The sequence below is a fragment of the Macaca mulatta genome, chromosome 6, assembly GCF_049350105.2.
Source record: "Macaca mulatta isolate MMU2019108-1 chromosome 6, T2T-MMU8v2.0, whole genome shotgun sequence".
NCBI classification, from domain to species: domain Eukaryota; kingdom Metazoa; phylum Chordata; class Mammalia; order Primates; family Cercopithecidae; genus Macaca; species Macaca mulatta.
In genome coordinates, this window is record NC_133411.1 from 172,215,741 (window position 1) to 172,359,919 (window position 144,179).

Consider the following 144,179-nt stretch of genomic DNA (forward strand, 5'->3'; position numbering starts at 1 on the left):
CTGAAGTACAATGGCACAATCTCGGCTCACTGCATCCTCTGCCTCCCAGGTTCAAGCGATTCTCCTGCCTCAGCCTGCCGACTAGCTGGGATTACAGGCATGTGGCCACCGCGACCGGCTAATTTTGTATTTTTAGTAGAGACGGGGTTTCACCATGTTGCCCAGGCTGATCTCGAACTCCTGACTTCAGGTGATCCGCCCGCCTCAGCCTCCCAAAGTGCTGGGATTACAGATGTGAGCCACTGCGTCTGGCCATGCATGTGTCTTTATAGTAGAATGATTTATAACCCTTTGGGTATATACCCAGTAATGTGATTGCTGGCTCAAATTGTATTTCTAGTTCTAGATCCTTGAGGAATCACCACATTGTCTTCCACAGTGGTTGAACTAATTTACACTCCAACCCACAGTGTAAAAGCATTCCTATTTCTCCACATCCTCTCCAGCATCTGTTGTTTCCTGACTTTTTAATGATATCCATTCCAAGTGGCATGAGATAGTATCTCATTCCTTTGACAAAGCTGACAAAAACAAGCAATGGGGAAAAGATTCCCTATTTAATAAATGGTGTTGAGAAAACTGGCTAGCCATATGCAGAAAACTGAAACTGGATCCCTTACACCTTATACAAAAATTAACTCAAGATGGATTAAAGACTTAATGTAAGACCTAAAACCATAAAAACCCTAGAAGAAAACCTAGGCAATACCATTCAGGACAAAGGCATGGGTAAAGACTTCATGACTAAAACACCAAAAGCAATGGCAACAAAAGCCAAAATTGACAAATGGGATCTAATTAAACTAAAGAACTTCTGCATAGCAAAGGAAACTATCATCAGAGTGAACAGGCAAGCTACAGAATGGGAGAAAATATTTGCAATCTATTTATCTGACAAAGGGCTAATATCCAGAATCTACAAAGAACAAGAAAAAAAAAACCTATCAAAAAGTGAGCAAAGGATATGAACAGATACTTCTCAAAAGAAGACATTTATGTGGCCAACAAACATATGAAAAAGTCCTCATCATCACTGGTCATCAGAGAAATGCAAATCACTCAGTATTGTTTTGGCTATTCGTTTTTTTTCTGTGATTTCATATAAATTGAAGGACTTTTTTCTATTTTTGTATTTTAAAAAGGGCATTGGTATTCTGACAGGAATTGCATTGAATCTATAGATGGTGTTGGGTAGTGTGGTCATTTTTAACTATATTAATTCTGATCCAAAAGCATGGGCGGTTTTTCCATTTGTGTCCTCCTCAATTTCTTTCATCAGTGTTTTCTAAGTTTTCCTTGTAGAGGTCTTTCACCTCCTTAGTTAAATTTATTCCTAGGTTTATTTTGTTTTCTTTTGTTTTGTTTGTTTGTTTGCTTTGGTATCAATTGTCAATGGGATTGCTTTCCTGGTTTCTTTTTCAGCTAATTCATTATCGATGCATAGACATGGTACTGATCATTTCTATATACCAATAACATTGCAGGTGAAAGCCAAATCAAGAACACTATCCCATTTACAATAGCCACAGACACACATGAAAAAAGTTCCTAGGAAAGACATCTAACCAAAGAGATGAAAGATCTCTACAAGGAGAGTTACAAAACACTGCTAAAAGAAATCAGACATGACACAATCAAATGGAAACATATTCCATGCTCATGGATTAGAAGAATTAATATTGTAAAAATGACCATCCTGCCCAAACCAATCTATAGATTCAGTGCTATTCCTATCAAACTGCCAACATCATCTTTTACAGAATTAGAAAAAAGTCTTCTAAAATTCATATGGAACCAAAAATGGGCCTGAGTAGCCAAAGCAATCATAAACAAAACACACACACACAAAGATGGAGGCATCACATTACCCAATTTAAAAACTATACTATACGGCTACAATAACCAAAACAGCATTATACTTGTACAAAAACAGACACATAGATCAATAGAACAGAAGAGAGAACCCAGAAATGAAGCTGCACACCTGCAACCATCTAATCTTTGACAAAGTTGAGAAGAATAAGGAATGGAAAAAGGACTTCCTATTAAATAAAAGGAAAAACTGAATATCTATATGCAGAAGAATAAAACTAAACCTCTACCTTTCACTGCATACCAAAATTAACTCAAGATGGATTAAAGATTTAAATGTAAGACCTCAAACTATAAAAATCCTAGAATAAAATCTAGAAAATGCCATTCTAGACATTGGCCTCAGCAAATAATTTATTACTAAGTCCTGAAAAGCAATTGCAGCAAAAACAAAAATTGCCAAGTGGGACCTAATTAAATAATAGAGCTTTTGAAAATAAAATACTTAGGAATATACTTAAGCAAGGAGGTGAAAGACCACCACAAGAAAAACTGCAAAACACTACTGAAATAACTCATAGGCAACACAAACTAATGGAAACACATCCCATGCTCATGGGTAGGTAGAATCAATATTGTCAAAATGGCCATACCACCAAGAGTGATCTACAAATTTAATGCAATTCCCATTAAAATACCATCATCATTTTTCATAGAACTAGAAAAAACAATCCTAAAATTCATATGAAACCAAAAAAGACCCTGCATAGCCAAAGCAAGACTAAGCAAAAAGAACAAATCTGGAGGCATCACATTACCTGACTTCAAACTATAGTACAAGGCTATAGTTACTAAAACAGCATGGTATTGGTATAAAAAATAGGCACATAAACAAATGGAACAGAATAGAGAACCCAGAAATAAAGCCAAATACTTACAGCCAACCGATCTTCAACAAAGCAAACAAAAAGATACAATGGGAAAAGGACACCCTATTCAACAAATGCTGATGGGATAATTGGCAAGCCACGTGTAGAAGAATGAAACTGGATGCTCATCTCTCACCTTATACAAAAATCAACTCAAGATGGATCAAAGACTGAAATCTCAGACCTGAAGCCGTAAAAAATCTAGAAGATAACATCAGGAAAACCCTCTAGACATTGGCTTAGGCAAAGACTTCATGACCAAGAACCCAAAAACAAATGTAACCAAGACAAAGATAAATAGATGGGACTTAATTATACTAAAAGGCTTCTGCACTGCAAAAGAAATAATCAGCAGGCTTAAGAGACAACCCACATAGTGGGAAAAAATTTTTGCAAACTATGCATCCAACAAAGAACTAATATCCAGAATCTATGAGGAACTCAAACAAATCAGCAAGAAAAAAACAAATAATCCTATTAAAAAGTGGGCTAAGGACATGAATAGACAAATCTCAAAAGATACATAAATGGCCAAGAAACATATGAAAAATGCTCAACATCACTAATTATCAGGGAAATGCAAATCAAAACCACAATGTGAAACCACCTTACTCCTGCAAGAATAGCCATAATTTAACAATAAAAAAAAAAAAAATAGACGTTGGTGTGGATGTGGTGAAAAGGGAACACTTTTACACTGTTGGTGGGAATGTAAACTAGTGCAACCACTATGGAAAACAGTATGGAGATTCCCTAAAAAACTAAAAGTAGATCTACCATATGATGCAGCAATCCCATTACTGTGGATCTACCCAAAGGAAAAGAAGTCACAGTATGAAAAAGACACTTGCACCTACATGTTCATAGCAGCACAATTCACAATAGCAAAATATGGAAACAGCCCAAATGCCCATCCAGCAATGAGTGGATAAAGAAAATGTGATATATACACACACACACACACACACACACACGCACACACACACACACCATGGAATACTACTTAGCCATAAAAAGAAACAAAATAATGGCATTTGCAGCAACCTGGATGGAGTTGCAGACCATTACTCTAAGTTAAGTAATCCAGGAATGGGAAAACCAAACATCATATTTCTCACTTTTAAGTGGGAGCTAAGCTATGAAGACACAAAGGCATAAGAATGATACAATGGACTTTGGGAACTAGAGGGAAGGGGTGGGAGGAGGGTAAAGGATAAACGATTATACAGTGGGTACAGTGTACACTGCTCAGGTGATGAGTGCACCAACATCTCAGAAATCACCACTAAGGAACTTATCCATGTAACCAGACACCACCTGTTCCCCAAAAACCTATTGAAATAAAAAATAAACAAATAAAGGGCTTTTATACAGCAAAAGAAACTAGCAACAGAGTAAACAGACAACCTACAGAATGAAAGAAAATACTTGCAAACTATGCATCTGACAAAGGTCTAATATCCAGAATCTTTAAGGAACTTAAACTGAAGGAACGAAAAACAAATAACCCCATCAAAAATGGACAAAATACATGAACAGATGCCTGTCAAAAGAAAACATACAAGCAGTCAACAAACATATGAAAAAATACTCAACGTTACTAATAAAGAAATACAAATCATAACCACAATGCCATACCATCTCACACCAGTCAGAATGACTATTATGAAAAAGACAAAACATAACAGATCCTGACAAGACTACAGAGAAAAGGGAACACTAAAATGTTGTTGGTGAGAATATAAATTAGTTCAGCATTGTGGAAAGCAGTTTGGAAACCTCTCAAAGAACTAAATACAGAGCTACCACTCAACCCAGCAATCCCATTACTAGGTATATATGCAAAGGAAAAATAAATCATTCTACCAAAAAGAACATGCACACGTATGTACAGCGCAGCAGCATTTGCAATAGAAAACACATGAAATCAGCCCAGGTGCCCATAAATAGTGGATTCAATAAAGAAAATGTGGTACACATATACTATGGAATAGCATGCAGCCATAACAAAGAAAAAAATTAAGACTTTTGCAGAAACATTGATGGAGCCAAAGGACATCATTCTAAGCAAATTAATGCAGGAACAGAAAATCAAATGCTGCATGTTCTCACTTATAAGTGGGAGTTAAGCACTGGGCCCTTATAGATGTAAAGGTGGGAACTATGGAAAATGGGGACTACTAGAGGGTAGACAAGGGGCAAACGGCAAGGGTTAAAAAAGTACCTTTTGGGTACTGTGCTCTCCACCTGGGTAACAAGATCATTCATACCCCAAACCACAGCATCATACAATGTGCCCATATAACAAGTCTGCACATGTACCCCCCAAATCTAAAATAAAAATTGAAACTATTTCTTTAAAAAGAAGAAAAAAATGCTACTAATTACTCCCAGTCCAACTAATTTCTCCTGAGGAAGCTACTGATGCTTTTGTATGTTGATTTTATATGCTACGACTTTACTGAATTTGTTTATCAGTTCTAAGAGTTTTTTGGTGAAGTCTTTGGTAGAAATCTTTTCTTTTCTTTCTTTCCTTTTTTTTTTTTTTTGTTTTGTTTGTTTGTTTGTTGTTTTTGAGATGGAGTCTCAATCTGTTGCCCAGGCTGGAGTGCAGTGGCGCGATCTTGGCTCACCACAACCTCTGCCTCCCTCTAATTTTTGTATTTTTAGTAGAGACGGGGTTTCACTATGTTGGCCAGGCTGGTCTCGAATGCCTGACCCCTGATCCGCCTGCCTCGGACTCCCAAAGCGCTGGGATTATAGCCGTGAGCCACCGTGCCCAGCCGATAGAAATCTTTAGGTTTTTCTATATATTAAGATCATGTCATCTGAAAAGAGGAACAATTGGACTTCTTTTTTTCCAGTTTGTATGCCTTTTATTTCTTCCTTTTGCCTGATTGATCTTGCTATGGCTAGGACTTCCAATACTATGTTGAACAAGAGTGGCAAAAGTAAGCATCCTTGTTTTATTCCAGTGTTGTTGTTGTTTTAAGCTTGCTCTATATTAAGAAGAATATGTGACTTTGTCCCCATTGCCATTCATTATTAACTGATAGATGCTGCTCAGGTCCTATGTTAATAAGTATTCTGAGATGTTAGTGGAAAAGGGTATACAGCAATCTCAGCCATAGTCACTGAAAAGGCAAATGGAAAAACTGATATATATTTGCCAACCCTCCTCTGTATTACTAAACCCTATGCTTTGTTTTAATTATTTCCTCAAATACACACATACACCTCCTTTTAAAAGAGTTATTACAGTCATGTGTTCCTACATCTGATAGTTGCCATGTGATCCAGGCAATTCTATCCAGGTGGTAGCCACCTGGTGTTGCAAGCTCAGACATTCGAAAATGGGGTTTGCAAATATAACTTGTAAAAAGAAAATGGTAACCTGAAAAATTATAAATATTAACACACACACACATACACACACTTGTTTATTAATCATATTGCTTCAAAAGATTCTGAATAAAGACAGCGCCAACTAAATCATCTTGATAAACCAAAAGTGGGGAGAGATAAGGTCTAAAACATGAGGGTAGGGTCTGGAACTTTAAGAATGGAAGGTCTTTGACAGACGAGGCTTAAGAACATGGAAGAGACACTGAAAACAATAGAAAAGGAAAAATCACCAAAATCAAGGCCTCTTTATTTCAGGATTTCTGAAGGTAGAAGCTGACTCTAAGGAACATCTTGTGAATGAGATGGTGTTAGACTCTGTCCCAAAATGGATAACCCTGAAACTGAAATCCACAAAGAGAAAAATCACATGAATTAGAGCTTCCGTAGTCTATCTTTAAACAGAATTTTTGGGGGAAAATCTATTTAAAACAAGCATTTAGAAAAACATCCTTTTCCTGGCATGATTATTATGTGCTTCATGTTGGCAGGAAGACTTCATTTCCAGTGATATTTTCCAATTGTTAACATAAAAAAGTCCCTGCTGCTTTCTTTGCAATCCATAATTTTGTATTTTTAATTTAGATAACTCAAGTGTCTCAAAGCAGAAATAAGCTGCATATTCATGAGCCCTGATTTGCTGTAATCATTATGTCTGAAGCTCTGCATCAGTGAAGACTCCAAGTATCTGAGTCCTTGTTCTTAAGCAATGATAACAGATTGGCCTGGAACTGAGGGAGTTGGGAGACCCCACTTCTTCGTTTTTCTCTTCGATGGGCTCTCTTGGTCTATCTGAGTTCAACTTTCTCTGCTCCCAAACAGGGCTGATTAATTAGTTGCTTCAACATTGGCAGGAGGGATAAAGGTCTATTAAATATGTAAATTAGAGAATTGTTAACCTTTCATCAATCAGCCTTTGGTCATAAACAGCAAAGGGAAAATCAGAGGAAAAGACGGGTGTATTAAAATGATCTTAGCAAAAAGTAAGGGAAATTTGGAAATATACGCCAATACGCAGATAGGCAAACAATGTATGATCTCAGTTAAAAACTGAGAGTAGAATGTTGGTTATCAGAGTCTGCTGGAAAAAGGGAGAAATGGGGAAAGGGAAGATGTTGATCAAAGAGGACAAAGTTTCAGCTAGACAGGAGGAATATGTTTTAGTGATCTATTGCACTGCGCAGCTTAAAATGATGTATTGTGTGTTTCAAAATTGCTAAAAAATAGATTTTTAACATTCTCCTCACCAACAAGTGATAAGTTGGTGAGTTGATGGATATGTTAACTAACTTGATTGAACCTTTGTATAATGTATACATAGATCAAAATATCACATTATATCCCATAAACATACACAGTTATTATTTGTCAATTAAAAATAAAAGAGGCCAGGTGTGGTGGCTCATGCCTATAATCCCAGTACTTTTGGAGGCCAAGGCAGGTGGATCACCTGAGGTCAGGAGTTCAAGACCAGACTGGCCAACATGGCGAAACTCCATCTCTACTAAAAAATACAAAAATGAGCCAGGCATGGTGACGCACACCTGTAATCCCAGCTACTTGGGAGGCTTCGGCAGGAAGAATTGCTTGAACCAGAAGGCGGAGGTTGCAGTGAGCCGAGATCGTGCCACTGCACTACAGCCTGGGCGACAGAGTGAGACTCCATCTCAAAAAATAAGAAGAAGAAGAACAAATAAAAATAAATGAAAAAATAAAAAGGATTTTTAACTTCAAAAGAAGGAAACACACCAATAACACTTTGTATATGTGAAAAATGTGGATGTAGGAATCAAAAAATTATAACATAGCCAAAGAGTAAAGCCAAAAATAGTAGGAATTACAAAAACATCTAGAAATCATCTATCTTCCCATCTAAAGCTTGGTTTCTCTTCATGGAAATAGCCCACATTTGTGATTCTAAGAAATGGAAGTTTCAATGTCACCTGTGCTATTTACCAGCTATCTGCCTAAGGACAAGTTCCTTAACCTCCTTATGTTTTGCTTTCTTTATCAGAACTGATACCTTCATCTGCAAAAGGGAATGATCACACTTTCCTCTTAAAGCTTGTTGGGAAAATTGAATGAGATGTAAGTAAAGAATACAGTATTGGGTCAGGCACAGTGGCTCACACCTGTAATTCCAGCAATTTGGGAGGCTAAGGCAGGCAGATCACATGAGTCCAGGAGTTCGAGACCAGTCTGGGCAACATGGCAAAACTCCATTTCTGCAAAAAATACAAAAATTAGCTGGGCATGGTGGTATGCGCCTGTAGTTCCAGCTACGCGGGAGGCTGAGGCACAAGAATCACTTGAATCCGGGAGGCGGAGGTTGCAGTGAGCCGAGATCATGCCACTGCACTCCAGCCTGAGGGACAGAGCAAGACGTTACCTCAAAAACAAAAACAAAAACAAAGAATATAGTGTTGAATCAGCACAAAGTACACACTCAATAAATGTTAGTATCTTGCCTTGCTTTTGTGTTTTAAAGGTCTCAGAGCTCCCCTTAGCAACAATTCCAGACTACAAGTATCCCACTTAGATTTTTCTTCGAAAAGATAGTACCAGAAGAAATCTCTAGTAAATCGTATAAAGCACTTACCCCAGTAGCTGGACAAAGTAGTAGATCAACAAATTTTTATTACTGTATGTCTATTCTAACCTTTCCATTTTCTCCAAGAAAATGTCAGCAAGAAGAAACAAAGTACATTTGGAAACTATCTTTTTTTTTTTTTTTTGTAATTATTTGGCAACAGTTCTGTGGACACATCATTCAGTCCCCAAATCAGTCTGAATCAACAGCTAGGTTCCACATAAAACCTTCATTTTTCAGATGATGTATTTGAAGCACAGAAAGGTAAATCTGAGATTTTTAAGACCATGAGATCAAAAATAATTATGGATTTTAGGGCAATGGCTCAGCTTCTTCATATGGCTATATCTTTATATTTTAAAATCTATATCTTTAAAAATCTAATCATTTCTGTCTTAAAAAAAGATGTTTTTTCTGTTTATTAGGCAAATTTAATTTGAGATATATGGCCAGGCACGGTGGCTCACACCTGTAATCCTAGCACTTTGAGAAGCCGAGAAGGGTGGATCACCTGAGGTCAAAAGTTCCAGACTAGCCTGGCCAACATGGCAAAACCCCGTCTCTACTACAAATACAATAATTAGCCAGGCCTTGTTGCTCATGCCTGTAATCCCAGCTACTTGGGAAGCTGAGGCAGGAGAATCGCATGAACCCAGGAGGCAGAGGTTGCATGAGCTGAGATCCCACCACTGCACTCCAGCCTAGGTGACAGGGTAAGACTCCATCTCAAAAAAAAAAAAAAAAAAAAAAAATTGAGATATATATTATGCGCATACATAAAGTTACAGTATATCCATTATAGAATTAATCTATACTAATGAAATAATAATCTTTTTCTATTGTTGAGGGCAAGAATTACATCTTAATCTTCTTTCTATCCCTAAAAGTGCTTAGTAAAATGCCTCCTAACAAGTATTTACAAAATAAATAAATAGAGAATTGTCTTTTTTGTTTGTTTCCCTACTCTTACTGACTCTTTCCTTACTGTGCCATTCACCAAAGACAGAGCTGCTCTTTCCTACTTCTGAATCTTTGCACCTGCTGTTCCCCTCCCTGGAATGTTCTTCCTCATCTCTTCAATTGACTGGCTTACTCTCATCCTTCAGTTATTAGCTTATGAGTCACTTCCTCAGCAGGGGCATCCTGGATTATGCATCATGAACCCAAGCAACTTATTATCTTACACCCTGGTGGCTCGTTTACTTGTGCCCATCACAGTGTGAATGACCAGTGCTGTGTTCTACATAAGCTAAATAAGAAAAGGAAGCTTAACTGATTCACTGCTATATGCCAAGCATTGTGCCAGCAATTTTAAAAGGCTCACCAGATATTTATTGAAAAAATGAGCAAAAGAAGCTAAAGCTGAGACCCAGGATGAATGTTTTTACCTAGTATTAGGAATAAAGGAGCTGACTCCTACTTGTCTTATGTTAGAATTAGAAAATATGGACTCAGTGCACTTGATTTGCTTTCTTCGTTAATACAAAACTATTATCAATTAATTAAATTCATTGCAGTGTGCACGTTTAGTACATTGGTGGTTCTAAAATCTTCACTCCCCAATCTGAAGCACTGGCTTGATTCTAGGCAACTATTACACCCTCTAAAATTAAAACTGGTTATTACATTGGAGATTTTGTGTTTCTTTTGATAATTGAGCTCCACTGGCTATTCAAGAAATCAGCACTTACGCTTCAGTTTTTTCTGGTTTGGTTACAGAGAAACAGCATGTTGATTCTCAGGACAATGATTAAAACGGCATTTCCCTCTCACCTCTACTTTCTTTCTATATAAGTGGATCAGAGCTGACAGGCCAATATAGCAGTACAGTACCCAGCTGACATTAATGACTGAAAAGCAACTACCTTACTTATTTTCTGTTGACTTAATGATGGGACAGGCACAAATAGAGCTTGCTGTCTTTGCTTTTAGCCCTTAATCCCGTCATGGTGCTCAACTACCACCATATCGATCATGTAGAGAGAAATATCCAGCTAAACTAAAAACCAGGCCATGGATCTTTTGAGACGATCACAATCACTCTTACATCTACAATTTTTCCCCTTTCATCATATCAATCGTAGGAAAATGCATCTCAAATCCCTCATTAAAAATAATTCTTGCTGGAATAACTTCCTTAAACCCTTTATAAATTGTATTTGTTCAATTGTCAGACTCTAAGTAATATATTATACTTCGTTCATACAAGCAGTCATCCCAAATACTTAGAAATGCTTACGAGGACAGAAACTGAATCCCAAAAAAACATTTTAAATTGAACAGAATTCTGATGACTAATATATTAAAGAATCATTAAAATTGACAAAATATGTTTTATGAGTATTTGATTTAATATTCATTCTTTTTGCTTGTATTTTTGAGCCACTTAAAACAATTTTTTTTCAGGTCTCACACACAATTCTTACAAAGCTTCTAAAACCCGAATCCTGTCTGCCAATAGTGCCTAAGCACAAAAATCAGCCTTACGCTTGACTAATTCCTGCAAAAGTCAGAGTTAGACCTGATCACTGTCAATAGATAATCATTCTCTATATGAAAACTGCTGGTGGATTATCTTGAAACTGTGCAGCAAAGTAAAATAAATAAATAACTTTCATCAAATAGAGAAATGAATAGGCTCTTGATCTCTTTCAGAAATATTTTTGACAGTTGTAAATACAAGGTTTATCAAATAGTAAGCCCTCAAATATTTTCACTCATATGAGTTTCTTTAGAATGGGCTCAGAAATATCATCAGTTTTTCCCCCAAAATCTAATACCCATTCGTCTTTACCTGGTGGTAGAAGTGATTATATTGAAATATTTTACCCTGAACTTGTATTTCTTTGTGTTTAACTGTTTGGAAACTTCTGATATGCTTTAATCTCTTTGCAAAAGTTGTCGTAATCCGTTTCAAAGAGACAGTTTACATACAAAACATTCTTTCCCATATCACGGCAAGAACTTCTAGTCACCAATATTTTTTAAGAAAGTGTATGTGGGGTGCAAATGAGAAGATAAAATAATCCAGAGCATGACATATTCATATTCTTATTCCCTAACCATTCAGTTTTAGCATTTGGTATAATTTGAAGCAACCTTTACAAATTGCATTGTTGATTAGGTAATTTTCCTCTGCAGCTATCCAGTTTTTCTGAAGCTCATCTTGAATTGAGTGCATTAATATTAAAGTTTGCAAAATAGCAACCTTGGAAAAAATGTGCACTCTGACTTTTCCCCTTACAGAAGTGACTTCGTCAGTGGCTCCAGCTCTCTGATGCCCAATCAGCTGCCTAATGATGATGATAATTATTATTTATTGAGCATTTGCAGTATGCCAACGCTGCCAAGCACTCTACATGCATTACTTTGTTTAATTTCTACAACAACAATATAAGACAGATATTATTATCTCCATTCTATAGAGGAGGGAGCTGAGGCTCAGAAAATTTAAATAAACTACAAAATCTCACCAATGAGAGACAGTATCATCGGAATTCAAAGCCATGCATTGTGACCCAGAAGTTCATACTCCTAACTAGTTTTTTCTTAAGTGGATGGTTTAATCCAACTAGCTGTTTAATAAGGACAAGCAAAATGCTAAAAGATGATCTTTTTTTTTTTAAAGTCCGACAATTTTGACATTGTGGTGACAAAAACCCTAAGGCTTGGTCTCCCAAAAACTGAGCTGATTATTTCTTATTGTCAATTATTCAAAACGATTTAACTGGCAGTAAATAGAGATAAAAGATTTCTGAATGTGGGGTGGAGGGCTCAGGTATTCTCATTTCAGTGACATCAGCTTAAAATATGTGCTCTAAGAAAGTCAGAGCTTTTCGTTTTCAAAGTAAATATTGATTGCCCTGTTGTTGTTTTTTTTCTTGAACTTTTGAGAAAGATGTGGAAAGAGAATTAAAGGGTAAGCTCAGCTAAGAACATGATCAAGGAGAGGATCAAAAAATAGAACGCCAATGTTCTGTCTCTTTGGCTTTACATTTTTCCAATGAACTAATAATCTATTCTGATATCTATTTGAATAACTCCACTGGACTTGGGTGATTTGTCGGAGAAATTGATAGCCATAGAACTGAGAATATTCTTTTCCACTTGTGAAAATCTGCATTGTCTCTTTGACGCTTCCTTCTGTGTGATCTTTATTTTATTTTTTTTTTTTTTTTTTTTGAGACGGAGTCTCGCTCTGTCGCCCAGGCTGGAGTGCAGTGGCCGGGTCTCAGCTCACTGCAAGCTCCGCCTCCCGGGTTCACGCCATTCTCCTGCCTCAGCCTCCGGAGTAGCTGGGACTACAGGCGCCCGCCACCTCGCCCGGCTAGTTTTTTGTATTTTTAGTAGAGACGGGGTTTCACCATGTTAGCCAGGATGGTCTCGATCTCCTGACCTTGTGATCCGCCCGTCTCGGCCTCCCAAAGTGCTGGGATTACAGGCTTGAGCCACCGTGCCCGGCCGATCTTTATTAAACATAAGCAAGGGAAGCACAAAATTCACCAGAATTCAATGGAGCTTCTCATTTACTTTCTTATATGTTATCCCTCTTTCTCTCCCTCCCAACTCTCTCCCTCCTCCTTCCCTCCCCCACTTATCCACAGACACACACGCGCGCACACACACACACAATGAAAATGACCTTTATTTACTTCACCGCTGCAAGCACACCTCAGCTACTTATGGGCTTTTATGACTCTAATGTTATTTATTTCTATATGCTTTCATCAAAGATTTCTTGAGTACTGTTATATCCCAGGCGCTATGAACAACATCAAGTACAGAAGATGAATGATCTATAACTGCCATTGAATTTTGAAGGATCTTTAGTTAAAAAGAGTCATTTTTTAAGAAAAGAGCTAACATTTTTTCAAGCATTTATATGCCAAGCCAAGTGATCTTCATTTATTCTCTGCCTTAGTCATCACAAGAGCCTCAGGATGTAGGTACAATTATTTCCTTTCATTTGTCAATTGAGATAACTGAAGCTTACATAAGCCAAGTAATTTACAGGGGATCACAGACTTAGTGACAAAACTACTGCTGCCGTTACTACAATAGTAGAAGCTCACTTACATTAGGCATCTACTATGTACCATCAATTGTTCTAAGCACCTGATATAGTTTAGCTTACTACTCTTATTACCCACCATTTACTGATGAAACAGTAGCAGAGATATTAAATAAGTTCTCCAAAGTTACCAGTAGAACTGGGATACCAGTTGTTCCTTTTTTTTTTTTTTTTTTGACAGAGTCTCCCTCTGTCACCCAGGTTGGAGTGCAGTGCAGTGGCACGATCTCGGCGCACTGCAACCTCCGCCCCCAGGTTCAAGGGATTCTCCTGCCTCAGCCTCCCAAGTAGCTGGGATTACAGGTACGTGCCACCATGTTCGGCTAATTATTTTTGGATTTTTAGTAGAGACAGGGTTTCACTGTTAGCCAGGATAGTCTTGATCTCCTGACCTCGTGATCCACCTGCCTCGGCCTCCCAAAGTGCTGGGATTACAGGCATGAGCCACCATGCCTGGCCCCAGTTGTTGTTAATAACTCACAGAATCAAGTCTGGCTGTGCCAAAACTCATGCTTGTAATCACTATGAAGTTGAAAAATAATGTATGGTCTCCATGATTAGGACAATATTCCAATCTGCCTGGTCAGAGAATACTAATGAAAGAGGAGATATTGAAGAACATGGTTTATTCAACAGATCAAACATAATACTTTGTGATCTCAATCTACAAATTGTTTTCTGAAGCTACAAAATTCGGCAGAGACATAGGGGCCATGAAAGTCCAATTCCGTGGTTCAAGTTTGCCAAATTTTCCTTACCTACAACAAAGGAGTAAGTGACTAAGTCATCTATCACCTAATAATACTTCCCAGCTACGAGTCATCTATTATATACTAATACTTTCCAGCTTTGAGCAGGGTGTTCCACAAGTATAAGGAAAGCAGAAATCAGGTGCATTTTAACTTAATGTTTTGTTTCAAAACCCAGTCATAGTGACTGGTGCACAGTAGCCACTCAATAAATTGTTATTAGATAAATGTTGGAAAAAAGCTTTCTGAAGAAGCGCTTTGTAGTATTTGCAGTGCTGGGCCTGAAGCAAATGAGGCTCCTGTCTTGGCACAGAATTTAAGGGACATCAAAAAACTCCTTTGGCTTCGGGCTCCACTGTTCTTAATGAAAAATATAGATGTTTCACTCATCATAAATTATTTTGCACCAGTTTTGCCCCAGCCCTGATTATACACACTCTTCCTGATAACTTCCTGCCACTTACTAGCTGTTTTATCACATGGAAGTTACTGAAAGTTTTCTGAGACTCAGTTTCCTCATCAGTAAAATGGGAATAAGCATTTTTAATTTATCATACTGTTGTAAGGAGCGAATCAGGTGACATGTGTGCAATCTCTGACTCAGTGCAGAGCATAAAATTGGTGCTAAATAAACATTACTTCCCTTGCCTGACAAGAGATGTCTGTTAAGTCTTTTCTTTACATGGTTAATTATTTTACTTAATTTTTCTTCCCAAGAAGATCAACCAATCCTTTATAGGATCTATCATTCAAACTGGTTATTTCTCCCAACAAGTTAGCTCTCGGGCAGACTGTCTGAGCTCAAGGCTTCGAGACCAGCCTGGGCAATGTGGCAAAACCCTGTCTCTACTAAAAACACAAAAAATTAGCCGGGCGTGGTGACACACTCCTATAATCCCAGCTACTCTGGAGGCTGAGGCGGGAGAATCACTTAAGCCTGGGAGGCAGAGGTTGCAGTGAGTTGAGTTCATGCTACTGCACTCCAGCCTGGGCAACAGAGCAAAACTCTGTCTCAAAAACAAACAAACAAAAACGAAGCTGCCTCTCTATGATGCTGAGATAGCAGTTGATACAGAAAAGTCAGACAGATAAAATGGCAGCCAAATGTTGCTTTATTATTGAGATGGACTAATACCACTCATGGTTTCCACCTTGTGGTTTTGTCAGCCTATGTGATAGACACAATTCAGATACAGTAGAAACTCTCTTACCAAACTCAGTAGATTAATGGAAATTCTTGATCTCCTCTGCAAAACCTACTGACTAGTGGCCAGGGCAGACCGAATGTTTGAGGCTTGTACATGACCTCCTGGAATGCCCACACACTTCTGCTGCCTCCACCTGTGCTGCATGCTTACTAAGAGTGTGTTTGTAATTAGACAGTAAAATTTAATACATAAGGCAAAGAAAAATTAGTGCAAAAAGGGAGAAAGGTTGCTATTTCTATGAGAACTAAGTTGAATGCTTTCGAAATAATCGATAAAGACAACGTAAGCCAAGAATATTAAAAAATGACTCAGGCAAGGAGCCTGTCTTCCTCGATTCACAAGGAAGTAGAGGATTTTAGGTATGGATGCAATTTTAATACAAAGTAGAAAGTGGTGCTTGCTACAGGAAAATCACACCTACATTTCTATGCAAATAAATTACATTTTGGAGCTCAGGGGTTACAATTCTAACATTCAGTTAGAATCAGAGATTTAATTTCTAAATCCTAATTAAAACTGATTTATTTCCAGCCAGGCACTGTGGCTCACACCTGTAATCCCAGCACTCTGGGAGACCAAGGCAGGAGGATCACTTGAGGTCAGGAGTTCAAGACCTGCCTAGCTAACATGACAAAACCCTGTCTTTACTAAACATACAAAAATTAGCTGGGCGTGATGGTGGGCGCCTGTAATCCCAGCCACTCAGGAGGCTGAGGCAGGAGAAAAGCTTGAATCGGGAGGCGGAAGTTGCTGTGAGCCAAGATCGCACCTCTGCACCACTCCAGCCTGGGCAACATAGCAAGACTCTGTCTCAAAAAACATAAAAATAAACTGATTTATATTCTATAACAAATCTAGAAAAGGTCAACATGCCATCCTGCAAATAAAACCTGTGGAACTTATAATGTTGCAATGCTGATAATACATATTTTTTTTAAAAACTTGTGTATGATTCTTATTTCATCATAAAACCTGGGGTTGAATCTAGCTGTACTTTCCTAAGATGCAATAAATCTACTAATCGCAATGACTATCCTTCAAGAATTTAATGAGCATGGTTTACTGGCAAATTCATTTCTACCTTTCAGCTGGGTGGTCTGGGGCTCTTGCTGAGCCTCTCTGACCGTCAGTTTTCTCCTATGTAAAACTGTGGATAACAACACGTATTTCATGAGGATGCTGTGAGAATAAAATGAAACAATTTATGTAAGCGCTGCCACATGGTAGTTACCCTTCTCTGCCGCAAGGCAGTGCCCCCACGGGTTTAATTAAAGCTTTGGCTCTTTGCCTCTCAGTGAACAAAAAACTTTGAGTGTCATAATTAATGGATGAAGTCCAAAAAAATAGAATGTCAAAACCACGCGCAGGATAAAAACGAATGAGCTGGCATTCTTTTCAAACTCAGGCTCATTTCCCCCCCTAAATTTAGACAGGGCTGGCTGCTTGAAAAATGGCGTGAGACTGCCATCTAGTGGCTACCTGGAGGAAAACCAAACCCCTTGTGTTCAGGAGCCAGGGCTAGAGAATCGTTCCAAAAGGCACCTCTAATTTTAAAAACACCCCCTCAACACAAGACTTGATTGGCAGATTGGCAACAACGTGCCAACTTCCTTAATCACAGCGATGAAACTACTAACACATTCTTCGAGTTCTCCTCCACTGTGTGCCCCACATTCCCAGCCAAGGCCTTGCTGTTCTGTGGTTTCACAGGCTTCCACCCTGTCAAAACCAGCTGTCAGCCAGCTGTTACCCTAAAAAGAACCTGATTCATTTACATTGTAATCTTATTAAAAATAATTCCTACTGCAAAGTAACCCCATGGGGATTTGCATTTTAATTTGATTACATTTAGATACTGTTTGACTTTGCATTGGGTTTTACTATGTAATTTTTACTATGTAATTCTTACTATGTAATTCTTGGCTATGCGATTATTTAAGGCAGTGTCTCTCCAACTGCATCAAAGCACATCCGAATATTCTGGAGGGCTTTTTAAAGCTCAGAATACGGGACCCCATCACTATGCTTTCTGAAAATGTGACTTTCTAATGAGTTCCCAGATACTATTGAAGGAAATCAAAATATTTTACCCCAAAGTATATTTACTTGACATATTTTGAGACGGTTGTCAAAGAGCCAGCAAACAGAAGTAGCCCTGCAAAGCTGTCTTTTGTGGGGAAGATTTGCATCTGTAGAGAATCTGCATTAATGCAGCTAGGTCCTCCCTTGTCCAGATCTAGGAAAGATTACCTGAGAATCTGACACTTTTAAATATCTGAAACATTTACCACCTATCCTCTCTGAAGCTTCTACTTTGTTACCTAGCAAGACCACCTTTGCTAATCAAGCCGCTGCTTCTCCCCCTCCCATAACCTGTTTTGCCACTATAACCTGATTGACCACCATAACCTGGTTTCGGCCATGCAGTGGGCCTTCATTATTTCTGTAAGCTTGAGCACACTCCATTACGGGGCTGGGCAGTCAGGCTGTAGTCCTTCCCATGTACACGTTAATAGATTTTTGTATACCTTTTCTCTAATTAATCTGCCTTTTGTGAGTTCATTTTTCAGCAAACCTTCAGAGGGCAAAGGGGAAGTTTTCTCCTTGAATATGATATTGTTTATCTGGGGACCACGATTTGGGAATGATGGACCAACTTCTAATGACAGAATTTCATAATGAGACAAAGCTGATGAGCAAGACCATTTTAAAAAGGCATTTCTGCAGACTGAGACAAGAAAATAACATGTGAACAATACAAATTATTTTAAATTACCAGGCCCAGAGAGACATTAAAATGAGACCAGAATCATGCCCTTTGAACTATGTATTCATTTCTTGAAACTGATTACTGTTGCTATAAGTAACTATAAATTAACTAACAATGCAACAATGGACAACATAATCCACCCTATATAACTTAACAATGTGTAGCCAATCATTAATCAATGTTATTTCCATAAACCAATGAGAATTTCTGACAATTTTATAACAGCCACCCCCTGTCCCCATTTTTTTGCTTTTAAAAACCTCCCTGCAACCGGTGTGGTGGGTTACGCCTGTAATCCCAGCACTTCGAGAGGCTGAGGCAGTGGATCACCTGAGGTCAGGAGTTCAAGATCAGCCTGATCAACATGATGAAACCTCGTCTCTACTAAAAATGCAAAAATTAGCCAGGCGTGATGGCACGCGCCTGTAGTCCCAGCTACTCGGGAGGCTGAGGCAGGAGAATGCTTGAACCCAGGAGGCAGATGTTGCAGTGAGCCAAGATCACGCCACTGCACTCCAGCCTGGGTGAAGAGCAAGACTCTGTCCCCAAAAAAAAAAAAAAAAAGGCCGGCGTGGTGGCTCATGCCTGTAATCCCAGCACTTTGGGAGGCTGAGGTGGGCAGATCACGAGGTCAGGAGATCGAGACCATCCTAGCTAACAGGGTGAAACCCTGTCTCTACTAAAAATACAAAAAAATTAGCCAGGCGTGGTGGTGGGCACCTGTAGTCCCAGCTACGAGGGAGGCTGAGGCAGGAGAATGGCATAAACCCGGGAAGCGGAGTTTGCAGTGAGCCAAGATCATGCCACTGTACTCCAGCCTGGGCAATAGAGCGAGACTCTGTCTAAAAACAAACAAAAAAAAAAACCTTTCCTATGTTACCACCTATATTTCTTACATTCTCCACTGCCACCACTGCACTTGAGGTGACCACCACCTCTCTCCAAGTCCCAGCATTTATGTCACTTCCTCCAGGATAATCTCCCTGACCACCAGTCTAGGTTCGGGGCCTGTCTGAGGACTTTCACAGCACCTACACTTCCTTCCACACTCAGGCCATGACCACAATAAATGTAAATTGAGGGTTCACTTGTTCCAATCCCAGGCCAGATGCTGAGGGTTATACCACATACACATTGTATCTCAAATGCCTGGGGCAGGGCCTGGCTCAGAATAGGTGTTCAGTGTTTCTTAAATGGATGAACAAACGAATGAATAAAAATGAGTACATGAGTAGCTGCCCTCTCCACTTGGCCCCTCCTATAAGACATAAAAAAGATGCGTAACTCTGAGTAAAGTGTTTTCCAGTTCCGAGTAGTCTGGACTTGGTAGGAGCATGCTGTCTTCCCAAAGCATCGTGAGTGGCCGTGATCTGAGTAACATATCACTGCTGTGAGTCAGGCTTACACTCAGGACGTGATGCAAGCGATGCTTTGCTTACGTTCAACAGACACATTGAAGCCTTATGGTACATCAGGCGTTGTGCTAGAGACACCAAGCATCAAGATCTCCTAATCGCTCCTGTGATCACACAAACAGAACAGTACTGCAGGACCCCAGAGGAGGGAGAAGCAGTGTGGGCCAATCATGAAAAATGAATTAGGCCTTTGTAATGAGTTGCATAGTGGCCCCTGAAAGATGTATCCAGGCCCCAGCGCCAGTAACTGCAAACATGATGCTATTTGGAGAAAAGGGCTTTGCAGATGTAATTAAGTAAAGAATCCTGTGATGAGATGATCTGGATTTAGGAAGGTCCCGTGTTCAATGACTAGCATCCTTCTAAGAGAAAAGAGAGGGAGATTTGAGAAAAGGAGAAATATGGAGATGGCTATGGAAAGCTGGAGGTAGAGACTGCAGTGACAGGCCAAGGAATGCCAAGGATTGCCTCATAGGTATTTATTATTTCCCACTCACTACAGGATTTTTTCCCTTTATTTTTTCCTTTTACCTAAAATCAGCCACTTTATAACTAGAACATACTGTGTATCCATATGGTTGAATTCCAGGCGCTGGAACGCCTTTTGTTGTTGGTAAGAGACTCCCTGTCTTCTTCCACAGATCCTGTAAACTACCTAAGTGTGCAATGCTGTTTGCTGAGAGCGTTTTCTTTTTTTTTTTTTTAATGGAGTTTCACTCGTCACCCAGGCTGGAGTGCAATGGCGCCATCTCGGCTCACTGCAACCTCCGCCTCCCAAATTCAAGCAATTCTCCTGCCTTAGCCTCCCAAGTAGCTGGGATTACAGGCATGCACCACCACACCCAGTTAATTTTTGTATTTTTAGTAGATGGGGATTCACCATGTTGGTCAGGCTGCTCTCAAACTCCTGACCTCAGGCAATCCACCCGCCTCAGCCTCCCAAAGTGCTGGGATTACAGGCAGGAGCCACCACACCTGGCAATTCATAACATCTCTTAATAGAAAACCCTGTAAAATAAGATTTTGAAAATAAAAATAAGATAAATATGTATTTTTAACCCAAACAAGATCTTGTCAGGCTACTTACTTTGAAACACATGATCTTCTTCAATACTTGCCCCTGATGGCAGTAGTCTTAATAAAGATTTAATTTTGTAGGAAAAATGTTCCTTCTCAGCCCCCAAGTCAAATGTCCTCATCATCTTACCCTCAGAAACTCTACTCACACTTTGCCCAAGCCCCCAGAACTCACCAGTCTGGATCTGATCCATCTCCAAGACCAAGCGGGGTGGTGCTCACACACCCCTGATCCTCCATCTGTGAGAGCAGCCAGCGGACCAGAGAAGCACTTGATCTGCCTAAGACGTCAGAGGCGAGTTCAGTGCGCGCTCTCTGAGCCTGTTCCTAAAAGTAGAGCCTGGGCTTCCGGTCCAATCTAGGGAGACAGCACATGGTCCTCCAGACTCTGCTGACCTTATACTGGTCTATATAATCTAGGTTCATCGAAGTGTTGCTTTTGCGCGCTCTTCAAATTGTGCTGTTTAAACTTGTATTTCTCCATCTTCATCACTATCATGTCTCCTTGGGGTTGGAATCTCAAGGAGCCAACATAATGAAATGTTCATAGCAATAAATGGTCTCCATAATCTTTGCAGTGAATAAATCAACTCTATGTTGCTGTCCCAGTAAGCTTTTAAATATCCTAGTTTCATATGAATTTACATCGGGCCATAATGAGGCAATGGGACAACATTTAAACCACATATAGACTACATGGCGTTTAACTCACCAACTCAAGTGTGTAAGAAATTTCACATTTATTTCCTTTAAACCTACTTTTCTCATTATGTCCTTCTGTAGAGTTCCATGGGAATCTGGGGAGCTTATAAATACTTGAAAAAAATCAACAAAAGTGATTTAATCTTCAGCCCATTGTGATTGCTGCCACTGTCCTCACTGTCTGATTCTGCAGGGCCCCTTGAAGTGGGTGGCTCCCCCGCAGCCTTGACACTGGGGTGCAAGGCACTTTGCCAAACCACCCTAGGTTTCAGGCTCCTGGAGCTGAGCACTCCCTTGGCAGTTTCTTCTGCAGCTTTGTCATCTTCTAGGTAAGGGCTAGGGCTGCTGCCAAGATTCCATCACGTCATATTGCTATTGTATCATGGCCTCTTACCACTCTGGGAGAGGGGCTGGAGCATCCCTAATTATGCAGCTGAAAGTCCCTCTCAGGCAGTCTGAAGTCTGGCTTTGCTAGAACTCTGCGCTGGCCTAGAATAAACAGGCCAAAGATGCCCACGTGCCTGCTACCCCTACAGTCTGAATTTTCTCCAGTCAAGACTGCTGTTTCAGGCCTGATAATGTGTGGCCCCCTGGTCACTTGCCCTTATTTGTACATCAGATGCCCTATCCCAGAAAAGGAGATGATGAATCTCTGTAATATGAATCACTGCATTATTTTATATCATTTTTTAAAATTATCTGATACTCTAAAGCCATGCAAAAAGATTAAGGGCATATTTGAACTGCCTTTTAACAAGGCACGCTGAATATATGGTTGATTGTCACTCCAGTTCAATAAAAACTCACTAAAGTAATAGTGAAATAAATGTAAAAAGTCTAAATTCAAAATGTAAACAGAATGGGAGAGGAGACAATGAAGAAGAAATTAACATTTTTTTTGAGATTGAAAGTTGATAAAGGAATGGTAACTGATTTACCAGAGCTGAGAAACCTTAAAACATGACTTCAGGAAAGAAGTTTCCAAAAAAGAAATCCTATTCAGGAAAGAAAGAAAAAAAGGAAGGGAGGAAGGAAGGAAGAGAGGAAGGGAAGAAGGAAGCAAGGGAGGAAGGGAGGAAGGGAGGGAGGGAGGGCTTTGGGTTTCCCTAACCTTTAACCTACAACACATGGGAGTAAACAGGGAGTGACAACAACAGACCACCGCAACAGCCGTCAAAACCTCGCCTCTACTAAATATACAAAAATTAGCTGGGCGTGGTGGTGCCTGCCTGTAATCCCAGCTACTTGGGAGGCTGAGGCAGGAGAATCACTTGAACCAGGGAGTCGGAGGTTGCAGTGAGCCGAGATCCTGCCACTGCACTCCAGCCTGGCAACAGAGGGAGACTCTGTCTTTAAAAAAAAAAAAAAAAAAAAAAAAAAGTATGAAGCAACAATCTCTTCTCAAATCAGAATCATAACTAACTCTCACAACCCAATATTCACTTAATGCTCTATTCCAGTAATTTTCAGCATTTGGTGCCAGTAATCAGACTGGTATTTGCATAAAAGTGTAAAATGTGTCCATTTCTAGAACTTTCTGATTGGCAAAGGGACAAACAAAAAAATTTTGGAGTAGTTCTTTTCCCCGCCATCTGTGGAACTTTCTCAATGGGCACATATTGACCATGGAAATTATCAGGCCTGGTTATAGAAATGTCAATCGCTTTTAGCCTTTAAGTTCAAAAACAACACGAAGAAGGCACTGCTGATATTCTTGGTACTCAGCTGCAACAGAATCATTCTTTCTTTATAGAATTTTATACGACTTTCAAGTCCATTTCCTTTTCTGACTTTCCTTGACATGTTCCCTTTTTTGACATTCATCTTACAAACTGTCTAATCTTTACTAATTTTATAATTAGGTGGTTTCAGAGTTTTAAAAGAGAACCCACACTGATAATATTTTGATCATTTTGGATGGCAATATTTCTGTACAAGTTGAAGCAGCAGTGACAACAGGCTTCTTAGAACACTCTCTTCATATTTTGAGATTAGTACATTTACAAAAATAAATTCTACTTTGCATGGAAAGCGGGGCTCACTTGGTCCTTAGAAAAGTTGATTGTTTCGGCCGGGTGTGGTGGTTCACGCCTGTAATCCCAGCACTTTGTGAGGCCAAGGTGGGCGGATCACGAGGTCAGGAGCTCAAGACCATCCTGGCCAACACAGTGAAACCCTGTCTCTACTAAAACTACAAAAAATTAGCCAGGCATGGTGGCAGGCACCTGTAGTCCCAGTTACTTGGGCGGCTGAGGCAGGAGAACGGCGTGAACCCAGAAGGCGGAGCTTGCAGTGAGCCGAGATCATGCTACTGCACTCCAGCCTGGGTGACAGAGCAAGATTCTGTCTCAAAAAAGAAAAAGAAAACAAAAGAAAAGTTGATTGTTTCTTTACAGAACTGGCCCATGTATTGTAGAATATGTGGTTGCCTCCATAGTATTTGAAAGTTATTGAACATGCTGCCTAAATATCTCCCTGAGAGGTGTGTGTTATAATCTAAAATTTCCACTTTGACATTCATTCCTTTAGATCCCAATGTTACCTAATTAAAATTTGTATACTACCATTGGGAAATGTGGCAGATTGTATTTTCCAAAAATAGCCACAGCAATATTTCCGCTTTCACCAACTCCATCAGATCGTTACCACTCCCCATCAAGATTCGGAGCCTCTTTTCATTTTCCTTGAATTGAGGTAGACTGTTTGGACTGCCTTGACCAGTGAGAAAACAGAAGAGATGCTGAATGACTTTTGTGACTAGTTCATAAAAGACAATAAAGCTTCTGCATGGCATGCGCTCTCTCTCTCTGTCTCTCTTTCTCTGTCTTTATCTCTCTATCTCTGTGCTCATCCTTGGAACCTGGACACCATGCAAGGAAGCCAAGTACCCACATTGAAAGACCACATGTAAGTATTCTGGCCATACCAAAGTTGAGGTTCCAGCTCACAGCCAGCACTAAAGCCACATATGTAAGCAAGTGAAGCCTTCAGAAGATTCCAGTTACCAGCCTCCAAGCCACTTGAGCTGCCCCTAGCCAAGTGTAGTAGAAATGAGCTGTCCGCATGTCTTCCCAAATTACGGAATTGTTGGTAATGCAAATGACATCAAGTCACTGCATTTTGGGGCTTTTTTTTTTTTCCTATTTTTGGTGGTTTGTTTTGTTTTTATGTAGCCATAGATAATCAAAACAGGACTAACACATTAATATTGGTACAAGTTAGTTTTTTAGATAAGCAATTTTGCAGCAGATATAAGAACCACGGGGATGATAGCATGGTAAAGATAAGATTTAATGAAGAGAAAAGGGAAAAAGGGAACTACTGTATCTAAAGCAAGACTTTTTCTACTTACGGTGAGTGGACCTGGCAGGGATGGGAAGGGGAGAAGAGAAGAGAGATGGCATGATGGCAGTAGGAGAATATAAGTAAGAATTTCCAAAAACAAATTCTTTGGATGGGGAATATAGATTAGCATTCCATATTTTAGAGCAATAAGACTTTTTAAAAATAAACATGCAATGCCTAGTTTTATTTACCATTATCAGTAATTTTCAAGACCAATTTTTCATTCCATGTTTTATGAGGTAGCCAAGACTCCAAACTATCTACAGCAGAGTTTTCTATGCCACTTCCACATATAATAAGCATTTCAGAGGAAAACAACCTTCTATAACCCCTTTTCTCTAGACCAGGAAAGCTCAAGTTATCCACAGACTTTGATACATATGACTTACTGTTCTCAGGAAACTGTTGTGACTTCTTTCTATGTAATACATATACACACACACACACACACACCCCTAGGTGTATAACTATATATATAAAAAGAATCCCATACACACATATTTTTAACCTCAATGATGACAGAATACAATAAAGTGTCGCAAAATAATAAACAAATGGATATAGCAAATGATTTACCTTACTAATTGCTATTTAGTTTAATATTGTCATTATGACATAATTTCCCTGGAGAGAAATCAATTATAAAATGCAGGAGTTTCTAAATCCATCCAAAAAAATCATAACAAGAAAAAAACTGCATGAAAAGTTACTATGGAGAAACTTAAAATGATCTAAAAAGTACATGAAGCAAAAACTCACAGAATTGAAAGGTAAAATAGACAATTCCAAAATAAAAGCTGGATACTTTATACTCTGCTTTCAATGATGAATAAAACAATTATGCAAAAGATTTCATAGGAAACCAAAGACTTGAACAACACTATAAGTTAACTAGACCTAACGTACATCTAAAGAATACTCCACCCAACAACAGCAAAATACACATTCTTCTTCTTATTATTATTATATTTTTTTAATAGAGATGTGGTCTTGCTATGCTGCCCAGGCTGGTCTCGAACTCTTGTGCTCAAGTGATTCTCTGCCATGGCCTCCCAAAATGCTGGGATTATAAGTGTGACCTGCTGTAACCAGCCAGTACACATTCTTCTAAGGCACAAATAGAACATTTTTCAGAATAAACCACAGACTAGATCATAAGCCCGGTCTCAATAAATGTAAAGGAATTAAAATCATACAAAATATATTCTCCAACTACAAAGAAAAAAATTAGAAAATAACATTGAGAGAAAGTTTGAGACATCTACAGAATAATTAAAAATTAACAAGAGTCTCAAACAACCAATGGGACAGAGAGAAAATTTAAATTTGAAAATACCATGTGATGAATGAAAATAAAAACAACATACCAAAGCTTATAGATGCAACTAAAGAAGTGCTCAGAGGGAAATTTATAGCTTTAAATGCTTTTAAAAAAAAAAAAAATCTCCACTCAACAATGTCACCTTCCACCTTAAAAAACTAGAAAAAGGGCTGGGCGCGGTGGCTCAAGCCTGAAATCCCAGCACTTTGGGAGGCCGAGACGGGTGGATCACGAGGTCAGGAGATCACGACCATCCTGCTTAATACGGGGAAACCCCGTCTCTACTGAAAAATACAAAAAAACTAGCCGGGCGAGGTGGCGGGCGTCTATAGTCCCAGCTACTCGGGAGGCTGAGGCAGGAGAATGGCGTAAAGCCGGGAGGCGGAGCTTGCAGTGAGCTGAGATCCGGCCACTGCACTCCAGCCTGGGCCACAGAGCCAGACTCCGTCTCATAAAAAAATAAATAAATAAATAAAAAATAAAAAATAAAAAAAAAACTAGAAAAAGAAGGGCAAACTAAAATCAAAGCAAGACCAAGGATGGAAATAATAAGGTTAAAATGAAAATAAATAAAATAGAGAAGAGAAAAACACAGAGAAAATTTTTTAAAATCACAAAAATTTGTTTGCAAAGATGAACTAAAATGACAAACCTTAGCTGGGAACAGTGGCTCACACCTGTAATCCCAGCACTTTGGGAAGCCAAGGCGGTTGGATCACCTGAGGTCAGGAGTTTGAGACCAGTCTGCCCAACACGGTGAAACCCCATCTCTACTAAAAAATACAAAAATTAGCCTGTCATGGTGGTGCGCACCTACAATCCCAGCTACTTGGGAGGCTGAGGCACAAGAATCGCTTGAATCCGGGAGGTGGGGGTTGGAATGAGCCGAGCTCATGCCACTGCACTCCAGCACGGGCAACAGAGTGAGACTCCACTAAAAAAAAAGAAAAAGAAAATAACGCCCGGCGCAGTGGCTCAGGCCTGTAATCCCAACACTTTGGGAGGCCGAGGCGGGCAGATCACCTGAGGTCAGGAGTTTGAGACCAGCCTCAACATGGAGAAACTCTGTCTCTACTAAAAATACAAAATTAGCCGGGCATGGTGGTTCATGCCTGTAATCCCAGCTACTGGGGAGGCTGAGGCAGGACAATTGCTTGAACCTGGGAGGCGGAGGTGGTGGTGAGCTGAGATCGTGCCACTGCACTCCAGCCTGGGCAACAAGAGCAAAACTCCGTCTCAAAAAAAAACCCCACAAACTTTTAACTAAATTGACCAGAAAAAAATAAAATTCAAATTACAAAAATCAGGAATGAAAGAGGGATATCACAACCAACCTCAATAAAATAAAAAGAATTACAAAGAAATAATATTCATAACTATATGCTAACAAGTTAGATAACTTGGATGAAATAGAAAAATTTCTAGAAACATACAAACTTTCAAAACTCACTCAAAAAGAAATATAAAATCTGAATAACCTTACAATAATTAAATATAATCAGTTTAGTAATTTTAAAACTTTTCACAAGAAAAGTCCATGTCAAGATGGCGTCACTGATGAATTCTATCAAGCATTTAAAAAAGAATCAATACCAAGATGGTTCATTATATAAAAATCAATGTAATATACCATATTAACAGAATGAAGGGGAAAAAGTTGTATGATCATCTCAACTGAGGCAGAAAGAGCATTTGACAAAACTCAACACTAATAATAAAATCACTCAACAAACTAGGAATTAAAAAAATTACTTTCCCAGAACAAACCATAAATGAAAAGCCTACAGCTGATATCGTATTCAGTGGTTGAAAGACTAAAAGTTTATCCTCTAATATCAAGAAAAATTGCCTGCTTTCAATATTCCACATAGTCCTAGCAAGAACGATTAGACAAGAAAAATAAATAAAAAGCATTTGTGATGGTCAATTTAATGTGTCAACTTGACTGAGCTAAGGAATACAAAGATAGCTGATAAAATATTATTTCTGGTGTGTCTGTGAGGGTGTTTCTGGAAAAGATTAGCATTTGAATCAGCAGACTGAGTAAAGAAGATCTGCCCTTACCAGTGTAGGTAGGCATCATCTAATCTGTTGAGGGACTGAAGAGAATAACAAGGCAGAAGGACAATTATCTCTTTCTTCCTGAGGTGGGACATCCATTTTTCTCTTGCCCTCAAATATCAAAGCTCCTGGTTCTCAGGTCTTTGGATTGTAGCCTTACACCAGTTTTCCTCCCATCTTTGTTTCTCAGGCCTTCAGATTCAGATTGGGAGATACACCATCAGCTTTCCTGTTTCTCAGACCTTCAGATATGAACTGAATAACAACACTGGCTTTCTTGGCTTTCCAGCTTGCAGACAGCAGATCATGGAACTTTTCATCCTCCATAGTCATATGAACCAATTCTCATTTTACATATATATATATATATATAAAATTAGTACTGTTTCTCTAAAGAACCCTGATTAATACAGCATTCAAATTAGAAATAAAGGCCAGGTGCAGTGGCTCATGCCTATAATCCCAGCACTCTGGGAGGCCAAGGTGGGCGGGTCACCTGAGGTCGGGAGTTTGAGACCAGCCTGGCCAACATGGCAAAACCCCATCTCTACTAAAAATACAAAAATTAGTCAGGCGTGGTGGTGCACATCTGTAATCCCAGCTACTCAGGAGGCTGAGGCGGAGGTTGCAGTGAGTCAAAATCGCACCACTGCACTCCAGCCTGGGTAACACTGTGTCTCAAAAACAAACAAACAACAACAAAAAACCAAACTGGAAATTAAAAAGTAAAATTATCTTAGTTTTATGATTTTATATGTGGAAAACTCTAAAGATGCCATGAAAATATTATAATTAAGGGGCTTGGCACGGTGGCTCACGCCTGTAATCTCAGCAGTGTGGGAGGGTGAGGCAGGCGGATCACTTGAGGACAGGAATTAAGATCAGCCTGGCCAACATGGTGAAACCCCATCTCTACTAAAAATACAAAAAATTAGCTGGGCATGGTGGCACATACCTGTAGTCCCAGCTACTCGGGAGGCTGAGGCAGGAGAATCACTTGAGCCCAGGAGGCAGAGGTTGCAGTGAGCCAATATCACATTACTCCAGCCTGGGCGACAGAGTGAGACACTATCTCAAATAAATAAATAAATAAAATAACATAAGATAAAAAGAACATATGCAAGTCAATAAATGTGATACACCACATAAACAGTATTAAAAACAAAAATTACATGATCATCTCAATAGATGCAGAAAAAGCATTTGACAAAAATCCAGCATCCCTTTATGATTAAAACTCTCAGCAAAATCAGCATACAAGGGACATACTTTAACGTAATAAAAGCCATTTATGACAAACCCACTGCTAACATAATACTGAATGGGGAGAATTTGAAAGCATTCCCTCTGAGACTGCACACTCTCACCACTCCTCTTCAACATAGTACTGGAAATCCTAGCTAGGACATTCAGACAATAGAAAGAAATAAAGGGCATCCGAATCGGTAAAGAGGAAGTCAAACTGTCACTGTTTGCTGACGATATGACTGTTTAATTTGAAAACTCTAAAGACTACTCCAGAAAGCTCCTAGAACTAATAAAAGAATTCAGCAAAGTTTCCAGATACAAGATTAATGTACACAAATTAGCAGCTCTTCTATACACCAACAGCGACCAAGCAGAGAAACACATCAAGAACTCAACCCCTTTTATAATAGCTGCAAAAACAAAAAAAAAGGAATATACCTAACCAAGGAGTCAAAAAACCTCTATAAGGAAAACTACACAACACTGCTGAAAGAAATCATAGATGACACAAACAAATGGAAACACATCCCATGCTCATGGATTGGTAGAATCAATATTGTGAAAATGACCATACTGCCAAAAGCAATCTACAATGAAATCCCCATCAAAATACCATCATCATTCTTCACAGAATTAGAAAAAAAATTCTAAAATTCATATGGAACCAAAAAAGAATATGCATAGCCAAAGCAAGACTGAGCAAAAAGAACAAATCTGGAGGCATCACACTACCTGATTTCAAACTACATCATAAGGCTGTACTCACCAAAACAGCATGGTACTGTTATAAAATAGGCACATACACCAATGGAACAGAATAGAGAACCCAGAAACTCAAATACAGCCAACTGATCTTTGACAAAGCAAACAAAAACATAAAGTGGGGAAAGGACACCCTTTTCAACAAATGGTGCTGGAATAATTGGCAAGTCACATGTAAGAGAATGAAACTGGATCCTCATCTCTCACCTTATACAAACATAAACTCAAGATGGATCAAAGACTTAAACCTAAGACCTGAAGCTATAAAAATTCTAGAGGATAACATTGGAAAAATTCTTCTAGACTTTGGCTTAGGCACGGATTTCATGACCAAGAACCCAAAAGCAAATGCAATAAAAACAAAGATAAATAGCTGGGACCTAATTAAACTAAAGAGCTTTTGCGGCCAGACACAGTGGCTCATGCCTGTAATCCCAGCACTTTGGGAGGCCAAGGTGGGTGGATCATGAGGTCAGGAGATCGAGACCATCCTGGCTAACACAGTGAAATCCCGTCTCCGTAAAAATACAAAAAACTAGCCAGGCGTGGTGGCGGGTTCCTGTTGTCCCAGCTACTCGGGAGGCTGAGGCAGAAGAATGGCGTGAACCCGGGAGGTGGAGCTTGCAGTGAGCTGAGATGGTGCCACTGCACACCAGCCTGGACAAAGAGTGAAACTCTGTCTCAAAAAAAAAAAAAAAAAAAAGAGCTTTTGCATGGCAAAAGGAATAGTGAGCAGAATAAACAGACAACCCACAGAGTAGGAGAAAATCTTCACAATCCATACATCTGACAAAGGACTAATATCCAAAATCTACAACTAACTCAAACAAATCAGTAAGAAAAAAAATTCTCATCAAAAAGTGGGCTAAGGACATGAATAGACAATTCTCAAGAAGATATACAAATGGCCAACAAACATATGAAAAAATGCTTAACATCGCTAATGATAAGGGAAATGCAAATCAGAAACACAATGTGATACCACCTTACTCCTGCAAGAATGACCATAATCAAAAAATCAAAATACAGTAGATGTTGGCATGGATGCGGTGATCAGGGAACACTTCTACACTGCTGGTGGGAATGTTAACTAGTACAGCCACTATGGAAAACAGTGTGGAGATTCCTTAAAGAACTAAAGGTAGAACTACCTTTTGATCCAGCAATCCCACTACTGGGTATCTGCCCAGAGGAAAAGAAGTCATTATATGGAAAATATACTTGCACACACATGTTTATAGCAGCACAAGTCACAACTGCAAAACCGTGGAACGAACCCAAATGCCCAATAATCATTGAGTGGATAAAGAAACTGTGATTTTATACATATATATGGATATATATATACACACACACATATATACACACACTATATATACACACATATATACACACACACTATATATACACACATATATGTATGTATATGTATTTACACAATGGAATACTACTCAGCCATAAAAAGGAATAAATTAACAGCATTTGCAGTGACCTGGATGAGACTGGAGATTATATTCTAAGTGAAGTAACTCAGAAATGGAAAACCAAATATTGTATGTTCTCACTGATATGTGGAAGCTAAGCTATGAGGACACAAAGGCATAAGAATGATACAACGGCTTTTGGGGACCTGGGGGGAAGAGTTTGAGGTGGGTGAGGGATAAAAGACTACAAATATGGTGCAGTGTATACTGCTCAGGTGATGGGCGCACCAAAATCTCGCAAATTACCACGAAAGAACGAAAGAACTTACTCATGTAACCAAATACCACCTGTACCCCAATAACTTATGGAAAAATGAAAAAAATAAAATAAAATTTTGGTTTTGTTTTTGGACAGAGAAAAAAAATTTGTATGAGTTTTACTGATAGAGACTTCATATTATCTGCTCATTTTAACTGTCACTACCATGCTGTATATTAGATCCCCTGAACAGTAGAAAGGTGATTGTTAGGGCTGGGAGTGGGGAAAATGGAGAGATATTAATCAAAGCATACAAACTTTCAGTGATAAAATGAATAATGCAACATTTTTGAACCTTGTGGGAAAGAGATGAATTAGAGGGCTGCTCCTTACAAACTGGGGGTTGGTGGAGGGCAGAGGAACTGAGACTGTCTATTCCACAGTGGACATTTTATTTGTTTTGATATTCACAAGATGTCCTTAGGAGTTCCCCTGCTTTTTTTTGTTTTGTTTTGTTTTTTAAAGAAAGAACATTTGAAACTGCAGCAATAATGACTTATTGGCCCAAGAGGGCTTTTTAATATCTTATCCTTCACCAGCAACTTCATAATAGGCCCTTTTCCTTTCTAAAATGCTTACTGTTAAGGGACTTATGCACTAGTGAGTATTTGAACAAGTTAGCCCTTAATTACTCAAGATAGTTCAAAATTTATTGTGAAATGTTTGTCTAAAAAGTAATAGTTGTCAGGCACAATGGCTCATACCTGTAATCCCAGTACTTTGAGAGGCCGAAGTAGGAGGATCGCTTGAGCCCAGGAGTTCAAGACCAGCCTGGGTAACATAGTGAGACCCCGCATCTACAAAATAAAATAAAACAAAAATTAGCCAGGCATGATGGTGCATGCCTGTAGTACTAGCTACTGGGGAGGCTGAGGCAGAAGGATCACAAGGATTTTGAGGTTACAATGAGTTATGATTGTTTCGCTGCACTCCAGCCTGGATGACAGAGCAAGACCCTGTCTGAAAAAGAATATATATATGTGTATATATAAAATACATACATTATATATATAAATATATGTATATATTATATATACATATATATCAATAGTGAAGTCTAAGACAGTGAATTCAGTTGAACAAAGTATAACTAAGCAATAAAATTCTGAGCTTAGTTTTCACAGGTACATAAGATAGCATTTCTTTGTTCATGAACTTCACATCATTTCATAAACACATACCATTAAGAAAACATTTCTGGAGATGTAATTCCAGAAGAGAAAGTGAGACGTGCAATGGGAAACAACAGGAGAATGAAAAGTCTTGAGCTGAGTCCTAACTCATGAACCACAAGCCAAGTGACACTGAGTAAATTATTGAACCTCTCTGGCTTTATTGTTCTAAAAAAAATATGGATCACAATCTGTTATAGACTGAATTGTATCTCCCTAAAATTCATATGTTGAAGCCCTGACCTCCAGTGCGACTCTATTCGAAACAGGGCCTTTAAACACATAACTGAGATAAATCCCATGTGATTGGCATCCTTACAAGAAGAGACACCCACAGACCATGTGAAGACAAAGTAAGAAGGTGGTCACCTGCAAGCCAAGAAGAGACCTCGGAAGAAATCACACTTAATGACACCTTGGTCTCGGTCTTCCCAGCTCCAGATCTGCAACAAAATAAATTTCTGTTGTTTAAGCCACTCAGTCTATGGAATTTTGTTTGGCATCCCTAGCAAACTAATACATAATCGCTGTCCTGAAAATCTGGCAAGGATTCTGGAAAGAGTGGATGATAAAATAAATGTGAAAGTCCTTCATAAACTATGAAATTTACCAAAAAGAGAAGGTACCATTATATCTCATGGGATCATCATTTGTCTTCATGTATAAGGGACAATCCACTTAAGGAAAACAGAAGACCAAAGAAAAAACAAAAATATTGGTTTATGTTTATTAGCTGATTTGTATTAGGTCAACTTCTCCCAGTTTATGTGATCTTAGGAGATGAAGTCCACTTTATGGTCAGAACAACGAGAAGACTAATGTTACTGTAAGGACAAAGACCCTGATAAAATTGCCCAGTTATTGATGTCAGCAGTGCCATGGGTTGTAATTTATTCCTCTCTCAGAAGATGACTTGTTTCTAAAGATAATAATAATAGCTAACATTTATTGAACACTTACATGTACTGTTTTCCATCTATTAGCTCAATTAATCCTCACAACAACTTTTTGGGTAGTACTGTTATTCAAAATATGAACATCTTGAAGCTGAAAGCTTGTAAGTAGAGAAACTGGGACCCAAACTGTAGTCGGTCCCTTAGTGCCTCAGCCAAATCACTGCTATGAGTTATTAAAAGTTCTTCTATAAGGCCAGGAATTACAGAAAGTTTCATACAAAAATCTGCACAATGTGATTTGGTACTATTATTTATCACCTCCAAGTATTTTCACATCCATACATACTGTGTTTATCATTACATGATGTAAATATGTATTTTCACTGAAAATAGAAACATCCATAATATACCTAAAGATTTTATTCTATTTGACCTAAATCTATGCATGGGTAACTTCCAACAAAAGCTAGGTATTTTAAGAGGGCTTGAACAAACTGATGTGCTGTTCTATCATATTTTCACAACATAAGGGTACATAAAATCCATGTTTTTATGTATTACTCTTACTTCAACACTGATGTAAAGCTCCTAAATTTGACAAGTGAGACTATTTTAAATCAGGAAGAGACCTTTGAATAATTTGAAATGAAAAATCAGGCATATAAAATAGCTACAGAAAACACAAACATTTATAAAACATTTTGTGATCATAACATCTACCCAGAGAATTTAAAGCATGCTAAATACATAGAATTTCTACTCTTTTGTGTTGTTTGCTTCCATTGTAGTCTGTATTTGAATAGGAGCTTCTATAACAATACAGCTGACTGAGTGTAAATTGACTAGTGTCAATTAAATTGACCAGTGTCATATGAGGCTTCAGATTGTTCCAGCAGTCACATACATCTTTACCCTGTTGGTTCCTTCCTGACATCATTTAAACAGGCACATATCTAGCTAATGTTTGAAAAGCAAACTCTCTTTCTCATCATCATGTCCACCCTCTGGCCATGCCTCTACCCCTTACAGTCAAGTTCCTTGTAAGAATGGTTTATATACTCATTGGTTTCATATTCTCTCTTTCTTGTTCATACTATGTTTTATCCTCTCTGTAGCATCAGATACCAGTGCTCACTCTCTTCTTGAAACACTTTCTCCTGATTCCTGTAACATCCTCTCTTCTTATTTTACTCTTCCCTCTCTCTCTTCTCCTAGATTCCCTTTGGAGACTCCTTTTCCCTAGATTCTTCAACTCTCCTGAACTGATCTATTTCCATGACTCAAATCATCCCCTATTTCTGATGAGTCCCAAAGCTATCTGCAGCAACAAATGTTTCTCTAGCTGCCTTTTCAACACCTCCACCTGGAAGTCCCTCAGACATCGTGAACTTAAAGTTTTCCTCCAGCAAACCTGGTCTTTTTTCTGTATTCCCTGATAAACACATAAATAGAATCCCAATTCAAACTTTTGCTAAAGCTCAGTGCAACCTTCTGTTTTTTCCTAGGTTAAGGCAATGACGTTTAAACTGTTCTTCCTGCCTCCAGTCTTGGCCCATCTCTCCAGTCTTCACCCTGATGCCAAGTGCTCATCCCAAATCACATACCCAATTGTGGTGTTGTATTTAAAGTCCATGGTGGGTTCCCCAAAGTCTGCAAAGTCCTACATTCGAGAATGGTATACATGGTGTACATGGCCCCTCAACATGAACAACGGCTTCTCTCCCCAGTGCCACTGCTAAACCACCTCCCTCAACAGCCTCTGTACTTTAGCCAGGGTAATCTCTATTTCATTTGCAGAAATCAGTTTATTCTCTCTTTCTATTGTGCCTTTGCACATACTGTTGATTTTGTTTGCAGTGTCCTTTGCACCAGCCTCTTCACTTGGCTCAATCCCTAAAAAACTCACATCAGCAGTCACAGTATCTTGGAAAACTTCTACAAAGACCTCTTCCCTTCACTCCTTCCCTGACCCCCTAATTTTGTTTAAGTCTTCTTGTGTGTTCCCCTGGTACCCTACACATGGCTCTGTCATAGCACTTATTTTATGGTTATTCATCCATTTCCCTGGAAAGTTTTTCATTTGTTTTGTTTTGTTTTGTTTTGAAGACAAACTATAATGTAGAATACATTACCCTAACTTGGGTGTTTTTCCTCCACACTCACCCACCAACCCTTGGAATGCCAAGGGAGGGCTCCTCACTGCCCTCTACCAGCCACAGAACCTGCCAGCCACAGAGAGGCTTTGACCCTACCGACAGTAGAGGCAGTGAAAAACAACCTTGGGATGTACTAATTATTAGAAAACTGAGGTTTGGGGAGAGAAAAGAGAAAAGGGTTGGCGAAATCATAGAGGGGGATAAAAGAGTTAAAAGGCTAGAAAGATAGGCCGGGCGCGGTGGCTCAAGCCTGTAATCCCAGCACTTTGGGAGGCCGAGACGGGCGGATCACGAGGTCAGGAGATCGAGACCATCCTGGCTGACACGGTGAAACCCCGTCTCTACTAAAAAATACAAAAAACTAGCCGGGCGAGGTGGCGGCGCCTGTAGTCCCAGCTACTCGGGAGGCTGAGGCAGGAGAATGGCGGGAACCCGGGAGGCAGAGCTTGCAGTGAGCTGAGATCCGGCCACTGCACTCCAGCCTGGGCGACAGAGTGAGACTCCATCTCAAAAAAAAAAAAAAAAAAAAAAAAAAAAGGCTAGAAAGATAAAGAAAGTAGTAACCTGAAACAAGGAAGGCCTTAACTGCAGTATTTCATTTTCCAATTCTCAACTCTGCCAAAATGTTTTGTGTACATGGCGGGGGGGCGGTGGTGTGTGTGTTTGCTTTTGGGGGAGGAAGGTTAGCAACCTAGGCAGAAACCTGTATGAGAAAGGAAATTGTTCTCCCATTCCTATCCCTTCTCCTTCCGAAGCAGGAGACAACAGAGACACCTGCAGTACTGGCTTCTGACTGGAGGACAATGACCCAGCTGATCCTTCTGACCTCTTACCTTCACAGAGAACAGTAGCCAACACATCCTGTGGCTCAAAAGCTGTAGCAGCAATTTTTTTTTATCTAGGATTACAAAATACAATGGTCTGGCACTTACAAAGTTCTCAAGAAATACTTGTTGATGGACAAACAAAGTAAACAGTCAACATGGGCAAAATGTTGATTATTGAAGCTGGGTAATGAGTCTGAAATGTTCTTAAATAGAAACTTTTTTTAAAAACTGCAGAAAAATCCAAATTCATGTTTTGTGTAAAGTATATTTAGTAAATAGCAAACAGTTACTAAACAAAAGATATATAAAATATCCCACATTTCTGAAGATAATAATATCAGAGTCGTCAAAAGCATGTGTGTTTAAGTTCAGCACAATGACCTGGCACATGGGAAATATATAATAAAAGCAAACCCTATATACTACGTTTTTGGCTGGTCTTGGCTTTGAGCTTTGTACTCAACAGAGTCTAAAGCCATTAGAGAACAGAGGATCCCCCTCTAATGTGACCCAGTGCCTTTATATAGCAGTGGTTACTTGACGAGTCAAAAATTTAGTTTTTCATGAAATATACAGTAAAACCTCAATTAATTGGAAGGGTTTTCTATACTTTATCTGAGTATAGAAGTGGTAGCTAGAACCTCTGAGTAGAAGCATATACATGAAATTGTTAATCTATGTTTTTTATGTATCCTTTCTCTCTCTCCTCCCAACCATATTTAATTTCACTGGTGTCCCAGGAACTAATAAAGAATCAAAGAAGCCACTGCCAAGCATGTTATCTTCAAATGAATAAGATAGACTAGATGCACTAGAGAACAGCTAGAGAAGTGGAGGAGGCTGTAATGCATAGTTACAGGAAGGATCAGAAAGCAGAAGGGGACTCAGCTGAGATCTTTTTGACCCTCACTTCCTTGGCCCTTATAGCTGGACAAGGCTACACACAAAAGTACTGGACATTTCCCAAGGAGCCTGAAAAGAGGTTAAGGTGATTGGACATTGTGTGCAGGAGGGAAGGCACAGACTGCCACATCTCCAAGATGGAAACAAACAAAGCCAACTGGGAATTTCCCTGTGAGGGCAGTATTTGACACACTGCCACTGTTTTATATCTGCTTGTTATAATCTTTGTTGTTCAAAGGCACGTCTACAGCCTACCATGCGGAGAATATGATTAAATCTTCCAGTTACTGCCTGGATTCTTGCCCAGCCTCAAGGCCATTATTCTGACCATTAGTTCTTGTTGTACTTAACTGTTAATGGAGAAGAAAGTATGAGGATAGGAATTGAATACATCATTGAGCCTAGAATATACCCCCAGAAGTCAGTCATTTAACAAATTTTTAATAGGAATTCATGATTAAATCCACACTTCTTTAAAAATAAATTCATAGTTAATGAAGGGCTCATTATCTTTATTTTACAAGAGTGGATAATTGAGTATTACATTTCCACATTTTGCTAATTAGGTCTTTTCAATTATTTAAATGATGGTCTATATTCTAACATTTTGAAATGAAAATGGCAGAGGGGGTTAAGGGAGGAAGAAAAGTAAAGAATATCAATTTGACTTGATTTGTATTTAATTAATGTCTCTCCAATTCTGGTGAAATAATTTTTTATGTGAGAGATTTTAATAAAAACTAAAAATATTCTAATGTAAGAGAAAATATTTTATTTCATAAAAAATATTACCTAAAAGCCCTCAAGTGAAAATTTCAAGTATAAAAACGTATAGAAATTAATACATGCACTTTAGATACTTTTACCTGTGTTAAATAAACAATTCTAACACACTGATTATCCTTCTAGGCTGAAAACAGATGACTAAGTCTGACAACAGAGAAAACACAACCAAAGTGTGTTTGAGCAAGATATTTAAAAAGAAATAGTAATTTAATAATAAGGGCTACCATTTATCAAGAAATCTACTGTGATCTGGGAATAGTGACTACCTCTTTATGCACTTTCTATTATTTAATCCTCTTCATAACCCCATGAATAATGTATTTTTTACTTCCTATTGTTGAGAAAAGAAAATGTGATTAACTTGTTGAAAGTCACATGACTAGTTATGAGCTATTCCTGGATATGAATATAAGTTTATTTTATTCTAAAGTCCATGTGTTCATATTGCCCACAGGTTACATGTTCTACAAGGATGGGTAACAGTCTAATTTGTTCTCCATTGGCTTATGCTATGAAATATTAGTTAATTTATTCATGCTTTTCATTGCTATAAAGAATTTTTTTTCTTTTATTTAGACCAAGTCTTGCTCTGTTTCCCAGGTTGGAGTACAGTGGCACAATCTCAGCTCACTGCAACCTCTGCCTCCCAGGTTCAAGCGATTCTCCTGCCTCAGCCTCCTGAGTAGCTGGGATTACAGGCACATGCCACCATGCCCGGCTAATTTTTGTATTTTCAGTAGAGACGGGGTTTCACCATCTCGGCCAGGTTGGTCTCAAACTCCTGACCTCAGGTGATCCACCCGCCTCGGCCTCCCAAAGTGCTGGGATTATAGGTGTGTGCCACCGTGCCCAGTCTGCCATAAAGATTTTATGATGCTTTAGCCATTTTTTTAAAATTGTGCACATACATTCCTAATTTTAGGAATTAATATAGCCATTTTTTAAAAATTGTGCACATACATTCCTAATTTTAGGAATTAATAATAGGAACTAAAAGGCAAAAGGAGAAATCACATTTATAAACTCACACGTTAGAGCAAAAAGTATTTTTAAATAAAATTATTTGTTAAAGGTTATAAATTGCCAATTTATATTCACTAGGTAAGCTTTTATTTTCAAGAGGAAGAAAGGCCTCTTCCCCATTTGAGTCCCAGTTTTTTAAACTGACCTGATTACGTGGCTAAGGTATTATTGTGAGGTATTAATGTTTTCTTTTGTTTTTCCTTCCCCTTCCTCCCCACCCCTTTTCCCCCTTTCCAGAGTTTTGTTCTGTGGCATTGCCTTAGGTAAGTACATGGCAGGGCAAACAGCAGAGGTGACAGCAAATCTTCCAGATTTTCACTTTGTCAAAGTAAGAGAGACTGAACTGGGGCCATGAGAACAGAGACAATCCAATTACTGTGTAATTCATAAGAGTTTAGAACTGACTCCTTGTGCACCCTTTTTCAGGCCCTTTTACTAATGGACTTTTCTCACTTGTGATGATCTGGGAGAGCGAGAGTGAGGAGAGTCTAAGAAGAGTTCAGGCTAATTATTTTCCCACTAACCTGGCATAGGAGAGGTTCATAGAGATTAAATTATTTACAGTAAATAAAAAGAGTAATATTGCTTTACATTCTGTTCTGTAGACTGGGATTCACACTCACCACAATTATTCCTGATAACAGTCTGCCACACACCTTTCATTTTAAGCAATTGAAAAATTGTACCAACTTTTCTCTTTAAATTTGCTTTAAAAGCAAATTCAGAAAATTGCTAGAGGGTCAAGAAATTACACAGTCCAACTCCATTATTTGATAAATTGTACAAAAAGCAAACTAAGGCAAGAATCAACTAACTTTCAAAGTTCACGAAGAGGGCACTCTGGAAGTTGATAAACCACCACACTATATAAATTCCACTACCTCTTTATCTGTAATGAAAAAAATCAAAGGTTGACTTTTTTTTTTTTTAACTACTCACTGTATTTTTAGAAAGATAGGGCAGAACCACTGTAGAACTCCTAAACCCCACAGAACAAACAGTACATTCTGGAATGATACGCTGGCCAATCCGGCTGGCAGCCGATTGACCTGACCCAGGCAAGGGTTGGTGCATAGAGTATTTAGTTCGGCCCCCTACTGAATGAAGACACTTTGTTAAATTCTCCAATGAGAGACGCTTAGAGGTAGGGGCGTGGAAGAGGGCCGGGGAATTTGACGCCAGATAACGGGAAGTGTGAGCTGATTGGCCGGGCTTCTCACTCCACGGCCCAGCCTTTTACGGATAGCGGAGGCCATCCATCAAAAGAATTACACCAATCAGAGTTGAAAATGCCCCCTTCTCGCGAGAAAGCCCCGCCCTCCAATATATTCCTCTGCAGGGCAGGCGCGGCCCCTTCGGCTCCGAGCTGACCCTGATCAGGGCGAAGTCGTCTCGGCTGCGCTGCCGAGACCTCCACCCAGGACAGCGCCCCCTCCCCGGGCCTCTCTCCTCTTGCCTACGAGTCACCTCTCCTCGTAGTCCTCTTGGATCTAATATCGTGGGGTGAGGGGAGCAGGCCCGGGGAGGGTGGTTACCGCTGAGGAGCTGCAGTCGCTGTCAAGGTGAGTGGGACTGCGCGGGGGTTGACCGCCAGGTGCGGGTGGGGAGCGGGGTTGGGGACGTGGAGCGAGGAGTAGGTCTGGCCCGCGCCCTTTTCCGCAGTTAACTCTACCGCTGCTGTGAGCACAAGCCCAGGCTAGTCCGGGGCTGGAGGGGCGGAGCCGGATCCGGCCTCCTGGGGTGCCTTAGTGTCTGCCGGCCCAGTCCCAGGGAGTAGCCAGGGGAGGAAGAATGGAACCCCTGCAGTTAGAGGTTCCTCACATGACCAACTCTGAAGATCTCCGCCTTCCTGTCTTTAGGTTGGTGTGGAGAGGGACCTTCCGTGTATCTAGGGCTTAGCTTGTGCCCGGGACATGGTTGTGTTATGCACACTTAAATCAATGGAATTCCCAGGTTCACCTTTCAGACTAGGTTAGCAACACCCACCGCCCCCCGCCCCAGTGCGTGCTCTTAATGCCACCTTTTAAGTTTCCTTTCCTAACAACAATAAAAGTTGACTAATATTGAGTATTGTATGCCAAGAACTGTGCTATACTCTGTAAGTGGTGAATCTTGTTGTCTCTTCACATTCAGCGACAGATATTGTTACCCTCATTTTATAAATCTAGAAATAAGCTCAAGCTCATTATTGTTCAGTGTTTTTTAGGCACCTACTATATGTGCTAAGCTCTTTACGTGATTTCATTTAGGTCACACAAATCTGTGAGGTAGGTCATAAACCTTATCACTACTTTATAAATGAGGAACTAAGTACAATTAAGTAACTTGAACCGTTCATGTTGTTAAAATGTGGCAGAATACTTAACTACCATCTGCTTTTCACTTTCGGTATCCTGTCTTACGGTGATTATTCGTGGTTATCTATTGACAAGGTATAAGTTGAACAAGTATTTCTTGAAGATTTGCATTTTATTTTTCTAAAAAGCATGTTTCCGGCCGGGCGCGCTGGCTCACGCCTGTAATCCCAGCACTTTGGAAGGCGGAGGCGGGCGGATCACGAGACCAGGAGATCGAGACCATCCTGGCCAACATGATGAAACCCCATCTCTACTAAAAATATAAAAATTAGCTGGGCGTGGTGGCGCACCCCTGTAATCCCAGCTACTTGGGAGGCTGAGGCAGGAGAATTGCTTGAACCGGGGAGTCGGAGGTTGCAGTGAGCCAAGATCGTGCCACTGCACTCCAGCCTGGCAACAGAGCGAGACTCCGTCTCCAAAAAAAAAAAAAACACACATTTAGGATGTGACCAACTTGTAGAAGGGAAATAAATAACAGATGGCACTTTGCAATGACTTAGATGCACTAGCCGCATTGGGGGATGGGAGACTTATAAATCATTTCTTGGCCCAGTGCAAAGATGGCCAAGGAAAGCAGGAAGGACTACTTACACTCCTTTCTGGTCTTTTTTTCTATATATAGATGATAGAGGTACTGACAACAACTGACTCTCAGAAACTGCTACACCAGCTGAATGCCCTGTTGGAACAGGAGTCTAGATGTCAGCCAAAGGTCTGTGGCTTGAGACTAATTGAGTCTGCACATGATAATGGCCTCAGAATGACTGCAAGACTAAGGGACTTTGAAGTAAAAGATCTTCTTAGTCTAACTCAGTTCTTTGGCTTCGACACAGAGACATTTTCTCTAGCTGTGAATTTACTGGACAGATTCCTGTCTAAAATGAAGGTATGTTTGAAGCTACACTTTTGTAATTTTGCTCAGTGTGTTTTGGAGATGGAATTGTTACCTTTTGGCTGATACTCACAAACTTGACCTTTTTTATTTTCAGCACGTAGCCAAAACATTAATTTTGTCTACTACAGCATTAATATGATTTCTTATCATAAGAGTACATCAGGTATTAGACTTAAATTCTGAAATGAAAAATAGTCTAATATCAAGTAACTAATTGCAGTTTCCTAGTAAGAAAATTGGCTGTTTTTAAAAAACCCTTCTTGATAGGTTGGATTTGTCCATTTATTTACTATTTTTAGATATAAACAAATGTATTAGTGGCAGATATTTATTAGAGGCTACATTGTGGCTAAGAATATACTTCTTAATCACTACCCATATATAAAATTGTAAATGTTATAGCCTTAGACCTAGTCAAGACTTGCTTATGCTTGGCATTTCCAGCTTCAGTGTACATGCAGTGGGGAGGAGAGTGTATCTGAAGGAGCAACTATTTTTCTATACTAGATAAACAAGACTATGTCACTTTCAGAGCTTAACTGTTACAAATGCATCTCCCTTTCCCATACACCTATGGTCACTGGAAGAAAAAAAGATATGTGGCAATTAGAAGGAAACTCATATTTTAGTCCTTGGTATCTAATACAGTGTATCACAAGAAAGGACTTCAATATTTGTTGAAGATTCAAGAAATTTGCTTCAATAGACTAATTAACCTCTTGACATTTCACATGTGTAGTTACTACCTTTGAATCTATAAATGTTACATAAATGAATAATATGTAGCTGTCCCCTCAGGTATAATTCAGTCTAATGTGAGAATAAGATCATTGCTCTTATGTACAAGTCATAGTAAGAAAAGTAACTACCTTATTCTTTTAAAGAGGTATAAGTGTACTGCTGAAGAGGTTACAAGAAGAGAGAGAGCACAGAGATATTAATACTGGTAACAGCTTAGTTTCGTGTGAGCTGGACGTAAACAACTGGATAAAGTTTGACTGTGCCTCATACTGCAGACATTCAGAAAATTAAATGATAAAGATTACTAGTGGATAGAACCCTTAGAGGCAGAGTAAACAGTATATGCCATAGTATTTTAAAACTGTTTTATGTGTTCCCACAAAGACAAGAGCCTGGAAAAAATACAACATCCTGGAAAGAAATGGCTTATTTTGTAAATAAGCCATAAAGTATTTCAGTCCTCATATATCTTTGACTAGTTAACTTATTTGAACAAACTAGAACAATGTTTACTTATACTTCTACAGTGATTAAAAAAAACACACAATTTTTCTATGCTGAGCCAAACATACGGAAACTCAGTCCAGTTACTCAAAAATTGCTTCTAAGTGGGGTCCATAGTGTTGACAGGCTATAGTTTAGGTATGAGTGGATTGTGTTAAGTCCATCACCGCTGAGAAATAAACCTCAGATATACATTTTCAAACTGTTGGGTCTGAGTTCTAGATTATCCTTTATGTTTTAATTGAAATAAGGTAGAGTCATGGGCTTACTGGTTTTGTTTTTGTTTTTTTAGGTACAGCCCAAGCACCTTGGGTGTGTTGGACTGAGCTGCTTCTATCTGGCTGTAAAATCAATAGAAGAGGAAAGGAATGTCCCATTGGCAACTGACTTGATCCGAATAAGTCAATATAGGTTTACGGTTTCAGACTTGATGAGAATGGAAAAGATTGTATTGGAGAAGGTGTGTTGGAAAGTCAAAGCTACTACTGCTTTTCAATTTCTGCAACTGTATTATTCACTCCTTCAAGAGAACTTGCCACTTGAAAGGTAAGTGACCTTTGTTTTGAACAAGAGAGATCTGGAAATCAGAATGGTATTGTATGGATATTGCATAAAATCAGTATCCTCATAGAATTCTAATAAAAATAAGTAAAATGACAGCTGTGGCTCCGTGAACTTTAATGTCAATCATAAGTGAGAAAATATTCCATTGTCAATAGCTTCATTAAAGCTAATTCTTGGGATTAAAGTACATTTTGACTTTTATAGAAACTAGTAAGAAAGCATTTAGCACAAATTTATGGAAAAAAAGACCTTCAGTAGATGTTGAAATATTTATTAAAGCTAAAAGAAAATAAATATTGATATCTGTGGCATAGTACTGTTCATTTTAATTTTTTGGCCCAAATCATTTAAAACTCCCATGTGGTGCCTTAAGAAGTTATTATCTCTGATGGAAGGGGAATTCCTTTAAATAGTTCACTTGCTATGATAAATGTGCGTAAGCTTCACTTTAAAACTTGACTTCAGTGTTTTTCTAAAAACATCTTTTGACTAGATGTAATATTATCTAATAAAAGTAATACCATTTTCTTTTTAAAGGGGAAATAGCATTAATTTTGAAAGACTAGAAGCTCAACTTAAGGCATGTCATTGCAGGATCATATTTTCTAAAGCAAAGGTAAATATTTTATAAAGATTACGCCTATTTTGTGACCTGTTTTTATATTTGGCATTTACTTTAAATTTATCTCTTTTAGCCTTCTGTGTTAGCATTGTCTATCATTGCATTAGAGATCCAAGCACAGAAGTGTATAGAGTTAACAGAAGGAGTAGAATGTCTTCAGAAACATTCCAAGGTATGTCAAGGACGTAGCGTAAATCCTATTAACAGCTGTAAAAGAAACTAAACCCCTTCTATCTCCTGAAGTAAAATGAGATGTCATATGTTTATTTGAAACTTAAGAAGCTATCCTTAAATTTTTTTAATGAGCAAAGACACATGTTCATAGGATTCCTTTTATTAATGTAGTTAAATAAGGTGGGACTGACTTTGAGAAATAATTTTTTTAATTTATGTACAGATAAATGGCAGAGATTTGACCTTCTGGCAAGAGCTTGTATCCAAGTGTTTAACTGAATATTCATCAAACAAGTGTTCCAAACCAAATGTTCAGAAGTTGAAATGGATTGTTTCTGGGCGTACTGCACGGCAACTGAAGCATAGTTACTACAGAATAACTCACCTTCCAACAATTCCTGAAATGGTCCCTTAACTGGTAAATTTGGTCTGTTATTATTCTCATACAGAAAATTTTCTAATGCCATAATTTTCAACTGAAAAGGAGTAATTATCTTCAAAATAAACAAAATGGAGTTGGAATAGTAAAGGGGGAGATGACATCACTGATCTAGTCAACTAATATTTGAAGGCCTTTACTATATACAAGGTACAACACCTTAGGAGTAAGGAATTATCCAACCTCTGATACATACGTTAGCCATTTCATTAAATTTTCAGCTTAGAGAACAGCATCCTCCTTGTAGCACTAAAATCATGCTTTTTTTTAATTGTACATGATCTTGCTGTATGTAGACCCAAACTCTGACTCATTTAAAATTACATAAGCTGAGCAGGACAACAGCACCAGAAGTCTGAACCATGTATGAACTAATTTGAGACTGTTCACTTATAAGCAAAATCAATATGAACTTGGATATTGTACTTAAAAGAAAAAGTAGGATGTGATAGATAGTCTCTACATTGGGTATCTGGAAACTGTCAGAATGTATCAACACTATAGTAACCTATCATTACTATAGCAGCTGGACTACTAAAAAGTAGTTATATGCATAAAAAATGTAAACTTGCTTTCTGCATATGTGATATACATTCTTGCCATCTAAATTTCCTAACTCAGTGATGATTTATTTACTCTAAACTAAATGTTAACATTTAATACATCTACATATGATTATATGAATATGAACATTTCATATCTAATATTTAGTGTTTAGGCAGACCGGCTTCTGTTAAGTTGGATTTTGTTTTCTTTATTTAAATAGGATTATTACAGCACCAAAAAACTTCGCTGAAGCCTTTCTCCACAACCTTGTTCTATGGATTCCATAATGTTACAATGGATTTAAGCTATGAAGCCTCAAAACATCACAAGATAAGCATGATGGTCTCAGACTTGGGAAAACTGCCTAATATTACGCTGTAGTAGAATTATGTTTAGCTTTGAATTCATCTGTGAAGCATTCAAATCAAAGCTAAAAACCTAAATGTGAAATGCTAATGACAAGCCTGAGAAGGTAAACTGTGAATCTTCATTTCTATCATTGATCTAACTTTAGATATTGGATCAATATATTTAGGTAGTATTGAAAATGGTATTGGAGGAGTCACACTAATACTATCAACTGTCAGTCTTCCCACAGCTTCAATCACTCTCATTATTCTAATCCTACTCCTACTTAATTTAAATATTAAATTTTAAATGAGGTTTATGTCAAAAGGAACATTTCACAAATGCACTTTTAAGGCATAATAAGGGTTAACATTCTAGGCAGTATAAACACATCCCATAATGCAAGTAATAGATAATCTAGAGATGTGGACTTTATTGCTACATGGGAATTACATTTAAATTTGAGGGCATTTTATATAAAGAAAAATACAGACCTATGAAGTTTGGCATATTCATTAAGTTATCTTTTAATATTTTTTTCTAGAAAACAGGTGACATTTGTATCTACAATAAAAAATTTTTATACAGATCCTACTGTCGCAAACTGAATCCCATCAAGAAAATCAGTTTCTATTGTATTAGTAACTCAAAATCAATTACCACTTCGAAAACTTGCTTTCCCACACTAAGGTAAGTTCAGGCTAGATTCAACACTCCAGAAGTTTTTTTACTAAAGACTTTTTTCAGTTAGAAGTGATGGCAGTTTTATAAAAAGAGAATATACTTCCACTGATGCCCTTACTGTGCAAAAAAAGTCTTAAGAAAAGCAAGTAGACATCTTCATAACTATGAATGAAGCTGCTGAGGTAGTGTTTAGGATTCTCCATGTCAGTTAGTGAGTGTAAGAAGGACTGTGTTAAAGTGTTGTAAACAGTTAGTGCAATGTATAGCCTGAGTCTATCCAGAATGGCTGTAACCAATTTGACATCACGTTATGGATCAATACACAATGAAAAACCAAAGAACCACGTATATCTTATTCTTAACTTTTGTAAACCATGTTTTATGGGTAACTTTTCAGTTTTCTCAAAAGGCTGATAAATTTCAGTATTTTGAATACATCATTGTTAATTTTGAGTTGGCAGAGGTAAACTAACCAACTACCATTATGTTTTAGTACTAAGGGATATACCTTTCAATAAAGTTACTGAAATTCCTTTGTGGGTGGCTTTTTTCTCCTCTGATTTAATTAACTGTTTTAGCAGTATGGTAACAGAACATTATAAAAAGCTATCTCTACTCAGTATATTTAAATTGAGTGCTAAATTTAGATGCATAGTACCAGAAACAATAAAATCCCTATTAATAGTATGATTATTAGCTGACACTTTACTTTTTTTTTTTCTGAGACAGGGTCACTCTTCTCACGCAGGCTGGATTGCAGTGGCTTGATCTCAGCCATTGCAGCCTCAGCAGCCCAGGCTCAGGAGATCCTCCCACCTTAGCTTCCAAAATAGCTAGGATTACAGGCACTTGCCACCGCACTCAGCTAATTTTTTTTCTTTTTTTTTTTTTCTGTAGAGACAGTGTTGTCACTGTGTTGCCCAGGCTGATCTCCAACTCAAACTCTTGGGCTCAAGTGATCTGCCCACCTTGTTCTCCCAAAGTGCTGATATTACAGGCATAAGCCACTGTGCCTAGCCTCTAATGTTTTTTTAATAGACATAGAATGATGACAAATAATTGTTTAATGTGCATTAAAAGTTGGTGTTTATGCATTATTAATCCTGTTTATCACTCAGATTCATCACTGCTATGGATGCTATCCTTAATACATATTTATTCTTAGTTTCAGCCCACTTGAAGTTTTGTGCAAGCCCTCTTACCTAATTAAACAGCATTTCAGCAGCATGGTTGCTAATGCCAGGTAACCACCATGTGTTATGTTAGCCTGCTTGGATCAACTGTAATTATTATTCTAATTGAAGCAATTAATATGATTTTGAACTGTTCATGTTCAAACTCACATCCTGTAAAGTCGACACTACAAGGAGTTACTGATGAAAGAAAAATTGTTCATAAAAGCCTCCTTTTATAACTGACTTGCCTTAGACTTATTTAATAATTTTTCATAGTATTTTTTAAAAAGGTATCTGAACCTTGTACGTAACAATTATGAGACATCCTATCTAAAAACATATATTTTCGATTTAACATTTGTGGCTGGCAGTGTTAATTTTTACTGTCTAGTACTATGAATCATCTCATTAAAATCCTCTCAACTGAATGAGGTTATCCCAATTTGCAAATGAAATAGAGAGACAGACGCTAATGATTTGCCCCTGGTCTATACCTGGTACTTGGAGGTAGGATTCAAAGCCAGGCAGTTCTAACTTCAGAGGCTGTGCTCTTAACCACTCTGTACATTACCTCTCAAAATAGAAGATTAATTAGACTCAAGTGAAATTGCTTGTATAATTTTTAATCAAAACTATATTCTGGCCACATTAACTTCTGTGCTGTCATCATGATCATAGAATAATAACACTCAGAATTTCTCTATACTAATAGAATAACTTTGATAAAATGTTATTATTTATTAAACCTTTTTTTCAGAAACCAAAAAACAGTAAACATGAGTCAAATAAGATGAATTAAAAGATAAGCCAATTTTTAAGGCCAAGTGCAGTGGCTCATGCTTGTAATCCCAGCACTTTGGGAGGCTGAGGTGGACGGATCACTTGAGGCCAGGAGTTCGAGACCAACCTGGCCAACATGGTGAAACCCCATCTCTACTAAAAATACAAAAAGCAGCTAGGTTAGGTGGCACACACCTGTAGTCCCAGTTACTCTGGAGGCTGAGGCAGAAGAATTGCTTGAACCTGTGAGGCAGATGTTGCAGTGAGACAAGATCACACCACTGCACTCCAACCTGGGCAACAGAGTAAGGCTCTTGTCTCAAAAAATAAATAAAAAAGCCACTTTTATATTCATCAAAGTAGAGTTAGGAACAACCAAAATTGCCAAGGATAATTAGGGACATTATGTAATGATAAAATTCACCAAGACAGTGCTAAAAGTAAGCACGTGTTATCAGATCTTAAAAATACATGAAGAGACCAGGTGCAGAGGCTCATTCATGCCTGTAATTCCAATGCTTTGGGAAACCAAGGTGGGAGGATTGCTTGAGGCCAAGAGTTAAAGACCAGCCTGCTTAACTTAGGGAGACCCTATCTCTCCAAAAAAAAAAGTAAAAATTAGCTGGACATAGTGATGAACATCTGTAGTCCTAGGTACTGGGGAGCCTGAGGTGGGAAGACTGTCTGAGCCCAGGAGTTTGAGGCTGCAGCAAAGCATGACAGAGCCACTATGCTCCAGCCTGAGTGACAAGGTAAGACTCAAAAAAAAAAAAAAAAAAAAGAAGCAAAAATTGGTAGCATTAAAAGGAGGACTGAACAAATTTTCATTTACTGTTGGAGACTTAAACATTCCTCTCTCAGTAGTCTATAGAATTAATACAGAATTAGCAAAGATGTAGAAAAATGGAATAATCCTAATAACCAGCTAGATTTAATTGACATAAAACCCTTCCACCTAAAACAACAGAATAAGCATTCTTTTCAAGTACACATGTAACACTCACCAAGATAAACCACATCATGGGTCTTAAACCTTAACAAATTTAAAAGAGATGAAATCATACAAAGTATGTTTTTTGACCATAATATAGAAATCAGTAACAGCAAGAAAATCTCCAAACACTTGGAAATTAAACAACACACTTCTAAATAATTCATGATTCTACAGAGAAGTCTCAAAAAATATGTTTAAATAAATGAAAATATCATTGTGCTTGGAATACAGCCATGCTGGTGCTGCAATTTATAACAATCGACTGCTTTTTACTAAACAAGAAAAAGGTCTTGAATTAATACTCTAAGCTCCCACTTTAAGAAACTAGGAAACTCTAACTGGGTGTGGTGGCACACCACTATAGTTCCAGCCATTCAGAAGGCTGAGGGAGGAGGATCATGACCCTACGAGTTTGAGGCTGCAGTGAGCTATGATCATAACACTACTCCAGCCTGGGTGATGAAGTGAGACCAGTCTATTTTAAAAAAGAAAAAAAGTCCAAACTAAACCTAAAGCAAGCAGAAGGAAGAAAAAAAAAAACGAAGCAGAAAATCAATGCAATTGTAAACAAGTTAATAGAGAACAATCAAAACAAAAACTAATTTTTGAAAAAAGTAGTAAAATTGATAAACCTCTGGCAAGATTGACAAAAAGAGAGAAGCTGCCAATCTTAGGAATCAAAGAAAAGATAACAGTATAGATCCTCATTAGAACAACACAAAATACCATGAACAACTCTATGCACATAGGATTAGATGAACCAATTCCTTGAAAGGCACAGTACCAAAACTTAACTAAAGTAAACTTCAATAAATTCTCTATTTTTAAAAATTGAACTATTGTTTAAAACCTTACTAGCAAATTCATAAAACATTTAAAGAAGACTTAACACAAATTCTACAAATCTCTTCCAAAAAGAATAATCACTTTTCAATTCATTTTACCAGACCAGAATTAACATGATACCATACCAAGATAAAGATAATACAAGGAAAAAAAAAATTGCACAATATCCAAAATGAACACAGACATAAAAATCCTCAAAAAATAAAAATCTAGATACATAAGCTGAATAATGTACCACGACCAAGTTTGGGGTTGGGAGGAAAGCTGTTTCAAAATTCTGAAATCAATCAATAAAATCCATGATTTTACCAGTCTAAAGAAAAAAAAAATGACCAAACTGATACAGAAAGAGCATAGAAAATTCAATATCCACTCATGAAACTCTGCTAACAACAAATTAATAGATGGGAACTTGCTCAACATGACAAAAGGGAATTTACGAAAGGCCTACAGCTTGCATACATAATGGTCAAAGACAATGCTTTCAAAATCCTAAGATCCAGAACAAGACTGGGATGGCCACTTTCTCCACTGTATTGTTCTGGCCACTGCAATCGGGCAAAAAATATCAAAGGCCCACAGAATTAAAAGGATAAAATAAAACTGTTCCTATTCGTAGTTTATGTAGAAAACTTAACAAGTTAACAACAAAATAACTTCCAAAACTAATAAAGTTTAGCAACGTCACAGGATACAAGGTCAACAAACAAAAATCAAACACATTTGTATATACTAGCAATGTGCAATTGGAAACCCATGTTTCCAAAATAATACAATTTAACAATCGTTCCCCCAAAATGAACACTGTGGAATATAGGCTGAAAAATGACATAAAATGCTGATAACTGAAATCAAAGAGGTCCTAAATAGATACCTCATGTTCATGGATTGGAAGACAAAATTGCATTCAAAACCCCAGTAGGATTTTTTGTAGATACAGAGTAGCTAATTCTAAACTTCATATGAAAGGCAAAGAAACTAAATTAGTCAAAACAATTTTGAAAAAGAATAAAGTTGAAGGAATTATGGTGCCCAGTTTTAAGACTTACTATAAAGCTATGATAATCAAGGCAATGTGGTATTTATGAAAGGATAAACACATAGATCAATGGAATAAAGTCCAAAACTAGACTCACATAAATAGCAATTGATTTTTGACAAAGGTGAAATGACAACTCAATGGGAAATAGACAATTTTTCAACAGATGATTTTAAAACAACTGAACATCCACATGCCAAAACATAAACCTAAATTTCACAGCTTATACAAAAATTAACCTAAAATGGATCACAGATCTAAATGTAGAACTTAAAATTATAAGACTTTTAGAAGAAAAAATCCATAGGCTGGGCACGGTGGCTCATGCCTGTAATCCCAGCACTCTGGAGGCCGAGGTGGGCAGATCACTTGAGGTCAGGAGTTCAAGACCAACCTAGCCTATATGGTGAAATCCCATCTCTACTAAAAAAAAAAAAAAAAAAAAGGGCTGGTAGTGGTGGGCACACCTGTAGTCCCAGATACTTGGGAGGCTGAGGCACAAGAATCACTTGAACCCAGCAGGCAGAGGTTGCAGTGAGTGGAGATTGTGCCACTGCACTCCAGCCTGGGTGACAGCGAGAGTCTGTCTCAAAAAAAAAAAGAAAAGAAAAAGAAAAATTCTTCATGACCTGGGGTTAAGGTTCCTAGACATGACACCAAAAACGTGATCCACCAACGGCATGATGGATAAGACTTCATCAAAATTAAGTCTGTGCTTCAAAAGACACTATCAACAAAGTAAAAGGAGGAGAAATTACAAATCATATACCCAATAAGGGACTTGTACCCAGAACATATAAAGACCCTTACTACTCAATAAGACAACAACCAAAAAATGGGTAAATAATTTGAATAAACACTGCTTTAAGGAAGATACCCAAATAGCCAATAAGCACAAGAAAGAACGCTCAACATAGTCATCAGAGAATAGCAAACCAAAACTACATAGATATACCATTTCATATCTACTAGAATGACTAAAATCAAAATGTCAAGTAAACAAGTGTTGGCAAGGATGCAGAGAAATTGGAACCTGTGTACACTGCTGGTGGGAAAGTAAAAAGATGTAGCTGCTTTGGGAAACAATGACAGCTCCTCAAATGATTAACATAGTTATCATATAACCTACAAATTCTACTCCTAGGTAAGAAATGAAAACACATATGCACATAAAAACTTGTACACGTTTATAGCAGCTTTAGTCAGGACAGCCAAAAGGTGGAATTACCCAAAATGTCCAACTTACAAATGTATAAACAAAGTGATACAGCCATACAATGAAGTATTATTCAGACATACTAATGAATGTGCTGATACATGCTAGAATATAGATGAACCTCTTAAGACATGTTAAGTGAAAGAAGCCAGTAACCAAAGACCACATACTACGATTCCATGTACATGAAATGTCCAGAACAGGGAAATCCATGAGATGAAAAGTGGTGGATGACGGGGGATGACGGGAGGATAAAAGCTAAATTATACGAGGTTTCTATCTGAGATGATGAGAACACTCTGAAATTGATTATTGGAATGGTTGCATTTATCTGTGTATATACTAAAAGCTACTGAATTATACACTTTAAATGGGTGAAATGTATGTTGTTACAATTAAGCTGTTTTTCTTAATTACATATGATTCCATTTATGACATGCTTGAAGACAAAAATATGGAGACAAGGATTAGATCAGTGGTTTCCAAGGTTTAGGGGCTGGGAGTAGGGTGTGACTATAAAGAGAGCATAAGAGTTCTTATGGTGATTGAATGCTTCAATATTCTGATTGTGGAGGTGTTTACACATATCCGTACTTAAAATTCACCAAACTATACGCCAAAAATGTTAATTTTACTTTGTTTACTCAAAATAAAAAATTTTGTTAAATGTCAAAGAGAATAAAATTAAAAGAAAAATAGCCTCTTCCCCGACAATTCATTCTTAAAATAAGCAAGACAGGAATCATAGGGTGAATGGACTGCCACGGCCTGGAGTGAGGTGTTAAGGGTCCAGGCAGGGTGAGGAGGAGGATATCCCTGCTCAGCATAGGATGCGAAGCCTAAGCAGGGTGAGGAAGACATTCATGTGGGGAGATGACCTACAATAGAGAATCAGGCCAGGCGCAGCGGCTCATACCTGTAATCCCAGCAATTTGGGAGGCCGAGGCGGGCAGATCACCTGATGTTGGCAGTTTGAGACCAGCCTGACCAACATGGAGAAACCCCGTCTCTACAAAAAATTAAAAATTAGCCAGGTGTGGTGGCTCATACCTGTAATCCCAGCTACTTGGGAGACTGAGGCAGGAGAATTGCTTGAACCCAGGAGGCAGAGGTTGCAGTGAGCCGAGATCACACCACTGCACTCCAGTCTGGGCGACAACAGTAAAATTCCAACTCAAAAAAGAAAAAACAAAACACAAATAGAGAATCAAATAGGAATCAGATTTCTCACTGGTACTGAAAGGGGTTATAAATATGGAAAGGGAAAAAATGAAAATGAAGCCCATGGAATTAGAATTTACATGTGAACTCATGGTTTTCAATATACACAGATACAGAAATATAGATGTAAAGACATGCATTATATATATACACCAATAGCAATTGCACACTAGCACAGATCTTGGCTTTTAAATATTACCCACTAAAGAGAACCCAGGCTCTACGGAAAAATGGCTGATTCTTGGGTTAGGTCAAGGACAGCAATGAGAAGTCTGGTATATCTTATGCCAGAGAGTAACAAATTGATTGAATAATGATGGGAACATGTCAGAAGGACACAGAGGCCACCCAAAATGGACTTCTACCAGCCAAATGTACAATAATTTTGAGCATCACTGTAATGAGAATAGGTTTTTAACCCACTGAATAAAATAGAAAATAATGAGATTATAGAGATATGATAAATTTAAAGTCTGATGAGAAACAAGGTAGTATTTTGCAACTATCTTCTCAAAAAATAATTATAAAAATAACTACAGTAGAGAAGTCTGGCAGACACTACCTTAATCAGTCATCTAAGAAACACCATCAGAAATGAGACAAATTGAAATTATTAAACTATGACAAGATGTACTTCTATCACATTCCTGCCAAAGATGAATAACCTCAATCTAATCATGAAGTATCAGAACTCAAAATAAGGGATGTCCTACAAAACTACCCCATAATTGTCAAAAGCACTAAGTTGTAAAAGGAACGAAATGAGAACTTGTTCCAGAATGAAGTAAACTAAAGACAGCTGACATTTAAATGGAAGGCATGATTCTGACTGGATCCTCTTGCTATAAGGACGTTATTAGGACAATCGGTTCAATGTGAATGAAGTAAAGGTCTGAGGATTAGAGGGTGGTAATGTGTTAACATAAATTTCCTGATTTTAATGGTTGCATTCTAGTCATGTAAGATAATTTGAAGCAAACAGTTATCAGTAATGAGGAATCATGTCTTCAACTAATTCACAAATGGTTCAGAAAGAAAAGAATTATCTGTAACTTTTCTATGCATGAGATTTAAATTTTTTTCAAGAGTTAAAAAGGGCAAAAAATAAATAAAAAGGACATAAATAGGACATTGAATGTCTATAGATAATTCCTACCTATATGCCTAAATCACTTAAGATCAAAACAATGCCACTGATATACAATTAGTGACCTTCACTTTCTGCCACAAAGGACTCACTTAATTACCATGTTCACACTTCTCTTTTGTGTTAATCCACTTCTACTGTTAGACTTTTAACTATTTTTAAACTTTTTGACATAAAGTAATCCCTCAAGTAATAATATTCTAATTAAGAAATTTTCATTAACTCTTAATTACTTAAAATACATTTATGGACTTTTTCCTTTCTTAACATTGTTTTCAGCACTATAATTTTGTGTGAATTGTTATACTTAGACAAAGGGGTACACAATTCCTATTTAGAAAACTTTATTGAATATCATACTTATCAAAAGAAAAAGTTAATTTTCCCCAAAGGCACCCTTCATTTCACATGATCTATACTCTAATGTTATTTTGTATTAAAAATATGGTTAAATATGGAATTAGTAAAATGCAGCATATAAAACTTCATGCTGAGCAAAAACAAGTCCAAAACAACTTTACCATGTATCCATAGAATAGTTCCCACAGTACATTTCCTACGTAAATCATGTTTGAATGCAATTTTTAGAACCATTTTAAAATATATTTTGCAATCTGTTAACTGTAGGCATCCACATTTTTCTTCCATTACATAATCTGTTTCTCTGATTAAGTTGGCAATATCTGCTAGGATCCACAGAATTCAGGAAAAAAAAGCAGTTATTTCTCAAGGTTTGAGAAATCTGGTCCACCTTTAGTGTAGTTTCCTGAGATTTCTGCTCCACTGAAGTCAAAACCAGGATTCTAAAAGATATAAAAATATATAATGAAATAAAACCTAAAAGGAAAAATACAAGTACAAACTGGCAATTGATGAAAAAGATATATAAATGACCAATAAATACATGAAAATAAAACAGACTTCACTGTTGTCACCAAAATAACATTTAAAACTATGAGGCATTTTTCAACTCTCCTAGTTATAAATATTTAGAAATCATATGTATACTACAATGTTGGCAAGTGTATGGGGAAACATATACTTCAATAAAAGTCCGTAGATAGATTTAATAGCTAGCATTTTAATTTTTTTAATTTATTTATTTTTTTGAGACGGAGTTTCGCTCTTGTTGCCCAGGCAGGAGTGCAATGGTGCAATCCCAGCTCACCGTAACCTCCGCCTCCCGGGTTCAAGAGATTCTCCTGCCTCAGCCTCCCGAGTAGCTGGGATTACAGGCATGCACCACCACACCCAGCTAATTTTATATTTTTAGTAGAGACGGAGTTTCTCCATGTTAGTCAGGCTGGTCTTGAATTTCCAACCTCAGGTGATCCACCTGCCTCTGCCTCCCAAAGTGCTGGGATTACAGGCGTGAGCCACGGCACCCGGCCTATAGCTAGCATTTTTTGAGAGCTTTCTACGTGCCACACAAATCTCTAAGAGCTATATATATGTAAGATATTTAACCCTCACAACAATCCTGTAAAGTAGTATGTCAGGCCTTAGTCTTTTTGGTGGGCTATTTCATTTATCCAACAAACATTTGTTGAGCTCCTACTGTTTGGAAGACCATTAGAGGTATGTAGAATTCAAGAGTGAAAAAAAACAAAAATTCCTGCTCTAGCGGAACTTATTCTAGCAGGAGGAGACAAACCATAAATCAACCAGTACAGGGGCTGGCACGCTTTTTAAAGAACTAGGTAGTAAACATTTCAGGTTTTGCAGGCCACATGGTCTCTAACACAAATACTCAACTATCTGAAAGACAATATACAAACAAATGAGCATATATGTGTTCTAGAAAAGCTATAAAACAGGTAGTGGGCCAAATTTGGCACAAAGGCTGTAGTTTGCCAACCCCTGATCTAGTGTTAAAAGTTGGTAAGTGATAATAGAAAAAACAGGATAAGGGAAATAAAATGATAATATTTAAATGGGATGATCAAAGTATGCTTCATTGAGCAATGATATGAAAACATAAAAGCCAAACTGCGGAAGAAGAGCATTGCAGTCAGAACGATAGCAAAGGGATGGGCTGACATGTTCTTTAAGGAACAGCAAACAGGCCAGTATGGCAAAAGCAGAATCAGTAAGAGGGATAGCAGTAGGGAAGGAGGTAGTCAAGGAGATAATGGAATAACTGAACAGATATGGCCTTGTAAGAGATAGAGAAATGACTTGCAGAGTTTGAGAAGTGGTATGATATGACTTGGATTTTAAAAGAACTGCTCCAACTGGCCGGGCATGGTGGATCATGCCTGTAAGCCCAGCACTTTGGGAGGCTGAGGTGGGCGGATCACGAGATCAGGAGATTGAGACCATCATGGCCAACACAGTGAAACCCCATCTTTACTAAAAATACAAAAAAATTAGCCATGCGTGGTGGCGGGAGCCTACAGTCCCAGCTATACATGAGGCTGAGGTAGGAGAATGGCGGGAACCCAGGAAGCGGAGCCTGCAGTGAGCAGAGATTGCACCACTGCACTCCAGCCTGGGCGACAGAGCGAGACTCCATCTCAAAACAAAACAAAAAACAAAACAAAACAAAAAACTGCTATTTTGGGAAGACTATGGCAAGAGTAAAAGTGAGAAGACCAATTAGAACGTTATTAGAGTAATCCGGGCAAGACATTAGAGGTGGTCCAGATCTGAATGGTAGTAGAGCTGGTGGTGAGAAGTGGTCAAATTCTAAATATATTTGGAAGGTAGCATCAACAAGATTTCTTAATACATTGGATAGAGTATGAGAATGATGTAAGAATCAAAGAATGAGTCCCAAATTTTTTTTTGACCTGAACTACTAGTTTTCATCAACTGAGATGAGAAGGCTACGGGTAAAAACAAATATAGAAGGATTGTTAGGGTGTTCAACTTGGACATGGTGAGCTTAATATACATTAGATAGCCAGGTGGAGATGTTGAATAGGCAACTGGGTATGCAGGTCCTAAATTCAGAAAAAAAGTCTAGGCTTGAGATATACATTTGGAAATCATTATCATAAAGACATACATTATCAAGTGCTACGATCTAGTAATTCGTCTCCCAGATATTTATCTTAAAGATATCTTAGAACACTTGAGTAGTTTCACAGAGATGAAAGCACAGCTTTGTTTAAAATAGAGAAAAATGAAGAAATCTAAATCATATCAAAGGCAAACAGCTAAATCATGATAACACATCCAAACTACAGAATACTCTGAAGCAGTTAAAAAGAATGAGTTTTATACCTATGTACTAGTAAAGAAAGAGACCCGCGGCATATTATTAAATAAAAAAGCAACAAGGAGAACAATACACACAGTGTGATCCTCCATTTATGCTAAAAAACAAAACAAACAGCCAACATATAAGATGAAAATGAGATAGATGGAAGAATGGTGGTGAAGGGGCCTTTCACTTTTACACTATGTAAGTCTATATTGATTCAACTATAGTAAGAGTTTATTCATGCATTACTGATGTACATAAAAGTAAGCTTAAACTCACAAATCACAGCAATACAAATAAATTCCTCTCAAGAAAATCTTTTGAAAAATCAAATCCATACAAGGCCATTATTCTAACCATTCACTTAAAAAATTCTTCTAGAAAATGTTTGTAACTCGGCCGGGCGCGGTGGCTCAAGCCTGTAATCCCAGCACTTTGGGAGGCCGAGACGGGTGGATCACGACGTCAGGAGTTCGAGACCATCCTGGCTAACACGGTGAAACCCCGTCTCTACTAAAAAATACAAAAAACTAGCCGGGCGAGGTGGTGGGCGCCTGTAGTCCCAGCTACTCGGGAGGCTGAGGCAGGAGAATGGCGTAAAAACCCGGGAGGCGGAGCTTGCAATGAGCTGAGATCTGGCCACTGCACTCCAGCCTGGGCGACACAGGAAGACTCCGTCTCAAAAAAAAAAAAAAAAAAAAAAGAAAAAAAAGAAAATGTTTGTAACTCTTCATAATGACATTTGAGTTTCAATTTCAAAGAGTATTTATTCAATGATTTTTATATATTTAATTACACATACTCATACACTTCATCTGACTTACTTCTTTTTGGAATCTCTCTAATGTAAGCTTTCTCTGCATTTGGTCTTGCACCCAAGGATCCGCTGCATATTCAGATTCTAGTAGAGAAGTCCAACAATTTGCTGCATCTCTCTTTGTCTTTGTGAGAACAATACGAACCATTTTTCTATCCTCTAAAAAAAACACACACACAAAGAAATTAGAGTTCTTCATCAAGTTGGGTTTTTTTGTTTTTTTTTTGAGACAGTCTCACTCTGTCGCCCAGGATGGAGTGCAGTGGCGCGATCTCGGCTCACTGCAACCTTCGCCCCCACCCCAGGGTTCAAGTGATTCTCCTGCCTCAGTCTCCCTAGTAGCTGGGATTACAGGCATGCGCCACCATGACCGGCTAACTTCTGTATTTTTAGTAGAAACGGGCTTTCACCATGTTGGCCAGGCTGGTCTCAAGAAGTTCTTCATTAAATTTTATATTTTCAAAAACCACTAAGTAATCTTTTCTCCCCCCAGTAGGTAATTTTGACATACAACGGTTTTCAACACATTTCTATTGCTTTATCTTTCAAAGCTGCAAAGACAAAAAAGACCTAATACAAAAGGGGAATAGATAACAAGACAAAATTAATTTTAAAAAAGATTTGATGAATTCTAGTAATTACCCTTACCCAAAGTCCATGTTCCCTCATCAGCTATTGTAGAATCAAAGAGTTTGCCCTGAAAAATAAACATACAAGATGCTAAAAATACAGAATTTAATTTGTATAAAGTTTTCATGATTAAGATTTATCTACTTTCCTACCTAATCCACATCTTATACCACCACTTCACCATGACATTTATAGGTGCGCAACCCTAAATTTTCTTCCAGCAGGTAAAATGGAAACTAGTTTACACTGCAAGGGATATTTACTATGGCAAAGAACACAGAGCTCTCTAAAGAAAGATCAGGGCTCCTTAATTTTTAGAAGATACAATAATGCTGACCACTAGCCAAATGTGAAATTAGTATCTGAAATGCTTTAATTCTACCAATTAAAATTAACCACAAGAAGGGATCTCCTGCTAAAACTAAAAAATGTCTTTTTTTTGAGACAGAGTTTCGCTCTGTCACCCAGGCTGGAGTGCAGTGGCGCGATCTGGCTCACTGCAACCTCCACCTCCAGGGTTCAAGCTATTCTCCTGCCTCAGCCTCCCGAGTAGCTAGGACTGCAGGCGCCCGCCACCACGACGGGCTAATTTTTGTATTTTTAGTAGAGATGGGGTTTCACCATGTTAGCCAGGCTGGTCTCGAACTCCTGACCTCGTGGTCCACCCGCCTAGGCCTCCCAAAGTGCCAGGATTACAGGCATGAGCTACTGCACCCAGCAAAATGTTGTTTTTAACGTAAACTTTTAAAAACATTTTAATCTTTTTGTTGGGCAATTGGCATTTAAAAAAACTTTACGTATTCCAGATTTGAAAGATCACTTGTGACTGTTCACAAACTCATGTTTTTTTAAAAAAAATAAATAAATAAACAAAATATAAATTTAAAAGAGACGGCACCAGGTCCGGTGGCTCAGGCCTGTAATCCCAGCACTTTGGAGGCCAATGTGGATTGCTTGACCCCAAGGGTTCGAATCTGCTGTGAGCTACAATCTCAGCCCTGCACTCCAGCACGGGAGACAGGGACCCTGACTCTATAAATAAATAAGTATATTTTTTAAAAAAAGAGAGAGAATGCATAAGCTCAAATCCATTTTAATTTGCTGCCAAATTTAAGTTATAGAGAGTGAAATTAAAGTGTCACTAGAAAAAGCCCACATTTTCAAATATGTCAAAATTAGTGGGAAAAAAAAAACTCCCATTGGTCTATATGTACATCAAAAATCCCCGAGTTACTGCTAAATTCCGAAAGTTACTGGATTTACTAAATTTAAATCGTAATCTAAAACCATTGTTGAGGAAACTATGAATTGTACAATTCAGAAAAGTCACAGAGATCCAAGCTGACATAAATTAATGTCTTTCACAGGAATCTTGAGGCACTCAAAGCACCTCCATATACTGTAATATATATAATAGCTAACATATAGAATGAACTTATTACATACCAGTGAATACTCCAAGCTCTTCATACACATGAATACCAAAACAATCCTATGAGAAGGGTACCATAACTACCGTATCTTGTGGATAAGGAAGGTATACAGACACTGAACAATCTCTTGCCCAAGTTTACAAAACTAGGAAACAAGTCGTCTCCCTTCACATTACACTGCCATCAAACATCTTGGGCATGTAATCTGAGAACAAAATCTAATTTCAACCTGTTCATTTAACTATACGCTTAACAAAGAAAAAGCGAGTCCAGATCCAACGAGTATTGGTGAAAAGAAAGAAAAGGGGTACTGCTTATTTTCTGCACACACCTCTTCACCACGTGCTTGACCACTCCATAAACATGCAGGATTTTTAAACTTTTACATGACAAAACTAATCACCTGACATCACCTCTAAATTCTCTGCCCGTTATTCTATCCCTATTTTCTTTGTTCTCCTTTCCTATATTTATCTGTTGATTAATTACGCTCCACTGCAGGGATGTCATCTGTCTCGTTGCCTTCCTGCCACCTTCCCGTCTTCAGTGCACGGAAGAAATATTTGTTCCTTTAGCAACCTAGTTAATCTGTTCCCAGCTGAAGCCCTTCAGAGAAGCAGAAGCAGCAGTCTGGCTTGGTTTGAAAACTAAATAGGAAAATGGGCTCCTCAAATTTCCACAACTCAGCATCTGCCCTGAGGAGGCGGGCTCTGACCAGACCCAAACCTGGTCAGTGTTATCCTCTTTCTCTTTCTGCCAGCCACGGGAGCCGTGAGGACACCCAACAGTCGTTCAGGGAAACCATGAACTTTTAGGGGGCGGCTGGGAAGAGGAAACTGAACACAAGCCCCGAGCTGCTGCTACCTTGAGGATCTCGCGGCCGCCCACCGACAGCGCCACATGCCGGCTCTGCAGGCCGCACTGGATATCCTGGGCGCGCGTGCCTGGAGGCACCTGAACTTCAATGAACACCTCCTCCAGGGTCTGGTACCACTGGCCCCACGGGGTCCCGCACGGAACCACCCCACTCCGCTCCTCAAACGGGGCCGACATACTCCAGTGGCTTCCCGGCCGTAGCCGCACCAGGCGGAGCCGAGCGCACGCGCGGAATCCCACGCTCAGGCTACGCCTCGGCCACTCTGCTCGGGTCACTGCACATGCGCAGGAACGCAAGCTGGCGTCTCGGTGTTCCTGTTCGTTTTCCCTTTTGAATGGCCATTTACGGCACCAGCAGAACCCGGATGAAAGAACTGAAACCCAGAAAAGTTCACATGCAACGAACAATGGGACAGAACTGGAACCAGTGAAGCCGGAACTTACTACACAGTCACCTAAATGACGCCAACATGCGCTTTCAAACGCCTCCGTAGTGAAGTGCGCTTGCGCAAATGCTAGTGGTGCGTAGGTTACAATTGAGTAACGCCGGGAATGACTGGGTAGGTGGGTGGGGCGGGGAACAGTAACGGTTTCCTATTGGCTGGCAGCCCGAACTCACAGACCAGCTAATTGGACGCAGTCAGAACCCAGCAGTCTTTCTTTGTATTCCTCTGCGGGATTGGTGTGCCCAGGGGTTTGACTTTCCAATTGGCTAACGCCGGTGTGGGAGGGGAATGTGGGGAGTTTTGAATTTGAAGCCGGTAGGCAGTGATAATCCGCATTCAGTTGCCGAGGAGTGCCAGTGACCTTCAGTTTCTGGAGCTGGCCGTCAACATGTCCTTTCCTAAGGCGCCCCTGAAAAGATTCAATGACCCTTCTGGTGCGTAAGGGGGAAGGAGCTGGGGGACGGGAGACGCCCTAACGCCCTTTGCCTCTTTCGGCTCCCTTCTTGGGAGGCAAGCAGGAGGCGATTTTAGGATCGGGCTGGGGCTCATTCAATTGATTGATTTTTCTCAAATATGCTCTAAGCATCTGTTACATGCCAAGCACTAATCAGGATGCTAAAGATACCGCAGGGAGTGAAACAGTCCCCGCCCCTTGGGGCTTACATTCAGGCGGGGAATACTGTCAATAAACAGCAGTAATGGAGAAACTACAGCAGAGCGAAGGGAATGGAGGCGAGGCGTTGGTAGCTATTTGATTTTCAAGTCCGAGAGGGCCTCACTGATAAGAACATTGGAGTATTACTTTTAGCCTGAACTTGTGGATTTCTTTTGTATATTCCATTTGGGCATAAAAGTAGGAAGATCCGTAAAGGCAATTTCTGGGTGTAAAATTAGAGCAGTAGTACTTATTGAAAACAGAAACAATGAAGTTATCATTGCTGATATTGACCACTTATACCTCAAGCACCATACTAAGGCTGTACATCGATTATTAGTTGTTAATTTCCCACCAACTCTAAGGGGTAATCCTATTATTCATTGTTTTATTGATAAAAAGACTGAGACTTAAATTTGCTCAGTGCTGCACTACCAAAGTGCCCGGACTGGAATAAGAACCCAGCCCCCATCTTGTGCTCTTAACACCGCAATGCATAAGCACAGTAACCAGGAAGCCTTAGATGTGTTTGGTAGGCATTCATCATTTAAGATGCTGTATGCTGGGACTGTGCTACTAGATTTTGTTTATTCCTTCCAAAAGCCAAGTGAGGAAGGTACTGATATTGACCCCATTTTACAGATGAGAAAACAGAGGTTTTGTAACTTGCACAACCAGTAAGTGGTAGAGCTAAATATCAAAGCTCGTGATTTATCCACTATCATACACTATTTCATGGTTACTTATTACATCTCTTAATTTCTGTCAGCCAACGTGTGGATGAAAATGTTCACAACTACTCACAAAGGAAGGCCAAATGAGCAAGTGAATCAGCACAAACTTATTTTCTTAGTTAAAAGACTCAAGGACCATATAATTTCCCGAGTAATCAAAGGACCTACTCTTAAGTTTTGTCAGCAGTGTGGCTTTAAGGTTTTTTGTTTTTGTTGTTGTTGTTTGCATTATAGTAGGTTAAACTGGCTTTACCAAAGATACAGTATTTCAGGCTCACAGTTACAGGAGTAATACCAATTATTCGTTTGCTGTTAATGTGTATGAGGCACTGTGGTGATTTTTCTTACTCGAGTAACCCTCACAACCACACTTTAAGGTAGGTACTGTTCTTTATCCTTGTTTTGTGAATGAAGAATCTGAGCTTCTCAAAGTCACTTTCCAGGGGCTTAAAGCTACACCGAAAAAAGAGAGTTTTTATTCACCCTCTTCTCCATACATCTACAAAGTATCTGGCCCATAGTAATGTCTATTGATTGGCAGGCCCCAGCTGGATTTGAACCCTGATCTGGCTGATTACAAAAGCCTATTCCATTCCCACCTCCCCAACATACTTTCTGTTTTCTTTTCCATGCTGCTGAACTCAACCCTGAGTTAAATATTGGGGATACAAACATGTTTAAGATACTCCCTAACTTCAAGCAGGCTTCTGGCTAATGTGGAAAATGGATAGTACATAAGCCTTAAGAAAACCAAGAAGTTCTATGATAGGAACAATATGCACAGGCTTCTATGAAGGGAGTTTTCTAGCCTGATTTGGGCATTCAGAAAAAACTAGAAGAGGCAACATCCAGGCTCTTCTGGCAAAACAGAAGGTTGGCTGTTCATTCTAGGTGGAAGAAATAGAAAACACAGAGAAGTTTGAAGAATTTGTTTAATGTAACACATAAAATGTTTTGTTTGCATACAAGTGTGAACTGCCTGGCTTAGCTTTTGTTCATTGTTGATGAAGATGTAAGCTGTTCCAGACAGCTTATGATCTCTCCCAAGATATCCCATTCCTCTTGTCTGATGTTCCCTCTCCCAGATTTCTAACAAGTCAAACCTATGTTCTAGTGCATTTAAGAGTTAAGAAAAATATATAGAACATGAAAATGGCATGTGCCACAGTCTCACAAAGTATTGGTAAGTGTACAGGCTCCGTTTCAGCCTAGTTGCTCTTGAATCCAAATCCCTTTAACTATCAAACCTGACTCTGTGGAGTCTCTAGGGAAGAAGTTTTGTTAAATGTGGCCTTAATTGTTCGCAACTTGCACATGCTGCTTAGTCACATCCACTCTCCCATGTTTTGCTGGCCCTTATCTCCTTGAGAGTGGACCCAGTGAGGGATGAGAATACTAGAACTCATCCTAGGTACACTGCTGAGTTTTTTCAGTGTACCTAGGATGAATTCAGCCTGATTTAATTTATGTTTTCTGTTTCTCTTCTGGCTGCTTGTCAAATCTAGATCAGTGCTTCTCATGCTTTTCCACAGCAGCATTTCTAAGAGCAGAGGGCAAAAGAGAAAAACTACCAGCTCTGAATCCCTCCCGACTTACCCCCAAAGGCCATAGCTACCAGTGGTGGTGGCAGTTTTCTCTGAAGTCTTCTGTTTGCTTCAAAATACACTATATTCTTCGTTACTTCCCACCCCTACCCCAAATGAATAAAATAGATGCTCTAAGATGTACCACACTCTGTAATCCCAGCACTTTGGGAGGCCGATACCGGCGGATCACGAGGTCAGGAGATCGAGACCATCCTGGCTAACACGGTGAAACCCCGTCTCTACTAAAAAATACAAAAAACTAGCCGGGCGCGGTGGCAGGCGCCTGTAGTCCCAACTACTCGGGAGGCTGAGGCAGGAGAATGGCGTAAACCCGGGAGGCGGAGCTTGCAGTGAGCTGAGATCCGGCCACTGCACTCCAGCCTGGGCGGTAGAGCGAGACTCCGTCTCAAAAAAAAAAAAAAAAAAAAAATACAAAAAAACTAGCCGGGCGAGGTGGCAGGCGCCTGTGGTCACAGCTACTCAGGATGCTGAGGCAGGAGAATCACTTGAACCTGGGAGGCAGAGGTTGCAGTGAGTGGAGATTGCGCCACTGCACTCACTCCAGCCTGGGCAACAGAGTGAGACTCTGTCTCAAAAAAAAAAAGCAAAAAAACCCCCAAAATTTATATTTCAACCTAAGATGTATTCTTATATCTCTACACACATATATGAAAGGAAAGTTTCACAAAATAGTTCTTAACTTTGCAGTGTATGAGTCATGCTGACTTTTTCTATTGTTTTTACTTTTTAAAAAGTGCTAATCAAGATCTACTCATGGGGCTGGGCATGGTGGTTCACACCTGTAATCCCAGCACTTTGGGAGGCCGAGGCAGACAGATCAACTGACATCAGGAGTTTGAGACCAGCCTGGCCAACATGGTGAAACCCTGTCTCTACTAAAAATACAAAAAAAACTAGCTGGGCATGGTGGCGGGAGCTTGTAATCCCAGCTACTCGGGAGGCTGAGGCAGGAGAATCACTTGAACCCAGGAGGCAAATGTTGCAGTGAGCCAAGATGGTGCCACTATACTCCAACCTAGGCAAGAGAGCAAGACAGTATCTCAAAATAATAATAATAATGAGTTTCTGTCTACCATTTGACAAACATTTAGGGGACTGCAGTAGTTGCCTGAGAATGGTCCAAGCTCCTTGCTCTTCCTATTTATTTGCATGAGGCTCTAGACTGAAGTAAAGAGCTTTTCAGAGAATAGTATTAATCTGTTTGTTCCCAATCAGCTAAAGCTTTAGGCTAATAGTATTTTAATTATTGTAAGTCCTAAGGGCCCCATGTCAAATCTGCTATGTTTATTTACTCAGAAATGCCTTCAAATCTGGGACTTTAGTTAAGTGAAATTATGCAGTATAAACTTCTGGAACATACAAATATAGTCTAGTACAATTTTTACTTTGCATAACATTGGCTTTTTGAATTTCCTAAGCCTCACATTCTTTATCTGTAAATTATCACATAGTGTTCTTGTGAGGATTAAATAAAATGACATCTATAAAATGCTTAGCATAATGTCTGGCATTTAGTAAGTGCTCAAAAAATTCTAGTTGCTCAGTGTGGTTGCTTTTCTTCCGTGTGTTTGAATTGCAGTTGATATCTTCAATAGGTCTGATGTATTGACATTAGCCAGAGATGGATTATCACTATAAATTTTTATTCTAGGCTAAACATTGAGGGATAGACAGTTTTAATTACTTTATTTCTAGAAACCAACAGTAGTTACCTTTGTGACTCTCTTTGAGTAGAGTTGACACCAAGTATTTTATTTGCTATATTCAGTCCTTAGTAAGAAAGCCATATATTGCCTGTAATATATGATGTTCATCTCAAAAATTGTTGTTTGCTCAGTTGCCTGTGTTCCTTTGACCCAGTTGATATAAAGGGCAAGATGATATTGTTCTTCATAGAGAGGCCTTCTTTATAATATCAAATGGATGCAATTTTTTACATTTAAAAAAATAGAAGCAGTTTGTTAATGACATTTTTACATTTATATTCACTTTATTAAGACGTGTTTTAACTTAAGATCATAAATAACATTAGATGATATATTAATGTTTTCTATTTCCTCTAGGTTGCGCACCATCTCCTGGTGCTTATGATGTTAAAACTTCAGAAGTATTGAAAGGACCAGTATCGTTTCAGAAATCACAAAGATTTAAACAACAGAAAGGTAATAGATGACCAAAGAACAGTGGTTATGTGATCTTGTAAGTTTAAAGTTATGAATAACAATATTTAAAGATGTTATAGCATTTTTTAAAATGTGAAGCTAGAACTATGTTTAAATTGTATTTGATGGATTTATGAAACGGTCAAGTACAGAATAATGCTGTCATCATTACGTTGTTATATAACCAGGAGAATTAAGCAAGACACTTATATTGATATGTAGCTTGCCTTTTAGTAATTACCTTGACCTGTCAGGGAATATTAAGAAAATCAGAACCATATTAGATGTGTAAAAATATTGTGTAATTATTTGAAAATGTGCAACTAAGAAAAGAATATATTGTTTCATCAAAAGTTGCAATTAGAAATCTGGGGCCAGGCAAGGTGGCTCGTGCTGGTAATCCCGGCACTCTGTGACGCCAAGGTGGGTGGATCACCTGAGTTCAGGTGTTCAAGACCAGCCTGGCCAACATGGCGAAACCTCATCTCTACTCATAATACAGGAATTAGCCGGGAGTGGTGGGGTGCGCCTGTGGTCCCAGCGACTAGGGAGGGAAGTGGGAGAATTGCTTGAATCTGGGAGGCAAAGGTTGCTGTGGGCCGAGATCACACCATTGCAGTCCAGGCTGGGTAACAGTGACACTGTCTCAAAAAACAAAAAGAAAAAAAAAAACTGGAAATTGTGTTTTGTGTGTAGTTAAAACATGTTAACACCAACCATGATCTGTACAATTCATTTTTCTGCAGAATCTAAACAAAATCTTAATGTTGACAAAGATACTACTTTGCCTGCTTCAGCTAGAAAAGTTAAGTCTTCGGAATCAAAGGTGACGAGCTTTTATATGCCAGCTGGTTTATCAACTGTGTCATCGAAAACATCTGAAGTATTGTATTTGATTAGAATGGGTTAAGTGTCTCAATCAAGGTTATAAGTAAATCTGTGAATTAATGAAATGAGTTATCATTAGAACTCTAGCAAGTGTTCCATTTCTGCCTAGGTCATTATGTTTAAATGTGCCCTTAGTTCACAATTACAATGGTCTTCAATTCTCAGTCACTTCCGTGTTTAAATTGTTTATTACCTAGTAAAGATTTCAAAATTATGTGATGCTTTCATTTATTGAGTACCACCATTTGAGTTGTTTTGATTTTGTGTATTTGTTTGTAGGGAAGGTTAAGTATTTTTGAAGAAAAGGGGGAAAATGCCAGTATCTAAGAAAGATACTGAGAAACTGTTAAGGAGTGGTGACAGATTAAATTCTTCATAGTCTTGTGGCTTGTGCAAGAGCTACTATTACTATTTTCATAAGTTTATAATCAGGCAAGCTACATAATACTTTTTTTTTTTTTTTGAAATGGAGCCTCACTCTGTCTCCCAGGCTGGAGTGCAGTGGTACCATCTCAGCTTACTGCAGCCTCTGTCCCCACAGGCTCAAGCGATTCACCTGCCTCAGCCTCCCCAGTAGCTGGGATTACAGGCACATCCCACCATGCCTGGCTAATTTTTGTATTTTTACTAAAGATGAGGTTTAACCATGTTGGCCCGTTGGCCAGGCTGGTCTCGAATTCCTGACCTCGGATGATCTATCCCAAAGAACTGGGATTGGGATTACAGGCGTGGCCCACCATACCTGGCCGCCATATAATACTTTTTAAAAGACAGCTGGAGGGGTGCGGTGGTTCTCGCCTATAATCCCAGCACTTTGGGAGGCGAGGCAGGTGGATAACTTGAGGTCAGAAGTTCGAGACCAGCCTGGCCAACATATAGTGAAACCCCGTCTCTACTAAAAAATACAAAAATTAGCTGGACGTGGTAGCACACGCCTGTAGTCCCAGCTACTTGGGAAGCTGAGGCAGGAGAATTGCTTGAACCTGGGAGGCAGAGGTTGCAATGAGCTGAGATGGCACCACTGTACTCCAGCCTGGGCAACAGAACAGGACTCAGTCTCTCCAAAAATAAGGAAAAAAAAAAGACATCTGGGCACAGTAGCTCACGCCTGTAATCCCAGCACTTTGGGAGGCTGAAGCAGGTGATTGCTTGAGGTCAGGAGTTCGAGACCAGCCTGACCCACATGGTGAAACCCCATCTCTACTAAAAATACAAGAAAATTAGCCATGTGTGGTGGCACGTGCCTTAATCCCAGCTACTCGAGAGGCTGAGGCAGGAGAATTGCTTGAACCTAGGGAGGCAGAGGTTGCAGTGAGCCTAGATCCTGCCACTGCACTCCTGCCTGGGCAGCAGAGCGAGACCTATCTCAAAAATAAAAATAAAGTTAAAAATTTGTACAAATTACTAGGTTTTTTTTGATGTGAAAAATATTCAGAGTTGGGAAAAGTTAGGCTTAGGTTCTTCATTCATTTGGCAGTTGCCTAAGCCTCATATTCTGTAATACAGAGCTGTGTTGTTCAGCATGGAAGCATAGCCACATGTGTCTGTTGAGCAATTGAAATGTGGCTAGTGCTATTAAAGAACTAAATTTTTAATATTATTTAATTTTAATTAATATATATTTAAAGATATACTCAATTTTGTTAGTGGAACACTTTTAAATATTTTTGGAACAACTTGAGTATGTGAATTTACTTTCTCCTCTCTGTGTTTTATGAAACTAAACATACATAAATGTTTCTGATGAAAATTTAGCATTGAATTGAAATGGCTGTAAGTGTAGAATACAAAGAAAATTTTAAAGACTTAGTACAAAAATATAAAACATCTCATTGATAATTTTATACTAGTGACATGCTGAAGTAATATATTTGATATATTGGCTTAAGTAAAATATATTAAGATTTTTACTTTTTAAACACACTACTAGAAAAATTTAAATGCATACATGGTTTGCATTATTTTTATTGGGCAGGACTATTATAGACACTCTTCTTAGAAATTGATGTAAGTGGTTTGACTTAAATTTCTTGAAGAAACTGTCCTGAAGTTTTGTAATTTATAAAGCCCCTTAGAAAACTAAATTACAGGCCGGGCACGGTGGCTCAAGCCTGTAATCCCAGCACTTTGGGAGGCCGAGATGGGCGGATCACGAGGTCAGGAGATCGAGACCATCCTGGCTAACACGGTGAAACCCCGTCTCTACTAAGAAATACAAAAAATAGCCGGGCGAGGTGGCAGCGCCTGTAGTCCCAGCTACTCGGGAGGCTGAGGCCGGAGAATGGCGTGAACCCGGGAAGCGGAGCTTGCAGTGAGCTGAGATCCGGCCACTGCACTCCAGCCTGGGCTACAGAGCGAGACTCCGTCTCAAAAAAAAAAAAAAAAAAAGAAAACTAAATTACATACAAGTTTGTATGGAGCCCCAAAATAATAGTCCCTCCCCATAAAAAATTTCATGGAGTGTGAAATTAATAAACATGACACTGATGTCACTCCCACCTCCTGCCCCACTTAGAAACATCTAAAACAGATTTCATTCAAGATGTTGATCCCTTTCTTCCATTTTTAGATGGAAAAGATAGTCTTTTTCTAGCCATTGTTTCAGAAAGTCTGTTGGATATAAAAAGATACAGTGTGAAAATTGTATGTCTTATTTAGAATAAAGCCAATGAGAAAATTAGAATCAGAGCTTATGCTATTTCAGTTTTTATTTCTTTGCATCTGTATATTTTCCTCTTTGGGTATCAAAGTTTAAGTTGATTTCTCTTTGTAAGATTCTGAGATAGCATAATGAAATATTCAAGATGTATTGCTGTTTAACATTAGAGGGAGGCAGTCAGTAGCTTTATTCATAAAGTTCCACCTATTCTTTTCACTGGGCTGATTAGGAAAATCCTGATTTATTGGGTTGAAAACTTTTAAACCTAAAATATCTTGAGATTTTTAGAATCTTTTATTTATCAGATGAGTGACCCACAAAATTTTTAACAGACTCAGTGTAATGTTTGAAATAGAAACTGTTTGGATCCCTTAATCTTTTCTGGTAACTAAGAAACAAATTTGGCTGTGATATTTGTGACATCTAAATTTGCTTATAAGTTTTCTTTGGCTTTTAAACAGAAGGAATCTCAAAAGAATGATAAAGATTTGAAGAAATTAGAGAAAGAGGTAAGCAGTGCTTTCAACTTATTGAAAAGTACATATAATAGAAACAGTTACATAGATTTAAGAGATAAGGATTCTGTTGCAGTGTGAGGAGTCCTGCAGTGAGGGAAACATGCCATTCAGAACAGTGCATATGGGAAAACAGTTCTTACAACATTTCACAGATCTATCCAGGCTATGTTAATGTGGTATGCTGGCAACGCCAAGATTCAAGATAGCCCACTTAATGAAAAACTGATAACTGAAAATCATTATGTCAGTTGATTACAATTAGATATGTGGATCAGATATTGATATCTATCCATCGTTGACACTCTTCCTGTATGCTGACTTATGTTAAGACAACATAGCTAGAGGATTTCTTAGTGAGCATGCAATCCCAGCTGGTCAGACTATGATGAAGGTAGGCTAACTCCATGCATTGCTCTGCACAATAGGTATAGGCCTTCCTCATGGGTGAAATAACACAGAGCTATGCTGTTCAATGTGGTGGCTACTCACCACATGTGACTATCTAAATTAAATAAGATAAAATTAAGAACTCAAATCGGCCGGGCGCAGTGGCTCAAGCCTGTAATCCCAGCACTTTGGGAGGCCGAGACGGGCGGATCACGAGGTCAGGAGATCAAGACCATCCTGGCTAACACGGTGAAACCCCGTCTCTACTAAAAAATACAAAAATTAGCCAGGCGAGATGGCGGGCGCCTGTAGTCCCAGCTGCTCGGGAGGCTGAGGCAGGAGAATGGTGTGAACCCAGGAGGCGGAGCTTGCAGTGAGCTGAGATCTGGCCACTGCATTCCAGCCTGGGCGACAAAGCGAGACTCCGTCTCAAAAAAAAAAGAACTCAATTCCTCAGTTGCACTAATCACATTTGAAGTGCTCAATAGCCACATGTGATTAGCAGCTACCATACTGGACAGGGCGTTTCCACCATGACAGAAATTTCTATTGAACAGTACTGACCTAAAGAACCCATTTACTTTCCTAGCAATGCTAAGCAGCTCACTGTGAACTTTGCTTCTCTGCCGTCTTTTCTGTTTCCGTTGCTAACCAACTCTTTTTCTCATGGATATATTCTTTCGATATATTAAAATCTTTCATTTGATTACAGTCGAATGTTGGCTTTTGACCAAGAGTATGTCAGAGTAACTGTAGATGTCTGCTCAGTTGCTCTGATTGTTTTATATGTATTCTAATCATGTTAGCTATCATTTTATTGAGGATACATGTAGGGGTTGATATTTAATCACTGAGGAATAATCACTGAGTCTCAGTCAGATAGCTGGTGAGTGAGTGGTAAAGCCAGGATTAGAACTAATAATTTATATCAGTGACTTCATTCGGTGTAGAATTTTAGGGTGGCAGGTTTCCCCCCATGACATTAAAAATATCATTTCATTTCATTGTCTTTTGGCTTCCACATTTTCTGTGGACAAATATTGGTCTGGGGGGGTTTTGTTGTTTTGTTTTGTTTTTTAAATCTGGTAATAGCAGCAAGAATGATGGCTTGCCAATGCCTAGTACATTCTCCTCAGAAGCCCAGCTCTGCCTTCTTGAAATAAAAAAACATTTAGTATTTTAAGCTAATTTGAATTTGTGTAATTGAAGCTACAGAAAATAACTATTATAGGTGGAAATGCCTTAAACGTGAATAAATAGCAGCCGGGCACAGTGGCTCATGCCTCTAATCCCAGCACTTTGGGAGGTTGACGCGGGTGGATCTCGAGGTCAGGAGATCGAGGCCATCCTGGCTAACACAGTAAAACCCCGTCTCTACTAAAAATACAAAAAAGTTGCCGGGCGTGGTGGGGGGCGCCTGTAGTCCCAGCTACTCGGGAGGCTGAGGCAGGAAAATTGCTTGAACCCAGGAGGCGGAGCTTGTAGTGAGCCGAGATGCTGCCACCACACTCCAGCCTGGGCAACAGAGCAAGACTCCATCTCAAAAAAAAAAAAAGTGAATAAATAGCTTAATTATACTTGGAATTTATGGCAACTAAAGTTCTTCTGTTCTTAAAATGCATTAAGACTTTTAAGATGCATCATAGGTAAATATGATTATTCAGATAGCTAGTAACATTAGAATATCTACAAGCATAATGTCAAAATCAGAGATTTTTCCAGAAACTTTCGGGGTGATTATTCGTAATCATTTATTCTCACCTTGTTTTTGTCCAGATTCGTGTTCTTCTACAGGAACGTGGTGCCCAGGACAGGCGGATCCAGGATCTGGAAACTGAGTTGGAAAAGATGGAAGCAAGGCTGAACGCTGCACTCAGGGAAAAAACGTCTCTCTCTGCAAATAATGCTACACTGGAGAAACAACTTATTGAATTGACCAGGACTAATGAACTACTAAAATCTAAGGTATCTGAGCCTCATGATAACATTTACAGTTGAATAAATATAAACATGTTTTTTCGGGCTGGGCGCAGTGGCTTACGGCTGTAATCCCAGCATTTTGGGAGGCCAAGGCGGGTGGATCACCTGAGGTTGGGAGCTCAAGATCACCCTGACCAACGTGGAGAAACCCCGTCTCTACTAAAAATACAAAAATTAGCGAGGCACATTGGCGGGCACCTGTAATCTCAGCTACTCTGGAGACTGAGGCAGAAGAATCGCTTGAACCCAGGAGGTGGAGATTACAGTGAGCTGAGATGGTGCCATTGCACTCCAGCCTAGGCAGGAGAGTGAGACTCCGTCTCAAAAAAACAAAACAAAACAAAGTATACCAGGCAATTCAGATTTATTTTGTTAAGCAAACATGTTTCAAGAAATCCTTTCTCAGGGACTTGCTTTAGAATCTTGCAATGCACTTTCCAGCACACAGAGGTAAGTGACCACCCAAACAACCTTTCAAAACTAAACCAGCAGGCCAGGCATAGTGGCTCACACCTGTAATCCCAGCACTTTGGGAAGCTGAGACGGATGGATCACTTGAGGTCAGGAGTTCGAGACTAGCCTAGCCTAACATGGCGAAACCCCATCTTTACTAAAAATACAAAAATTAGCCAGGTATGGTGGCACACACCTGTAATTCCAGCTACTCAGGAGGCTGAGGCATGAGAATCGCTTGAACCCGGGAAGTGGAAGTTGCAGTGAGCAACACGGCACTCCAGCCTGGGTGACAGAGTAAGACTCTGTCTCATAAAAATAAAATCAAAACAAACCAGCAAGTCATATTAAGGAAAAGAGAGATAAGAACAGTAGACCGGTGCAGTGGCTCATGCCTGTATTTCCAGCATTTTGGAAGGCTGAGGGCTGGAGAATTGCTTGAGGCCAGGAATTTGAGACCAGCCTGGGCAAAATATCAAGACCCCATCTCTATAAACAACTTGAAAAATTAGCTAGGCATGGTGGTGGTGCACACCAGTAATCCTAGCTACTCAGGAAGATGAGGCAGGAGGATTGAGTCCAGGAGTTTGAGATTATAGTGAGCTATGATCATGCCACGCCACTCTAGCCTGGACAGCGAAGCGAGACTTGATCTCTTAAAAACAAAAGAAAAAAAAAATCAATCAGTAATTATGGTGTAGGTCAAAGACTGTTCTCTCTACCAAAGCATATTACAGTCAAAAACATAACCCCAGTGATAGGTAGAAAAATCAATACTTGTGTATTTTAAATATATCTTAGCAGAAAATATTTCTGAATTTTTTATGTGTTTGTTGTACTTAGTTTTCTGAAAATGGTAACCAGAAGAATTTGAGAATTCTAAGCTTGGAGTTGATGAAACTTAGAAACAAAAGAGAAACAAAGATGAGGGTGAGTGCTGCCTTTGGCAGGTTTGCTGTGTCTGGATCTGGGGATCAGTACAATTTTCTCATTTCCTAAAACACGTATCTTTGTTGTGTAGGGTATGATGGCTAAGCAAGAAGGCATGGAGATGAAGCTGCAGGTCACCCAAAGAAGTCTCGAAGAGTCTCAGGGGAAAATAGCCCAACTGGAGGGAAAACTGTAAGTGACTGAATGTGAAGAGAACTTGTTAAGTGGAAGCAATTCTTGATTTGACTCTCTTCACAAATTATTGTTTACTGAGACTTCAGACTTCTCTTAGTACTTATCTCATTGCCTCCCTCCAGTTGCCCTATTTCTTTTTTTAAATGAGAATGAGCCCTAATCATTCTCAAACATGTGCTAGAAAGTTGTATGAGTGCATTACTTTTGTACATCTTCTGTATTAATGATGAGGAAAGGTTTCATGATCTTATGAAAGTGGTCATTAGATTGAAACGGAAAAACACTGGTATAGGAAGTTGTGATTTATGCACAATCATAGGCTTTGATTTTGAGCTTTAATTTACATATAATAAAATGTGTGGATAGTAAGTGTTCAGTTTGGTGACTTTAGCAGTTGTATACACCTATGTAACCATTACCAAACAAGATAGAGAACATTTTCATCCCTTCAGAATGTTCTTTCACACCCCTTCTTGTCTCCCTGCTACTGCCTGTGCCATGTCCCCATCCCCACAACTACTTTCTCACTTACATCATCATAAATTAGCTTTGCCTTTTTTTATTTATTATCATTATTATTGTTATTATTATTATTTTAGAGATGGGGCATTGCTGTGTTACTCAGGCTGGTCTCAAACTCCTGGACTTAAGTGATACCACCCTGACCTTCCAGAGTGCTGGAGATAGAGACATGGCCGCTATACCTGTCCAGTTTTGCCTTTTTTTAGGACATGCAAGAGAGAAAGAGCATGTGTGTGTGTGTGGCTTCTTTTGTTTGATGTAATTTTTCAAGATTCATCCAATCTGTTCCGTGTACTATAATTTTTCCTATTTTATTTCTGAGTAGTGGTTCACCCTATGAATATACCTCCATCTCTTTACTCTCCTTTTGATCATTATTTGGGCTGTTGCCAGTTTCTGCCATTGAAAAGACTGCTGTGAACATGTTTTATGTTTTTTTATGGACATGCTTTTATTTCTCAGATAAATTTCTAGGAGTAGAATTCTTGGGTAATAGGGTAGTGTATATATAATGTTTTTTAAAATTCAAAAGTGGTTTTGCCATTTTTATACACCCCCCGGCAATGTATGACAGTTTCAGTTGTTACAGATTCTCACCAACATTTAATGTTGTCTGTTTGATTTTAGCCTTTCTACTAGGTAGGAAGTGGTATCTCCTTTGTGATTTTAATTTGTTGCTATGAATGTTGACCATATTTTTATGTGCTTATTGACCATTTTATGTGCATATCACCTTTTGCAAAGTGTCTGTTGAAGTCTTTTGTCCATTTCTTGCATTGGACGGTTTGGTGGAGGTAAACAGATAAGTAATCGAATACCAGGTAGTCTGGGACAAAAGCTTTATGGCACACAAAATGCTATTTAGTATGTTGGGTGGGTGGGAAAACCAGGAAGACCACAAAAAAAAAATTATTTCTAACACTTGGGATACTGTAATGATGGTTCTTGTCATTACAGGTTTTTTGTCAGTGTATATTCAGAAAACTTTATCACTTAAATAAAAATTTTAGTCTTGTATTTGGATATAAATTCTGAATTTGAGAAATCACATAAAATAATTGTTAAGAGTTAGGACTCTGGAGTCAGCCTGCCTGATACAGCAGTATCTGGTACATAAGCATTATGTATGATTATTAAGTAATGAAACTAGAATGTATTAACATATGCAATTTTTGTTTTAGTGTTTCAATAGAGAAAGAAAAGATTGATGAAAAATCTGAAACAGAAAAACTCTTAGAATACATCGAAGAAATTAGGTAATATGAGCAGTAGCTTTAAATTGAACCTTATTTTTTTAATACTGAATCATTTTTATCATTTTTCTGTTATTTTTCCCTGTGCCTAAATAGATGTGCTTTTTAAGACAATTTGTTTTAATGCAGTTGTGCTTCAGATCAAGTGGAAAAATACAAGCTAGATGTTGCCCAGTTAGAAGAAAATTTGAAAGAGAAGAATGATGAAATGTTAAGCCTTAAGCAGTCTCTTGAGGAGAATATTGTTATATTATCTAAACAAGTAGACAGTCTAAATGAAAAATGTCAGCTGCTTGAAAAAGAAAAAGGTATTACAGTGTTTTATAGTTACTTTCTTTAGATAAGTGTTACATACAACATTTAGGAAAAATACTGCTATGCTAAAACCACCTTTTAAATATAATTAGCTATACTAACATTTTAAATATAATTAGCTATATAGCTGTACAACAGCAAAAACCTGTACTGCATTTTAGAATATTTTACTCTTATAATGTTTGTTTTCTGTTTGTTTCAATACAGCATATTACCTGTCTTGATTGAAATATATACAGTCGTATAATTCTTGACTTTTCCACTAGGTGGCTATTTAAAAATCAGTAGATATACAGAACAAGATTTGTGGGTTTTATTATGTAGCACATAATATATATTATATGTAATGATACAAAGTTCACAGTTGTGTTTTTTTCTTTGGAAATACCATACTAAAAGCAGTATAAAGGAATATTATGGGAGTCCAGTTTCTCAGTGTTAATGTTCTTATCTAATTCCAGTATTTTTCATGTTTTGCACTTTCTAGAAGACCATATCAACAGGAATAGAGAACACAATGAAAATCTAAATGCTGAGATGCAAAACTTAAAACAGAAGCTTATTCTTGAACAACAGGAATGTGAAAAGCTTCAACAAAAACAACTGCAAGTTGATTCACTTCTGCAGCAAGAGAAAGTAATTTACTACCATATTTTTTTAAACCGTTTATTTTGTGTCATACATTTCCCTATGTCTCTGAACGCCTTTACACTGTGTATATTCTTTGATCTAATAGTTCTGTATCTTTAGAGTCTTATCCTGAGAACATAATCATGGATTTGCTGAGGATTTAGCTACATATTTTCACTACATGTTCACCACAGGGTTATGAATAATGTGGGAAAATGGCAACAGATACAGCAAAACAGGGAAATAATTTTTTAAAAAATTTTCTGGTTCATGCTTATGTGATTTAGGCTATGTAAACATTTACACTTACTTTGTAAAAGAGTGTCTAATTACAGAAGAAACAAAGCAATTTTTAAAATCCAGATTATTTATAGAACATTTTACATATCAGTGAGAAGAAAGTAAGTCCACTAAAACATTATGGGCATATGATAGAAAAAGAGAAGGCGAAGTTCTGATGGCCTGTAAATGTAGAAAGATGCTCCACCTTAGTAGTAACCAAGGAAGTAGAAATAATTTTTTTTCACTTAAAAAATTGGCACAAATTAAAACATTTGATAATATAAAATACTGGTGAGAGTTAAGCCAACAGGTTCTTACATGTACTGATGTGAAATATTATAGTGTTAGACAACCTACAACAGCTAAAGGAATTGAGGAATATATACTGACCTGGAAAGATATCAACAACAGAGTATATATCATTTATATCCCTCCCCAAATGTGTATGTATATATAAGTGTATAGAAAAATACCAGAAGGCATATATATTCCAAACTCGTAGCTATCTCTGCAATGGGAAAACTAAAATTAGGGGAGGAAGTCATCAAAGATAATATTAACATCATTTGTAATATTAGAATTATTTCACAATGATGATTTATTTGTTTATTGTATAGCTTAAAAAATAATTTTATATAATATGGAAATCACCACATACTTTTTATATAATATGTGAAACATTATATTAATATCAAAGCCAGTTGGAAAGCAGATATATATATATAAAATATAATTTTAGTTTAAGAAGTTTCTGCATGTGCGTTGCATAGAAAAAAGCCTAAGATGATATTTGCTGCAATGTTAACAAGGTATAGGAAATAATCTATGAAAACAAATATGCTATTTCTATATTGTTTTAAGTTTCCTTGAATCTCTTGCATTTAGGTTTCATCCTTCTTTATCTGTACTTTTTTTTTGTCTTCTAGTACAACCTCACAATGGCATTCCAATTTATTTTGGTGATTTTCTGTTTGGATATAGGAATTATCTGCTAGTCTTCATCAGAAGCTCTGTTCTTTTCAAGAGGAAGTGGTTAAAGAGAAGAATCTCTTTGAGGAAGAATTAAAGCAAGCACTGGATGAGCTTGACAAATTACAGCAAAAGGAGGAACAAGCTGAAAGGCTGGTCAAGCAATTGGAAGAGGAAGCAAAATCTAGAGCTGAAGAATTAAAACTCCTAGAAGGAAAGCTGAAAGGGTTTGTATTAATAGGATCTCATGTTTATGTATGACTACAGATGCCACAAATTATTTTGAGTACATTTTTTTTAGTATTCTCATATCAATCATGTGAGCGTGTGAGGTTGGAATTGTTTTACAATTAAGTAGTAATTATTATTTTACAATTAAGTAGTAGACACAGAATGTGTACACCAAATGTACATGCAAACAAGTAAGACAGCCCCCTTTTTTAAGTTAAACGTATTGCCCCCTTTTTTTTTTTAGTCCAAAGAGAGTTTTAATAAACAAATGACAAAAGTTTTGTACTTCTTTACTACTCTGATAATTTCTGAAATTTATTGGACATCAGCATTAGAACAATAATGGACTCGGGGCTGCAATTCCTGTACTTTGGGATGCCAAGGTGGGAGGATTGCTTGAGCTCAGGAGTTTGAGACCAGCCTGTGCAATACAGTGAGACTTCATCTCTACTAAAAATTAAAAAAAAAAAAACTAGCTGGGCACATTGGCATGTGCCTGTAGTCCCAGCTACTTAGAAAGTTGTGGGAGGAGAGTCACTTGAGCCCAGGAGATCAAGGCTGCAGTGAGCCGTGATCATGTCACTGCACTCCAGCCTGAGCAACAGAGCGAGACTCTGTCTCAAAAACAAAAAACAATAATGAACTTGGGGGAAAAATATAAAGAATCCCTCCCGTTAATAAATAGCATTCCCGGCCGGGCGCGGTGGCTCAAGCCTGTAATCCCAGCACTTTGGGAGGCCGAGACGGGCGGATCACGAGGTCAGGAGATGGAGACCATCCTGGCTAACACAATAAAACCCCGTCTCCACTAAAAATACAAAAAAATTAGCCGGGCGTGGTGGCGGCGCCTGTAGTCCCAGCTACTCGGGAGGCTGAGGCAGGAGAATGGCCTGAACCCGGGAGGCGGAGCTTGCAGTGAGCCGAGATCGTGCCACTGTACTCCAGCCTGGGCGACAGAGCGAGACTCCGCCTCAAAAAAAATAAATAAATAAATAAATAAAATAGCATTCCCATTTTTTGTCTATGCATTTACATAGTATAAGTTACACTTTTAATTGTATTTTTCAGGGAGCACAAACACTTCAGAAATGCAAAGCAGGCTGACACAATGGCACATGCCTAAAGTCCCAGCTATTCAGGAGGCTGAGATGGGAGGATCTTTAGATCAGGAGTTTGAGGCTGTAGTGCTCAATGATTGTGCCTGTTAATAGCCATGGCACTCTTGCCTGGGCAACATAGCAAGATGCCCTCTGAATCAGTAACTGATAAAAAGCAAATGAGAAAAAATAATTAGAACTAGGAAACATTCAAAAATAAGAAATATATTATTTACAGTAGAAAGGCTTTGAAATCTCAGCCAGACACGGTGGCTCACACCTGTAATCCTACCACTTTGGAAGGCTGAGGCAGGCAGATCAGAAGGTCAGGAGTTTGAGGCCAGCCTGGCCAATACGGTGAAACCCTGTCTCTACTAAAAATACAAAATAAATTAGCCCTGTGTGATGGCGCATGCCTGTAATCCCAGCTACTCAGGAGGCTGAGGCAGGAGAATTGCTTGAATCCAGGAGGCAAAGGTTGTGGTGAGCTGACGTTGCACCACTGCACTCCAGCCTAGGTGACAGAGGGAGACTCTGTCTCAAAAAAAAAATAGACTGAAATCTCACTTTTTTCCCTAATTCTAGTTCCTTATAATTTCTGCCACATTATGTTTCCTTCTCCCGCGCACTTATTTATTTCATTTTGTTTTGTCCATAGTATTTGCTAATTTTTTATTTATTAAGAGAAACTATTCCTTAGCCTACATATTCCTATTTCATAGTTCAGGAACACAGGTCAGTGACAAACTACTACATTTAAGTTACAAAGTCTGGTTTGATTCTTGAGTTCAAATTTCAAATATTATTTAAATCCTTGGGATCTCATCATTAAAACACTTTTTGGCAAAGGACTATGGGCTAGATAGGAGTTTGTGTTATTGTAATATATCTCACACCTGTGTATCTGTCTCAGTAGAAACTTTTGTTATTAATCTTTTCTGTTTTCTTGTGATTAGTAATGAGAATGAACAGCAAGGTTTTTCATATCCCTGCTTTTGGGGAAACAATACAAATTGTTATTAGGGGTGTTCTATATTACAGCCAATCTCAGGGAACAGGAATCTTGGGAAAATAAGATTATGTCATTTTCAGAGAGGAAAGTTGAGATAATCATTTATTCTAACCCAAAAAACTGTGGTCCAATGGTCAAGAGATAATGATTTTTATTACTAATTTTGTTAGCTAGCTAGTTGATTCTGAGCAAGACAATCTTAGTTTCTTTCATTTTCTACTTCATTTTCTACTTATAAAAGAGTTTTATGAGATGATCTCTAAGATCCCTTCTAGCCTGGAAATTTCAAGCTTAAGAGAAAAACCAACTAAGAATTAATTCTTCTAGGGGACAGGGAAGAAAATAATTTTATTATACACTCTTTAGTAATATTCGATTGCTGTTGCTGTGGTGTGTATATTTTTGAAATCCCACACTTGTTACAGAATGAATTTGATCAGCTGTTTTTCTTATCTCACTGTCCAACTTAGTCTATAAGTACACAATGCTTATTTACAATTTTTAGTTCTATATGTTTTTTAAAAGATGTTTCATAAGCTCATATGCATATCTAAAAATTTTATCACCACTTTGGAAATATGTTATTTCCAAAATATCTCTGAGATTTAATAGCATGTGTTTATAAAGATGACTTAAAACCCATTCTGTCTATGCAAAATAATCCATTAAAGAAGTTATTGAATCTTTCAGTAATAGTGTGTTATGTGGGTTATTCATATAATCAGAATAAATCTACAGAGTCTTATAACTGTTTCTGTAATTTAAAATGAAGTGTCTTTAATTGTTCATAGTCTTTCTCAAGTATCTAAATGGAGAGAATGGAACTTCATTCAATCCAGATGTTTTTTAACTGATAATCTTTTGCAGTCTTTAGTCCTGGCTAATATCTTAAGATTTTGTTTTATAGTCTTTTATATTCTACTACCTTCTTCCCCCAAATTTTTAAAGTAAAAAAGCAGGAAAGATAAGTTGAAGCTAGTAGAAAAATACATTAAAAACATGTCTTTCGAGGTAAGTCATAAATTAGGATCTGAGCTATTTAGCAGGTAATGCAATGGTGAAGATATGAGCTGTATGATTCACAGTTTCAAAGGTAAATACCATTTTCTTTCTTAGGGTAATAATTGTAGGTGGCATTTTATCTTTTAATTATTTCTTTTTCTTAGGAAGGAGGCTGAACTGGAGAAAAGTAGTGCTGCTCATAACCAGGCCACCCTGCTTTTGCAGGAAAAGTATAACAGTACAGTGCAAAGCCTTGAAGATGTTACTGCTCAATTTGAAAGGTATTTTTCTTTTGAGCCTGCACTCTTAAATGCAACATAAGCAGAAAGGGACGTTTACCCAGGGAAATCTGTGAACTGTGAACAAAGCAATCACACAAAGGATGATTCGTATTAGTTTAAATTCCATAATCACCAACCATAAGTGGGCATTTAGCATTATCTGGTAATCTTATTATATTTATATAATTCCCCTTTATAATTTATAGAAATTCCCCTTTCTCACTATCCACTTCAACTTTTATGCACTGAGCCAGGTGCGGTGGCACATGCCTGTAGTCCTAGCCACTCCATACGCTGAGGTGGGAGGATCAAGTCATGCACTTAGAAGCATTTGGTGCTTCTGCCTTACTCTCTTGATGTTATCATTTTCATAAAGAAATCAGAAATTTTTATCTCCTCATTAGACCTATAAAGAGACCCACATTTGTACTCATCCTATCTTCCCACTTATTACAGATGAAATGTCCTAGTCTTTTCATCTTCAGTGACCTCATTCTATCATTTTTTTCTCTCATAATTTGAAACCTTTTTACTGGATTTTTTCCAATCAATATTAAAACATGATAATATACATCGATCTTTAAAATATATTAATTAGCTGGGTGCTGTGGCTCATACCAGTAATCCCCGTGCTTTGGGAAGCCAAGGCAGGAAGATTGCTTGAGGCCAGGAGTTTGAGACCAGCCTGGGCAATAGAGTAAGACCTTGTTTCTACAAAAAAATATTAAGAATTAGCCAGGCATTGTGGCACATGCTACTTGGGAGACTGAGGGGGGGAGGATCACCTGAGCCCAGGAGTTCCAGGCTACACTGAGCTAAGATCACACCAGCCTGGGTGACAGAGCAAGACTGTCTCAAAACAAACAAAAAATAAATAAAATACACAAATTGTTTTAAAAACTCCTCTGACTTTAACTTCCTTTTGCAGCTGTCTAACACCACCAGTCATTCCCTTCTTAACCCAAAATTCTACTCCTTTTCAGTCCTTGTCCTTCTCCTTTTCCTTCTCTTGACAGAGAAGATTGTCTCTATATCCACTTCCTCACCTCTCGTGCCTTCTACTTATTTTCTCCTTAAATAAAAAGTTTATTTTGGGTGGAACTACAAATTACAAAGGCCAATATAATGAATACTTATATATTAATGTTAACATTTTTATTTATCACTTTTACTTTAGCTCATTTTGGCAGAGAGGTTCCTTTCTTTTATTTAGTAAATGCAAAAGAATGCATAACATGTACATAAACTATAGAGCTTGAAGATAAAGCTGACATGCATGAACCTATAAAAGACAACCAGTAAGCCAAAAGATTTTCAACAACTTAGTATCCATGTATAAGTTCCTCTACCATCCCATTTTCATGCCTTCCCTGAACAGATAACACTGTCCCAAAGTCTACATTATTTCCTTGTTTTTTCTCCCCTGTGTATTATAATTTTATGACACATATATCCATACAAATAATGCATTCTGTAATTTTCCTTCTCTCTGAACTTTACCAAAAAATGTCATCATAGTATATACTGTTTCCTGGGACTTATTTTTCCATTCTGCATTATGTGTGTTTTCAGGATTGAATCATGTTGTCTGAGGCTATGGTTTGTTGATAGTCACTGCTATGAGTATTTTACTGTATGAATATACCACAACTTATTTATTCATTCTTTGGACTTTGGGTTGTTTCCCATTTGTTTAGTTATTATTAGTTATTTAGTGACTATAAGTATGCATGTCGGTAAGAATTTCTCTAAAGCCAAAGGTATATGAATGTTCAACTCTAAAACTTAATACCAAATCATTTTCCAATGTGGGAGTAAGAATCTACACTCCCACTAGTGTTATATAAGTTTCCATTTATCTTCTTTGCCAAAGCTTATTAGACTTCTTAAATTTTGCCAGTGTACTTAGTGTAAAATGGCTTCTTATTGTGGATAATTCATCTTTCCTTTTCCATAAAAGGCTTGTTTATGACTTTTGTTTATTTGTCTATAGGGTTATCATCTTTTCCTCACTGATTTGTAGAGATTTTCTTTATCAGCCATATGGGTTACAGGTATCTTCGGCCAGTTTAGCTTATTTTTATTTTCTTTTCGGTTTCTTCTGGTGAGCGGAAATTCTCGATTTCAATATTGTTAAAATATTTATCTGTGTGTGGGCACTTTGGCTTCTCATTTAAGACCTTCTTTCTATCCCAAGGTGTAAAGGTATTCAACTAGTTTTCTTCTAAAAGTTTTAAAATTTCATTTTCCATTTTTCCACCTAGAACTGATTTCTATCTGTGTAGCAATATAGAGATCAAATTCATTTTTTTGTTTTCCCTGTGGACAACCAATTGCCTAGTTTAATTGTACCTTAAATTCATTAAACTGTACCTTGTTTCCCCAGTGATCTGTTCCCACATGTGATACCTTATGACAGATAGATAAATAATTTATATGTGTATATGTTTTATTTATAATTTTTATTGTATCAGAACATATAAATTGTATAAATATATATATAAATTATACATATATATTTATTGCTAATATCAATCCTGTAAAGGAATTTCCCTTCTCGTTAGTTTGAAGAATAGTGCTTCAGGAGGTTTTTATCTATTCTGTTATTTCACTCACCATCCATATACTCATAGTATTAAAATTTATTTCATCAAACCAGACCTTTCTTTACGGCTCCATATTCACATATCCAGTTACCCACTTGACATCAAGCAGACATCATACTGTCTTTTTATATTATCCAAATTTAATAACCTATCCAAACCAACTCTTGATCTTTCCATTGCTTTCTATCCCTAGCCTCTCATTGTTTTTTATTATAATCAGTGACATCATCTTCCCAGCTTTTCATTCTATAAATCTGAGAGTCATCCTTCATTCTCTCTTCCTTACCCCCAATATTCAATCTATCTCTTGAATTTTTCTACTCTGCTTCCAAAAGAGATCTTGTGTCTTTCCATTGCCAGCTCCTTAGTCTGAGCCTCCTTTATCACTCACCTGAGCTGATAAATAATTGTTTTATTTATAGAAGGATCAAATAATTGATCCTTCAGTTTTCCATTCTTTCCCCTGCCCTAATCCATCCTCCTCATAGCTCTAGAGTGAGCTACACATTTAATTAAACACCTTTTTATTTTATTTATTTATTTGTTTGTTTGTTTATTTATTTATTTATTTTGAGACGGAGTTTCGCTCTTGTTGCCCAGGCTGGAGTGCAATGGCACTATCTCAGCTCACTGCAGCCTCCACCTCACGGGTTCAGGTGATTCTCCTGCCTCAGCCTCCCGAGTAGCTGAGATTACAGGTGTCCGCCACCACGCTCGGCTAATTTTTTGTGTTTTTAGTAGTGAGGAGGTTTCACCATGTTGGTCATGCTGGTCTCGAACTCCTGACCTCAGGTGATCTACCCATCTCAGCCTCCCAGAGTGCTGGGATTACAGGCATAAGCCACCATGCCTGGCCTACTTGGACACCTTTAATGGTTCCTGTCTATCCCCCAGGTAAGCCCACTGTGCCCTGCTCTGATGACCCTCATGCCACCAGCTTCTGCTCCAGCCTTTCTTACTCATTAGGCTCTAGTCTCACTTCTTATTTTTTGATTGTGAGTAATTTTCATGTTTGGTAGTTGATTTCTTTTCCATCTCTTGTATGCATACTTCCTGCACCTAGTAGGCACTTGATTTTTTTTTCTTTGAATACACAGCAGATGCCATGTAAACTCATTAGTACTTAGCTCAGAACACTGAATTCTTACCTGTGTTAAATGCATGAATACATTAAAAACGTTTTAGTTTTACCTAAAAGTATATAAAATGTAAACTGATCAGTTATGATTGTCATATGTAATAGTTAGAAAACTACTTTGACTTTTTTTTTCTTTTTAATAAGCTATAAAGCATTAACAGCCAGTGAGATAGAAGATCTTAAGCTGGAGAACTCATCATTACAGGAAACAGTGGCCAAGGCTGGAAAAAGTGCAGAGGATGTTCAGCATCAGATACTGGCAACTGAGAGCTCAAATCAAGAATATGCACGGTATATACAGCTAATAATGGCCTTAGAACCATTAAGACAATTTAATGTTGAAAGCCAGCTGGTAACTGTCCCTTGGCTTGCTTTTGGCCATCTTACATTGCAAATTAAGAATTTACTCAGTTAAAAAATGACGCTTCTTGAAGAGTTCCTTGGGTTTTTTTTTTTTTTTTAAAGGGAAAAATTAATGAAAATGGCTATAAAATGTTTAGTGAACTCTTCTCTCTCAAACCAAAGGATGCTTCTAGATCTGCAGACCAAGTCAGCATTAAAAGAAACAGAAATTAAAGAAATCACAGTTTCTTTTCTTCAAAAAATAACTGATTTGCAGAACCAACTCAAGCAACAAGAGGAAGACTTTAGAAAACAGCTAGAAGATGAAGAAGGAAGGTATTCTGTGATTAGAGCCTGAGTGCCTTATAACTCAGTTATGATGTTATTTTTTTAGATAACTATGTTTTTCTTAATTTAATTTTTCCATGCAGAAAAGCTGGAAAAGAAAATACAACAGCAGAATTAACTGAAGAAATTAACAAGTGGCGTCTCCTCTATGAAGAACTATATAATAAAACAAAACCTTTTCAGGTTTGTCAGATAGGAGTAAACTTGTGTTTATTGTAGGAATTCACTTTGTTCCCTATTATATAGTGAGGACAGTGACTTGGGTTTTCTGCAAGATCATTTTGCTGTGCACTTACAGTGCCAATTTAGCTCACTGTTAAAGGTTTATTGTTAAATTACTCTGCATAACTTTTCCCCACATTTTTGAAGTATAATTAACAAATTTAATTGACATAATTTTTTCAATGGACCCTTTGTGGTTTAAAAAAAAACTGTAATGAGGAACTTAAAAGTTTGGCTCAGAGGGCTTGCCTGGTATGAGCTTTTGATAATTAACCAATTTTAATTTGTGATATGACTTACCTTATTGCAAATATTCATTGTTTCTCAATACACTGATCTTTTAAAAGAAAAAAGAATAAATGCTGATTTTGGAACTTAGATAGAAGTACAGTATTGGTTATAATGTGGTGATCTAACTGATACAGATAAAACTGGCCAGCTGGCTTTTTTACCTTGTTTGTTTTCCTCTGTTTTAATGATCTTTAAAATGAAAAATACAAAGTTTAAAAGAGTTTTGTAGAGAATCTATGGAGAGCCCTGAGAATATGTAAACATACCCTGTTTTTATTTGTGTTTTTAATTTTCTTTAGTGTTTATGGTTTACATGAAACTGGTATGATCAAACTGTTTTAAGTCTTTATTTTAAAAATCTTTTTCAGCTACAACTAGATGCTTTTGAGGCAGAAAAACAGGCATTGTTGAATGAACATGGTGCAGCTCAGGAACAGCTAAATAAAATAAGAGATTCATATGCTAAATTACTGGGTCATCAGAATTTGAAACAAAAAATCAAGCATGTTGTGAAGTTGAAAGATGAAAATAGCCAACTCAAATCGGTTTGTAAAGTGACATTTCATTTTATTAAAGATATTGGAGGGAGTGGGGGTTATTCTAATTATAATACTTAAATAAAATGAAAATCTTTGGTATCAGGAAAAAAAAAAGTTTATAGAGGAAAATTGGGCTGCAATTTAGTGGATTTATTTTAGAGTGTTGACCAGATGGGCCTTCAATGTTCTAAAGTTTTCTAGCTACCTTCTTAATATATTGAAAATTACTAGAGTAATTGGATGACTGCATTAAGCTTTACATATCTATTTCCATTTGCAAAATTGCAAACTCCTTGATGTAAAACTGTAAAGAGAAGCAGTGTTCAAAAATAGTTGGGCACTTAAATTTTTTAACATATGTATCGAGATATAATTGACATCCCATACAATCTACCCATTGAAAGTGGACAATTCAGTGGTTTTTAGTATACATATACAGATATGTGCAACCGTCACCATAGTCAATTTTAGGACATTTTCCTCACCTCAAAACAAAACCCTGTTATCCTTTTCCCAACACTCTCCTATCTCCTCACCCCACCCTTCAGCCCTAAGCAACCACTAATCTACTTTCTGTCTCTGTTGATTTCCCTATTACAGACCTGACATATTCATGGATTCAGATAATATGTGGCCTTTTGTTACTGGCTTCTTTCAGTCAATTAGCATAGTATTTTCAAGATTCATTTGTGTTGTAGCATGGAGAGTACTTTTTTTTTTTTTTATAGCCTAATAATTCATTATGTGGTTAAACCACATTTTATTTATTCATTTGTAAGTTGATAAACAATTGTTTGCACATTTTGGCTATTACAAATAATAGCCATAAACATTCATATACAAGTTTTTATATGGACATTTGTTTTTATTTCCCTGGGAAATAATGGGAGGGAAGTTGCCAGATCATTTGATAACTCTACGTTTAATCATTTCAGGAAGTATCAGACTAGATTCTGATGAGATCGGGTACGTTCAGGGTGGTATGGCCATAGAAAGGTCAGACTGTATTCAAAAATGGCTCATACCAGTCTGTATTCTACAGGCAGTATATGAGGGTCCCAATTTCTCCACATAGTTACCAACATTTGTTATTATCTGACTTCTTTATCTTAGCCATTGTATTTGGTATAAAGTGGTATCCCATTGTGGCTTAACTTGCACTTTCTTAATTGGTAGTAATGTTGGTCATCTTTTCATGTGCTTACTGGCCATTTGTATACCTTCGTAAAAGAAATGTCTGTTCAGACTCTGCTCATTATTAAATTGGATTATTTGTCTTTTTATTATTGTGAGAATTCTTCATCTATTCTGGACACAAGTCTCTTATGTATTATTTGCAAATTTATTCTCCCATTCTGTGCATTGTCTTTTCACTTTCTTGATGTTGTCCTTTGACCCAAAAAACTTTTATGAAGTCCAGTGTGTCTATTTTTTTGTTTGTTTGTTCCTTGGTATCTATCTCCTCTGCCAAATTCAAGGTCAGGAAGATTTACCCCTGTGTTTTCTTCTAACAGATCTATGGTTTTAGCTCTTACATTTAGATTATTGATTGATTTTGAGTTAATTTTTGTATGTGGTGTGAGGTAAGGGTCCAGCTTCATTCTTTAGCATGTGGACATGCAATAGTCCCCACACTATTTTTTAAAGAGAATATTCTTGCCTCCAGTTAATGGAGTTAACATCCAATTAAAAAATCATTTAGACTGTACATGTATGGGTTTATTTCTAGACTCTCACCTGTCTTCCATTGATCTATACATCTATGTGCCACCACACTGTCTTGATTACCGTTGTTTTGTAGTAAGTTTTGAAATCAGGAAGCGTGAGTCCTCTTTGTAGTTTTCAATATGGTTTTGTCTATTCTGGACCTCTTGCAATTCTATAGTGATTTTGGAATCAGTTTTTTTTTTTTTTTTTTGAGACGGCATTTCACTCTGTCACTCAGGCTGGAGTACAGTGGCGCGATCTCAGCTCACCGCCAGCTCTGCCTTCACGCCATTCTCCTGCCTCAGCCTCCCGAGTAGCTGGGGCTAGAGGTGCCCACCACCACGCCCAGCTAATTTTTTGTGGTTTTAGTAGAGACAGGGTTTCACTGTGTTAGCCAGGATGGTGTCGATCTCCTGACCTCGTGATCCGCCCACCTCGGCCTCCCAAAGTGCTGGGATTACAGGCGTGAGCCACTGTGCCCAGCCTGGAATCAGTTTTTCTACAAAGAAACCAGCTGGGATTCTGATGGGAACTGCATTGAATCTATAGATCAGTTTGGGACATATTATTATCTTTACTAGGTTAAGTCTTCTAATATATGAATATGGGATATTTTTCCAAGTATTTAGATATCATTTAATTTCTTTCAACAATGTTTTGTAGTTTTCAGAGTATAAGTTTTCCACTTCTTTTGTTAAATCTATTACTATTTTATTCTTTTTGATGCTATTGTAAAAGAAATTGTTAATTTCATTTTTGGATTGTTCATTGCAAGTGTATAGAAATACAATTGATTGGCCGGGTGCGGTGGCTCAAGCCTGTAATCCCAGCACTTTGGGAGGCCGAGACGGGCGGATCACGAGGTCAGGAGATCGAGACCATCCTGGCTAACACGGTGAAACCCCGTCTCTACTAAAAAATACAAAAAAGTAGCTGGGCAAGGTGGCGGGTGCCTGTAGTCCCAGCTACTCAGGAGGCTGAGGCAGGAGAATGGCCTACACCCAGGAGGCGAAGCTTGCAGTGAGCTGAAATCCGGCCACTGCACTCCAGCCTGGGCGACAGAGCGAGACTCCATCTCAAAAAAAAAAGAAATACAATTGATTTTAATATATTTATCTTGTATCCTGCACACTTGCTAAACTCATTTTAGTTCTAATAGTTTTTTAGTGGATTCCTTAGAATATTCTTATGGAAGATCATGTCTTTTGCAAATAGAGATGGTTTTACTTATTTTCCAATCTGGATGCCTTTTATTTCTTTCTTTTTTTTTTTTTTTTTTTTTTTTTTTTTTTTTTTTTTGAGACGGAGTCTCACGCTGTGTCTCCCAGGCTGGAGTGCAGTGGCGCGATCTCGGCTCACTGCAAGCTCCGCCTCCCGGGTTCCCGCCATTCTCCTGCCTCAGCCTCCTGAGTAGCTGGGACTACAGGCGCCCGCCACCGCGCCCGGCTAATTTTTTGTATTTTTAGTAGAGACGGGGTTTCACTGTGGTCTCGATCTCCTCACCTTGTCATCCGCCCGCCTCGGCCTCCCAAAGTGCTGGGATTACAGGCTTGAGCCACCGCGCCCGGCCGCCTTTTATTTCTTTTTCTTGTTTAATATCTCTGGCTAAAACCTGTAGTATAATACAATGTTGAATTTAGAAATAATGAAAATGGATGGACAGACTTTCTTTGTTCCTGATCTAGGGGGAAAGCATTCAGTCTTTCTCCATGATATATGATGTTAGCTATACGATGTATGTAGAGTGACATTATTAGATGTTGATTTGTCAGCCAGGCGCAGTGGCTTACGCCTGTAATCCCAGCACTCTGGGAGGCCAAGGCAGGTGGATCACCTGAGGTCAGGAGTTTGAGACAAGCCTGGCCAATATGGTGAAACCTCATCTCTACTAAAAATACAAAAATTAGCTAGGTGTGGTGGCGGGCACCTGTAATCCCAGCTACTTGGGCAGGAGAATCTCTTGAACTCAGAAGACAGAGGTTGCTGTGAACTGAGATGGAGCCATTGAGCCTGGGAGACAACAGCGAAACTCCGTCTCAAAAAAACAAAGATGTTGATTTGTCACAGATGCTCTTTATCAAGTTGAGGAAGTTCCCTTCTGTTTCCTACTTTGTTGAGCATTTTTATATGAAAGGGTGATAAATTCTATCAAGTGCTTCTTCTATTTCTATTGAGATTATCACGTAATTTGTTTTTTATTCTGTTGATATATATTTTATTGATTTTTAGATGTTAATCTAACCTTCTGAGATAAATCCCACTTGGTTATGGCATATAATTATTTTTATATGTTGCTGAGGGGTTTTTTTTGTCCATATTCCTAGGAGATACTGGTCTATGGGTTTTCTTTGTTTTGTTTTTGTTTTTTTAATGTCTGTCTCATTTTGGTATCAGGGTAACGGTGACATCATAAAATGAATTGAGAAATGTTCCTTCTTTTCTATGTGGAATGGTTTTTGAATAATTGGTGTTAATTCTTCATTGAATATGTGGTAGAATTTATTGGTGAAGCCATCTGGACCTGGGCTTTTCTTGTGAATATTTTTTGATTACTAATTCAATATCGTTACTTGATACAGGCTTATTCAGATTATCTCTTTCTTCTTGAGTCGGTTTTCTTCTTGAGTAGTTTATGTCTTTCTATAAATGTGTCTAATTTGTTGGTATATAATTGTTCATAGTATTCCTTTATAATATCTTTTATTTCGGTAAAGTCAGTAGTAATGGCTCCTCTTTATTTCTGATTCTAGTAATTTGAGTCTTTTTTTATTTAAGTTTCTTTCTTTTTAAAAATTTTTAGTAGAGAAAGAACTTTATTTTTGTTTGGTTGGTTTTTGGGGTTTTTTTTGAGACAGGATCTCACTCTGTCACCAGGCTGGAGTGCAGTGATGCAATCACAGATCACTGCAGCCTCGACCTCCCTGGACTCAGGTGATCCTCCCACCTCAGCCTCCCAAGTAGCTGGGACTACAGGTGTGCACCACCACACCTGGCTAATTTTTCTACTTTTTGTAGAGACAGAGTTTTGCCATGTGGCCCAGGCTGGTCTGGAACTCCTGGGCTCAAGCAATCTACCTGCTTTGGCCTCTCAGAGTGCTGGGATTATAGGCTTGAGCCACTGCACCTGGCCAAGAACTTTTCTTTTTTATGATTTCATCTTTTGTTTTAGATGTGAGGGTACATATGCAGATTTGTTACATAGGTGCATTGCATGATACTGAGGTTTAGGGTATGACTGGTCCCATCACCCAGGTAGTAAGGATGGTGCTCAGTAGGCGGTTTTTCAGCCCTTGTTTAATGGCTGAAAAATCCAACATCCAGTTACTCTCAAAGACATTTTTTCTCCTTTTGTCCAAATGTATAGGTTATACTTTTCTGTTTACTGGCATGCCTTGTAATTTTTCATTGGAGAGTAAATTTTTAGATCATATGTTGTAGCATTTCTGGGTACAGCTCCCCCTCCTTTTGGGGCTTTTTATTTGCTTATTTGCTTAATGAGCGGCTCAATGATTTTAGTGAAGCCTAGCCTACTACTTCCCCAGACCCCAACAGTGTTGTGCCTCTGATGTTGCTGTGCAGGGAGGTACAGTTTTAGGTATATCCACAATTACCCTGGGATGACACTTGCTTTGGTAGGGTTGCCTTCCTCTCTTTCTGTGAACATAGTAGGCTATAAACTCCAGTAGATGCTGGCTCCTTGCTTTATTATTTTCAACAGTACCCTAGGGCATAAATTGCTGTATCAACTAATCCAATCAAATTCTGGCCTCTCTGTAGGGATTGCATCTGAGAGCAGTGCTGGATATTTATTGACTACAGAAGGGCTTGTCCCAGCTGTCTTATTCCCTAGTTTTCTCCTGCAAACTAACTAGTCTGCTGTTGAGCCTATATCTTAAATCTCCTCCCAATTCTCTATCACTATAACCACCACTGTTCTTTCATGGTCCCCAACCTTTTTGGCACCAGGGACCATTTTTGTGGAAGGCAATTTTTACACAGACCGGATCACCCAGCTCGTGATTGGTTGGTGTGGATGGTTTTGCGATTAAACTGTTCCACCTCAGATCATCAGGCATTAGATTCTCATAAGGAGCATGCAACCTAGATCCCTCACACGTGCAGTTCACACTAGGGTTCACACTCTTATGAGAATCTAATGCTGAAGCTGATCTGACAGGAGGAGGAGCTCGGGGGTAATGCTTATGCTTCCTGGCTCACCATTCACCTCCTGCTCTGCAGCCCGATTCCTAACAGGTCATGGACAGGTATCGATCTGTAGCCCAGAGGTTGGGGACCCCTGCTTTAGAGCACCATTAGGCTTCAGCTTCTCCAAGCTCTGTTGCAGGTGAAGTCAGTTCCTTTGAAAAGAAATGAGGAGCTACCTGTTTTATGGCCTACTTGCCTTTTCCGCCCTCCTTTCCCCCTCCCCTGACAATATCTCTGAGCCAGAACTAGAACTGAAATTGGGGACAATGGCAGTTTTCTGTCTGAGAGACATCTCTGCCCTAGGAGCTGAGTTTTCAGTGGACTTGTGGGGAAGAGATGAGGAATCGCCCCAGGCCCTCTTGACTCACCTCTCCTGGTGTAGAACCATCCCCCTCATGAGCCAGAGAAAGGGTGATCAGGGGCCCAGCATTTTCAACACGCTGTGCCCAAGGTGAGCCCCTGTTCCATGAATGGGGCTGAGTGGAGGAAGGGATCCCCCACCTCACAACTGCATTTGTCCAAGATATAACCACAGCCACAGGGAGCTGGGGACAAGATGAGAAACTCTGATGTCCTGGTCCTCCTGGGAGGGAAGCTTCTGACTCAGAGGTGGGGGAAAAGAGGGCCCTGTGCTTTTGATTGTAGCCATCTAGCATGGACTTTGCCTTGCTAAGCTGGGAGTGGGAAGAGGGGAAGGAGTTTTGGCTTCAATACTGCAGACTTTCATCTTTCTCACCAAATTTTTGCAGATTTTCTTCAATAGACATTTCTTCATTTGCTGTTTTTCCCTTAGGTCAATTTTCAGAGGCTTTAACTGGTTAACATCTTATGACTTTTAGTTTCACTAGGGAGTAGGTCAGCAGAACTTTCATGCTGTCATGCCAGAAGTCCATCTCAGCAGTTACTTTTGAGTTGAACTTTTATCAGAAAAATAGCTTTGTAGCTGTAGAAGGGCAAGGAGATTTAAGACTGTATCTCCTTTGTCACAGCTGTTTCAAGTCATTTTGTAATTCAGTCTTAAAGCCTCTGTCTAGCAGTGATTGTTGCCATTGGGTGTGATAGTACATAAACAACTCTGGAATTGCCCACAACATTGGTAACACATTTCACTGACATAATCTTTAATAATTGTTTATTACCTTTTTTTTTTTTTTTTTTTAACCTAGGAAGTATCAAAACTCCGCTGTCAGCTTGCTAAAAAAAAACAAAGTGAGACAAAACTTCAAGAGGAATTGAATAAAGTCCTAGGTATCAAACACTTTGATCCTTCAAAGGCTTTTCATCATGAAAGTAAAGAAAATTTTGCCCTGAAAACCCCATTAAAAGAAGGTAAGACATGAATAAATATATAAAAGTGTCCTCTTCCTTTGGATTTGCTTTCACAGCATTTAGCAAGTCATCCATCTTATGAACTGTGAAAATTTGTTGACACCTTCTGATAAAAGCAATTCTTACTGAGATTGTTGTGTACAAATGACTGTTTTTTCCCTCCTTCTACACTTTCTTTTCTGTATACCTGGATTCTGCCTGTTCTTCAAGGCTGGGTCAAATTATATCTTCCTTGAAGCTTTGCCTGACTATTTTGCCCCTGTCCACACTCCCCAATTTTACTCCCTCTATAATACCCTTAGCATTTTAACCTAAATGTCTCTTAGGTCCTTAATCATTTTCTAATTTCTAGTTTTGGAGAAGTAATTTCTTATTTCTTGACTGGGAATGTTTGTCTTTCACAATAAATTAAAATTGGTTGAAATGATAAAGACTTGTAAATAAAATTATCTTGCAGAATATATTGCTTCATCTGCCTAGAGAAGATACAAGGCCTGTTTTTAGTTTATAACGATGGATAAATTCGTTTTAATCTAGATTACTAATACTTCTTTTCAATAATTCTTCTAGGCAGTACAAACTGTTACTGAGCTCCTATGGAGTGACAAGAATCATGGAAGTAAACATCTGAAAAACGTGTTGAAGATTATTTCATTCGTATTGTTGTTATTGATGTTGTTATTATGTTTGACATGGTATTTTATAATGTTGTATTTAATTTTAACTGCCAATCCTTAAATATGTGAAAGGAACATTTTTTACCAAAGTGTCTTTTGAGATTTTATTTTTTCTTGTAAATGCCTCCTGCCTAATGCTCACCTTTATCACCTCATTCTGAACCCTCTCACTGGCTTTCCAGCTTACAATGCATCTCATCAACTTAATATTCCTTTAAAAGTCAGTATCATATTATTATTCTGTTCTGAAACCTTACTTTCAAGAGTCTAATCCCCAGATTTTTTAGCTTGATCCTGGAGGTCTTTTCTAGTCTGAGCTTCTTTAGCTAGGCTAAAACACCTTGGTTTATTCTTGCCTCTACTTCAATTCTGATAATGCTCACCTATTATCCTTCCACTTGTCCAGTTGAAATAAGAAATTTAAGAACGAGCCTAACTTCATAGGAACCTCTCCATTTTTAATCAGTTGTTTAATAATTTACAGGTTCTTAGGCTCCATCCTATTTGTATGAAATTATAATCTGTGATTTGGCCTTAAGCCTGCATTTTTAACAAACTCTTCAGTTAATTCTTAAATACACTGAAAATCTGAGAAACTCTGCATGTAACTATTTCTTTAGAGTTTGTCATATACTGCTTGTCATCTACATGTCTACTGAGCATTTGATTAATATTTGTGTAATATGAAATAAAATTACACAGTGAGTCATTTAACCAATTAATTTTTCAACTTTATTTTATGAAGTTACATTAATGCTTCTATATAAGATGTATTTATTATCTCTTCCCTACCCACACCACCTTGTCCCCAGAATCACAAAAGATACTGTTTAGAAAGTGGTAAATCTCTCTCTAAAATGTCTGTTTTGCACATTGGTATAATATTGATAAGCTACCTTTTTTATAATATGTCCTCATTGATTGACCAACAGGGACTATCAGTCAGAATTGCTTTTCATAATTATTTTATTAGATCTTAATACGTGGTTGAATTTTAAAATGCAATTTTTTAAATTAAATTCAGAAGAAATGTAGGAATTGAAAAATTGTCCAATAAAATGGTTTAATGGGCTGCGCACAATGGCTCACGCCTGTAATCCCAACACTTTGGGAGGCTAAGGCGGGAGGAATTCAAGATCAGCCTGGGCAACATAGTGATCCCTCATCTCTAAAAAATATATAAATAAATAATAAAATGCTTCAGGACTCCTACTTTTAGCCAAGATGGGGTAATAAGATGAACAACCAGGTGTACTGCCCAAAGTTCTGCCCACTGGGAGGATTTCTCTTCACCACTGTCCTTCAGGGATGTCCCAGAGAAGGGCTGGCATACTGTAGCTATCCAATTTCAGGTGATGCCTACATATCACACAGAAACATCTATAAACTAGGCCCATGTCATTTATTCCTGTCAATTCATCATAGGGAACTCCCCATGAGCTTGGGAGAAAAAAGGCAAGGTAGCAGGAACAGGGACCATGGGCATTTGGGTCACTTCTTCATGTAACTTACTTTTGCCTTCAGGTCCTGCCTGGGCCCAGTCACATACATAACACGTTCTTTGATGATGTACTCCTGCTGTGCACACCAAGCATTATGGCTTATGGGTCAGATAACACCCAACTCATCATGGGCAGCTCAGGTCACATGGTAACTTAATTGACCATGGTAAGCATTCAGTCCCTACTGAAGCCCAGCAGTAGGCCAAGAGCTGTTTCTCAAAAGAGTAGTTATCTGCATAGGATAGCAGGTCTTTCTTCAAAATACTAAGGGTCTGCACTGAGATTCATCTATACGGGCCTGCCAAAGGTTCCAACAGCATCTCTATCTGCCACTGACACTTCAAATACCATTGGATCTGCACATTCATATGTCCCAAGCAACAAAGCAGTTTACACAATAGCCTGGACCTATTGCAGAACCTTTTCCTATTCTGAGTCCTACTCCAAACTAGCAGCTTTTCAAGACACTCAGTAAATGGGCCAGAGTAACAAACCCAAATCCAAAGAGGGCTGCCACATGTCATGCCTCTTCTGGTTGTAGGAGGGGGCAGATGCAAAAACTTACCTTAGGAGGGGTATCTCAATATGCCTTATACCACTGGACCCCTAGAAATTTTGCTGAGACATGAAAAAGCCTTTGAATTTTTGTTGGATTTACTTCCCACTTCTGATATGCACATGTTTTACCAATAGTTCTGGAGTAGTTGCTATGTCTCACTCATTAAGTCCAGTGAGCATAATGTCATCAGTGTAATGGGTCAATGTGATGTGGAAAGAAAAGGCAATAAAGATTCCTGTGAACAAAATTAGGACAGAGCTGGTGAGTTGATATACCCTGAAGTAGGACATAAAGGTGCATTTCTAGCCTTGCCAGCTAAAAGCAAACTGCTTCTGGTTGGCCTTCTAGACAGGGATGGAGAAAAAGGCATTTGCCAGATCAGTAGATGCATACGAGGAACCAGGGTTTATGTTAATTTGCTCAAGCAATACATCTGGTACAGCAGCTGCAATTGGAGTCACCACCTAGTTAAGTCTGTGATAACCCACTGTTTTTCTCCAAGATCCATCTGTCCTCTGCTCAGGCTAAATAGGTGAGTTGAATGGAGATATGGTAGGAATCACCACCCAGCCTTCCTTCAAGTACTTACGGTGGCACTAATCTCTTCACTCCCTATAGGAATTGAACATTGCTTTTGGTTTACTATTTTCCTAAGTACAGATAGTTCTAGTGGCTTCTACTTGGCCTTTTCTACCATAATAGCCCTCACTCCATAGGTCAGGAAACCAATGCGTGGATTCTGTCAGCTGCTGACTATATTCTAATTATACATTCTAGAACTGGGGGATAACCACAGAATAGGTTCAGGAATTCACTGGGCCCATTGTGAGATGGAACTAAGCTAAAACTCTGTTCATCACCTGACCTCCATAAGCTGCTACCCTGACAGTAGCACTTTGGATCTCCTGAAATTAGTGTCACTTCAGAGCCAGTGTCCACTAGTTCACAAAAGATCTGATTATTCCCTTTTTCTAATGCACAGTTACATTGGTAAAAGGCTGTACGTCCCTTTGGGGAGGACTAGGAGAAAGACTAACAGTATAAACGTTTGGTTATGGACCAGGGTCCCCTTGAGGTCCTCCCCTTCAATCGAAGGGTTTTGGCTCTATAAAATGGCTCAAGTCTGGGAATTAAGGGACCACAATTCTCTGTTTTTATGATTCAAGTTCAACTTTTGTCACTTGCCTTAGAAGTTTTCTGCTCATACAGATCAAGTAAGACTTTAGTAGGCTTCCTATCTATTTCACTTCTAGGAAAACCATGATCAACTAGCCAAAGCACAGGTCTACACAAGTCAGATTATTCTGATTATTCCTTTGGTTCTGTCATTATGATAACCACATCACCTTGCCTTTGGTGGTTGAGTCCCATTACTTGACCCATGCCACCCTGGGATATGTTACTTCCATTATATTTAGGTTTTCCAGTTCATTGACTACAGTGAGCTCTGGCCTACAGAGAAGAGCCATCACAGAGTTCTGAAAAAGGTGCTGGAACGCTCCTCGTAAATTTATTTCTCATAGTATTGGTGAAAGGTATACTTTCTTGACATTCCCAGTGTGGATGAGTAGTTCTTAAATGAAAAATCTACTCCAATTTCCCAATATTCCTAAACCTTTTAATCCCATCCTCTAGATTAAACCAAGGCATGTCCAGCCCTTCCAATTCATCTTTTCCATGTTTCAGTAAGCCTATTAACCCGTAAGCACCCTTTCTAATTCCCCAAGCTGCAGTGTTAAATGCAGACTCTTTGCTTAGTGAGCCCATGTCAAGAAATTTGACCTGATCCAACTTTTTGTTCCTTCCATCATTTTCCGACACCTTTATTATCCATTCTCGCATATGTTCCCAGATTTTTGTCTGTAAAAATTAGAGACTTTGAGTAACTCTTTGGAGTATAGCACATCTCTTCATGGGTAACACTTTGTTCCTGTCTAGTTTCAGGTCTAGAAGCAAAGAAGGGTGGTGGAGATGGGTCTGGAGGAGAACGGGCATTGTCTTGTATATCAACTGCCTCAAAGGAGACCATTACAATTTCCTCAGGCAATGCAGTGTTAATCATCTCAGACAGGTTGGAGGGTGCTATCACTGGAAATGGAGAAGCTGCTTCCACTGGGGTTGAGAAGTCTCTCCACCAGCAAAGAAGACTCATCAGAATTTATGGGCTTAATGTCCCCAGCTTCATCAAGGTCTTCCTACATGTCCAAATTCTAATTTATAGAATCTCATTTTTTTCAGTAAGTGCCCTCTTTTTAACAATAGTCACTCTGCAAGGCTGGAATTCTAATTTGTGTTGTAATTCAGCCAGTCACAGGATGAGATGCTGTGTTTGATTTTCAACAGTCTCGGCTCTGGGAATACAGGAGATAGGGTTTTCTTCAGAGTGTACATAGAAGCTTTCCGATTATTTATGGAGTACTTGAGCTGGGAATAAAAATCCCTACACTCACCTTTTTTAGCACCACTTTATCCAGTGACATTAGAAACAACCAACTGTCCTCATTATACTGATTAAGAGGCAGAATAGGTAGTCAAGGAAGTAAACATGGCTGTGGTATGCAGCAACTGTGGCTTACTGCACCACACACTTCAACAAAATAAGCCCCAGCATTCACATTGTAGTCAAGCTAACTCAAGCAAAGCTATCTTCAGTAAGACATTTCCCTGTAGACAGCATGCACATTTTGATTTTACATATCCTCAGACTGATCCTTTGCTTATTATAATAGTAGAAAAGCCACCACTGGGTGGAGATTTAAGATGCTAATGAGACATGCGATGTATGAGCAAGCATGTACACCTACTGCTCTTGTGCACCCAGAGGAACACCCAGAACATGCTTACTAGTAACACCTCTTCCCACCCCTTTATGATTAATCATGTAAGACTCCCAGAAAGGGAGTCTCCCTGGTGCCACTCTTTGCGGTCTCATCCTTACCAGCGGCCTGTACTGAATCCTATCTCTAAGGGTGTACTATCTATTGTGCACTCAACTTTCAAAATATTATTTCTCCTTTGCAATGAATTGCTTTATACTGCATCTTCTTCACTGTCTCTTAAGTTATTTTGGACTAAGAAGACAAGAACAAGGTTTCATAACAGCCATCAACAATTAGTTTTCAAAAAATCCCCCCCAAAAAATCATATACACAGTTAACCAGCTCCTTGCCTCTTATAACTGGTTGATTAGGAGTAGCCAATGCAATTATTTTGTGTATTTCTATTGCTAGATCATGCTATGCACTCAGTGCTCACTTTACTAACCGGAAAGAATCATTAACATCTTTAATAAGATCAGAGTAAGATATGTTTTAATAACATAAAAAGATGTTATTAAAGATTTAATAAGATTTAATAACATCTTTAATAAGATCAAAATTGATTTAATAAGATCAATTCCAAAAACTCTGGAACCATCAGGAAACATCCTTAATATTCTGTCCCCCAGAGCAACTCTTGGTACCAAAATCTGTATTAGTCACAGTTCTCCAGAGAAACACAACCAGTAAGAGATACACAGAAAAGTTGATTTAGTATGAGGAATTGGCTGACATGATTATGAAGGCTGAGAAGGCTTGCAACCTGCCATTTGCAGGCTGGAGACCCAGGAAAGCAGGTGGTGTGCAGTACAAGCTTGAAGGCCTGAGAACCATCAGAGCAGAGGGTGTGAGTCTCAGTCCAAGGTCAGCAAAAGACTGATATTCCAGCTCAGTCAGGAAGAAGGGATTAATTCTCCCTTCCTCTGTTTTTTGTTCTACTCAGCCCTCAATGGACCCTCAGTCAGCTTTAGTGCATCCACTAATTCAAATATTAACCTCATTTAGAAACACCCTCACAGACACCCCCGGAAGTAGTGCCCACAGTCAGCCCATGATCTAGTCAAGTTGATGTATAAAAATTAAACATCCCAATTAAATATCACACTGGGTTGGGAAACTGAACACCCTGTCTAGTCTAACTCATGCCCTATTTATCTGCAATAGCCTTTAACCTTGAATACTTGTTCATGTATCACACTGTTGACAAGAGAGGACAGAGGTCAGGATGCCCTGCCTCCTTCCTCAGTATCATTCTTTCAGATCCTCTTCTTGCTGCTGTTCATGACTTCTATGTGAACACCCCCTAAAACAGGGTGAGAAGGACGACAGAGGTGGTGACAATATGAAACAAGGCCCCAGCACCTATTTGTGGGTGAAGCTGAACCCCAAGACACCTATCCTTAGGAAGGTTTTACTTGAGACTCCAACTCTAGCTTATTCATCAGTCCTTTAAATTAGGAGTCATCTAAGCTCCCATCACAAGGCAAATTTTGACAAATAGATTTTCCAGAAACTGTTACAACAAAGAGGGTGGGGTCAATACCTTGTCTCTTCATCTCTAGCCACAGTAACATTCATCCATTTTCCAACCTGTTGTCTCTTCTTTCATTGGGACTTTGTAGTTTTCAAGAAAAGGAGTGAAAGGCAAACTAATTATCTTTAACAAGTGAATAATTATATACATATAGCCAACTGATTTAAATTGTTTAAAATCAATTCTCTTTTCTGGGAGAAACAATTTAAAAAAGTATTATCTTCATATATTTACACACTTAAGAATTTAATGATCTGAGGATAAACCAGATTCATCTATAAGTCATGCTTTTGATTTTGATTATACTGCATTTCATTTATTCATTCATTTATATATTCAAAAATATTTATAAAATATTCATCCTGTGCCAGGGACTGAATTTGGTGCTGGTACACAGAGGAGAACACGACTTTGGCCCTTAAGTTTTTAAATGAAAGGTGACAGATGTGAAGTAAATAATGGTCACATACACCTTTTAAATGCTATAAAATACAGGTATAGGATACTATGAGAGAGGAAAACATGAGAGTCTAATTAAGATTGGGGTGTATACTATTTGAGGAGAAGGGCAGACAAGGAAGGTGGAATCAAAGATGGGGCACAGATCCTGCAGGGCCTTGTAGATGGGAAGTTACTGAAAGGTTGTAAGCAAGTAGTAAAATAAGCTGATCTGTCTTTAAAGGATTATTCAGTCTGTGGCAGATAACTGGATATGCCAAAAGTGAAAGCTGAAGTAAGTCTTTCCAGTGGCCCAAAAGGCTCTAACAGATCTACAATCTCACACTTCCACTCGCTTCCCTCTCTGGCTTTTTTCCTTCTCCTTCTCCATTTATTATTTATTTATTTATTTATGTATTTATTTGAGACAGGGTCTTGCTCTGTTGTCCAGACTGAAGCTCACTGCAGCCTCAATCTCCCAGGCTCAAGTGATCCTCCCAGTTCAGCCTCCCAAGCAGCTGGGACTACAGCTATGTGCCACTATGTTCAGCTAATTTTTTTTGCATTTTTTTTTTTTTAAATAAAGATGGGGTTTCATCATGTTGCCCAGGCTGGTCTCAAACTCCTGGGCTCAAGCAATCTATATGCCTCAGCCTCCCAACGTGTTGGGATTACAGGTGTGAGCCACCTGGCCCAGCTTTCCCTATTTTATTCTTTTTAGCCACACTGGACTCCTTACAGAAGCTTGAGCACATCAGGCTGAGTAGGCCTATCTTCTGTGCACTTGATTCATCTGCCTGGAATGTTCTCTTATATATTTTTGAAGCCACTGAAGGGAGGAAGCTCCCTGGACCTGCTTGCTGGGAAACTGTGATGCAGAGATCTGGCTGACTTCTCTGATGTATAGCCCGACTGAGAAGTAAAAACTTTCTAAGGTTAAGCACTGTGATCTTGGATTTGCTACCCTAGTGTAAAACTAGCCTATCTTGACAAATAAACACCATAGTTAACAAAGTAGACAAAAATATTACTTTTTTAATAAAAAGCTTTAGTCTTTAGATATTTTTCAATCTGTTAATTTAAAATATTGTCGTTTAATTTTCATTTTCTTGACTACTGGTAAGTTCCAGCATGTTGTCCTGTGTGTTTTTGCCTTTTGACTTTTATCAACTGTGAATTGCTTTTCACATTTGATCTTATTTTCCTTCAGTTTGTCTTTTGACTTTGTTAATTATCATTATTGTTGTTGTGCAGCTGTTTACAATAATCTATGTGGTTTAATTTATTGATATATTCCCTTTTGGTTTCTAAATGGCATAATATGCTTATAAAAGGTTTCCTCACATCAAGATTATTTTATATATACTCTTCTCATGCTTTTGTTCAACTTTTTAGTTTAACTTATTTTTAACCATGATAAATGAAACAATAGTTCAACTTTTTAAATTTGTAAATAACTTATTTTAGTATAATTGAATTAGAATCCAGTCTTATTTTTTTTCAGTTTCCACACAAAGCATTGACAGCCTGATTTTTTTTTAATGATCCATTTTAAATTTACTATCTTTATCCCCTAATAAATTTTCATATGCATACTTGAATCTAGCTGAGTTAATCAGTATAATAGTATCTTTCAGACAAACCTGGGAGGTTAAGAGGAAGATTAGGTTTGGGAGACAAGATGATGATAAATTAATCTATTTTAGAATTTCACATAAGTAAAATCATACTTTTTTCTATTTAGTTTCTTTTACTCATCATAATGACTTTGAGATTCATTTACACAGTTCATTTCTTTGTATAGCTAAGTAATATTCCACAGTATGGATATACCACAATTTGTTTACCCGTTCATCTGCTGATGGATGTTTATGTTGTTTCCAGTTTTAATCTGTTTTGAATTAAGCTGCTGTGAATATTCTTGTGTGAGTCTTTATAAACATGTATTTTATTTATCTTGGGTAAGCACCTAGAAGTGGAATTACTGGGTCATGGAATAGGTGTATGTTTTTTGTTTGTTTGCTTTTGGTTTTTTTTTTTTTTTGAGATGGAGTCTCTCTCTGTCGCCTAGGCTGGAGTGCAGTGGCACGATCACAGCTCACTGCAACCTACGCCTCCCGGGTTCAAGCAATTCTCCTGCCTCAGCCTCCTGAGTAGCTGGGATTACAGGCACACACCACCACACCCGGCTAATTTTTGTATTTTTTTTTTTTTAGTAGAGACAGGGTTTCACCATGTTAGTCAGGCTGGTCTCACACTCCTGACCTCATGATCCACCCTCCTCGGCCTCCCAAAGTGCTGGGATTACAGGCGTGAGCCACTGTACCTGGCCAGAATAGGTGTATGTTTAACTTTATTTTATTTTATTCCTTTTTTTTTTCTTATTGTTCTTATTTCTCTGAGGCATACATGTAACTTTATAAAAACTTTCAATTTTCTAAAGTGGTTGTATCATTTTATACTCCCTCCAGCAATAAGAGTATTCTAGTTATTCAAAATGCTTGTTAGTGAAGGAATTGAGAATATGCTATCCCAAAATATGCCACCCTGGCATTTTGACTATTTTAAGTTAAAGACACTTAAAAAACAGCAGGCACAAGAAGATCACTGTGACTTTTCTGTTTCTTAAAAGCAGGAGATGACATTCCCACATGAAAGATGCCCTCCCATACTAGAAGTAAAGTAACATTCCTATCACCAAAGACAGGAAGTGAATGCCAGATAATTCTGTACCAACCTAATTAAAATAACTGATCTTCTAGCCTCAAAAATGTAGTTACTTTTTCACAATTTAGTACTCTGTCTAATTTGGTGTTTAATTGCAACTCTAACTGCATCTTTGGGTCTTCACTTTCTTAGGAAGGACCCATGCCACATAACGCTTGTATAAAATAGATTTGTATGCTTTTTTCCTGTTGATCTACCTTAATTTAATTCTTAAGTCTAGCTGAAAAACCCTGAAAAGACAGAAGTAAAATTTGCCTCCCTTATATTATCATTTGATGCTTTCAGTCTTTAACTTTGGCCATTCTGTTAGGTATGTAATGGCATCTTCACGTGGTTTTAATTTGCTTCTCTAATGTTGAGCATCTTTTTATGTGCTTATCAGCTATTCTTATATCTTCCTTTTTAAAGTGTTGTCCAGGTCGGGCGTGGTGGCTCATGCCTGTAATCCCAGCACCTCGGGAGGCTGAGGTAGGTGTATCATTTGAGGTCAGGAGCTCGAGCCTGAGCAACCTGGTGAAACCCTGACTCTACTCAAAATACAAAAATTAGCTGGGTGTGGTGGCATACACCTGTAATCCCAGCTACTCGGGAGGCTGAGGCAGGAGAAGTGCTTGAACCCGGGAGGCAGAGGTTACAGTGAGCCGAGATCGTGCCTCTGCAGTCCAGCCTGGCAGACAGAGTGAGACTCTGTCTCAATAATTAATAAATAAATAAATAGCGTTGTATGGCAGATCCACCTGACAGCAATAACTTTAAGCCTACCCTGAGAATGACCCTGTGGTCTAAGAAGAATGTGTGCTTGGAGCTAAAGAATCCAGGAATGGCCAAGGCGAATATTCACTCCTTATCGATGGAGGACATGGGAGCCCCTGGTTCATCCCTTGCAACACAAGCTATACAGGTGATGGAGGCCCTTTGTTATGGGTTAAATGGAGGTTGCTAGGTGGAACATGCTAAGTAAAAATGCTATATAAACCATACTTTTTACAAACGGCAGTGGTTCTCCCGTCCACCCACTGCCACTGGACTGTCCTTGTATTTAAGTTCCCTCAATAAACCCTATATCTGGTTCACTGTCTCTGGGTCTTTTCTTCAGCCTCTCATACACGATGCCATTCCTGTTGGAGTCAATAGAGGTCTGACATGACAAATGTCTGTTAAAAACTTCTGTCCATTTTAGAACTTGTTTTTTAAAAAATTATCGAGTTGTGGAGTTAATTGCTCTGAATATTAGTCCTTTTCAGATATATATATATATATATATATATATATAGAGAGAGAGAGAGAGAGAGAGATTTCCCCTCCCAATAGCAAGACCCTGTCTCTAAACACACAAAAAGATTTTTTTAATTAGCTGGTTGTGGTTGTGCACGCCTGTGGTCCTAGCTGCTTGGGAAGCTGAGGCTGTAGAATCACGTGCGGCCCAGGAGTTCCAGGCTGCAGTGAGCTGTGATGGCACCACTGCTCTCCAGCCTGGGTGACAGAGGGAGACCCTGTCTTGAAACAATAAAAATAAATACATTATGCCCAGTTAGCCACTTGGGATCCATCTTGAAAGACTGGCTTTTTCAGGTTCACATTTGTTCACAAATGCAAACACACACAACAATTCTTCATAATTTATATTAATAGATTTCTCTGAATGCCTCTTAGAGTTTACCATGTGCTGTGTGCTCTAAATGAATATAACATTAAAAGTTAGATGATTCTTTTAGTTCAATTCGAATGGCAGTTTTTGATGTTCTTAAATTGGTACAGAGCCATAATCCAGAATAGCGGTGCAAAGCTCACTGAGCACATTCATTACCCTTCAAAGTCTTCGAAAACAGATTACTGGGCTTCACTCCTAGAGAATGATTTCATTCCTTAGGTTCTGTGGTGCAGGCAGGTTTGGAAATCACTTATCTAAAAGTCCTTAATGCTTTGTGAAACTTAAGTCCACTCCATCTACCATTTTCTCAGAGGGCAGGGTAGTATTAATGGAAATGACCCGTTGCATTTTACTTCTTGCGTGCTGTTACCACCACCGCCTTTTACTCTCCTTTGAAATAATTAAAAAGCACTGGGAAGGGAAAGCACTGCAGAATTTTACTAAACATAATCTGTTGCAATAAGATGTAACTAAATAAAATGACAGAAAACTGTGCCTTTTAGAACAGGAATCAACTGCATGATCTGTGTGCTTTCCAAAAGCGTGGCTCACTCTTCTTCCGCAAGAGAAAACTACAACCAGTCTTGACAGGAAGTTGTTGGGTTTTTGTTTTTGTTTTTGTTAAATAGTTCTACCAAATAGTTTTGCAAATAGACCCAGGCTTGACTGGCAATTAAACATGAAACTTCTCATTGGGTATTTTCGAGACTACCACGGGGAATCAGCTACCAGCTTACTGCCATGTGGAAAACTGCACGAGATTCCGGGATCGGAATCAAAATGCTAATTTAAAAGGTCAAGTGAAGCTGCGCCTCACGTTTTGGCGTGCCTGCGCTCTCTGCAGGCAGCAGCGAACAAAGACCCAGCAAGAGAAGGCAGAGGCTAAGACCCATCCCGTATCTGCTCTCCTGAAATAATTCTGGAGTCATGCCTGAAATGCCAGAGGACATGGAGCAGGTAAGAACTAGCAATTCAAGAAATGAAGCATTCTAGAGTAAGAGATGCTTTAAAAGCATTCCAGTGAATGCCTGCTAAAAACAGAATTGTTGTGTAAAGAAAATAGAAACGAGAGTCATTCATTTCCTTAAAACATAACCTCGGGACAAGGAAGAATAAGCCAACTTTAGTTACTGACCTAGAGAACCAGGTTATGAAGAACTCAGCTAAGTCTCATTAGCCGACAAGAATAAAATGCAAGATAGAACTGCAGTTTCATTTACCATTTTAAATGCAATTATGTATATAAAGTTTCTACATAAATAAGGTTTTTATCTATAGTTGTGTGTTCCAGATGTCTTTGTATGAATTTAATCTGCTAACATAACTTTTAGTTTCAGGCTGCTCTCTTTAAATGTATAGACTTCACCACCACACCAAGTTATACATTGTCTATGTAAGAATAGCGTTGGATTCGCATAGACCCTACAGAAAATGATTAAAAACCATATCCAAACATATGCCCCTAGAACTGTACCCAACTTTTACGGGGAAAGTATCAAGTCAGATTCTCGAAAGTAGCCAAGTTAAACTCTTTCTGTTCCTCAAGACTAGGCTGCTCTGAGAATCAGAATGCTAATTGCACATGCTTGCCCTTAAACCTTCTTCTCGTTGAAGAAGGAAGAATTAATTTTCTTTTCTCCCATAGAAAGGTAAGATTACATCATGTGTTGCGACTAGAAACTTGAAACCGAATTCCCAGTTTTTAAGAGAGGAGTATTAAGATGATCTTGGCTGCTCCCCCGGCTCTCCTCCCGCCCTCTTCTTTGTTGTCCCGGGCTTATACTTGTTTAGCGCTGGGGCAGTCCTCAAGGATTCCCTAAATAATGCTAAACTGATGAACAGTAATAGCCTGTATTTAAAAAAAAAAATCGGAACAGAAGAAACCTCAGGCTGCCTTCGATTACTGTTCTAGAGAAACTTATGTTTACACGAGTGAGGAAATGAGTTTTTGTTGGGGATAGGGGAGAAAGGAAAGTCTCGGTGTTCTGACGTGGAAAAACTTCTTTAAAAGGCTGCTTAGTCTTTAGTTTGAAAATAAAGCAAAAAGGATTAGGAGACGGGGAAAGGCCCTAGGAAAATCCAAGCAGTGGTCACGTTTGTGGGCGACGTTTAGAGCTTGCTATCCTGGGCACACAAGAACCGTTGGACTATTCGGTGCAAAGTTGGCGAATCCTACACGGCCTGTGCCAGGGTTTACTTTCTGCATACATTTCACAGGCGTCCGACCCGGGTGGGGACTTTTGCGATTTTGAACTGGAAGGGAAATAAGTCGGCATCAGCACTTAGGGCTGATTGACTTTTAAAAGGTGGTAGAACGCCCAGCATTACACGCTGCTGCTTAAAGTCTCGGTGCTTACCAAGGCTGGGCTCGCGTGGCCCAATCCTGCAGTCCCCGAGGCGGTGTTTCTCAAAGGGTAGGCTTCATTCTGGTTAAACCCGTTAAGAAGCCGGACCCTGGGCTCGTTTCTCATTATATAATTATGGGTAAAGTCCAACGACCTGCGTTTTGAAGATTTACCTAAGTAATTCATCTTCCTTTCCCCCACAACTTTTTAATTTTAATTAAAAATAGTTTTACATTTTTGAAATCTCACACACAGGTTTTTTTCTTTTTTTAAGCATCCAGGAAGACAAATGGCTCAGACGCCAACCCTTTTCTTTTTATTCCTTGTCTTTTCTAAATCTTTAAAACCCACACCTAGGGCTCTAGAGATGTGTCCATTATGCTCTACCCACCTCCGCCCCCGCCCCCATGACTTTAAAATGCTTTTTATTCTACTTTATATACTGCTCAGTCGATCCTCATGCACTAAGCAGTCTGCAAACTTGAAACTCAAGGCGATGCAGTTCAATCTCTTCCCGAGTCAAGAAAAAATAGAAAAAAAGTAGACGAAGAAAGCACACAAATAAAATCTCCGAAACAAAACCTGAGTTCACTGCCTAAGGTCAGGGCCTTTCTTTTGTGTGTAGCTTTAACCACCGGCGCGTGGGCTGGGGGCGGACCGCGCGTGCCCTTCCTCTTTCTGGGGCGTCGGCAGAACGTGGCCAATCAACGGGCGCGGCTATGGCAGCGGAAGCCGGAAGCGGCGAGCGGGGTCGTTCTGGGCCTAGGGAAGGCGGGCTGAGGGCGTCTGAGCTGAGGCCCGCGTCGATCCTGGGTTGGAGGAGGTGGCGGCCGGTGAGGCTGCGGCGTGAAGACGGCGGGCATGGTGGGGCGGGAGAAAGAGCTCTCTATACACTTTGTTCCCGGGAGCTGCCGGCTGGTGGAGGTGAGGGAGTCGGCCTGGGCGTCTCCGGTGGGAGCGGGGGCGCCGAGGGGAACGAGCCGCCGGGGCTCGGGCGGCTTTCCAGGCGTATTCCGCCCGGGTCAGAGCCTCCCGCAAGGAGTGGTCTCACCGCCACCCTCCCAGCCCCGGATCCGAGGGGGGCGCCACCGAGTTTGTTTATCTCGGCGCACACGGGTCAGTGTTTTTTTCTTCCAGCCACTGCGGCAGGAAGCAAGTAGGTGGAGATTTTACTTTCGAGTTCAGTCTCTGCTCCTGACGGCGAAGAGGTTTTTCAGAGTTGTGTCTGTTTTGATTTTGTTTTTCCCCGTTTCTTCATCTTTGGTTCGTATTCCTCGATCTTACAAGTTCGTAGGTTTGAGAAAGAACAGGAAAAGGTGACTTCACACAAATAGCAGTGCTGGAGATGACAACTTACGGAACTCTTTAAGTTCTCGGCACTGTTATGCGCTTGACGGGCTTTACTTTAATCCTCCACTGTGAGATACTGTTATTGCCTCATTTTAGAGATGAGAAAACAGGCATAGAGGGTGATACATTGGCCCGCGTTCATTCCGTAAGGTTGGAGCCTGGAATTCAGATACAGGTTTGTGTGACTGTCTCGGGCTTTGAACCACTACGGAGTATCCCTGAAGGAAGATTATGATGATGATTGGAAGATCCATCTCTGGTGCCCCTCGCATCCCCGCCCCATCTTGTTCCATTCCACTTAAGGGCTTCCAGCATTAATCTGACAACAGAACATATCCAACCCTGGGGATAAGAACACTGCTATTGCCCAGACCATGTCTTTTGGAGAGAAGAGAGAATATAGGAGATGGCTGTTTTTGTTAATGCAGTTTTCGTGCTTCCAAATGTATTTAGGGTTTAGGGTTTTCAAATCACGTTGGTTCTTTGAGGGTAAAGTTAGGATAAATGGTCTGTTAAACCTCTGTGTTCCTAGGTCCTCCAGACGGTGCTGAGTGCATGTTACGTATTGTATGTTTACATTTATATGTATGCATTCGTATGTGTACGTGTGCATATAAAGCTTAATCTACTTTCACAAAAAGAAGTTCAGTATAAAAATGAAAATAGCTTTTCGTGTTTTCCTTCATTAAAAATGAAACAACGAAGAGCTTGGCACAGACTTACTGCTGTCAAAACCTGTAGAATTAAAGCTTACTGACTCATGAGAACGAGAACTGTCTCATAGTTAATGTTAGAGAAGCAGCCTAGAGTGGTTCCTGTTAGTAATACTGTCTGTGGGGCACAGTAGTAGTTAGACCAGTCCCACCTAAGTAGTTAGAGAATCTTAAAAAGTAAAGCCCAGTAATGTTTACTTAAAAGGTCTGTTTCTGGGGCATTAAAAAATAAACATGAAACTGTGCCAAGTTTTAAAGTTTCCAAAAACGACAAGGCATTTACCACTGAAATTTAGGGAAGCCCCCCTCCACATATTAGTAATAGTCCATTCTTTACTTTTCTAGGCATTTTTAGTAGACAGTAATGCAAGTGTGCTACAGTAGAAATCACTGTCCCAGAGAACTGTGTTGGACCACTCAGAAAGAGCCATATATCTCCCATTACCTATACAATTTGGTATCATTGGATTAGATAGAATAATAACAGTAGCTCCACATTTATTTATATGTATTTCATTTTTCAAGAAATGTTTTCTTGGTGTCCATAAATCTGGTCCGTTGGAGTGGTTGAATTCCGTACTTCAAAGTTTAGACAATAAGAGGCAGATACGTTTAGAGTAACTTAAACTGATGCTAGATCTACTTTCCCCCGTATAATAAAAGTTGAGAAAACGTGGACTTCAGGCAAAGTATTACCAACTCTTTATTGTGCCTTGAGTGAACTAGATAGCATTTTGTTCTTTCATTCTGAGTTTCTTAAAGTGTTTAGCCATATCTTCCTTGTGCACAGCTAAAATAATTTATGGAGTGCAGGTCCAAAGTAGTTTTTAGAGGGATATTTCTTTTTCTAAAGAACGAACCAAAAAGCCCCAACAAAACAGTGTAAGAGGCAGAGTACTGTTTATATAGGAGCTCAAAAATAGAGATATTTGTTTAGCATATTTTAAATTTCGGAGTAATGCTTATTCAGAGGAAAAGTTACCTTGTTTAACTGAACGAAACTATTCGGACTCCTTGTGGTAGGAATAATATGGAAACTGTTAGAAATGTAGAACTTTAAAGCTGAAAGAGCCTTAGTCATTTTGTCTAAATGCCTCCCGCATGTACCAGTGAGGAATTAGATCAATAGAGATAGAATAACTTCTTAACACCAGTTTGTGGCAGAACAGATAAAACTGTAATCATTCATGAAACCAAATATTAGTTCAAAGGATTCAGACAAAATGCAGTGTATTTGACTTGACCAGAGAAGCAAGAAGACTCAGATTCTGGTTCCAGCTTTTTTACTGTAGACAAAACCTTTAACACCGGACTTCTTGTTCCTCGCTTTGGAAATACCTTTTCTAACAAGCTTTTTTTTTTTTCCTTCTTGCTCTGTCGCCCAGTCTGGAGTGCAGTGGCTCAATCATTGCTCACTGCAACCTCTGCCTCCAGGGTTCAAGCGATTCTCCTGCCTCAGTCTCCTAAGTAGCTGAGATTGTAGGCGCCCACCACCATGCCCGACTAGTTTTTGTATTTTGGGTAGAGACAGGGTTTCACCATGTTGGCCAGGCTGGTTTTGTACCCCTGACCTCAGGTGATCCGCCCACCTTGGCCTCCCAAAGTGCTGGGATTACAGGTGTGAGCCATGGCACTAAAAAAACAAAAACAACTAACTATGATTATATACTCATATAACATGTTTTCTTTTTTTTGTTTTTTTGAGACGAAGTCTCGCTCTTGTTCCCCAGGCTGGAGTGCGATGGTGCGATCTCAGCTCACTACAACCTCCGCCTCTCGCGTTCAAGCGATTCTCCTGCCTCAGCCTCCTCAGTAGCCGAGATTACCTAAAATTACCTAAAAAAATATGAAACAGTGTACAGTACCCAGCGGTCAGATGTCAGTGCTGAAGATTTTTATTAAGAGTGAGGATCTGAAGTGCAAGCATTTACTGAAATGAAAATGATACTGCACAACATTCTGTTTGAAAATTAACATGAATAGGCGGGGCGCACTGGAGGCCTTACATAGTAACCTAGGGGTATAAGGATACAAAGTTGCATTTTCTCCTGCAACTCCACTTCCTTTTTTAAGTTAAGCCTATTATATTCCCTAAAGAGCCTTATTCTTCTCTATACTTAACACTGCATCAACTCCAAAACGCTCTTAATTATAATAAGATCATCTGGGCTCTTATTTAAGTTGCACTAAGTTAGCAAAAAATACTGCCAAACTATGACAATTCTTAAGATTTATTTTTTTAAATTCATTTAACAGAGATGTTAAAATGAAACAAGTGTACTTCACAGAATCAGTGAAGTACGCAGATCTTAATTCACTGTTTAGTAACTTTTGTGGATTGTATAATGCTTTGGCTTCTATTTCAAGTTCTCTTTTTTAAGGGGGAAAGATACCGTTGTCATTTTGAGAAAGGTAGATGGCACTTTTTGTTTTGCTTGTATAAGAGAAACAGATTTTTATGAAAGCTTTGAACTTTCCTGGAGTTCAGAGTACCCTTGTCCTCTAAGTGCAGTCTCCAAATCACAATGATCAGCATCACTTGTTGGAACTTGTTGGGATTGCAAATTATCAAGTCCCACCCCAGACCTTTGTGATCTAAAAGCCCTCCAGGTGATTCTGATCCACACTGAAACCTGAGAACCACCGACCTTGGAAACTGTGGTTACCTGTTCTTTGCTTCCCTACGGTGAACTAAAAAGTGAGAAACTCGGAAGAAACCAAATTCTCTCTTTTATAGTATTTTTTCAGGAATCTTTACAGTATTTACCCTGTGTAAATTGTTTTGTCTGTTGTATCTGTACTAGACTTGGCATGTTTTCTCCTCTTTACAGTTCAATCTTTGTAGAGCTGTTTTCTTGCCAAATTTCAAAGAAAATATTTTGTTGGCTGAAATCCTTGTTTTCATAGATCAATTGGTTTAGAGCCAAGTTTTGCAACGCAGCCTGAATGAAATTGCTTTCAACTTTTAAAATGTCTTGAAATTGGTTGAACTAAGGAAAAATAATCCTAAGAATTTACCTTTATACTATCTTTCCCTGTTAGTCTTTTCATTTTAGGTTTTTGATATGCTAGAAATACTTGATTTTGGTGTCTTTTTTTTTTTTTTTTTTTAATGTATGTATTCGGCTAAGTCATTTAATTGAGCTAAGGGCTTTAAACAGTCTTTGGTTATTGTATATGTATTTAAAGTTTTTGGTAGTTCAGAATTAGGTGACTATAACAACTCTTGAGATAAAATAACTGGTTTTTTTTTTAATAGTAAAAGTTGACTTTATTCAAGATCCTGGTGGGAAACTTGGTGTTACCCGTCTTGGGAAGAAGGGACATTTTGGAACTATGCTTGGAAACATAGAATTTAAATTGTTTCCTAAATAATGGTTCTTTTTCATTTGTGTGTGTAAGAATTTGTTTCACAGTAGCAACACAGATCTGCTTAAAATATTTTTTCTTATCCTTTGTGTTTATTAATTTTAGCTTTTTTTTTTTGGAGATGGAGTCTCGCTCTTGTTACCTAGGCTGGAGTGCAGTGGTGTGCTCTTGGCTCATTGCAACCTCCGCCTCCCGGGTTCAAGCAATTCTCCTGCCTCAGCCTCCCAAGTAGCTGGGATTACAGGCGCCTGCGACCACGCCTGACTAATTTTTTTGTATTTTTAGAAGAGGTGGGGTTTCACGGTGTTGGCCAGGCTGGTCTTGAACTTCTGACCTCAGGTGATCTGCCCAGCTCGGCCTCCCAAAGCACTGAGATTACAGGCATGAGCCACTGCGCCTAGCCAATTTTAACTATTCTATGTAGGTAAATTTAGGGTTAACTAAGGAACATTTACCAATTTGGTTAAACTTAGAAAGCATTTAAGTGTTGTAAGGACCAAGTTTTTTTTCCTCCTCATAAATTCCTTTGAAATGTTGATTAATTCTCTACCTTGGGTCCATCAAAGTATGATAAATCGTTGAGACTTGAAAGAATATTTGGGATTAAAATCTGAAGACCAGAAATGTCAGCTTGTAAATATATTGGCAGATTTGACCCAAATACTAATCAGGCCTTAAAATAGATAAACTTAAAACACATTTCTCTCTAGATACTCAGAGAGCACCTTCAGTCATATCTATAGGAGCAAGACAAATTGTAAAGTCTTATAAACTGAAAAATGTAATGTTATTTACTATTTAGGTACTTGGAGCAAAAGTATAAAAAAAGTTGCTGTTTATTCATTTGGGCATTGTCAATCATAAAACTAGGATTTTCTGTTAACATAGGAAATATAAATCTATATAATTCCTTGCATATCATCTTGTGTTCTTTTCCTTGGGAAAGATTATTATAACTTTTTTTTTAATTAAAAAAAAAATTTTTTTTTGAGACAGGGTCTCACTCTGTCCCCCAGACTGGAGTGCATGTCATGATCTTTGCTTATTACAGCCTCGATCTCCCAGACTGAAGTGATCCTCCCACCCCAGCCTCCCAAGTAGCTAGGACTACAGGCATGCACCACCTGCAGCTCAGCTAATTTTTGCTTTTTTTTTTCTCTTTTGTAAGGATGGGATTTCACCATGTTGCCCAGGCTGCTCTCGAACTCCTGGGCCCAGGTGATCCATCCGCCTTGGCCTCCCAAAGTGCTGGGATTGAAGGCATGAGCCACCATGCCTGGCAAAAACTTTTTCTTAAGGGATACAGTTTTTTATATGGTTTATTTAATCATTGTTCTAACTTTATTTATTACATTTTTAAGTGTATTTTCTTTTTATTTTAAAAATTTATTTTTAAAAATATAAAATATATTTTTACTTTTTTTTTTTTGTATTGAGACAGGGGTCTCACTATGTTACCCAGGCTGGTCTCAAACTCCTGGGCCCAATGGATCTGCCTGCCTCGCATTCCCAAAGTGTTGGAATTACAGGCGTGAGCCTGGTGCCCGGCTCTAACTTAACTTTAGAATTGGCTTGCAGATATAGGACATGAACCGAAATACGTAGAATTAAGAAATTTAGGGAACAACAATGGTGACTAATTTATTTGAGAGAATTATTTTCAAAGTTAGTAACTCTTTCTTTCCCCCTTCACCTTTTAGGAGGAAGTTAACATCCCTAATAGGAGGGTTCTGGTTACTGGTGCCACTGGGCTTCTTGGCAGAGCTGTACACAAGGAATTTCAGCAGAATAATTGGCATGCTGTTGGCTGTGGTTTTAGAAGAGCAAGACCAAAATTTGAACAGGTTAATCTGTTGGATTCTAATGCAGTTCATCACATCATTCATGATTTTCAGGTATGATTTAGGTTATTTTAACGTACACATGAACAATATTAAGAATTGTCTGGATGATATAGAAAATATCCTTGCCCTCAAGGAAATTACTATGCTTGAAAGCGCTAAAGCTCTAACTTATTATGCAGTAGCATTTTTTTCAGTTAGTATGACATGGCATATGTAATCCTTAAAGTTAAATTTTGACACGTTGACAAAGACAAATATGAAGCATTTTGTAAAAAGCTTAATGTTTATAGAGTGCCTTCTAAGTAATACTTTCTCTGCAGATGGTTTTCAGATGTTACTGTAAACCTCACAACACTGCAAAATAGTTATGTTCATTTTAGAGCTGAGAAAGCAGGGTCAGGTTTTTGGTATCACTGATACTATTCTTCCTTTGACATGGATTTATTAGATACTTAAATCATGTTAATTGCATTAATGATAGCTCTTTCCTCCTGTCCAAATTGGGGGATAAAACTTGTTTTGATTTAGAAACACTTTTGTTTTAATCTGTTTTGTTTTGTTTTTGAGACGTAGTCTTGCTCTGTTGCCCAGGCTGGAGTGCAGTGGTGGAGTTTCAGTTCACTGCAGCCTCCGCCTCCCAGGGTTCAAGCAGTTCTCCTGCCTCAGCTTCCTGAGTACCTGAGACTACAGGTCTGCGCAACCACACCTGGCTAATTTTTGTATTTCTAGTAGAGATGGGGTTTCACCATGTTGGCCAGGCTGGTCTCGAACTCCTGACCTCAAGTGATCCGCCCTCCTCGGCCTCCCAAAGTGCTGGGATTATAGGTTTGAGCCACCACGCCCAGCCTAGAAACACGATTGTTTTATTTTCAAACGGGGTCTCACTCTGTTGCCCAGCGTGGAGTATGATAGATCGATCATAGCCCACCGTAGCCTTGAGTGCCTTGGCTCAAGTGACCCTTCTGCCTCAGCCTCCACAACAGTTAAAACTACAGGCTCACGCCACCACACCTGGCTGATTTTTAGGTTTTTTTGTAGAGATTGAGTACCACTATGTTGCCCAGTCTTACCTTGAACTCCTGGCTTCAAGCAGTCTCTTACCTCAACCTCCCAAAGGGTTGGAATTACATGCATGAGCCATCACACCAGAATAAAAATACAGTAGTTGACAGTTTTTTTTTTGGTTTGTGTCTACATATTATGAAATACTCTTTTCAGTCCCTATAAATATTTTAAGTTTGAACCTTGCAGGGAAAAGAAGCAGCTTGACAGAATTACATTAGAAATTACAATGATTTATTCTTAGTTGAAGGAATGTTGATTTAATGCGCATTTTTCTCTGAATTAATTTTAAGAAGGCTGTAATACCTCTTTCATTTTATTTTGAGTTAAAAAGACATCAATGCTTAACTTCCAGCCCCATGTTATAGTGCATTGTGCAGCAGAGAGAAGACCAGATGTTGTAGAAAATCAGCCAGATGCTGCCTCTCAACTTAATGTGGATGCTTCTGGGAATTTAGCAAAGGAAGCAGGTAATGATGACTTTATAAAATTTTCATAAAATATTAAGTGATTGCTGAGTTTTTAAAAATTAAAGTTTAGTAGATGGTTATTCTTTTTTATATATCATGAAAAACCATTCTAAATTCCATGAAAGAGTAATGTCATGTAAAAATTTAATGGATTTGTCTTATTTTTTTTGTAGCTGCTGTTGGAGCATTTCTCATCTACATTAGCTCAGATTATGTATTTGATGGAACAAATCCACCTTACAGAGAGGAAGACATACCAGCTCCCCTAAATTTATATGGCAAAACAAAATTAGATGGAGAAAAGGCTGTCCTGGAGAACAATTTAGGTAAGATGTAATCTCTTTAGCCCCTGATTGTTTTTTAACACTTTAAAAATCTTTTATACCTATACATATAAATGTTTTTAAATTTAAAATGTTAGTCAATGAATATGACTCATTAGAGAAAATTAAAATATATTTAATAAAAAATAAAAAATTCTAAGAGATAACTACGTGAATTCTTCAAGACAGTTTCCACTATCAGTGTTTACATATTCATCTTTACACATAGAAAACAAGTCAGGTAATGCAAGCTTTTGTAACTTGTTTTCAGAAAACAGGGCAGTATAATAGAGTGAGATATTCTGTTACATGTATATGTATTCTTTTATATGTATGTTATTCTGTTAATACATATATGTATTTTGTTTTTATGTATTCTGTTATATGTGTTAGCATTCTGTTATATGTATGGTGTTTCTTTTTTCCTATATGTGAGTTTGTGTATAATACACATCTCCTTATGTAAAAAGTATACACTCCTTAGAAAAAATGTAAAATTACTAAGAATAAAAATTCTCATAAATGCTGCCTCAGAGAGAGAAACACCAAATGTGATTAAGTGTGGAAGCATTTTTACGTATTTTCAAAAAATGTATGCATGTTGTTTCATAACCTGTTTTTTTCTCCCTCAACATCTTTGCATTTCAGTACAAGTGGAGCGAGCTCTGGGATATCTTACTCCTATCAGTGGCTGCATAGAACTTAATTTAATGAGCCCCTGCACTAAAACTACTGCCTTAGACTGTACTATGGCCTTGAGAAGCAGCCCTAGCATAGAATACCTTACTAACAGACATTTAGGTTTTTTTTAAAGTTTTCTTGTATCACAAATTATTCTGTCGAAATCATCCTTGAATACATTTGTCTCAGTTTATTTCATGCTGCTATAACAGAATACCAACAACTCAGTAATTTATAAAGAACAGAAATTTATTTCACACAGTTCTAGAGGCTGAGAAGTCCAAGATCAAGGTGTGAGGATCTTTCTGGCCCTCAAGAGGGCAGGAATGCTGTGTTCTCACATGGCAGAAGAGCGGAAAGGGATGTGCTCCTTCCTTCAAGCCCTTTTATAATGGCATTGATCTATTCATGAGAGCAGAGCGCTGATGACCACCTAAACACCTCCCAAAATGCCCCACCTCCCAACACTGTTGCTTCATAGATTAAGTTTCAACATGGATTTTTGGAGAGGACAAAAGCATTCAAACCATAGCAATATCTAAGTTCTCTTGTCATATAATTTAAAAGAAAATGTTTGATTTGCAGTTAAAATGTTAACTATTATATACCATCAGCAGGGACCATTATATAATCTAAATATTAATGAGTGGTTGTAAAACTAATATGAACGCTCATATACCCTTCACATAGATTCACAAATTTTAATGTTTTGTCACATTTGTTTTATACGTATGCTTTTGCCAGACCCATTGATAATTAGTTGAATTTCATCTCCAGATACTTCACCTTTTATCTTCTAATACCAAGAATGTTCTTTTTTTTTTTTTTTTTTTGAGACGGAGTCTCGCTGTGTCTCCCAGGCTGGAGTGCAGTGGCGTGATCTCAGCTCACTGCAAGCTCCGCCTCCCGGGTTCACACCATTCTCCCGCCTCAGCCTCCCAAGTAGCTGGGACTACAGGCGCCTGCCACCACGCCCGGCTAGTTTTTTGTATTTTTAGTAGAGACGGGGTTTCACCATGTTAGCCAGGATAGTCTCCATCTCCTGACCTCGTGATCCACCCGCCTCAGCCTCCCAAAGTGCTGGGATTACAGGCTTGAGCCACCGCGCCCGGCCAAGAATGTTCTTTAAATAATTACAATGCAGTTATCATACATTGGAAACTTAACATTAATATGATACTGTAATCAAATACAAATCTATTTAGGAATTTTCTCATTTATGCCAAAAATGTCCTTTATTGCTTTTATTTTTTAATGTAGCATCCAAAGACTATTAATTGCATTTAGTTGTCGTGATAGGTTTTATTTTTAATGATCATAATAATGTAGGATTTTTATATATAAAAACTAGTCCAAATGACAGAAGATACTTAGCAAATGTGTTTTTGAGTTTTCTTCTTTTTTTGTTTTTTTGAGACAGAGTCTCAGTCGCCTGGGCTGGAGGGCAGTGGAACACAGCTCACTATAGCCTTGACCTCCTTGGCTTAAATGATCCTCCCACCACGAATGGCTAATATTTTTACCTTTTGTAGAGATGAGGTCTCACTATGTTGCCCAGGCTGGTCTCGAACTCCTGGGCTCAAGTAGTCCTCCTGCCTTGGCCTCCCAAGTGCTGGAACTACAGGCATGAGCCCCACCACACTCAGCCTTTGCTTTTAATTTTATTTTTGAGGCAGGGTCTCACTCTGTTGCCCAGGCTAGAGTACAGTGTTGCAATCATAGCTCATTGCAGCCTCAAACTTCCAGGCTCAAGAGATCCTCTTGCCTCACTCAGCCTCCCAAGTAGTTGGGACTACAGGTGTGTGCCACCATGCTCAGCTAATTTTCATTTTAATTTTTTGTAGAGACGATTTTTGCTATGATGCCCAGGCTGATCTTGAACTCGTGGCCTCAAGTGATCCTTCTGCCTTGGCCTCCCAAAGTGCTAGCATTATAGGCATGAGCCACTGCGCCTGGCCTTGACTATTTTTACATTGCATTGTCACAAGTGAGCTGTGTCATTATGCTTTTTTTTTAATTAAAAGGCAAGGTTTCTACTTTGATATTATTTAAATCCACACCCTTGTATCTTACATCAAAATTTAAGAGCCAGTCAGCTTTAAAATATTTGCTTTTATTCTTCTCTAGGAGCTGCTGTTTTGAGGATTCCTATTCTGTATGGGGAAGTTGAAAAGCTCGAAGAAAGTGCTGTGACTGTTATGTTTGATAAAGTGCAGTTCAGCAACAAGTCAGCGAACATGGATCACTGGCAGCAGAGGTTCCCCACACATGTCAAAGATGTGGCCACTGTGTGCCGGCAGCTAGCAGAGAAGAGAATGCTGGTAAGAAGGATTCCTGAGACCTGTCTTAGCGAAGGTCCACTTTGTCTTTTCCATGCTTGAACTTTCATAGCTATACTTGGAGTGTTACTGAGTGAAAGCCAGAAGTGCTTTTTTAAAACTATTAGACCAAATAAAAGTGGTTTATATATAGTACACTGTATTCATGAAGAATAAAAATAGTATGCTCTTCTGTCTGCATTTATTTCTTATGTACTATAGACCCCATCATTTCTTTTATTGCAAAGTGTTAGAAAACTTCAAAATAATCACCTAATGTCTGTTAAGAAGGTACTCTTTGGGGGCTGGGCATGGTGGCTCACACCTGTAATCCCAGCACATTTGAAAAAGTTAGTATTAAATATAATATCCATACAAAGAAAGATGAGACTGATTTAGTTTAGAATATTAATAGAATGACCACAGTGTTTTAATATATGAGAATTATATTTTGTAATACATAACATGACAATATTTAAGAAAGTTTAGCTCAACTTGAATGGTTCTATTAAGTTTTTGTTTTAGGGTAATTAAAAATACTCATTAAATTGGACTGTTTTCATAAAAATCTGTAATCACATTTTATATTCCCATCAATTAAGTAAAACTGGAGCCTTTTTTTGATTTTAAAAATTCTTAAGGTTTAAATTCTAGAAATTGCTCTTTTGTGTTTTGCTGGGAGTATTAGTAGGAATTTGATTTTAGATATCTTGGTGAGAGCTTTCCAGAAAAAGAGGGTTGCATTTTAGTTCCTAGACCTTATTCTAAATAAGCTTTTTTGTCAAACCTCTTATTCTACTCAACTCAAAAAGTTGAAACTATTGAATTCATTGTGTCATTGTTCTTAGGATCCATCAATTAAGGGAACCTTTCACTGGTCTGGCAATGAACAGATGACTAAGTATGAAATGGCGTGTGCAATTGCAGATGCCTTCAACCTCCCCAGCAGTCACTTAAGACCTGTAAGTACATGGCTTTAAAAACCTCTAGATCCATCGCTATGGTATATATTATTGCTGTGTTGGGTAACTTCATTTCTCAGTACTAATCAAAGTGAACTTTGCTTGTATGCTGGCTGTTCATAGTGCTGCTTTTCTCAAAATTATCATCTATAGAGAAGATCATGAGTATTGAAGTTTGTAGAAAATGTATTATTGTCTTGATCGTGACAGGCATTTGGTTTATTTTTCCAGGGACTATCAAACCAGATTTCTTACGCTAAGAGCAAAAATGAGTAGCAAATATAAAACCTCAAAATGGCCAGGCGCGATGGCTCATGCCTGTAATCCCAACACTTTGGGAGGCTGAGGCAGGAGGATCCCTTGAGCCCAGGAGTTTGAGACTAGCCTGGGCAGTGGAGGGAGATCTCATCTCTGTTTAAAAATATATACATATTAAAAAAAAAGGTCGGGGGGAACAAAGCCCTCAAATATAACCTTTTACTTACTTTTGATTTTTTTGTTTACCTTTCTTTAAAGATTACTGACAGCCCTGTCCTAGGAGCACAGCGTCCAAGAAATGCTCAGCTTGACTGCTCCAAATTGGAGACCTTGGGCATTGGCCAACGAACACCATTTCGAATTGGAATCAAAGAATCACTTTGGCCTTTCCTCATTGACAAGAGATGGAGACAAACGGTCTTTCATTAGTTTATTTGTGTTGGGTTTTTTTTTTTTTTTTTTTTTTTTAATGAAAAGTATAGTATGTGGCACTTTTTAAAGAACAAAGGAAATAGTTTTGTATGAGTACTTTAATTGTGACTCTTAGGATCTTTCAGGTAAATGATGCTCTTGCACTAGTGAAATTGTCTAAAGAAACTAAAGGGCAATGTTGCCCTGTTTGCAGTAATTTTTCTTTTTATCATTTTGTTTGTCCTGGCTAAACTTGGAGTTTGAGTATAGTAAATTATGATCCTTAAATCTTTGAGAGCCAGGATGAAGCAGATCTGCTGTAGACTTTTCAGATGAAACGCATTGTTCATTCTCATAACCTCCATATTTTCAGGATTTTTGAAGCTGTTGACCTTTTCATGTTGATTATTTTAAATTGTGAAATGGTATAAAAATCATTGGTGTTCATTATTTGCTTTGCTTGAGCTCAGATCAAAATGTTTGAAGAAAGGAACTTTATTTTTGCAAGTTACGTACAGTTTTTATGCTTGAGATATTTCAACATGTTATGTATATTGGAACTTCTACAGTTTGATGCTTCCTGCTTTTATAGCAGTTTATGGGGAGCACTTGAAAGAGCGTGTGTACATGTATTTTTTTCCTAGGCAAACATTGAATGCAAACGTGTATTTTTTTAATATAAATATATAACTGTCCTTTTCATCCCATGTCGCCGCTAAGTGATATTTCATATGTGTGGTTATACTCATAATAATGGGCCTTGTAAGTCTTTTCACCATTCATGAATAATAATAAATATGTACTGCTGGCATGTAATGCTTAGTTTTCTTGTATTTACTTACCTTTTTAAATGTAAGGACCAAACTTCTAAACGAATTGTTCTTTTGTTGCTTTAATTTTTAAAAATTACATTCTTCTGATGTAACATCTGATACATACAAAAGAATATAGTTTAATATATATTGAAATAAAACACAATAAAATTAACACTTGATCCAGAATGTGAACTTACCACCCCATCCTAGAATGTTACAGATACTGTATCTATTTGTGCCAACTGATTTTTTTTAACTAAAAATTAATAGCTATATAATCTTGTTATATAGTTGACCCTTGAACAGTATGGGTTTAGGGGCATCAACCTTGCACAGTCTAAAATCCACTATAATTCTTGACTCCCCAGATACTTAGTAAAAACCTGTTGACCAGAAGCCTTACTGATAAACATAGTCGATTAACATATTTCTATCTTCTGTGTATTATATACTACATTCTTAAAGTAACCTAGAGAAAATAAATGTTAGGAAAATCTCAGGGAAGGGAAAGTATATTCATTCATTAAGTGGAAGTAGATCATCATAAAGTTCTTTTTTTTTTTTTTTTTTTTTGAGACAGGGTCTCGCTATGTCGCCCAGGCTGGAGTACAGTGGTGCATTCTCAGCTCACTGCAACCTCCGCCTCCTGGGTTCACACGATTCTCCTCCCTCAGCCACTCAAGTAGCTGGGATTACAGGCGCCTGTCACCACGCCCATCTGAGTTTTGTATTTTTAGTAGAGATGAAGCTTTGCCATGTTGGTTAGGCTGGTCTCAAACTCCTGCCCTCAAGCAATCCACCTGCCTCGGCCTCAAAAATGTTGGCACTACAGGCATGAGCCACCACACCTGGCCTGGATCGTAATAAAGTTCTTTATTCTTATCTTCATATTGAGTAGGCTGAGAAAATTAACTGGGGAAATTTTACTGATACCCGGGTCCTACCCTGGGCTTACTGACATACATTTTGGTAATTGAGGCCTTTTAATTTATTTTTAGATGTTTTCCAGGTGAACCACTAAGTTAAAGCATTTTGTTTTATATTTTAAGTTAACTACATTTCATATAGTGCAAAATTAAGTTTCAGAGAGTAGAAAGTGTAATTCTTCTCTAGCCACCCATTTTTCATCTGTGGAAGAAATCGATGTAGATCAGTTCCTTGCATACATTTCTAGAGGTACTCTGCATATGGAAGAATGTAATCACAAAACACACATGTCCATGCTCTCACTCTCCGCCCTCACAAAGAATACCATACAATTCTCTGAAGTTTTTTTCATTTGGAATTTGTTGTATATTTAAAGAATGTCCTTTTTTTTTTTGAGACGGAGTCTTGCTCTATAGCCGGGCTGGAGTGCAGTGGCGTGATCTCAGCTCGCTGCAACCTCCAACTCCCTGGTTCAAGCGATTCTCTCCTGCCTCAGCCTCCCGAGTAGCTAGGATTACAGGCACGCGCCACTACACCCAGCTAATTTTTTTATATGTTTAGTAGAGATGGGGTGTCACCATGTTGGCCAGGATGGTTTCGATCTCCTGACCTCATGATCCGCCCACCTTGGTCTTCCAAAGTGCTGGGATTACAGGCATGAGCCACCGTGCCCAGCCAAGAATGTCCTTTTTTAAAAACTTAATTTAAAAATTTCAATCTTGCAGAAAAGTTGCCACGATAGCGTAAAGAATGCTTATATTGGCCGGGCGCGGTGGCTGAAGCCTGTAATCCCAGCACTTTGGGAGGCCGAGGCGGGTGGATCACGAGGTCAGGAGATCGAGACCATCCTGGCTAACACAGTGAAGCCCCGTCTCTACTAAAAAATACAAAAAACTAGCTGGGCGAAGTGGCGGGCGCCTGTAGTCCCAGCTACTCGCGAGGCTGAGGCAGGAGAATGGCTTAAACCCGGGAGGCGGAGCTTGCAGTGAGCCGAGATTGCACCACTGCACTCCAGCCTGGGCGACAGAGCGAGACTCCGTCTCAAAAAAAAAAAGGGAATGCTTTTATTTCCCTTTCCAGATGCCCGAGTTGTCAGTGTGAAGCACATCTACCCAATCATTTTCTTTCTACATGCAGACCACATGTGTATACTGAACTATTTAAGAGTAGGTTGAAGATAATGATGCTTCATCGCTCACTTAGTACATAAACCTCAGTGTATATTTTCTAAAAATAAGGATACACATCTACATACCCCATAATGTAATCACAATCAAGAAATTACTATTCAATTGTATAGGATCCCATTCAGATTTCATCAGTTGTTTCAGTTGTCCTTGATAGGTCTATGCAGTCCAAGATTACTCGTGTGTGTCGCCATGTTGCTTTAGCTTCAAGGTGGAACATTTCCTCAGTGTTTGTCTTTCATGGTTTTGACCTTTTTCACATTTCTTTGCACAAGAAACCGTAAGTTGACATCGATAGCCCCAATTCCAGTCTTGTTCCACAGCGTTTATTTTGGCTCTTCCCATGTTTGTGGCACCTTTCTCTGACAGCAACCTAGTTCTCAATTCTTTTATTTTGAGACAGGGTGTCAGTCTCACCCAGGCTGGAGTGCAGTGGCACAATCTTGGCTCACTGCAGCCTCCACCTCAGTCTCCTGAGTAGCTGGGACTACAGGCATGTGCCACCACACCCAGCTAATTTTTGTATTTTTAGTTTCGCAGTGTTGCCCAGGCTGCTCTCAAACTCTTGAGCTCAAACGATCCACTCACCTTGGTCTCCCAAAGTGCTGGGACTACAGACATGAGCCACAGTGCTCATTTTTTAAAATTTTTTTTATTTTTTTGAGATGGAGTCTCACTCTGTCACCCAGGCTGAAGGCGCAGTGGCGTGATCTCAGCTCACTGCAAGCTCCGCCTTCTGGGTTCATGCCATTCTCCTGCCTCAGCCTCCTGAGTAGCTGGGACCACAGGTGCCCACCACCACCCCCGGCTAATTTTTTTTTTTTTTTTTTTGTATTTTTAGCAGAGACGGGGTTTCACCCTGTTAGCCAGGATGATCTCGATCTCCTGACCTCGTGATCTGCCCACCTCAGCCTCCCAAAGTGCTGGGATTACAGGCATGAGCCACCGCACCCGGCCTCGGCCCTCATTATTCTTATATTTATTCATTTGCTTCATTCATCCATAAGAATCATTCTGATGACACTAGCCAAGCCTTCCTCTGCTCCCCACTTTACACAGGCCTCCGTGCCAGCTGATCATTCCCAGACCCATGTGACCTGGCCCTGATGCCAGTGACTACTGGGACCACTGTACCTGGTCAAGGATCCTCCCGACCCATAGAGCACTGCACCAAGAATCACATGTGCCACTATTTACCAGCAGAGCACCAAAAAGAAGGAACTCCTTCCTTTTTTGGCTGCATGTATCCCATTGTGTCAATGAGGGAATCACAATTTAATCTATTGGTGTACAGATGGTCCCTGACTTACAATGGTTCAGCAGGATTTTTTGACTGCAATGGTGTGAAAAGTAATCACATTCAGTAGAAACCATACTTCAAGTACCCATACCACCATTCTGTTTTTCACTTTCAGTTTAGTATGTAGTAAATTACATGAGATATTTAACACTTTGCTGTAAGATAGGCTTTGTGTTAGATGTTGCCCAATTGTAGGCTAATCTAAGTGTTCTGAGCATATTTAAGGTAGGCTAGACTAAGTTGTGATATTCAGTAGGTTTATGTGTATTAAATGCATTTTTGACTTACAATATTTTAAACGTATGAAGGATTCATGAGGATGTAACCCCATTGTAAGTTGGGTATCTGATTGGAATATAAGTTAATTATACCCCTTTGGCAGTCAAATCATCTATCTCATCAACATTAAATATAGCAGTAGGCTTTTTTTCTTTTTTTTTTTTTGAGACAGAGTCTCACTCTGTCGCCCAGCCTGGAGTGCAGTGGCACGGTCTTGGCTCACTGCAACCTCTGCCTCCTGGGTTCAAGAAATTCTCTGCCTCAGCCTCCCAAGTAGCTGGGATTACAGGCACCCACCACCACGCCCGGCTAATTTTTTGTATTTTTAGTAGAGATGGGGTTTCACCATCTTGGCCAGGCTGGTCTTGAACTCCTGACCTCGTGATCCACCCGCCTCGGCCTCCCAAAGTGCTGGGATTACAGGCGTGAGCCACTGCGCCCGGCCAGGCTTTTTTTTTTTTGTTATGTTTTTTAGTGCAGTAGGTTTTAATTCAAGGGTAGGCTACTCAAGATAATTGTTTTACTTGAAGGAAGTATTATGTATAGTGAAAAGAAACAACTCTAGATTCAAAGGTGATTTTTTTCACATGCTAGTAGCAAGTTGCTTTTCCTTTCAGAGCTTGAAGTCGTTTTTAGAGTTAAATGAAAGGAATACCACCTATTTCACACATCTGTCATGGAAATACTTGGAAGAGATAGCAAATGTAGCTGTGGACTTAACAAATGCCCAAGGGTTGGGGTATGGGGGAGAAATGGTGGTCTTGTAATATTACCTTCACTTTCAGCTGTAAGATATTAGGAGTTTTCTCTCATAAATAAGATTACTAGTGGTTTTTCTTTGTGATTTTTAAGTATTTTCTAGATTTATTTTTAGTATTTTGGAAATGCATTTAAAAATATTTCAAAGAAGATAAATTATTTTTGTAACTTGTTTTACCTAAGGACTTCTGAAAGTTCTTTTCTGTATTTTGCTACAGAAATAGCCAGAATAGTTGAATTTGTATGCATATAAATGTATCTCTGGAAATTGAATACATTCACTCCATGTATTTACTTGCAAGTGATTTACATGGAAAGATGGCCATGAAACTGCCCAGCTCTGTCTACAGTTAGTTTGCTTTCCGTAGTCCCCATTTCAATTCTAATTTTTGACATATATACACACTACATATTATTGAACAATTTCAATTTCCCCCCAGTTTGTTGTAGATTTAGAAAAATGTTGACTTTGAAATGAAAAATTGATATAAAGGCTTTAAAATGTTTTAATGTGAGATGTTAAAAAGTATTCAGGATAAGTCAAACACTTTGGCATATAGGAGGGCTGGAAATAATTTTTTATTTTCCTTATACAGTGTCACCCTCAGGCTTTATGTGCCTAGAACACATAAGGTCCTTGGAAAGTGGAAAGAAGGATTGATGGTTCTGGCTTTCAGAAGTGTTTGTCTATAGTTAGAATTCACCCTGAAACTAGAAGTCAAGAAAAGAAGAGGAAAAAATAGATGCCATATGATATGATACCAAATAAGATGACACCAATGTCTATGTAGTAGGATAACATTTCTCTCAGCAGCATGAGGGACAGTCATCTTTCATAAAGTTAACCCCAAAACATTCTGAATTTTTCTTAATGACCCGTTACAGATCTATGATCTATAACCCACTTAAGTCTGCCAAACCAATTTAACACAGTCTCTGCCTACAGACAGTGTTATCAGACCCAGATTATTTATTTTTTAAAAAATCTTGAAGACTTGTGAAAAAGATTTGAACTTTGGTGAATAGATTGGTTGCATCCCAAACTAAGATTTTTTTAAAAAGTTTTTAATTGTGAAAAGAATAGCGCACACAAGAAAGTACATTAAATGTATGTACAATTTACAGAATAATGATAAACTCCTGTGCACCTGCTGCTCAAGTTAAGAACATTGCAAGTACCTTAGAAGCTCTGCAAATGCTTTCCCCCTATTGTTTCTGTATTAGGCACAAATTTTTCTCTAGAGAAAAGAAACAATAGGATGTGTATGTGTGTGTGTGTCTGTGTGTCTGTGTTATTTTTTTGGTTTTTAAGAGATGGGGGTCTCAGTATGTTGCCCAGGCTCAAGTGCAGTGGCTATTCACAGGTGCAGTCATAGCACACTACATCCTGGAACTCCTAGCCTCAAGCAACCTTCTCATCTCAGCCTCTTAAGTAGACAGGACTACAGGCATACACTACTGTGCTCAGCTTGTGGCTGGCAGACTGAAAACCAGGAGAGCCAATGTTCCAGTATGAGTTAAAAGGCAGTCTGCTGCAGAACCAGGAAGAGCTGATGTTGCAGGTGAAGTCTGAAGACTGACTGCTAGAGAATTCTTTCTTGCTTGGAGATTAATCTTTCTATTCTACTCAGGCATTCAACTGATCAGATGAGGCCCATTGACATTATGGAAGATGTATTAGTCCATTCTCATGCTGCTAATAAAGACATACCCAAGACTGGGTAATTTATAAGGAAAAGAGGTTTAATTGACTCAGTTCAGCATGGCCGGGGAGGCCTCAGGAAACTTACAATCATGGCAGAAGGGTAAGCAAATATGTTCTTTTTCACATGGTGGCAGAAAGGAAAAATGGTGAGCAAAGGGGAAAAGCCCTTATAAAATCATCAGATGTCATGAGAACTCACTATCACGAGAACAGCATGAGGGTAAATACCCCCAAGATTCAATTACCTCCCACTGGGTCACTCCAATGACACATGGGGATTATGGGAACTACAAGACGAGATATGGGTGGGGACACAAACCATATCAGAAAGCAATCTGCTTTACTCAAAATTCACCAATTTAAATATTAATCATATCCAAAACACCTTCACAGACATCCAGAATAATTGACCAAATATCTTGGCAGCGCATGGCCCAGCCAAGTTAATACATAACATTAACCATCATAGTATCATTTTTTTCCCAGAGGTAATCATTATCCTGACTCTTTTTTTTACTTTAAAAAAATTGTAGTAAAATATACATACCATAAACTTTACCACCTTAACCACTTTGAAGCATACGGTTCAGTAGCATTAAGTACATTCACATTGTTATGCATCCCATTTCCAGAACTCTTCATCTTGCAAAATTAAAACTTTGTAGCCATTAACAACTGCCCCTTTTCTCTCCCCCCGCACCTGCTAACTAGCATTCTTCTCTGAATCTGACTACTATAGATAACTCATTCGAGTGGAATCATACAGTATTTCATACAGTATTCGACTTGTGACTGGTTTATTTCAATTAGCAGTAACAGTCTTAAGGTTCATCTATGTTGTAGCATGCTGCAATGAACATGGGTGGTAAATCTCTCTTTGAGAGATTCTGCTTTTAGTGCTTTTGGATATATACCCAGAAGTGGAATTGTTGGATCACATGGTAATTCTATTTTTGATCTATTTTTCTGACAGTAGCCATCCTAATTGGTGTGATTTGGTATCCTAATGTTTTGTTGTTGTTGTTGTTGTTGTTGTTGTTTTGAGATGGAGGCTCACCCAGGCTGGAGTGCAGTAGCACTATCTTGGCTCACTGCAACCTCTGCCTCCTGGGTTCAAGCAGTTCTCCTGCCTCAGCCTCCTGAGTAGCCGGGACTACAGGTGCGCACCAGCACGCCTGGCTAATTTTTGTGTTTTTAGTAGAGAAGGGGTTTCACCATGTTGACCAGGCTGGTCTTGAACTCCTGACTTCAGGTGATCCACCTCAGCCTCCCAAAGTGCTGGGATTACAGGCGTAAGCTACCACACCTGACCGGTAGGCTGACTTTTGTATCAGATTCTGGATTATCTTTATGGTTATTTACAATCTCTGTATGTATCTCCTATACATTATTTAGTTTGAAAAATAGGTACAAGCACACATCTAGCTATGGGAAAAAGCACACTATTTCTATTGCTAAGTGACAGTTCCCAGGAGATGATTAACTGAATGTCTTTGGCTTCAGTTTTCCAGAGAGTTTACAGAGCTCCTTAGGATCCAGTGGGCAAAGGCATGAGTAAGTCTTGGAAAAATTAGATCTACCACAGGATGGTACTTTGAACCAGGGACGGGGTGGTCAGTAAGAATGTGGTAAGCAAAACAGAGTTACCCAGTATTTTCGGTTTCTGAGCTAATCATCCCCACATCTGACTCTCAGGCTTATGCTTGGAAGGTAAAATAAGGATTCTCGTGTATTCCAGTCATCACAGCATGGAGAGCAGAGAAGGAACAAATAAGAAGCTGGTCCAGGCTCATCCTGGCATTCTAAGACTTAATGAAAAAAGGTGGTACAGTTGCAGAAGCCCTCTTAGTAATAAGAGGTGGTGCAATTGCAGACACCCTCAACTTACTCTTGTAAGTCATTTTGCCAATCTGGACCTCTTGCCTTGTATTTCCCATCTCTCTTCACTATTGTTCCAGAATTTCCTTTGTCTCTTCTGTATTGGGTCTCCTGTTACCTGTGTTTCATTTCTTTCCCTTTGTTGTGCTTTCTAGTTTTGGCTGCACATCTTTCAGTAGCTTCCTGAGAAAGGCTCCGTAACAGATAAAAATGTGAAGACTCAACTGTGAGTGCCTGGGTATATAATTTTAAGCTGGGTAATCATTTTTCCCCGGAATTTTGAATGCATTGTTCCATTGTGTTTGTGCTTCCAGAGTTGATTTTGTGAAGTCCAAAGACATTATGATTCCTTGTCCTTTGTATGTTTTCCTCCCTTCTCTGGAAGCTTGTCAGATCTTCTCTGTGTCTCTAGTATTCTGAAATTTTACAGTGGTGTCCCTTGTTGTAGTTCTCTTTTCATTCATTTTGCCTTGTACTTGGTAGGTTCCTTCAATCTTTAAACTTAAATCCTTCACTACTTCACTGCTGTTTTTCTCCTATTTTCTTTTTCATTCTACTTTATAGATATCACATCTCCTATTCTGCCTGTAGTGGCTGAATAATGACCGCCTCCCCTTCCCCAAGATATCCATGTCCAAATCCCTAGACCCTGGGACTCTTACAGCATGTCATTAAATTTAAAAATCTTGAGATGAGGAGGTTATCCTGGTGTGTCCAATGTAACAAGAGTCCTTTTAAGAGGGAGGCAGGAATTCAAAGAAGTAGGAAACGTGATGATGGAAGCAAGACGTCGGAGTGATGCAAGGAAGCAGTCACAAGCCAAGGAATTTGGGCCTCTTCTAGAAGCTAGAAAGGCAAGAAAACGGATTCACCCCTAGATCCTCCGGAGGGGGCATGACCCCGACAATACCTTGGGTTTGGCCCAGTGAAACCCATTTCAGGCTAATGACCTCCAGAACAGTAAGACAGTAAACTCATGTTATTTACGCAAGATGTGATAGCATCAATAAGAAACTAATACAAGGATTCTTTGATTTTCATATTTTCTTCCCAATTTTTCAGCTCTATGTCTTTTTACATTCTGAGAGGTTGCTTTGACTTTTTTTTTTTTTGAGATGGAGTCTTACTCGGTCACCCAGGATGGAGTGCGGTGGCGCGATCTCAGCTCACTGCAACCTCTGCTTCCCGGGTTCAAGCAATTCTCCTGCCTCAGCCTCCCGAAAAGCTGGGACTTTAGGTGTGCACTACCACACCCAGCTAATTTTTGTATTTTTAGTAGAGACGGGGTTTCATCATATTGGTCAGGCTGGTCTTGAACTCCTGACCTTGTGATATACCGGCCTTGGCCTCCCAAAGTGCTGGGATTACAGGAGTGAGCCACCCTGCCCGGCTGCTTTGACTTTTTTTTTTTTTTTTTTTTTTTTTTTTTTTTTGAGACGGAGTCTCACTGTGTCTCCCAGGCTGGAGTGCAGTGGCGTGATCTCGGCTCACTGCAAGCTCCGCCTCCCGGGTTCATGCCATTCTCCCGCCTCAGCCTCCCAAGTAGCTGAGACTACAGGTGCCCGCCACCACGCCCGGCTAGTTTTTTGTACTTTTAGTAGAGACGGGGTTTCACCGTGTTAGCCAGGATAGTCTCGATTTCCTGACCTCGTGATCTACCCTCGTCGGCCTCCCAAAGTGCTGGGATTACAGGCTTGAGCCACCGCTCCCGGCCTGCTTTGACTTTTTAATACCCCTCCAAATTCTTCTACTAAATTCTTTTTTGCTACCATCTTCTTAATTCCTAATAGCTTTTCTTTGTTCTCTGTATGCTTCCTTTTAAAAAAAAAATTGCATCATTATCATGTTTCATGGATGTATGGGTTCTCATATAGCTCAGAAATATCAATGGTAATTTTGTTTTCATTGTGTGGAGTTTTTTGTTGTCTTTTATTTTTGTCTTCAGGATATATGTTTCCTCCATACTGTTTTGTTTTTGGTCTTTTTCCTCACCTCAGTGGAAAACCACTATTCTGGTACCAATGTAAATCATTTTTACATTGGTAAAAATGTAGTTGGGTGAAGGGGTGGCCTGCCCCTCCACACCTGTGGGCGTTTCTCGTTTGGTGGAACGAGAGACTTGAGAAAAGAAATGAGACACAGAGACAAAGTATAGAGAAAGAAAAAGTGGGCCCGGGGACCGGCGCTCAGCATACAGAGGACCCACGCCGGTACCGGTCTCTGAGTTCCCTCAGGATTTATTGATCATTATCTTTACCATCTTAGGAAAAGGGAAGTGGCAGGATAATAGGATCATCCTAGGGAGAATGTCAGCAGTAAAACATATGAATAAAGATCTCTGTGACATAGGTTTAAGGAAAAGTGCTGTGCCTTGATATGCATATGTAAATATCTCCATAAACCTTTTTAGTGCATAAAGAGCAGCATTGCGCTAGCAAGTCCCACCTTTCGCGGCGCCCTAAGGTGGTTTTCTCCTTTCTCAGTAAACAGAACATACAATCGGGTTTTACACCAAGATGTTCCATTGCCCAGGGACGGGCAGGAGACAGATGCTTTTCTCTATCTCAACTGCCAAGAGGCCTTCTTTCCTCTTATACTAGTCCTCCTCAGCACAGACCCTTCACGGGTGTCAGGCTAGGGGACGATCAGGCCTTTCCCTTCCCACGAGGCCATATTTCAGACTATCATATGGGGAGAAACCTTGGACAATACCTAGCTTTCCTAGGCAGAAATCCCTGCGACCTTTGGCAGTGTACGTGTCCCTGGGTACTTGAGATTAAGAGAATGGTGATGACTTTTCACAAGCATACTGCCTTCAGGCACTTGTTTAACAAAGCACACCCTGCACAGCCCAAAATCCTTTAAACCTTGAGTCACCACAGCACATGTCTCTTGCAAGGACAAGGTTGGGGGTAGGGTCACAGATTAACAGCATCTCAAATACAGAACAAAATGGAGTCTCTTATGTCTATTTCTTTCTATATAGACACAGTAACAGTCTGATCTCTCTTTCTTTTCCCCACAGTTGGGAAACCCCTATTGTCATTATTTTTAGGTTTTTCCTCCTGGGAGATTAGATTTCTCAGGCTTCTTCCAGTCTCCTGCGTGGAGGGCAAAGGTCTGACTGCCCATGGCCTGGTAAGTGGATGGAAGAAGCAACCTGAGATACCTACTGTTAAGCTACTAAATGAGAGCGCATCAAGGTGAACTTTTTTTTTTTTGAGACGAGTCTCACTCGGTCACTCAGACTGGAGTGCAATGGCACGATCTCAGCTCACCGCAACCTCCGCCTCCTGAGTTCAAGCAATTCTCCTGCCTCAGCCTCCTGAATAGCTGAGATTACAGGTGCCTTCCACTATGCCTGGCTAAATTTTTGTATTTTTAGTAGAGATGAGGGTTCACCATATTGGCCAGGCTGGTCTTGAACTCCTGACCTCAGCTGATCCACCTGCTGCAGCCTCCCAAAGTGCTGGGATTACAGGTGTGACTCACCATGCCAGGACATGTGAAAGTTTTATCACAAAGTGATGCTAGGGGAAAGAGAAAGCTCACCACATCACTATCATGCCTTTAGGCCAACTGAGCTAGCACCCATGGCTCCTCTCCTGCCATCCACTTCCTACTTAGGGTGATCACATAATTAGTAATGTAGAGGTTCATTGTTAGAACCAAGCTTATCTGTTACAAAATAGGCTTTCTTAAGAATGTGATATTCATCCAGTAGAGGCCTAGTCCCATGATAACAGGGCAAACAATTTTGAACTCCTTGTTAGGTTATATTAAAGTTCTCACACAGTTTGAAGTTGCTGCAATTAGCATTCAGCCTGCATATATTCACTCAATCCTCCTGTTTTCAGCATAGTACCTGCCCATTTACTCCCCAACACACACACCTCAGTCTAGAACCCACATCTCTGTCCAGGCTCAGTGGCTCACATTTGTAATCTGAGCATTTTCAGAGGCTGATGCAGGAGGATCACTTGAGCCCAGGAGTTTGAAACTAACCTAGGCAACATAGTGAGACCCTGTCTCTACAAAAAAATTAAAAATTAGCCAAGCACGGTGGCGCTATGTAGTCCCAGCTACCCAGGAAGCTGAAGTAGGGAGGACCGCTGGAGCCTGGGAGGTCGAGGTCGAGGCTGCAGTGAGCGAAGATGGCGCCACTGCATTCCAGGGCAACAGAGCAAGACCCTGTCTGGGGAAAAAAAAAGGAGGGGCAGGGAGGGGATAAAATAGAACCTATCTGCATTGGTCTCTCCAGGGAATAGATGTCCAGTCATCAGAAGCTGTTGGGGAGGGTGTCTGGGAATCTAACGTCACTTTTTCTTCTTTACTCTGTCCCTTCCCGTTTACCCAAGATTTCAGAGGTATCTGATCCCAAGCCTTTTGAGGATTTTCAGAGTAAGTTAGTTTAGTTCTCAATCCACTTCTAGCCAAAATTCACTCTTTTAGGTAGGTTAAATCTCTTACCATTAGTTCCCCTGCTTTTCAGCTTCCAAAATTTTGTTCTGCTGTCTCTTTTCGTGTTCTCTCTGTTCTAGTTGTGTTAGGTCTTTTTTCTTTTTCTTTTTTTTTTTTACATTTTTCCTTGGGGTTTTGTGAGGAAAACAAAATTTGATATATGTATTCAATGCACTATCTTATTATGGAACACCATACCGTTATTGATGTTACAGGCTTGGATCTTGAACATCCTAACCCAGTTTAAGAGCTGAAGCTCTCAGTTTTCTTTAGTTCGACACCTTACATAGCAGTGTGTGATCCTCTGGCTCACTTGAATTGCTGCTCTTTGCCATTATGTCTTTGGGAAAGTTAATTAACTACAACTGGAACACAAGGATCTTAGATACAGTTATCATTTAATACAAATGAAGTACTAAACTAGCCATTTCATTTTTGGCTACTAATAATGGCTGCCTTCACCTGGAAAGAAAATGATGCTGTTATTAGTAATAATTCCTATCATGTTTGGAGGAGCTTTTAGTTGAAAAGATCTAAATATTCCTTGAACTCCTGTGGACTTCTTATTACAGACTCTCAAGGCTAAGCTTTAAAATTGAGAAAAATCAATTTTCTGACTCCTGCCAATAGCAATTCTTGGGAGACGATTAAGGGTCAGCCTGGCAGATTAACATTGTTGATCTAAAACAAAGCTAATAATTTTCATCTTTTACCCAATGTTCCAATCAGTGTTCTTAAGTTAATAACGTTAGCTTCCTGAAGCGAGCCTACAGTCTTTATATTTTCCATTTAATTGGATTTTAGCAAGCAGTATTTGAATTTCCATTCCATAATGTGGTGCTGACTAAATGCTAAGTGTAGTAAAACTGGTATTAAATCTCTTGTATTTGGGCACTTTAAGGATGATCTGGGCATGAAAATCGGATATTATGCTGCGGACAGCATGCTAATTTTTTATGTGGCTTTAATAAATTGCCACAAATGGAGTGGCTTAAACAACTCAAATATCTTACAGTTCTGTAGGTCAGTAAGTGTAAGGGGGTAGATGCAGTCAATATTTACAAAAGGATTAAAGTACAATCTTTATTAATTTGAAAATAAAGATTGAAATCTGACACAGGTCTTAGCTAAAATCAAGGTATCTGCAGGCTGCACTTCTTTCTAGAGCATCTAGGGGAGCATACGTTTTCAGCTCATTTGGATTGTTGGTGGAATTCAGTTCCTTGAGTCTCTGGGACTGATGTCCTTGTTTTCATGCAGGTTGTAAGCTGAAGACTCTTCCCACCTTTTGGAGGGAGTCACCTTCCTTACCTTGTGGCCTTGTCCTCAACCCCCAGCAGCAGCAGGTTGAAACCTCGCATCAAATCTCTCCAACTCTTCTATCCCATAGCTCTCTGAAAACAGCATGCATATAGTCTCCAATCTTAAGGATGCTTGTGATTAGATTGGGTACTTCCTGATAATCCAGAACAATCTCCCCGTTTGAAGGTCCATTACCTTAATCACATCTACAAAGTCCATTTTACCATGAAAGGTTCTGGGGATTAGGGTATGAACATCTGTGGGGGAACATCATCCTGCCTACATGTGCAGTAAATACAGTTTGTTCTGTAACTAAAAAATGAAGTTGTTTAGAATTGGCAGCTTGAAAATTCAAGGTAAAAACATTCTCCCAAAATAAATACGTGTTGTATTATTTGCTTAAATCTGTTGAAGGAAGATAGCAGAAACACAACTGGCTTTTTATAGTGTACCTTCTCCTCCCAAAATTGGGTTATTTTAGTTTTGGTTTTATCTTTAATCTTTGGTTAAGATTCTTCAAAATAATAAAGATTATACTTTAATCCTTTTGTAAATATTGACTGCATCTACCCCCAAAGTGACAGCCATTACAATAGGGCAGATAAAAATGGAGCAACTTCTTTTTGCTATTGTTAGACACTGACAAAATCATTCAAATGAAAAGCAAATTAAAATGGAGCTACTGAATAGTTTAAAAGGCAAATGTTGCCTTTCTTTGCTATCTCTTACCCAAAAACTTCAGCGTGTGATCCGAAGACAGACTGGCAATATTGTCTACTGTCTTTTAGCATGCTCCAAAAAGCAGCTGATTATCTTGGAAGGGCTTCAAAAGCAATTAAGAAAATCCCTTATGTCAAGTTACATTTCAGACAGGACAAATTAGATGTATGGGAAAATGTCCTGATAAAGTACTCAAGAAATAATGAATCTGTGTACAATTTGTAATTGCTCCTGCAAAAAATTTACAACATAAAAGGGCCTGTTAACCTGAGACTGAGACTGGAAGCTCACTGATGGTTTTTTTTTTTTTTTTTCATTACAAATGCAAATACCTTTTGAAATTGAGCCCAGAGCATTTTTAAATGTCCAAAATGTAATTCAAAACATTGTTTATTACATTTCTGTCTGGGCTCTTCACTGCATCACAAGCTGCTTTGTAAATGCTGACTTTTCAGCCAGCAGGTCTGCAATGAAAAATGGCCGATCGGGCTGGCTGATGTAGAGTGTGTTCTAAAGGGCAGCTCTGCGCCAGGATGAAGGGTAAGGGTTAGCGCAAATGCCACAAAAAGATGGTGATGGATGGTAATTGGAAAGACATTCCAGTTGTTAAGTGTCACTGAGATCGTTGCGTTTGTTTCTACGTTATGCATTAAAGATAGACAGATAACCTTCTATCTGCATAACCCCATCCCTGTAACTACAGAACAATGCAATCTCCATGGATCACGGATAATAAGTTTCTCAGGGCAGGGGTTGGTGGATTGGGCGCTGGAGGCTGGGGATGCTTAGTCAGAACGAGGTGTCATCTAGATAGAGTACTTTTATCACAGTGCTGGGAAATTCAAATGCAATTTTCTTCCCTTATGAACTACTATTCCCCTGTGAGTAAACTGATTTCAACTCTTCTAAGCTACTTGGATTTTTTTCCTCAATTTCCTAACTTTTGAAGTATGGATGTGCTCATTGCTAATTTTTTCCCCCATGATAAACATTAGCAAGTGGGAAGTTATTATAGGGTTATTATACAATATTTATAGACCACTTTTTATTTGTGAAGTTTTTTGAAGGTCTCTTAAATATGAACTGTTTCCAAATAACCTTGGGCTTATTTTTTATCTTGATCCAAATCCCATGGAAGCAAACCAATCATGAAGCTCTCTTAAAAGTCATTGGGAGCCCCAGGCTCAGAACCCAGCTGTGCAGCATGAACTATTAGGCCCAGTGCTGCGGGAAGCTTTGAGTAACTGAGCCACGGGGACTGATGCTCATTTAGGAATCAAAGTTGGTGCTTTGTTTCCTGAAGCCTTTGCCTGAGCCGAGGAAGGTGGAATAAATCCCTCACAGGAGTTCAAATTGTATAGACTTTACTTTAAACACAAATTCTCAAAACAATTCCTTTTGAGACAGTTTAACACAGTGATGTCTTTTCTGTTTAAAGACTAGGGAACAACAACAACAAAGCCAATAAAAAAGCAAACTTCAGAGTCTTCATATCCACAGGATGACTCCAATTTCTAAGTTTGTCTTCATTAATGTTCTCTTCCACTTTCATCAGTCCGTGTTCTCTCTTGGCGAGCTTTTTCCAATTTTCATCCACACCATCACGGGTACATACTCTGAAACCTCCCGATTATTTCTGTTATGTCCATCTACCTTCCTCTGCTTTATACCTTGATCATATTCCTTTTTATCTCTCACCAAAGTGTTTTTCTTGATTTGCTCAGTTATCATTTGACATAATAATGGTGCCTACTAAGTACATTTCTAAGTGCTTTACTGGTATAAATTGTGATAAATTTGTGATAAAAATAACCCTATTGCATATTATTATTGTGCCATTTCATAGGTGCAAGACCCGAGACACAGTGATAAGTGTTTGGCCTCTTGTTGTCAGGTGGTGGAGTCAGGATTCATGCCCAGGTGACCTGGCTCCAGAGTTCACACTGCTTACCCCTGTTTTTCACTGGCTCTTGTATTAGGGAGAGTATCAGCTTTAAGGTCAGAGAGACCTGAGTTTGAATGCAGATCCTGACGTTTACATATAAACACCCTGGAAGTTTGACCTTGGGCAAGTTTAGCAACTTCACTGAGCTTCAGTTTCCTCAACAGTAAAACAGATATTTGTGTGAAGAAAACTGAGATAACCCCTGTCAAAGTCCATGACCATGGTAGGTGCTTGATACAATTTAAAATGTCAGCTAAGGCAGGGTGTGGTAACTCACACCTGTAATCCCAGCACTTTTGGAGACTGAATTTGATACCAGCCCTGGCAACAAAGTGAGACTCTGTCTCTACAAAATAATTGGCCGGTGTGGTGTCCCCTGCCAACTGCCACTGCACTCCAGCCTGTCTCTAAAAAAAAAAAAAAAGTGTCAGATAATTCTTTCTCTCCTTCAGTGTTCTCAGCTTCATAATTTGCAAAGGAAATTAACTAATATTTGTGTGTTGAAGAAGAAGAGATTTAATATGTTGCTTCTAAGGTAACCTCAGGTATGGTGACTTTTCAGGTTGGTGGACTTTTCAATACTACAAGTCCACCTAGGAAGAGTTACATCTCTGAAATTGGACCAAGTCACACATGCTTGGGTGTACTTATTTTTGATCTGGATCTTTTATATTTCACTTACATGTTCTTGTAAGTGAAATGATCTTCAGGAAATGTTTTGAATGAAGAAATGAAGTGGAGCAGCAACCACCTGCTTGTGGGTTTGTATCATATCATGAAGAGCTGATAGGCTGGTCTGGTGCTCCAAGAATGGCAATGACCCATGGCAAATGCCTGGGCAGAGGCAGCAGTAGAATCCTCCCTGGCCACAGGGCCAGCTGTTTCTGACTGCACACCGTGCAGTGAGAACTTCCCTTTCCAACCTGGACCTTTTCTAGGAACCACACGGGCTGTTAATTTTACAATGGCAAATACAACTGCAGATGGCTGTGTGCAAGATTGGGTTGCAGGATAAACATGATGAGGTACCCACTTTCTGGGGACAAAATGGAAAGCTTTATCTTTTCTGTTACACTTATCTCAACAGCAATTAGAATCACAGGCTATTGCCAAGTTTCAGGTACACTTATTGATATATGATGAAAAGGATATGTAAAATTTGTTGTATTCAACAAATGAGCCCTTCCTCGAATAAGTCCTCACATCATTTTTATCATCAGCTTGAACTAATATTTCGCTCTACACCCCTTCCTTTACTTGACTTTTCCCCACGTAAATTTGGGCGTGTTAATCCACAGGCATTTATTATCTACTCTATGTGCTTTCCTGTGCATTTGGAAACATCAAGAAAAAATCCGCCGGGCGCAGTGGCTCAAGCCTGTAATCCCAGCACTGTGGGAGGCCGAGGCGGGCGGATCACAAGGTCAGGAGATCGAGACCATCCTGGCGAACACGGTGAAACCCTGTCTCTACTAAAAATACAAAAAATTAGCCGGGAGTGGTGGTGGGCACCTGTAGTCCCAGCTACTCAGGAGGCTGAGGCAGGAGAATGGCGTGAACCCGGAGGGCAGAGCTTGCAGTGAGCTGAGATCCGGCCACTGCACTCCAGCCTGGGTGACAGAGCGAGACTCCGTCTCAAAAAAAAAAAAAAGAAAAAATCAAGTCCAATCTTCATCCTTAAAGATCTTGAAATCGAATAAGAGCTAAAGAGCTAAGAATAAAACATAT

The 144,179-nt window shown here is 38.8% G+C and overlaps 4 protein-coding genes and 1 long non-coding RNA gene across 23 annotated transcripts; 3 read left to right on the plus strand and 2 right to left on the minus strand.

The window, feature by feature from the left end:
* Positions 1–32,641: 32,641 nt before the first annotated feature.
* Positions 32,642–41,002, minus strand: LOC144341338 (uncharacterized). Its single transcript, XR_013418216.1, has 3 exons — positions 40,908–41,002; positions 33,747–33,820; positions 32,642–33,002 (listed from the first exon to the last, which is right to left on the minus strand). It is a non-coding gene; the product is annotated as an uncharacterized LOC144341338 (long non-coding RNA).
* A 317-nt stretch (positions 41,003–41,319) lies between these two features.
* Positions 41,320–48,374, plus strand: CCNG1 (cyclin G1). 2 transcript variants are annotated; one of them, XM_078004521.1, is made up of 8 exons: positions 41,320–41,384; positions 41,486–41,530; positions 42,948–43,211; positions 44,758–45,011; positions 45,567–45,645; positions 45,725–45,823; positions 46,049–46,243; positions 47,031–48,374. In XM_078004521.1, the coding sequence occupies exons 3-7, from the start codon at positions 42,948–42,950 to the stop codon at positions 46,238–46,240; spliced, it is 888 nt and encodes a 295-aa protein (XP_077860647.1). In that variant the 5' UTR covers positions 41,320–41,384; positions 41,486–41,530; the 3' UTR covers positions 46,241–46,243; positions 47,031–48,374. The 2 variants fall into 2 exon arrangements, with proteins under 2 accessions (XP_077860647.1, XP_028705725.1); XM_028849892.2 differs by having other exon boundaries at positions 41,320–41,530; positions 46,049–46,173; positions 46,223–46,243; positions 47,031–48,369.
* Positions 48,375–53,840: 5,466 nt separating this feature from the next.
* On the minus strand, positions 53,841–63,454 carry NUDCD2 (NudC domain containing 2). 2 transcript variants are annotated; one of them, XM_015141365.3, is made up of 4 exons: positions 63,213–63,454; positions 60,934–60,982; positions 60,293–60,444; positions 53,841–57,063 (listed from the first exon to the last, which is right to left on the minus strand). In XM_015141365.3, the coding sequence occupies exons 1-4, from the start codon at positions 63,399–63,401 to the stop codon at positions 56,980–56,982; spliced, it is 474 nt and encodes a 157-aa protein (XP_014996851.1). In that variant the 5' UTR covers positions 63,402–63,454; the 3' UTR covers positions 53,841–56,979. The 2 variants fall into 2 exon arrangements, with proteins under 2 accessions (XP_014996851.1, XP_077860648.1); XM_078004522.1 differs by having other exon boundaries at positions 62,362–63,454.
* Positions 63,096–98,551, plus strand: HMMR (hyaluronan mediated motility receptor). 15 transcript variants are annotated; one of them, XM_028849896.2, is made up of 18 exons: positions 63,096–63,745; positions 68,730–68,828; positions 69,575–69,654; positions 72,837–72,884; positions 75,057–75,245; positions 76,557–76,643; positions 76,735–76,835; positions 78,542–78,616; positions 78,743–78,921; positions 79,416–79,564; positions 80,822–81,036; positions 84,316–84,432; positions 88,321–88,467; positions 88,642–88,854; positions 88,950–89,049; positions 89,748–89,924; positions 96,998–97,160; positions 97,731–98,551. In XM_028849896.2, exons 5-18 carry the CDS (start codon positions 75,129–75,131, stop codon positions 97,748–97,750), a joined length of 1,860 nt encoding a protein of 619 aa, XP_028705729.1. In that variant the 5' UTR covers positions 63,096–63,745; positions 68,730–68,828; positions 69,575–69,654; positions 72,837–72,884; positions 75,057–75,128; the 3' UTR covers positions 97,751–98,551. The 15 variants fall into 15 exon arrangements, with proteins under 15 accessions (XP_028705729.1, XP_077860644.1, XP_077860640.1 ...); XM_078004518.1 differs by having other exon boundaries at positions 63,216–63,745; positions 88,702–88,854; XM_078004514.1 differs by having other exon boundaries at positions 63,502–63,745; positions 72,840–72,884.
* An 11,333-nt stretch (positions 98,552–109,884) lies between these two features.
* MAT2B (methionine adenosyltransferase 2B) lies at positions 109,885–126,099 on the plus strand. Of its 3 annotated transcripts, none has more exons than XM_015141357.3 (7): positions 109,885–110,024; positions 118,545–118,739; positions 120,106–120,220; positions 120,394–120,546; positions 123,352–123,545; positions 124,391–124,504; positions 125,021–125,989. In XM_015141357.3, the coding sequence occupies exons 1-7, from the start codon at positions 109,995–109,997 to the stop codon at positions 125,189–125,191; spliced, it is 972 nt and encodes a 323-aa protein (XP_014996843.1). In that variant the 5' UTR covers positions 109,885–109,994; the 3' UTR covers positions 125,192–125,989.
* Positions 126,100–144,179: the final 18,080 nt, after the last annotated feature.

Coding starts and splice junctions, on each gene's coding strand:
- CCNG1 (XM_028849892.2), top strand. CDS start 42,948: ATGATAGAGGTACTGACAACAACTGACTCTCAGAAACTGCTACACCAG. Junction 43,212..44,757: donor GATTCCTGTCTAAAATGAAG/GTATGTTTGAAG, acceptor TTGTTTTTTTAG/GTACAGCCCAAGCACCTTGG. Junction 45,646..45,724: donor TCATATTTTCTAAAGCAAAG/GTAAATATTTTA, acceptor TATCTCTTTTAG/CCTTCTGTGTTAGCATTGTC.
- NUDCD2 (XM_015141365.3), bottom strand. CDS start 63,401: ATGTCGGCCCCGTTTGAGGAGCGGAGTGGGGTGGTTCCGTGCGGGACC. Junction 60,983..63,212: donor GCGGCCGCGAGATCCTCAAG/GTAGCAGCAGCT, acceptor TTTATTTTTCAG/GGCAAACTCTTTGATTCTAC. Junction 57,064..60,292: donor TAGAGAGATTCCAAAAAGAA/GTAAGTCAGATG, acceptor TATATCTTTTAG/AATCCTGGTTTTGACTTCAG.
- HMMR (XM_028849893.2), top strand. CDS start 64,059: ATGTCCTTTCCTAAGGCGCCCCTGAAAAGATTCAATGACCCTTCTG. Junction 69,655..72,836: donor TTAAGTCTTCGGAATCAAAG/GTGACGAGCTTT, acceptor GCTTTTAAACAG/AAGGAATCTCAAAAGAATGA. Junction 79,565..80,821: donor CACTTCTGCAGCAAGAGAAA/GTAATTTACTAC, acceptor GTTTGGATATAG/GAATTATCTGCTAGTCTTCA.
- MAT2B (XM_078003851.1), top strand. CDS start 112,132: ATGGCAGCGGAAGCCGGAAGCGGCGAGCGGGGTCGTTCTGGGCCTAGG. Junction 118,740..120,105: donor ACATCATTCATGATTTTCAG/GTATGATTTAGG, acceptor CTTAACTTCCAG/CCCCATGTTATAGTGCATTG. Junction 120,221..120,393: donor GAATTTAGCAAAGGAAGCAG/GTAATGATGACT, acceptor TTTTTTTTGTAG/CTGCTGTTGGAGCATTTCTC.